This window comes from Bos mutus, chromosome 2, assembly GCF_027580195.1.
Source record: "Bos mutus isolate GX-2022 chromosome 2, NWIPB_WYAK_1.1, whole genome shotgun sequence".
Classification (NCBI taxonomy): domain Eukaryota; kingdom Metazoa; phylum Chordata; class Mammalia; order Artiodactyla; family Bovidae; genus Bos; species Bos mutus.
In genome coordinates, this window is record NC_091618.1 from 100,820,363 (window position 1) to 100,962,021 (window position 141,659).

Sequence of the window (141,659 nt, forward strand, 5' to 3'; positions counted from 1 at the left end):
CCCTGTCTTATAAAACTTGAGGCTGAGTGATAGTAAAAGCTGACATTATTTTTATAGGCCCAGTACTATGCTAAGTGCATCATATGCACTATTTCATTTAGTCACATAATCCTACCAGGTTGTTAATATTATTTTGATTTTATAGAGAAGAAGACTCAAGCTTATAGAGATTAGGTGACTTGCCCAAGGTAAGCAAAAGATGGAACCAAGATTTGATTCTAGAACTGTCAGATACCACAGTCTGGATTATTGTAGCTATGTAATAAGTCTTGGAGTCAAGTAGAATAAATAATTTACCTTTATTTTCTCTTTTTCTCACCATTGTTTTGGTTTTTAAGTCCTTTACATTTCCATATGAATTTAAGAATCAGCTTGGGGAGAATTGATAACCCAGCATTAAATCTGATTCCGTTACTTAGAAATATTTTGATCCTTTGGGGTCCTGCTTTTAAGCTTTTTGAGTAGGACCGAACCTGCTTTTCACGTATGGCTAGTTATCCCCTGTTACTGAAACATACCATTCTTGGTGCTCTTACTGATGCTGTTTTAATTATGAGGTTTTTTCCTAAGGCTAGTTTTTATTATTATTTTTATTATTCCCGGCCCTTATGAACCACTCTACCCTCTAATTCTTTCAATGGTTCTTTCCCCAGCCACATGCATGCACTGATTACCAATCAACTGAATATTCAAGGTGGTCATTCTGTAGATCTCTGGCATTCTCCCTGTGTATCTCCCTCCTCTCTAGTTCTCTGCCTGATGAACTCTAGCAGCCTGGCTTCCCCAGACTCCCACCTCTGTCTCTTCAATTCTGGTAGGCCTCTGGGTTCACCTGAGTTCTTTTCTTCCTGTGTTGAGCCTTGGACATTTTCTCCAGGCAGTGAACTGGGACAACTGGAAGAACCAGAGCACTCTGTTCACTTGTTTTCCATCTCTCAGGGTTCATTGTCTTTTTTTTTTCTGGCTGCACCATGTGCTTATGGAATCTTAGTTCCCCAACCAGGGATTGAACCCAGGCCCTCAGCAATGAAAGCACAGAGTCTTAACCACTGGACCATTGGGGACTTCCCCTCATTGTCATTTTATGCTTGATGTCCATTGTCTTCTTCTTTCCTACTAGAGATGACAGTCTCTCTAGCAGTTAGCCATTAGAGTGTAAACAGAAGTGATTATGTGTAAGTTCTAGTTCAAGCTCTTAACTAAAAGCTGCTTGCCCCTGATTCCTCTTTCCTTTTCCCACATGCCATAATATGAGAGGATGATGGCACAGCTGGCAGACAGACCCCAGGCTTCTGAGAACCTCATGGAGCACTGCCACTCTGACCCCCTCACTACTGTGATCTTCAGGTGAGATAGAAACAAATGTGATAACTTGTTTTGTTGTTGTTCAGCTGCTCAGTCGTGTTCGACTCTTTGGGGCACCATGGACTGCACCATGCCGGGCTTCCCTGTCTTTCACTATCTCCCAGAGCTTGCTCAAACTTATGTCCATTGAATCAGTGATGCCATCCAACCGTCTCATCCTCTGTCATCCCCTTCTCTTCCTGCCTTCAATGCTTCCCAGCATCAGGGTCTTTTCCAATGAGTTGGTTCTTCACATCAGGTGGCCAAAGTTTTGGAGCTTCAGCTTCAGCATCAGTTCTTGCAATGAATATTCAGGATTGATTTCCTTTAGGATACTGTTTGATCTCCTTGCTGTCCAGGGGACCCTCATGAGTCTTCTCCAGCACCGCAGTTCAAAAACATCAATTCTTCGACACTCAGCATTCTTTACGATCCAACTCTCACGTCCATACATGATTACTGGAGAAACCATAGCTTTGACTATACGGAACTTTGTAGGCAAAATAATGTCTCTGCTTTTTAATATGCTGTCTAGATTGGTCATAGATTTTCTTCCAAGGAGCAAGTGTCTTTTAATTTCATGGCTGCAGTCACCATCTGCAGCGATTTTGGATAACTGTTTAAGCCACTACTATTTTGGTCTTTGCTAAAGCAACTCATATACTAATCAGTACAGCCAAGGAAAGTAAATAACTTCCAAGATTCATACACACAGGAAGTAATGGAGTTAATTTATCAACCCAGATTTATCTATGATCATAATCATTGTCCCGGGTTTCCCAAATTTTGGTTATATTTGTGCCATTTTCACAATTATTCCCATATCCACTTATTGTTTACTTAATACTTTTCCTTAAATAGATGATTTTAGAAGAAATTGTTATCTTAAGCAATAATAGTCATTAAATTAAAGGTCTGATATGCTTTATATATATATATTTTTAGTATACATCAAAATAAGTATATATCCATTAATATAAAAGATGTCCACAGATGTCTAAAATCATCTTGTGTACCACCTGTGGTATTCATGAAAAACACTGAGAAATACACGGTATTTTGATTTTGCCTCTTAATCAATTAATCAAAATGAGTAGAGATCGCAGTGAGAAGAAAGACCAGACTCATCTGGAAGAATTAATTACACGATAATTACAGCCATGAAATTAAAAGACGCTTACTCTTTGGAAGGAAAGTTATGACCAACCTAGATAGCATATTGAAAAGCAAAGACATTACTTTGCCAGCAAAGGTCCATCTAGTCAAGGCTATGGTTTTTCCAGTGGTCATGTATGGATGTGAGAGTTGGACCATGAAGAAGGCTGAGCATCAAAGAATTGATGCTTTTGAACTGTGGTGTTGGAGAAGACTCTTGAGAGTCCCTTGGACTGCAAGGAGATCCAACCAGTCCATCCTAAAGGAGATCAGTCCTGGGTGTTCATTGGAAGGACTGATGCTAAAGCTAAAACTCCAGTACTTTGGCCACCTCATGTGAAGAGTTGACTCATTGGAAAAGACTCTGATGCTGGGATGGATTGGGGGCAGGAGCAGAAGGGGATGACAGAGGATGAGATGGCTGGATGGCATCACCGACTTGATGGACATGGGTTTGGGTGAACTCTGGGAGTTAGTGATGGACAGGGATGCCTGGCATGCTGCAGTTCATGGGGTCGCAAAGAGTTAGACACGACTGAGCAACTGAACTGAACTGAACTGAACAGAACACTTCCTCACTCTATCCCCAGGATTTCCAAGATAGTTGTTCATCAATTTCCTCTATTTCCCAATATTATGAAAAGATCTATGAGTTTTCAAATTTCCCTGTTGAGTGTCGTCTCCTTGGAGCAGCATTCCAATCTCAGTGGACTGCTAAACCCATGCATCTGCCTGTTTTAGAAAGAAGGTAGTCACATACATTCTAAAGTGTCACAGACATCTAAAATTATACCTGTTAACACTTAGGAAAAATAAAATGAAAATATAGAAGGAAGTGACATTAATTGCATATCAGTTGCTTTTCCACCAAATTAAAAAAAAAATCACTGGTTACTATGAATTTTAATTCTGCTACTAACTAGCAACAGGACCTTTCTTATGCAAGGTATCCTCTTCTGGTTTCATTTTACTGAAGTGAAAAATGAAGAGTTTGAAAGTATACAAAATAATAATAATAATAACTCCATAGTAGAGAATGTTGCAGAGTCATGACTTGGCATTTCAGAAAAGAGTAAATATAAATGGTTAACAAACACTTGAAAGATATTCAACTTTATTAGTAATCAGGAATATGTAAATTAAAGCAAAATGATACATCATTGTACTTTCATTAGCTTGGCAAAAATTAAGAAGTCCAACAAAATTAAGTGCTAGTGATGATGCAGAGTAACAAGAAAAGTTTGAACATTAAATGGAATTACAATTTGATATTATCAAGTTAAAATTGACAACACACATGCCTTTGAACCCAGCAGTTTTACTTGTAGGTATAGTCTTGAAAATCTCTTGGTTAGATAGACCAGGGAATATAGAGAATGTTTATAGCATTCATAATAGCAAAAAAAAAAAAAAACTAGAAACAATCCAAATGCCCATCAACTGGAGAATGATAAATGGTATATAATCAGTTCAGTTCATTTCAGTCGCTCAGTCGTGTCCAGCTCTTTGCGACCCCATGGACCCCGTGGCAGCATGCCAGGCTTCCCTGTCCATCACCAACTCCTGGAGCCTACTCAAAGTCATGTCCATCATGTCGGTGATGCCATCCAACTATCTCATCCTCTGTTGTCCCCGTAATACAACAAAGAAAAACCTGGAAAAGACAGACAATAGAAATTTGCAAGTCTTCAGAATGGACATGGTAATTAAAACTTTCAGCCAGAATAAATTAGTACGTAAAGCACTATAGAATGAAAGGAGAACTGGATGGAAAATGGCAGAGGAAAAAGGACCAACAAATCTCCTTCTCAAAAGGCAGAGCAAAAAAATCTAGACAAAACCTTTATTTTAATACTCATCTAGTATCAATTTCCTTCACCCATTATAGATCAAATGTTATTTTCTGTGTCTTCCATACAGTTTCTTTCATCAGAAACCCTTTTTTATTGATCAAAATTACTTTGTAATACAAATTATTACTTTTTTTTTTGGCTACACTGGCTTCCCTAGTGACTCATGTGGTAAAGAATCTGCTTGCAATGCAGGATACTTGGGTTTATTTCCGGGTTGGGAAGATCCCCTGGAGAAGGAAATGGCTACCCACTCCAGTATTCTTGCCCAGAGTATCCCATGGACAGAGGCGCCTGGCAGGCTACAGTCCATAGGGTCACAAAGAATTAGACACCACTTGGCGACTAACACGTGCAGCAACAATGTGCAGGGCTGGCTGGATCTCAGTTTCTTAACCAAGGAATCACACCTGTGCCCCCAGCAGCAGAAGGGTGAAGTTCGAACTACTGAACCCTGAAGGAATTCCTCCCTGCTTTTTTAAATTCTTCACAATATTTTGGGTTTCTGAACTTAAGGGATGTCAATTTGGAATCATTTGAGTTACCCTGTGTATTTTACTTACTTTGCTAGAATGTAGTAAGTTAAATTTTAGAGGCTTCTTGGAAACAGAGGTTATGCTTTTTTACCCAGTAGTGACTTGAATACATACTCTGAATTCTGATTTATCCTTTTTATGGCATCTTTTCTTTGTAGGTGCTAAAAAAAAAATCTTTGTTATTTGCTCAAACAAAGAACAATAAGGAAATTACTTGAGAAAATTAAATTTTATTGACACCAAGGATACTTAGGCCACATCACCAAAAAAAAAAGTATGGCAATATCAGTAGTGCCTTTTAAATTAAATGACAAATTGGAAGTGTTTAACAACATATGGTCCCTTTTTCTTGACATATATGATTAAGAATATATCTTTTTATCAAAATGTAAAATACCATCTGGCAGAAGTAACAATTATTCTATTGGCTTTATACATTAAATCACTGTACTTCAAAAAGTAAATATTTTCCTATTTTTCCTTTTTCTTGTGCTAGATCTATTTGTAATATTCAAAACTGTATAATTCAAACACTATAATTAGGTATAACAATTAAAACTGATTTTGAATTTTGAACAAAAAACAATGTTTCTTAAATTTTTCCAAACATTTCTTAAAAATTCATTTTGCAGTAGCTCTTTTCTAATATTCATGATTGTAAATTTAGGCTATCTGAAAACCTACTGTTACAACTTCTTGTTAGACACATAGTTAGACTTTGTATATGAAAGGAGTTATATGTATATGCATGTAGTGCTCTTTACAAAAAGGAAGGGATTTTTATAATAAGGTTCACGCATTTTGAGTGTATGTAGTAATGCTAATAGCCAGAGTTATTCATCATTTGACAAACTTGTCAGGTTCAGAAGATACCAAGTGAGCAGGAAAAGTTTCTCTCTGACACAGGTATATTATATATCTAATAAGGTATACTTCTACAATATATGATTTTAGGAAACAAATCAAACAATTCATAATTTTGTGCATATAGTGTTCTCCAAAGCCACACTGGGACTAACCCAAACAATGAATGCTTTAAGCATGAGATGAAATATTTGCATCAGCTATGTGGCCTGAATTCTATAAATTTTGTTGTTTATTTAACTTTAAAGAATTGATAATTTCAAGAGGGGCTATTAGATTTTAGATATTTCTGATCCTTTTGAGTTTTCTTAGCAAGCAAATTACTTGAATAAATATCATTCTAATATTTAAGTATCTATGATGGCTAGGCCCTACCCACTGCTCTCAAGAAGCTTAAAATTTAGATGCCAAGGCAGACAAGTAAAACAAGGATGACAGAGTAGGACTGTAGGGTAGGCAATGTGACTGTTATTTACTGACCATACTTCAACCACTGGGGTAAAGTATGGGGATGGGAGGTGGAAGAAAGGACATTTTAGACAGAAGTCATACTTTGGTATGACTAAGGAAAGGACTAAGTAACAAATTTGAGGATTTTCTTCTCTTTTATGTCAACTATATTATAGTATAAACTATATATAATAAAATGTACTTAAGTGTACAGTTTGATGAGTTCTGATAAACCACCACAATAAAGAGACAGAATATTTCTGACAACCTAGAAAGTTCTTTCACACCCCATGCAGTCAATCCTCCCACCTAACTCCACATTGAACCCCCAAGGGAAGCACTGATCTGCTGTCACTACATATTTGATTCTATTTGTTTAGAGTTCATTAAAATTGTATTTTACAATATGTACTCTTTTGTGTCTCTTTTTCATCAGTATGATGTGTTAAAAGTCATCCATGTTGTCGCATATATAAGTGGTTTCCTCTTTACTGCTGAACATTACTGTGTTGTAAGGACATACCACACTTTATCCACTTACCAGTTGGGAAACATCTGGATTATTTCCAGTTTGGGGCTATTATGAATAAAACTGCTATGAACTATTATGTTTAAGTCTTGGTGTGGACAAATGTTTTTATTTACTTTTGGTAAATATATAAAGTGGAGTTGCTGGGTCAAATGGTAACTGTATTTTTTTTTTTTAACCTTGCAGGATCTTAGTTCCCTGAACAGGGATTGAACCTGGGCCACATAAGTGAAAGGACTGAGTGCTAACCAGGAATTCTCTGGTAATTGTATTTTTTAACTTCATTTAAAAAAAAAAGCCAGAATGGGAATTCCCTAGAGGTAGAGTTGTTAGGATTCTGTTCTTTCACTGCCCAGGTCTCCGTGTAGCCTGCTGCCGCCCCTCCTGCCCCCCAAAATCCAACAATGTCGGAACAATTTTCAAAATGGTCAAACCATTTAAGTTACTGTTTGCATGGTATACTTTTCATCCTCTTAGTTTTAAAATGTTTTGTCTTTAAATCTAAAATGTGTCTCTTGTGGCTTGCATATCATTTTTTTTTAACCCATCTTACAAATATCTTTTAATTAGAATATTTAATCCATTTGTGATATATTTAGTTACATTTAATGTAATTACTGATAAGATAGTATTTATACCTGCCATTTTACTGTTTTCTTAATGTCATATATTTTTCTGTTCTATTCCCTGTTACTCCCGCCTTTTATGTTAAATACTTATTTGTATCTTTAATTACTTTGTACCTTTAATTACCAGTCCATCCTAAAGGAAATCAGTCCTGGGTGTTTATCGGAAGGACTGACGTTGAAGCTGAAACTCCAATATTTTGGCCACCTGATACGAAGAGCTGACTCATTTGAAAAGATCCTGATGTTGGGAAAGATTGAAGGCAGGAGGAGAAGGGGACAACAGAGGATGAGATGGTTAGATGGCATCACCAACTCAATGGACATGACTTTGGGTAAACTCCAGGAGTTGGTGATGGACAGGGAGGCCTGGCGTACTGCAGCTCATGGGGTCACAAAGAGTCGGACACGACTGAGTGACTGAACTGAACTGAATTACCCTGTCATTTCTTTTATGATATATATTTTTTGAGTATCTTCTTAGTGGTTGTTCTAGGGATTACTCAGTTTTGTTCTCTGAACACCTTGCTGGGCAGCTGATGGGTAAAACGTTGTTGTCTTAGTGGTTGCTTCTAGGGTGGAAGGAGAAGGGGACAACAGAGGATGAGACAGTTGGATGGCATCACCGATTCAATGGATTTGGGTTTGAGCAGGCTTCAGGAGTTGATGATTGACAGGGAAGCCTGGTGTGCTGCAGTCCATAGGGTCCCAAAGAGTCAGACCCGACTGAGCAACTGAACTGGGGATTACAATTACCAATTTAGAACAATACAGCTTGGATTAATACCAGTTTAATTTCAATAGTATACAAAAACTTAGCTACTATATAGCTTCATTTCCTCTTGCTTCCTTTGTATTATAATTATGATACAAATTAGATCCTTATACATAATATGCCTATCAACAAAGATTTATAATTACTATGCAGCTGTATTTTAAATGGGAGAAAAAAGAATTATAAACAAAAAATACATTTATACTTTTTATAATTATTTATGTATTTACAAGTTTCCTTTATATGGGTTTGAGTTATTGTCTAGTTTTTCATTTTAACCTGAAAGACTCCCTTTAGAATTTCTAGTATGGCAAGTTTCCTAATGACAAATTCTTGTTATTTTTGTTTATACATGCATTTGGGGAATGTACTAATTTCTCTTTCATTTTTGAAGGATAGTTTTCCTGGATACAGAAGTCTTAGCTGACAGTCTTTCAGCATTTTGAACATGTCATCCCACTGCTTTCTGCTTCAGTAGTTTTGGTTGTAAATCTTATTTAGGATTATGTGACGAGTGGCTTCTCTCTTGACACTTTTAAGATTCACTCCTTGACTTTGGTTTTCAACAGGTTAATTATAATGTGTCCAGGTGTGTATTTCTTTGAATTTATCCCACTTAGACTTTATTAAACTTCATGGATATGTGGATTAATGTTTTTAAATCAATTTGGAAAGTTTGTGACCATTAAGTGTCATCACATAGTTTCAATAATGTATTCATGTCAAACCCAATCTCTCAATCCTTTCTGTTCTCCCCTTTCCCCCTTAGTATCCATCCTTTTGTTCTCTACGTCTGTGCTTCTATTTCTGCTTTGTAAATAAGATGGTCTATACCGAGTTTTTAGATAGCGCTTTTTGAGTGGGAAATTCTGTATAACTGTGCCACTCAAACAGCTTTGGATTCAGATGTCGCAATCCTTCCTTTCCCTCTATCCAGTAGATTGATCACCTTTCTTGATTTGGGAATGCTTTAAAGATGCTAGTTATTTAGAACATATCTGACAAAGTGAGAGGGGCTTGGTAAATGTCCTGCCCTAAACAGAGCCTGTACTGAATTGTGATATAAACTTGTCAATAGTCATTTCTTGGGCAGTTTTGCTCTCTTAACACCTAGCAGGGGAGCTAGGTAAAACGTTACTGTTGATAATTGCTTGGAGAAATGTCAGTACATGATTTCTTAAATTTTGTAAATTAAATTGGGCTTAAAATAGATGGTTTCGCTATTAGGGAAATGTTTGTTTTCCTTGAAATTCAATCTTCGCAAATTGGTAAAGACAAGGTGAGTAGACTGCACTATGGAAAAGAGCATCAGACCGACCAATTTCCACTATTTTCACACGTCTCCCTTTTCTCTCTTGCTTCTCAGATAACCACGTTAAGTTTAGTTCAACTGAACCTTTTCGTTTTGAAGTAGGGCAGCGATGAACACCAAAACGAAGGGAGTTCTGGACTTCGCATTCCTACACTTCCATTTCCTATTGAGTCACCTCCCAGGGTGCGTAAGCCAGCGGCTAGGATCTCGGCGCTGGCCGAGCGCGGAGAAGCGGGGAAGGCAGACGTGAAGGCGGAGCAGCGAGGATGTCCGACGCTAACTTCCGCCTCGCCGTCCAAGCCTGGAGTCAAGAAGCTGGCCCGCTCCGTCTGTCGCGGGCGCTACTCCTGGGACGCCTGCCCGACTCCCGAGTCGTCTCCAATTGGCCGTCGGAGGAACGGAAGCCGAAGAGGAGCAGTGAACCCGGAAGTGCTTCGCAGCGGAGGCCCGGGCAACTCTTTTGAATGGAATCGGGCTGATTCATCGCCGGTTCGCCGAGCCAGAGCCGGGCCCAGTCCGAGCTGCTGCTGTCGCTGTCGCTGCCGCCGCGTCATCGCTCCTGGAAGACTAGGGTCCAGACCGCGACCTCCCGCTCCGCCCGCCTTCAGGTAAGCCTGTGAAGGCAGGCCTTGGACGTCCGTGGAGGCAGCCGCGCTAGGCCTCTGCTAGCCCCGTGCTTTCCTGAGTCACGTTGCCCAGCCGAGTTGCCACGGCCCCGGGAGGTGAGGGTGGAGTCCAGGTTCCTTCGTCCTCCTCTCTGGCTTCCTGGGTCTCTGATTAAGTTAGGTCTGGATGTAGTTTCCTTCCGGGCGTTTCTGCTCCGCTGAATTCACCACACTTTGGGAACCTCTCCTCCCTATACAGAGAGAATCCTTGGTTTTGGCCACTGTTCGTGTTCTGTTCAAAGTTACCCCTGTGTTAAAAAACTTCCCACCAGACAGGAAACAAGGGCGATAGAATAAAATGAACTTTACCGTTGAGTGCATGTTTGCCTTATCACTTCTCCTAAGGATAGGCCTTGACCCATTTTCTTTTAGTTTTAGGTTTTTATCTCCCTTCAAAAAAAAAAAAAAAAAAAACCCAGAGGTGCACCAGTTTTTAACCTTGAAACTTAAAAACAAAGTGCGATTATTTCTGCTCTGTCTTTGAACTTACTTTCAATTTGTCCTAATTGAGTAGTTGTTGGTGAGTTGATTGCATTTCTTGTTTTCGGTGAAACTCGATTTTCCTGGGAACAATACATTGTATCAGTCAAGGAAGAAAAATGTAAACTTCTTGAAAAAGTTTGAAAACAAATCCAGTGATCGAAGGAAAAATTCTTGAAATTAAAATGGTTGGTGAAAGATTGGTAAAAGATTTAATGGGAAAGGCAAGGAAGAGGTTTTAAAAGTGAGCAAGAAATGTACTTCTAGGGTGAAGATTATTTTTTTCCACTGCCCATAAAATTACTTAGTGCTGCTGACTTGATGTTTGTGAGTAAGCAAGAAGACAGCCAGTGATAATGGTGAAATAACAGAAAAAGAACTAAATACAGTTCTAGTGCAGATGATTAATATAATAGTAGCCTTCTAGTGTTGTCCTATAAAACTACCAACTGGTTCATTTAAAGTTTAAATTGGGTATGTTTTAAACATAGAAACTTAAGTGGGCTATTGTGCATTTGAAGAGATTAAGATATGTGGTGGCTGAGAATTAACTACAGGATACATTTAGTGAAGTGGTATTTCGTGAAAAACCTGAATACTGTCTTGATTTTGTTTTAGAACAAAGTTACATGTGGCCAACAGGAGAAAGTTCTGAAGTCATGATCTTTCAATGTAGCCCCACCTGTTGAGTTTGGGAGATTTTTTCCCCCCTAGGATGCTTGATAAATATTATATTGTTGTTCTAATTGAAAAGCTGAATTTTTAACCTGCCCGACTTACTTTTATACCTGTCTGTAAACCTTGTGTTTAATATCTAGTTTCAGAACCCTTGTTTGAAAATCAGTAACACAAAGCGATTGTGCTTAAAATTTGTTTTTAGTTTTATAGCAGTGTTTGTTTCCTTAGTTGTTGTCCACCTGTGAAAGCCTTACCTAAACACTTGTGATTGTAACTCGTGAACTTGTCTTACAACGAGTTTGTTGCACTCATTTGACACTCATTATGTTTTATGATATTTTGGTGTCCCCATCTGTAAAGTGAGAATTGGGTTAAATAATCTCTTCTGGCTCTAAGAGAATACTAATAACAGTTACTGGGTATCTGTGAATGTCTCAGGCACTGTGTTAGGTGCTTGTATTTTTTTTTCTTACAGCAGACTTACAAGAAAGATACCACTCTCATTTTAAGATGAGGTCTAGACTCTAGATCTAGAGCCTAGAAGAAGGGAACTTGTTCACATTATATAGAGAGAGGGTAGGTAAAGACGCCAGGATTCAAATCTACGTCTGATTTCCTCCAGAGCCTTTCCAGCTGAATCTTTTCACTTTATGCTTTTTTCTTGGGTTTGTATAATTCCTCTCAGGGTAGATGGTAAATTCTTTTGGTGAAAGTCACTAAATTCCTTAGTGACTCTATTTCTGTATCATCTTATATACAACAATCATGAAGCCCATATTTGTTAGTCAGTAAGTTGTGTCCCACTTTTTGTAGCCTGCCAGGCTCCTCTGTCTGTGGGATTTCCCTGGAGTGGGTTGCCATTTCCTTCTCCGGGGGATCTTCCCGACCCAGGGACTGAACCTCGGGTCTTGTGCATTGGCAGACAAATTCTTTATCTCTGAGTCACCAGGAAAGCCCTATATACTAGGAACTATTTAATAAATGCTTTGTTTTAGTGCTGTAATTAGGAGATAGCACAAGGGATTTTCAATAATTCTATCCTTACTGTTCTAAATGGGGGGGGTGGGAATCTTGCTTTCCAAATCTTATTTATATAATTAAATTTAATGTTGACTGTTTCTATTTCTTTCACTGAAGAAAGTGAGAGAAAGAAATTCCTAATTACTTTCCACAAATCAGAGAGTAGAGGAATTAGAAATACAGTGAGATCACAAATACAGAGTAAAGGATTTATCATCAGTCTGAGAATAGTATATAAATGCAGCGTGGGTTGAGAAGTAAAAATGAAAAAATGAACTGGAAAACAGAAGAAAAACTCGAACAGATAAGAGCTTCATGATTTTGTTAGCTCAGTTTGGGAGATGAGAAAGTGGAAAATCATGAGGATTTTGAAAGTACTGATACTTATTTTGTACTGTTTTTTTTTTACCAGAGTTCTAGACATTATATATGACACGTTAGGCATAAACACTTTATTCATATTATCTGATAATTTTTTAGCTAATAATATCATGAACGAGCTCTTGAGTCCTTTTCTTTTTGATAGATGTAAAAACTTAGTTTTGATCCATAGACATTTGCATTGCTTTATTTCTGAGTATTTAAAATATTCTTTTTTTGTAAGTATTCTTTTATGTTCTAGTGTAACAACTTAAATTTTATGAACCCCTTTGCTAAGTTCTGCAAAAAACAAGTCCCTTCTCTTCGGTGTGATTGATTCATTTTTTACTGTGAAATGTGCCCAGTGTTTTGAAATTCACTAAATGTCGAACTCTTTGGGAAGAAGAACCTGTGTTGAGTGAGCACTAGCTGCGCTCGTAGGATGAGCAGCTGATGACGGCAGCTAGCATTCACTGTTTACTTCCCATATGCCAAGCATTATTAAATGTTATTTTTGTTCATTGTCTTCTTTAGTATTCTAAACAATTCTGTGAGATAGATATTATCATTATCCCCATTTTACAGATGAGAACACTGAGCCTGAAAGAGGTAACTGGCCCAAGGACACAGAGCTAAAATGTTTTGTAACCAGGATTTGAATCCTGGCACTGAGACTGTAGACTCTTAAACTCTTAACCTTAATATACCAAGAAAAACAGTCATCACTGTTTACCACCTGGGTCCAGTAGATCTTTTAAAATTTCTTACACCTTTAAGTCAGTTTTTGAATAATTTATAGAAGTAAAAATAAAGGAATAGTAAAAAAAAAAAAAAGTATATTTAGAAATGTTAATGAAATTTAAACATAGTGCATGCAAATTTTTGTTCTGTATTTTCCTGGTTTTGAAGGTATATGTACCTGAAATGGATAACATCATTTAAATGTAGTTAGCTGTTCATCATCCATCATACACGAACCTACATGTTTTTAATAACGTCTCTGAAGAGGCCCTAGCTTATCTTCTGGTTCTGCTTGTATTTGCAATACTTTGTGTGTGTGTGTGTGTGTGTTAAAATATGCATTTAATAAAATTTACCGTTTTAACCTTTGTTAGGCCTACAGTTCAGTGGCATTTAAGTACATTCACATTGTGCGATCATCACTACCATCCATCCCTAGAACTCTTTCATCTTCCCTGATGCAATAATTTTTAATTGTATGAGATAGTTTTTAAAGTAAGCTTGTAGTTTTGTTGAAGCAGGGATAGCCATCATCTTTGCTCATAAAACATTCTTTCTTTTAGATTTATGAACACTGCTTAGTCCAGTGATTTTTTTTTTTTTTTGACTTGTGTTCTTTGCTTTTACTCACCTTGGTGTACACTTCAGCAATGCCCACATTTGAACTATATCAGCATCATAAATGATAACACAGTATGTCACCTCTTTCGCAAAACAGGTTCTTGTCAAAGTGTGTAAAGAGTCCTTGTTGAATACTAACTGGATATTTCATATTTCCTTTTTGATCTTAGAAATTCATTTTCCAACTCATTGATCCTTTAAAAAATAATTTTTTAGGTAAAATTCACATAGCACAAAATTAACTTAAAATTTTTTTAGTTATTTCTTTTTTTTAATTCACATATAGTTGATTTGTACCAATCGGCTAAATAGCAAAGTGACTCAGTTAATCACATATATGCATTCTTATATTCTTTTCAAAATTAGCCATTTTAAAGTGAACAGTTTAATATCATTTCAGTTCAGTTCAGTCGCTCAGTCGTGTCCGACTTTTTGCAATCCCATGAACTGCAGCACGTGAGGCCTCCCTGTCTATTACCAACTCCCAGAGTTCTCCCAAACTCATGTCCGTTGAGTTGGTGATATCGTCCAACCATCTCATCCCTGTCATCCCTTTCTCCTCCTGCCCTCAATCTTTCCCAGCATCAGGGTCTTTTCAAATGAGTCAGCTCTTCGCATCAGATGGCCAGAGTATTAGAGTTTTTAGCTTCAACATCAGTCCTTCCAATGAACACCCAGGACTGATCTCCTTTAGGATGGACTGGTTGGATCTCCTTGCAGTCCAAGGGACTCTCAAGAGTCTTCTCCAACACCACAGGTCAAAAGCATCAATTCTGCGCTCAGCTTTCTTTTTAGTCCAACTCTCACATCCATACATGACTACTGGAAAAACCATAGCCTTGACTAGATGGACCTTTATTGACAAAGTAATGTCTCTGCTTTTTAATGTGCTGTCTAGGTTTGTCATAACTTTCCTTCCAAGGAGTAAGCGTCTTTTAATTTCATGGCTGCAGTCACCACCTGCAGTGATTTTGGAGCCCCCCAAAATAAAGTCAGCCACTGTTTCCACTGTTTCCTCATCTGTTTGCCCTGAAGTGTTGGGACCAGATGCCATGATCTTAGTTTTCTGAATGTTGAGCTTTAAGCCAACTTTTTCACTCTCTTCTTTCGCTTTCATCAAGAGGCTCTTTAGTTCTTCTTCGCTTTCTGCCATAAGGGTGGTGTCATCTGTGTATCTGAGGTTATTGATATTTCTCCCAGCAATCTTGATTCCAGCTTGTGCTTCTTCCAGCCCAGCATTTCGCATGATGTACTCTGCATATAAGTTAAATAAGCAGAGTGACAGTATACAGCTTTGATGTATGCCTTTATTGATTTGGAACCAGTCTGTTGTTCCATGTCCAATTCTAACTGTTGCTTCCTGACCTGCATATAAATTTTTCAAGAGGCAGGTCAGGTGGTCTGGTATTCCCATGTCTTTCAGAATTTTCCACATTTTGTTGTGATCCACACAGTCAAAGGCTTTGGCATAGTCAATAAAGCAGATATAGATGTTTTTCTGGAACTCTCTTGCTTTTTCTATGATCCAGCAGATGTTGGCAATTTGGTCTCTGGTTCCTCTGCCTTTTCTAAAAGTAGTTTGAACATCTGGAAGTTCACAGTTCACATATTGCTGAAGCCTGGCTTGGAGAATTATGAGCATTACTTTACTAGCATGTGAGATGAGTGCAATTGTGCAGTAGTTTGAGCATTCTTTGGCATTGCCTTTCTTTGGGATTGGAATGAAAACTGACCTTTTCCAATCATTTAGTAGATTCATAATATTGTACAACTACTCTCTCTATATATTAATAGTTCTGAAACATTTCCATTCTTCTGAAGTAAAATCCCCTATCCACTAGTTTCTCCATTTTATTCCTTTCCCTAGCCCCTGGCAATACCAGTCTTCATTTTGTCTCTATGGATTTATATATTTTGGATATTTCATATAAATGGAATCATTCAATATATGACCTTTTGCACATGACTTCTTTCAAAGAGCATGTTTTGAGATTCATCCACTCCGTAACATTTATCAATATCTAATACCTTTTTATAGTTGAATAATACTCCATATGTTCCTCTGTATGTATATTTAGAATTTGTTTATCTTTTCCTCCTTTTATGAACATTTGGGCTGTTTCCACCTTTTGGCTGTTGTGAATAGTGATGGTATAAACATGCATGTACATGTACTTGTTTTGAATACCTGTTTTCAGTTCTTTTGGATGTGTACCTGGGAGTAGAATTTCTGGGTCCTGTGGTAATTCTGTGTTGAACTTTTTGAAGAACTCCAAGTGTTTCCAACACTCATTGGATTTTAAGTTTTAGAAAATTATATAGGATATTGTCAGTGGTTTGAGATGTTGTTTGTATCAGGGTGATTTTACCTGAATGATTTTACTCTTCCAGGGGACATTTGGCAATGTCTGGGGACATTTTTTTTTAAGTATAGTTGATTTGCAGTATTGTGTTAGTTTCAGGTGTATAGCAAAGTGATTCAAAGTTATATATGTATGCTATGCTAAGTCGCTTCAGTCGTGTCCGACCCTGTGCAACCCCATAGACGGCAGCCCACTGGGCCCCCCCATCCCTGGGATTCTCCAGGCAAGAACACTGGAGTGGGTGCCATTTCCTTCTCCAATGCATGAAAGTGAAAAGTCAAAGTGAAGTTGCTCAGTCATGTCCAACTCTTAGTGACCCCATGGACTGCAGCCCACCAGGCTCCTCCGTCCATGGGATTTTCCAGGCAAGAGTACTGGAGTGGGGTGCCATTGCCTTCTCCTCTATTTTTATGGCTGAGTAATATTCCTGAGTGTGTGTGTGTGTGTGTGTGTGAAATATTCTTGAACCAGTCATCTGTTGATGGGCACTTGGTTTGCCACCACATCTTGACTTTTGTAAATAGTGCAGCTATAAACATTGGGATACATGTATCTTTTCTAATTGTCATCTTTTCCAGATATATGCCCAGGAGTGGGATTGCTGGATCATATGGTAGTTCTGTTTTTAGTTTTTAAAGAAACCTCCATGTTGTTTTTCGTAATAGCTGCACCGGTTTACATCCTCACCAACAGGGCGGGAAGGTTCCCTTTTTTGGAGACGGTGGTGATTTTCCCAGCTGTACTTGCTATAGGATCTAGTGGGTAGAGGCCAGGGATGCTGCTAAACGTCCTGTAATGCACACGACAGCCCTCTCCAACAGAAAAATTACTTGGTTCTGAATGTCAGTAGTGCCAGAGAAACCTTGGCTTATGTCAACTTTATTGTCATCATTAGAGTGCTGTTACTTTTTGTTTTTAAATGTTCATCTCCTGATTCTCTAATAATTGTGAAACTTTTTCTCTGTCAGTTCTCTCTTTGCTATTAGGGGAGGAATATGAGGGATTCTGAAGTACTTGTTCAATGAAAGCTAACAAAAAAGACTACAAAGATGGTATCTCTAGTGTTTTGTATCTTTTGAAAAGATGAAGCAGGGCTTTGGGCAGCACCATGAAAACTGAAAGATGATGCAGTGGCTATAATGTATTTCCCTGTTGCATTATTTAGGGTGATTACTTCACTATTGCATTATTTGGGGTAATCTTGCATTTTCTCTTTAGTTTAGTCTTCTTTGGCCTAGTTGAGAATAATTGATTAGGACATGTCAGAGTAATTCCTAGGATAATGAAATAACAAACTTTAACGATATAGGGAAATTAACCACTAAGATTCCATAATATATTACAGATTTCTAATAATGTGCAATGAACCTCTATCGTAATTTTGTTCTATTTAAAAATGAATAAATCTTCTTTGTTCTTTAAAACTCCTCTAGAAAGACTGAAAGTCATGAGATAGCAATCTTTACATATAATTAGAACAGCTCAAAAAAAACTTTAGGAACAAAATTTGGATACAGGGGTAATCACTATGCTCTATAACTCCCTTGGGTGGTATTTCATTCTGTACTCTCAGGAAATGATAATTTAAAAAATCAATTTTGATTTCTATTTTGTTTTTAGAAATTTTGCTTGATATATTTCCCTCCTTAGTTCTCAAAATAATTGTATCTTATTTAATTAATTTTTTTTTTTTAGGAGAGAGAGAGGGGGAAAAACAAAGCCTTGGGAAAAATTATACCTGCCAGTATTAACAAGAGAATTCTTGAATTAAGAAATTTTTCAAACTCAGCAAATTGAAGCTTAACACCACAAGAGCTGTAGCTACTGACCAGGTAAGAATTAAGAATGTATTTTACTTTTATTTATTCTTTCAGGATATTGTTATAACAATATTATGAAAATGTGTTACTTTTAACACAGATCAAAAGCCCAGATTTAAGAGCTCTTGAAAGTCACAAGTTGCACTTTTGTTCTTCTCTGCTTTCTATAAACTTCTTAAAAGTAGTGTAATTTAGAACACTTATCAATATATTTCATTTCCAAATGTTGGTTTTTTATTAAACCTTATTATCTTATCTTAAATGTTTTAGTTTGCTAAATATTTTTTTCTGTTTGCTGAGACATCTCATTTTGCTAAAAACACAAGTTTGACCTGCCAGATTTTCTTTCCCTCTGCTCCCCACATAGCTCATGTATATTCACAGCATCTGGAGTCTGTGTAAAGTCATCAGAAACAACACAGGGGGAATAGATAAACTGAACACAGCTGGGAATTTACTTTGGCTTGGAATATATAAAATGTCTAAAATTTTTTCCCCCATTTGTTCTTTATGTTAGTAAGCTTGCACTGATCCAAAAGAATTTTTTTTTCTTGGAATAATATCTTGTAGAGGAATAAATGTCTTTTATATTTTAAATACACAGGACTTTATTTTGTTTTGTTTTCAGTCAACAGCCTTTAAAAAGTACTGTGTATTGAATGCCATATTTGAGTTATGGAATTTTAATGAGAATTTAATGGAGAATTTATTTGTAAATGTTGCTGTTAGGAGGGTTAGTTAATATTGTGAAGTGGAAATTTTGTGTAGACTATCAAGTTTTCTTATGTGCCTTTTCGTTTTTTAAAGAGAGTTTATCTATTATCAGTCTCACAAACTTGTGGCGTGAAGGATGCCAGACCCAAAACATATTATTTTGTTTATATAAAATTCAAAAACCCTGAGAAGCTATGCTGTTAGACCTTGGAATTCTACCTTTGTAGGGTGTTGGAGACTAGGAAGGGAACATAAAAGATTCTTAAGTGCTGGTAAGGTTCTCTTTCTTCATCTAGGTGGTGGTTATGGTGGTATGTTCACTTTGTACAGATTCCATGGTTGTATCATTTGGGCAGTTTTCTAAATTAGGATTTGAATGAAGTTTGCAGTATTAACAATGTTAAATATTCACAGGATTAAATTGTTAGCAGTATTGAACAAACATGATTAGGCAACAGTGTAATGATTATAAGTTAGTAGAGTTAGTAAAGCTGTTCTAACTAGTAAAACAACTTGGACAAGTGACAAAATTAATCTGTTAGTGTTTATTTAGTGTCAAATATAATTTGTAGTAATGCCATTTTCTAAAGCACACGTGTAGGAAGAAGAGGAATTTTAAGGCATAGTAGCAGTTTCCAAGTAGAAAACATTGCTTCATTATTATGTTTATTTAGTTGTACTAACATTAATTTTTATAATTTGATTACTCCTTTTTGTGTATTTGTGGCCATATTAGTACCCTTGCTATTTTTTCCTTTGATTTCTTCTGTGAAATTTTTGAGCTTATAAGAGTATCTTCTGTAGTTACTCCAGAGATGGAAAAAAATCAGATCGACACTTGGAAGTTAATCTTCTTTGTATTGATTTACTCTAAAATTGAGACCAGCAGCCGAATTTCCTTAGTGAAAATGGTGTATATCTTCACAGTATCTGAAATAATGCAAACTATCTGTGTGGATTCTAGAACACTATCCTAATGCACCTAATGTTTACTTTATAATATTTTGTTTAGTATAATGAGTACGTTTTAAAGCCTTTGATGCTAATTCAGAGATCCATAATCTGCTCACAATGTCTTTCACATGTAGTTTTGATGATAACTGACAAGCTGTAAGTTAATTAGCACAGAACTTACTAATGAGGATGTTAAAATTTAATTTAAAAGTGAGGATTTTTATTTGTACACTCTGGACAAATTGAAGGAAATTCAATCATACATATGATAAGCATTTCAGGCACTTTTTCTTCATTCAGGTACTTTATTAGATAACAATAAGAAAATATAATTAACTTAATGATAGCAAAGTTTTGAAAGTATGCTAAGATTGCTTGTCTTTAAAACTGGGGATAACCCAAAACCAAAGCAGTAAAATAAGGTCTGTTAATTAGCATGGAAGACAGCTTCTTGAATTAATATGTGGTGTTAATTAACAGGAAGTCTGATGTTGTGTTGTAATTACCACCAATATTTTTGACATACTGAGTGACTGAAGGTGAATTACATAGATAGCAACTGAGTAAACACTTTTGTGCTTAGGATCGTTTTTCTTTGTTTCTGTTTTCTAGAATTATGGACAGACTTCTTAGACTTGGAGGAGGTATGCCTGGACTGGGCCAGGTTAGTATATCGACTAAGTATTTCTTTGTGTGTTAATTACAAACCTTTGACTAGTTATCCAAACAGAAAGAAATCACTCCCAAGAAATTCTCCTCATAGATGACCTTATGATAAGAAGCTTCCCTTACTGCTGGTTGTTGTATACCAACACTAAAGAACTTGTGAGAATATGTTCTATTATCTTAATTTAATTTTCTCCTAGGAATAAGAATTTTCTCTGCTTTGATTTAAACTTTTGAGATACGCAAGATAATCAAAGTTGCCTTTTGGTTAAAAAAAGAGAGACTCATAATATGGTATTTCTGGGTTTACAATGTAGACTTTAAAAGTAACGCATGAAAAAGTAAACATTGCATACTACTGGCAAGATCCAGAAAACCCATAGAACGTCTGTGTGGACAATCTTAACATTGGTAAATTCCTTCTAGTAATTATATTACATGGATGAATAAGTAGTACCTCTTTTTCCTTTAAATTTGATATATACAATTTCTTTCACATGCTTATTAAAAGTACATTAATTTTCAGTTATTTTTAATATTATCATTTATTTTGTTCTGTACAGTTGAGGCAAATGGCCTCCAGATAGATTTCTATCTTAGGATGTTCTGTCTGCTTTCAGCTGAAGAAGAAATTTCTGCCTTTTTTGAATTCTACAGTGATTGTCTTTCCAATCTTCCAGTCACAAAAAAGATGACTATGTGAGACTTTAATGTAATATATTATTTTATGTCGACATTTTGGGAGTATTTTTCTAACCCACCTTTAGAACCCTTTTAGTGATCAGCTTTCCCGTATTTCCATATCACTATCAATGATTCTGTCTTCCTTGATTCATAGTAGTCTAATATTTTGTGTGGGAAATAGTTGTGTTTGAGATTTCATGAAATTTTCAATGTTTCTTAGGCACTTGTACAAGAATTCTGTGTTAGGCCCGTTGTGCTTGATGACTAATAAACTTTTTCCTTTTAGGATGTTGAAATCATTTTATGGTTCTGTATCACATCCTTGCATAGACCATTTGTTAGTTTTGACTATTTCTCATGTTCCTTTTTTATAAGCATGTTTCTTTATGATTCTTCATTTTTCTAACATCTTTGTAATACGTTTGCTTGAGAGGTCTAAGTTTCTCTGAACTTGGCCCCGAAAGCTGCTTTCATACTTTTGCAAACATTATAGGTAGCTTCTAGAATTTTCTGCTTCATTCTAAATCAGCAATAATATTGTTTAGGTATATAAAAGTGTCAAAAGTGAACTGAGGTGGTGTATAGATACTTCACATTTACCTGCAAATTACAGGTAAAGATATTACTTTACTGGAATTCTTAAGAGAAGTTGCTTCAAATTTAAATACCAAAATAACTTTTCCCTTAAGTAGTAGATACAGAAAATTATATATCCATGCCAGAAATCCATGCCTGGGAATTACTGGACATGAAATGATGGTTTGACTGACCACAGATTGATTTACATCATACCTCAGTGACCACTGCAAACCTTTGCATTGAGTGGAAAACTAAGTGTTGGTTCAGTAACTTGGCCTTGGTTTTGGATAATTTCATCGCACGTGTTCCTCCTCAACTGTATTCTTATTTGAACTTGAAAATATGTTGTCTGAGAATCTGTTACTTCATGTGTTTCATTTTTCTGATTAGATGACAGACTTTCAAAAGAATGATATATGGGGTTCTTATTTCTGTGATAACCTTGTTTACCAAATACTAGGTGTTCAATAATTATATTTTTTCTTAAAATTGTATTATGCTCTTGTTCTAGACTAAATTGACAAACAGATATGATGTTACTTCTATAAAATGAAATGTGTATTATTTTGTAATAAGGAGTAAAAAAGTTAAGTGTATTGTTTATTAAAAAAATTTTTTTTTGGCTGTGCATCCATGGCATACAGGATCTTAGTTCTTTGACCAGGGATCAAGCCCATGCCTCTGCAGTGGAAGCAGGGAGTCTTAACCACTGGAGTGCCAGGGAAGTCCCAAGTGTATTATTTAGTTTTAATTAAAAAGTCAAAGATCTTTGGATTGATAATAGCTATTTCCATTTGATAACGCGTAGCAGCCAATAAAAGTAGAAAAGGAGATATAATTTGTTTTATCCCTCCAAAAATAGTGGGAAATGTTACTATCTTACCATATAATGGAAAAGGCAGGATTTCTTCATAAATAGGGGCAGATTACTTGCTGTTAACTTTTCAATGGCCCTTTTAAAACACTGAAATTGTAGCAGAATAAAGTTTTCCATCCATCCTATTGACTCAGCTTTCTTTGACTAGAAATGACATTTCTCTTTTCCATGGCTAATCCTTTCACTTATTCTCTGATCCCATCCTGTCTTGAAACCTTAATCATCTCCACTGATCTTTTTCTCTGTTACAGATATTTGAATGTCCTATATCCCCCCAAAACTTCACTGCATCCTGCCATTAAATGTTTCATTTCCAGAATTCCTGTAATAATAGCTGAGACTCACATATTCTACCTCCTTACTTCCATTGACTGATGAGATTATTTTCTGGCCTCCTCCATTACTGTACTAGAATTGTTCAAATTGTCAAGTCTATTGGCTCACTTTTAGTTCTCTTTTCAGTGTTTTAATATATCACATTGTTCACAGTGTCTTTCTTGAATCTTTCTTCCATTAGCTTTATCCTGTTACTTTTTCCTAGCTCTTTATTATGATATGCGTACCCTATAAGACAACTTAAAAGTTTTTTTTTAATATTACATTTTTAAATGTTATTATTTGAATCAGATCAGATCAGATCAGTCGCTCAGTCGTGTCCGACTCTTTGCAACCCCATGAATCGCAGCACGCCAGGCCTCCCTGTCCATCACTAACTCCCAGAGTTCACTCAGACTCACGTCCATCGAGTCAGTGATGCCATCCAGCCATCTCATCCTCTGTCATCCCCTTCTCCTCCTGCCCCCAATCCATCCCAGCATCAGAGTCTTTTCCAGGGTGTCAACTCTTCGCATGAGGTGGCCAAAGTACTGGAGTTTCAGCTTTAGCATCATTCCTTCCAAAGAAATCCCAGGGCTGATCTCCTTCAGAACGGACTGGTTGGATCTCCTTGCAGTCCAAGGGACTCTCAAGGGTCTTCTCCAACACCACAGTTCAAAAGCATCAATTCTTTGGCGCTCAGCCTTCTTCACAGTCCAACTCTCACATCCATACAGGACCACAGGAAAAACCATAGCCTAGACTAGACGGACCTTTGTTGGCAAAGTAATGTCTCTGCTTTTCAATATGCTATCTAGGTTGCTCATGACTTTCCTTCCAAGGAGTAAGCGTCTTTTGATTTCATGGCTGCAGTCACCATCTGCAGTGATTTTGGAGCCCAAAAAATAAAGTCTGACACTGTTTTCCCATCTATTTCCCATGAAGTGATGGGACCAGATGCCATGATCTTCGTTTTCTGAATGTTGAGCTTTAAGCCAACTTTTTCACTCTCCACTTTCACCTTCATCAAGAGGCTTTTTAGTTCCTCTTCACTTTCTGCCATAAGGGTGGTGTCATCTGCATATCTGAGGTTATTAATATTTCTCCCAGCAATCTTGATTCCAGCTTGTGTTTCTTCCAGTCCAGCGTTTCTCATGATGTACTCTGCATATAAGTTATATTGTCACCCTGTCACCCTGTGACAATATACAGCCTTGACGTACTCCCTTTCCTATTTGGAACCAGTCTGTTGTTCCATGTCCAGTTCTAACTGTTGCTTCCTGACCTGCCAAATTCAGAGTTAAATTGAAGAAAGTAGGGAAAACCACTAGACCATTAAGGTATGACCTAAATCAAATCCCTTATGATTATACAGTGGAAGTGAGAAATAGATTTAAGGGCCTAGATCTGATAGATAGAGTGCCTGATGAGCTATGGAATGAGGTTCGTGACATTGTACAGGAGACAGGGATCAAGACCATTCCCATGGAAAAGAAATGCAAAAAAGCAAAATGGCTGTCTGGGGAGGCCTTACAAATAGCTGTGAAAAGAAGAGAAGTGAAACGCAAAGGAGAAAAGGAAAGATACAAACATCTGAATGCAGAGTTCCAAAGAATAGCAAGAAGAGATAAGAAAGCCTTCTTCAGCGATTAATACAAAGAAATAGAGGAAAACAACAGAATGGGAAAAACTGGAGATCTCTTCAAGAAAATTAGAGCTACCAAGGGAACATTTCATGCAAAGATGGGCTCGATAAAGGACAGAAATGGCATGGAGCAGAAGATATTAAGAAGAGATGGCAAGAATACACAGAAGAACTGTACAAAAAAGATCTTCACGACCCAGATAATCATGATGGTGTGATCACTGACCTAGAGCCAGACATCCTGGAATGTGAAGTCAAGTGGGCCTTAGAAAGCATCACTACGAACAAAGCTAGTGGAGGTGATGGAATTCCAGTTGAGCTGTTCCAGGTCCTGAAGGATGATGCTGTGAAAGTGCTGCACTCAATATGCCAGCAAATTTGGAAAACTCAGCAGTGGCCACAGGACTGGAAAAGGTCAGTTTTCATTCCAATCCCAAAGAAAGGCAATGCCAAAGAATGCTCAGACTACCGCACAGTTGGCACTCATCTCACACGCTAGTAAGGTAATGCTTAAAATTCTCCAAGCCAGGCTTCAGCAAAATGTGAACCGTGAACTTCCTGATGTTCAAGCTGGTTTTCGAAAAGGCAGAGGAACCAGAGATCAAATTGCCAACATCCGCTGGATCATGGAAAAAGCAAGAGAGTTCCAGAAAAACATCTATTTCTGCTTTATTGACTATGCCAAAGCCTTTGACTGTGTGGATCACAATAAACTGTGGAAATTATTTGAATAGCAGCAGCCTAAAATCATTAAATCTGTCCATAATACCCTACTTCAGTATAACTTATCAGTAGTGAAGCAAAAACAGATGTTTTATTAGAACTATTACAATTTATAAATGAATAGCTTTTTGTTTCAAATATGTTTTTATTTACTTTGCTACAGTGCTTATGAACTTGAAATTACTGAAAGATGTGAGATGATTGTATTAAAAGCATTTATTGCTCTCATTAGACGGCTTGATTGTCTTTATAACTATCCCAGCCTAGGTCTTGGCAACTAAGCTATTTCCAAAAGCAGTCAAGACTAAACCCAAGAGATGGGCATAGCCAAAGCATAGTTGCAGTCTCTAAAAGTTTCTTTTAAAATAATTTAATTATAGTTACTTTATTTTATTTGTTTATATTTTGGCCTTGCCACGTGGCTTACAGATTTTAGTTCTCTGATGGGGGATCGAACTCCTGTTTCCTGAAGTGGAAGCTGAGTCCTAACCGCTGGATCACCAGGGAATTCTATCCACAAGTTTAGGGACTTTATCCACAAGTTTAGGGACTTCCCTTCTGATCTAGTGGTTAAGACTGCACTCCCAATGCAAGGGGGCCTGGGTTCAATCTCTTTTCAGGAAACTAGATCCCACATGCCTCAGCTAAGTGTTCATCCCACAACTGAAAGATTCTACATGCCACAGCTGAGACCTGGTACAGCCCAAGAAATACATATTAAAACAAATTTAAATAGAGGTTTTAGTTTAAATCTCTTGGTCAATTTTAACTTTAGAAAGACTTGAGATAAGCTTAAAAGTGAATGAAACTGGAGTAAAATGTCAGTGGCATTATCTTGTATTTGAATTCTTTAGACCAATGTTTTGAATTTTTTATTATGTTGATTGTTTTGCTCTAGGGAATACCAAAGTAAACAAGAATATCATTATTTAGTCTAGGGACCTAACAATCTGGTAGACATACAGCAGTTATGTTTTAAGGGCCTGGCACATATTAACTACTTCTAATTAGCAAATGTTAGTGCTTTTTATAAATAATGTGATTTTTATAGGATATGGTATTTAATTTTTTACACAAAAAGGGAAAGTGAGACTGAATTGAGGAAATGATGCTTGAACTAAATTTTGGATTATATCCAAGACATAATGAGAAAAGCCAGGAGAATAGGTGATATGAGGGGAAATAATGGAAAAGGAAGCTGGTAAGGGAATTTGGAGTAGATTAGATATAGGCATTCAACAGGTATTGAATGCCATTCTTAGTGATTTTTACTTTTTCTCCAATTGTACTTTGATGAAGACTTTTTATTTTTTTATCAGAGTTGTGAGATTAATTACACCTGTGTTTTTGAAAAGTAATTCTAGTGGTAGTTTGAAGGAAAGAGTTTAAAGGTAAAGTCATCAATTATATGAAATATTTTTGACTTTTAACCTTCTAGGAACACTAGTAGGATTATGCCTTTCCATCATTTTTGAACTTAGCCTGCTTGTGATTTTGCTTTGGCTGGTGGAGTTTGACTTGGAAATTGACAGGTCACTTTTAGACAGAAACTTTGAGAATCAGTGTGTGATTTGCCTGCCCTGGTAACCCAGGAAGTATGGAAATGGAAACTCTCTGAATGGAATCTCTCTGAGAGAGAGAGAGACATAACAATCTATAAGTCAGAAATCCTATGATTTTTGTGTGATATTCCTGAATTTTTTAGTCTCTAGTTTTTAAGAAGCATGATATAGGCCAAACTAAACACAAACTAAAAACATATGTTTTACCTGTAAGTTACCAGATTGTATCTCTCTAACACTGGCTTCAGTAACTTCTGATGCAAAAATAAGGGAAAGTTCTATAGGGGGGTGGTCAGAAAAAGCTTTCTGATAGTGGTGAGATGTAAGGTACATTTTGAAGGATTATTCCAGGTGACTAGACTTAAAAAAAAAATATGATCTGTTTTATTTGTTATAACTCCCAAATCCACAGTGTATGGATTTTGTATTTAAAACCAATAACTATTTTTTGTTTTCTGTTATGAGTCTTGGAGTAGAAATGTTTTTTCAATTATTTATCTTACAGGTTTTAATGTAACACTTTATAGAAGGGATTAATTTAATATAATAATGGGGGAAATGACTGGAATAAATGCCGAAGTAACACCATTTTCATGAATGATGAGTTTCAGTATCATATGCCAGTTCTCTCCAGTTAATCATAAATTCAGTGCAGTTCCAATAAAAATACTAACCAGAATTTTCATGGAATTAGAAAACTGATTATAAAATTTATATAGGAGGAAAAAAAAAAAAAAAACCCCAAGAATAGCAAAGAGATTCTTAGAAAGGAAAAAGAAATTTTGTTTCACCAAATATCAAAATATATTTTAATACTGTGTGACCCAAGTAGTGTTTTATTGGAATAGAGATAGGTGGTGGTGGTTGTTCAGTCACCAAGTTATGTCTGATTCTTTGTAACTCCATGGACTGTAGCACGCCGGTCTTCCCTGTCCCTCACCATCTCCTGGAGTTTGCCCAAGATAGAGATAGGTAGATTGGTATAATCAAATAGAAAGTTCAGAAATAGACTCATGTATATATGGAAACTTGATTTACAGTAGAGATGGTATTAAAAATTAGTGGGGAAAGAGAGGCCTAATCATTAAATGATGCTGAAGCAGGTGGCTCTTTATGGGAAGGAAAACTAATACTAAATACCTACCTAATTCTGTACACAAAAATCTATAGCAAATGTATTAAAGATCTGCCTATGAAAATTAAAGTTATAATTTTGGAAGACACACCTATTAAGATAGTTATCCAGAAAATGTAGCAAATAAGCAACTGTTGGTGAGAGTATAGAGAAACCCTTGTGCATTGCTGGTAGGAATATAAAATTGTGTGACCTCTGTGGAAAATGATATGGTGGTTCCTCAAAAAATTAAATAGAATTATATGATCCAGCAATTCCATATCTGGGTATATAACCCAAATAATTGAAATTAGGGGCTCAAATAGATATTTGTACAGCCACTTTATAACAGCAGCATTTGTAATAGCCAAAAGGTAGAAGCAGCTTGTATTTATTGATGGCTTAGTGGATAAACAAAATGTGGTATATTAATACTGTGGATTATTATTCAACCTAAAAAGTGCTGACACATGCCTCAACATGGGTGAACCTTGAAGACATTATTCTGAATGAAATTAACTAGTCACAAAAGGACGAATATTTTATGATTTCGCTTAAATGAGTTACTAGTCTGATTCATAGAGACAAAAAGTAGGATGGTAGTTGCCAGGAGTTGGGGGTTGTAGTGGAATGAAGAGTTGGTGTTTAGTGGTACAGAGTTTCAGGTTGGGAAGACGAAAGTTCTGTAGACGGTGGTGATGATTGTACTGCTGCTGCTGCTGCTAAGTCGCTTCAGTCGTGTCCGACTCTGTGTGATCTCATAGACGGCAGCCCACAAGACTCCCCCCTCCCTCGGATTCTCCAGGCAAGAATACTGGAGTGCGGTGCCATTTCCTTCTCCAATGCATGAAAGTGAAAAGTGAAAGTGAAGACGCTCAGTCATGTCTGACTCTTAGTGACCCCATGGACTGCAGCCTACCAGGCTCCTCTGTCCATGGGATTTTCCAGGCAAGAGTACTGGAGTGGGTTGCCATTGCTTTCTCCGATGATTGTACAACAGTGTGAATGTACTTAATGCCATGAAATTGTTCACTTAACAATGGTTAAAATGGTAAATTTTATGTTATGAAAGTAAAAAAGTGTTGGATTAATTTTTTTAAAACAAACACTTGTTGTGAAGTGTTAATGAAGACTTAGGAAGCAACAATTCTCATGGAAGCCTTTTTCCTTAGGGTTGGTCTGGGTGTGACAGTTTGGATTATCGAAAAATTGCAAAGCACTTAAGTGTCAAAATGCATTATGATGGAACATTATATAGCAGTTAAAGTGAACTAGGTTCTATATCTCAGTATCCATAATACAAACATATTAAGAGAAAATTTCAGGTTGTAGGTATATACATACACTATGAAAGCATTAATGCTAATTCTTAAAACAGGATAACTTTTTTTAAAGGTAAAAGTATTACAAGTTCTAAAGCATCTCTGTTCAATAGAACTTTATGCTGTGAAGGAAATGTTCTGTATGTGCTAATACAATAGCTATTATTAAGGACTTCACAGGTGGCGCTAGTGGTAAAGAACCACCTGGCAATGCAGGAGATGTAAGAGTTGCAGGTTCGATCCCTGAGTTGGGAAGATCCCCTGGAGGAGGGCACGGCAACCCACTCCAGTATTCTTACTTAGAGAATTCCATGGATAGAGGAGCCTGGAAGGCTGTGGTCCCCAGGGTTGCAAAGAGCAGACATGACTGAAGTGACTTAGCATGCACACACGGCTATTATTAAGCCTTTGAAATGTGACTGCAACAACTGAATTTTTAATTTTACTGAATTTTAATTCACTTAAATTCCACAGCTTCATGTTGAGTCCACGATATGTACCAGTATGACTTGAAGAACTGAATTTTTAATTCTACCTGAATTTGAGTAATCACATGTAGCTAGTGGCTACCATGTTGTATACCACAGGTCTGAATAACCCACATTAAGTTCATGAGAAGGGAGGGAGACAAAAGGAATTTCCACTTCATAAATAGTGTTCTCTCTTTTTAATAAGAACAACAATAAAGAAAAAGAACAGCTCAGTGAATAACATTAAATAAGATTTTCCTTTAGTTAAACTTCTTTTAAAAGCTGCCAAGTAAAACAAAATCAGAATTTTAATTTTATTTTCATGCCTTACTTAGATGTTCCATATTCTCTCTTAATCTTGGAGTTGAAGAGGGTAACACTTTAGAGGTTGCCAGAGACAAGATCATGTAGGGCCTTGTAGGAAATTCTCTTCCAAGTGACTTGGGAAGTTGTTAGAGGTGTCTAAGCACAGGAGTTTTGCTCATCATACTTCCATTTTTAAAGAACCGGGATACTCTTGGAGATGAGACTTAAGGCAGGAATGAAAGCAGAGACAAGAAGCTACTATACTGTTTTGAAATAAATTACAGATTATGATGTTTTATTTTTATTGTGTATTTACTAGAGAGATTCTGGTGTGGCTTCAGCCAGCGTAGATTAATGTGTACAGTTGATGTTTACACCTGTTTTCACATTTGAAACAAAACTTTTGTTTATTGCTGGTGCAGTAGCTTGAAAATGAGCAGGTGTTTACAAAAGGCTTTTTATGAGTTCTTTATGTTCCTGAGCTCTTTAACCTGTCTGTATTGACAGTTTTTATATACCGATGGATGTTTCTGGTTACGTTTTTTTCCCCATTTGATTCTTTGAGTATCTTTCCTGATGTGATCCTCTGAACATTTACAAAGAGCCTTTCTAAACATCGATAGATAATTTGGTCATTTTTCTTCCTATTAAGAAGTAGGTAAGAAGCGACTTAGCAGCAGCAGCAGCAAAGTGTGAAAGTGTTAGTCACTCATCATATCTGACTCTTTGTGACCCGATGGACTGTAGCCCACCAGGCTCCTCTGTCCATGGAATTCTCCAGGCAAGAATACTGGAATGGGTTGCCATGTCCTTCTTCAGCGGAGTTTCCTGACCCAGGGATTGAACCTAGGTCTCTCGCATTGCAGACAGATTCTTTACCGTTTGAGCTAAAGGGTCAAGAAATTTGAATTGTCTTATTTCTTTGCTTAACTACAAATAAATAGTGATTTTGCTTTAGAAACAAAGTAAAAATACAAAATGCATGTAATTCTTTTCATTTGCTGCTCTTGATGTAATAATTTTATTATTTAAAAAGTATAGCTCCTAATTATTTTATTCATGTACTTGAGCTGATGTTTCTACTGTAGAAAATTAAGAAAGAGGTCAGGTCAAAAGTAAGCTAATTAGAACATACTTTTTTTAGGTGTCATTGTAATGCAATTCTTCTGCATAGGTATTAAACCCTATGAAAAATGTGATGCTCCTGAGAAGTCTCAAATCGGTTCTTGGGTGTTCTCAAGTAAAAGGGAAGCAAATTTCAGGTAGTGGCACTGTGGTTAATCTGTGTTGTTTTGTTTGAACTTCCTAGTTGTGACTGGTCTTTGAAGGGGAAAGGTCTTTGACATTTGTGAATGTTAAATTTCTATTTTAACATGAAATTACCATAAATGACTTTGCTTGAATTCTTTAGAACATAAGGAGAGCAGTGATGTGTTTTTCAATTACAGTGAAATTGTCTTCCAGAATTGATCACATTCTGATGAAATAAAAAGTCAAAATTCTGAGGAAAAACAAAATGTTAAGATTTTTAAAGTCAAGGATATGATGGATCCATGACAAATGATTCTGCTTTTGGTAGAAAGGGTATATGGAGTGAGAAATAAGATACTTTTGTCTAGTATAGGAAACTAAGATATTATAATAATACCTTAATATTCCAAATGTGTGGGATGTTATGATCATAAAAATTCAATTTATATCTTTTCCTTCCTTACCCTCAACATCATTTTACATGTTTGGTTTACTGGTCACTTTGCTCATTTGGTACACTGATCTTCGGGCTTCCAATCTTAAACCTGCCTAACATGATTTCTAATTTTTTAGTTCATATTATCATTTGGACAGTTCTTTAGGTATCATGCTAACTTAAAATCTGGACAGTCATGGCCAGTGTTCTATCCCACAACATAAGTTCAAGGTGGTTCTTCATGAGTTATTATCTGGGTTGAGCATCCTGGAAGTATGCCCCCAAGAGCAGGGCGATGGTCTCTACTGGGCAGCCTCCCAGTGCTGCTTTTCAAACTGTTGTCAGTGATTTCACAGGCCCTTCCCTCGAGGAGACTGAATGAATGCCTGTGTTGGGCACAATGGGAAGGCTTAGGGACAATAAAAAGTTAAGTGATAGGGATAATTGTACTTTTCTCTGTTTCATTGTATATACATTTCCTATCTTTTTACTTGATTACATTCTTACCTGCCTGTGGTATCTCTCTGTTCTTTGTAGTGTTCTAAATACCAGAACCTGAGTAATTAGAAGCAAAATGCTTATCAAAAGTAGACAACACAGTAACATATAATTTTGGAAAAACACCCCTTTCTGTTTTATAGTAAAGATGTTCTTTTACTTCATGGGAAATTATTGTTTTATTACCTAGAAAAATACTTTTTTGTTACTATTATATTGCTCTATCTCTATAAGGAGATAATTGTGATTTTACTTCAGTTTGTAACTCATTCCAGAGTTTCTGCTCACGATTGCCTTCCCCCTTGCAGGTTCTGATTACTTATATGTGTTTCCTAGTTTCTGCTTTATAGATAGAAACTGAGGTCTTCAAATATTTTATAGCTCAGTCTTTCTACAAGATTCTTCCTTGGGGCTTTCCTTGGGGTCTGAAAATTGTAGGAATACAGGGAGATAGCCAAATTATCTGAATAGGGAATGTATGATTCAGTGGGATAGCCAAATTATCTGAATAGGGAATGTATGTTTCAGTGGGATTTGGAGCAAATTTGACAGTTGTGTCAGGATTCTTCTCTGGAATTTATAGAAGTAGGATGGAGAAAGGGATGAGAGCTAAATGGACAAATGCTGAGGGCTTGCATGATTTAATGTGAGTGTTGTGTGTGTATAATCTCCTCATTTAATCCTCAACAGCAGTCCTCTATGGATAGGGATAATTATTTCCATATTATTGGGCCAAGTCATGGAACTAACAGGAAGTGGAGCTAGAGTTGGAACACACATCTTTCTGAGGCCAAAGTCTATTCTGCATCAACACCGTGACGTTAGGTAGATAATATCTATGATGTTAGATACTTGCTTCATATAACATTAGGCTACTTGCTTCATAAATTAGAAAGCCTTAACAGTCTGGAATTTTTATTGGGCAAAATGTAGGTGAAGAGAAGATGCCTGCTTTACAATTTTTTTAGGAAACCTAAAATATTTGAGAGGATTTCTCTTTATGATGACGTTTGTTACATGGCCTATGTTTTTAAAATATTTAAGGAATGAGTAACCATTTTATTCATTTTAATCCTTACGACTGTGTATCTTGACACTGATAAAAGACCGAGGAAGCAAACAGTACAACTTTTTAAAGAATATTTACGTTTCCTACTCCTTTTAGTTTATAAAACATTTTCCTTACTGTTCAGAAACTGATTAGTACTCTAAGCTAGTGGTCAAAGTGTGTGGTTTCATTAAAAATTTTATTTTGGGAAAGAGGTTTCTATTAAGCTAATTTGAATGACTAATCTTGTTGTACCTTGACTTGTAATAATGAAAGAAGAGGTACAGAGAGCTGTTTTATTTGAATAATAGACTTGCCAATTAGCCATCAAGTGCTTCCATCTGTGAAATTGTTGATCAGATGGGTTAGCTGGGATGTTTCCAGACTAGGGCATCATAAATGGCACTTGAAAACTGTCACTTTGATGATGAGGTTTCAAGTATTACACTGCTTGATGCTGTGGAACCTTTTTTTCCCTTTGCAGTACCATGTTTTTTTAGAACATACTGATCCCACTTATGAATTCTGTGGCATCAAGAGAACTTGGGAGACCTGCCACTGATGTAAAGTTCTGCTTAATCTGCTGCTCTGGCCTGTGCTGAGATTAAACCAGAGTATTAACAGCTTCTTTCATGGCCTTCACAGTAATACTGGTTGGTGATCTGACTGGCACAGGCAGGCGGTGCTTATTGCCTGTGGGCCATGGAACTGGCACATGTTGACAAGTTTCTTTGCACTTTTCCATTAATATAAACTCATTTCCAGATGTTTACTCCCCTAAGTAAATGTATAGTAGTCTAAGGCCACATTAAGTGTTTCTATGTAGTAATCATATGAAGTGAATTTAACATCTGTCCTGTATATTTTTAAAGGATTTAACTTACATATTGATAATTATTATATTTAAAAATTTAATAATAACTTGGAAATATAAATTTCTGGAAATAATTGTCATGTATCCTTCTTTACAATGCTGTGTCTTCCTTGCTTGGTCTTATATTTTATAGGATGTTTTCATTAGTAAGTTGACCTCCTTGAATGCTTGTGGATATGATTAGCTGTTGGAGTCCCTAAATGATTTTCCTGTCTCGTAGGACTGTGTCTTGCTTTTCTTTCCCTATAAACCCAGATTGCTGAAATTTGGGCAGACTTCCTGGTCACCAGTCTGTGTGAGGACAAATTTATGCCCTTTTCCCTTTGTGGACACCAGCTTGCCCTTCTGTTTACCCTGGCACAGATCTCTGACCTGCCTAAACTCATTGTGAAAGGCAGTATGTTGTGGGCAATGATGAAAGGCATGCTCTGGAACGAGGCTAGATCCAACAATGGCTGAGCTCTATGGAAGAGGAAGAGAGTAAGTACGCCCATGGCAGATTCGATGTATGGCAAAACCAATACAATATTGTAAAGTGATTAGCCTTCAATTAAAATAAATTTATATTAAAAATAAATAATTTCCAAGTTAAAAAAAAACAAAACAAAAACTCTTTGCTGCTTTGAAAAAAAAGAATGCTGTGTCAGTGTGCAGGAAAGTGGATGGTTTGGGATCTTGTTCCTATTTATTTTTCTTCCAGGGTAGATTTTTATGTATTTGAATCATCCCCAGGTCCTTCAGCTTCCCTGAGTTGATCCTCTGTCTCCTAATGAGAGAAAAGTATCAATTCTAATGTTTGGTTGGTTGTTACTTGGGATTATCTCACCACTGTGCCTTTTTGTTCTCAAAGGTTTGACCACTCCCTCTCCTAGGCAAAAATGTCCAGTAGTAAGTGAATGACATTGATTAGGCAACAGGTCAGGAAATTGAGGCATGTAACAATTCAGTTGTTCAGTGTGCTGTGTCATTTGAAGAAATACAGCATTTGGGGGGAAAAGTGACTTCAAAGCAGAACCGAGACTGTCGCTGTTAAGTGCTCTTCTGTAGAGCTTTAAACAGAAGTGTAAGAAGAGAAGAGATATGACAGTATTACCTGTGCCTTTCTTCCCCAAAGAATAGAACTTTCTCCTGTGCCTTTTGACCATAGTTACTCTTTCATACCTTGTAAGCATTTTTTCCCTGATGTTTTTTTCTGTCCCTGTTCCTTAATTCCTCAGAAATAGCAGCTCTAATTTTTTGCATGGTGTCTCAAATAGTATTGTGACCAGAAGAACAGTTTGAACAGTTAGGTAGTGAGCAGGAGCATTTCTAGGCAGTCTAGGAGAGAGGATTTCTGTCCCTTAGGCTCCAGCTGTTACGCCTTAGAACCTCTGAGCCTTTTTAGAAAAGGTAAATCATTATTTTAAAATAGGTGATATTTGACATGTTACAGAGTTAAGAAGTTAACTATGCATATGTGAAATGTGTCCATGCCTTTTCTGTCCCCTTCCCTAGGAACTGTTACTAATTTCTTTCTGTTCTTCCAAAAATATTCTATATCAGTGCTGTCCAATAGAACATTCCTTGAGCACAGAAATGTGTTATATCTAGCTGCCTAGTATGGTAGCCATGAGCCATGTGGCTATTAAGCCCTTTAAGTGTGAGTGGTATTACTGAAGAAGTAAATTTTAAATTTGATTTTAAATAGTTTAAAGTTTAAGTACCTGCATATGGCCAATGGCTACTGTATTAAACAGTGTTGTATATATATTTGGGTTGGCCAAAAACTTCATTTTTGTTTTCCATAAGATGGCTCTAGTAGAGCTTAGTTGTCCTCAACTTCATTTGAAACAATTTTGTTAGATTGTATTGTGACAGCTGTCTTATCAGCCTTCGTTAAAAAAAAAGCTTATCAAAATAGGTGAATTTTTATGTAGCCATTTTAATATTGAAGATTGAAGAAAAAGCAACATTTTAGGCATCTTATGTCTTATTATTTCAAGAAAGGTTAAAAATGTAACTGAAATGCAAAAAAAACAAAGATTTGTGCAGTATATGGAGAAGGTGCTGTGACTGATTGAAGGTGTCAGAAATTGTTTGAAGTTTCGAGCTGGAGATCAAGTGTCGAAAATCATTTATACTAGCTTGGTTATGTTAATCGCTTTGATGTTTGGGTTCCACGTAATTTAAGTGAAAAAAACCTTCTTGACTGTATTTCCACATGTGATTCTCCACTTAAATGTAAAGAAAATGTTCGTTTTTAAAACAAATTATGATGGATGATGAAAAGTGGCTGCTGTACAGTAATGTGAAGCAGAAGAGATAGTAGAGCAAGCTAGATGAACTACTACCAACCACACCAAAGGCCAGTCTTCATCCAAGAACGTGATGTTGTGTATATGGTAGGATTGTAAGGGAGTCCTCTATTAGGAACTCCTTTTGGAAAACCAAATGATTAATTCCAACAAGTACTGCTACCAATTAGGCCAAATGAAAGCAGCACTCAACAAAAAGCGTTTGAAATTAGTCAGAAAAACACATTCTTCCATTAGGATAACACAAGACCTCTTATTTCTTTGATGACTAGGCATAAACTACCCACTCCAATGTTCTTGCCTGGAGAATCCCAGGCATGGTGGAGCCTGGTGGGCTGCCGTCTATGGGGTGGCACAGAGTCAGACACGACTGAAGCGACTTAGCAGCAGGCATAAACTGCTGGGGAGTTCTGATTGACCCACTGTATTCACCAGACATTGTACCTTCAGATTTCCATTTGTTTTAGTCTTTACAAAATTCTCTTAATGGAAAAACTTCAGTTCCTTGGAAGACTGTAAAAGGCACCTGGAACAGTTCTTTGCTTAAAAAGATAAAAAGTCTTGGGAAGATAGAATTATGAAGTTGTCTGAAAAATGGCAAAAGGTAGTGGAACAAAGTGGTGAATACCTTGTTCAGCATGATGAAATGAAAATTTGTCTTTTACTTAAAAACTGAAGGAGATTTTTGGCCTACCTAGTACTTAATAGTACATTCTGGAGATTGGCGCCTTGTGTATATTGATACGTGTATATATAGGTGCCTCCTTTTCTTTAAATGGTTGTTTGCTATTCTATTTTATGTATGAACCATGATATATTTAACCAGTCCTCTGTCAATACTTTCTTAATTTGTTTTCTGTCTTAATGTTTTCACAAGGATATTTACAACATCATTGGCAGCTTTGAATTTAGGCTTCGCCACTTACCTTGATCACCTTGGACACATTGATTGACTTTGAGCCTTGGCTTCCTCATTTTTACATGGCAGGCACAGTTGTATCCACTTTGTAGGATTATGTGATTATTAGAAGTAATTTATATAAAAGATTCAAGAATGGTATTAGGAGCTCAAATTAGGTGTAGTAGATAATAGCCTTACTGTTACTTACTGTTTTAATAATGAGACCATAACAACTCCAGAGGCTGATGTTTAATGTTAAATTGTGGCAGAACATTCAGAAGGCTTTGCTTAGCTCATTTCAGGTTTGTAAGTACAGACAATCTCTACCTTTTATTCCCTTCTGTGAATTGTACATAGCCATCTGTGGATTACTTTTCATATGCTAATTTAGAACTTTTGTATATCAGCTGGCAGAATTGTACATTTCAAGCTCTTAACGTGGTGCCTTGCCTGTCAGCCAATGGTTAAATTTAAGCAAGATCACAGTCTTAATACAATATTGCCTGTGCTTGAATATTTTATAATATATTTGAATATTGGTGGAAAACAGGAAAATAAAAATGCTGATACTATTTAGAAGCAGCCATAAAATTACATGGATTAGGAAGCATAATTATGAGTTTAGATACAATTTTTTTCTTTAGTATTTTCAGTGATATTGCTTATAAATAAGATCTTTTGAAGTATATTGAAAAAGTAAACTTTTTTGCAGTATGAGTTCTTGATCACAGGTGATTTTTACGTTCTTAGTACACTGGCAGCTATTAATAAGTGTATTTTAAGTTTTTCTTGACTTCACTTTTCATAAAATTTAAGATCTGTTGGTAACACTTTGCACTGTCATAAGAATTGTTTTCTTATTCAAAGTTCTTTACAGAAAAGTTGGATTAATTTTTTAAAGTTAATAATCAAAATGTTAACAGGTATACAAGTATACAGATAAGAACCAATTTCAGGCATGTTCTTTGTCTGTATACTATGAAGGATATGTCCTGGGGGTTTTTTGTTACTGTGTTTAATCTGAGTACCTAAATGGCACGTGTGTGAGTGAAACTCAGTTAAAGGAAAAACAAAGTATTAGCCTTGTTATATCTAAATTTAGTTAGCTTTAGTATTAACATTTATTTCTAAAGCATATATACATATAGTATTTAAATTAGAATTGCTATTTTTTGATAGACACTGGTAATTTAAATATTATAAATTTATCATTAAAACTAGTAGGTGGAATGGTAGCAGCTGTGTGCCAGGAACTGCATATATGCAGTACATGTTTATGCCATTTAATCCTCATAGTAACCAGGACTGTGGGTATCATTTGCCCCATCTCACAAGGGAAAGTGAGCCTGAGTTTTAAACTGTGCAGTGAGGCATAAACCTCATATTTAGTTTTCTAATTCCAAAATAGTTTGGGAGGGAGTTTATCAGATTATTCATAAGCATTATCATCTTCCTTATTTACTGACTTTATAGGAATTACCCGGTGCAAATGGTTATTTTTTGTTCATGGTGAAGGTCTCAGGACTGCCTCTGCATATGATTTTGAGCAGCAAGTAATAATATTTTTAGTATTTGTAATCATTGAGATGATACACTGAATCAAAGGGATTGAACTCTGGGCCAAGAGATTTGGTTCTGAATATACCTGACACGTAGATTGCACACAGTTATTTAAATTACCTATGTTTATTTTCCTATGTGTATCTGTTCCTATCTGTAAGTTCTATAGAAGTGTGATTATATCTCTTTGACTGCTTCATTGTTTTAAGGATCAATTAAAAATAAAACAAGGAGAGGATTTTAAAATGTTTTGTAAAGTCATACAGCACTCAGCAAATACTTTAAAATATTGGCTATCTCCAAGCACATAACATTGTGGTGAGTTGTCAAGCCTTGATGAAGCATCCCTAAACTAGATTTGTCTCCTTACACCATAAATTCTCTTAACTTTTGGAGCTGCCTTTGGAACTGCAAATTATGAGATAGGAGATTCGAAACTGCAGAGAGAAAGTGGGGGAAGGGATGTGTGTGTGTGTGTGCGTGTGTGTGTATGTAAACACAGGTGCTATAATTCAGTTAGAATGTAGATATAAGCAGAAACTGATATGTTTTTCTGAAAGAAAAGCTCCTCTTAAAAAGTTGTAATTGGCATCTCTGAATGAATGCTGTTTTTTGACATGATACCTGAATTTGCTGAATAGCTGTGACATCATATTATCTATCCCGTTTGTAGGTCTTTTTTCAGTTTTATGCTTACAAAAGAGTTTTATTTTGTAGCCACTATATTTAAGAATGATTGTAAGAGAAGGTACTATACTAAGAAGGGCATTAAATAACTTTATCTTTGAGTTATAAAAAGTTAGAAGTATTTATAAGCCTTTTATTTTTGTTTTATTTACTAAGATAATTAGCATACACTCAACAGTACATACTTAAAATATGTAATTTGGTACGTTTTGAGATGTATGCAGACACTTATGAAACCATCATTACAATGATGGTGAACATCCACCAACCACCCCACCCCCCCAAATTTATTTAAACATTTTGTAATCCCTCTCCTTTTACTCTTCCTCAGAACACCATTCATCTGCTTTTATACATTAGATTTAATTTTCTAGACTGTTAAACAAGTGGAATTATAGAGTAGATACTCTTTTTGATCTGGTTTTCATTACCGTAAGTATTCTGAGATTCTTCTCTGAGGGGTTATCAGTAGCTTGTTCTCCTTTATTACTAAGTAGTAGTATTTCGTTGGCTAGACATACCACACTTTATCTATTCACCTATTCATAAGTATTTTCGTGTTTTTTCTGAATTGGGGCTGTTACAAATGAAACTGCTACGAACATTCTGTCAGTCAGTCAGTTCAGTTCAGTCGCTCAGTCGTGTCCAACTCTTTTCGACCCCATGAATTGCAGCACACCAGGCCTCCCTGTCCATCACCAACTCCGGAGTTCACTCAGACTCATGTCTGTCGAGTCGGTGATGCCATCCAGCCATCTCATCCTCTGTTGTCCCCTTCTCCTCCTGCCCTCAGTCTCTCCCAGCATCAGAGTCTTTTCCAATGAGTCAACTCTTCACATGAGGTGGCCAAAGTATTGGAGTTTCACCTTTAGCATCAGTCTTTCCAGTGAACACCCAGGACTTACCTCCTTTAGGATGGACTGGTTGGATCTCCTGGCAGTCCAAGGGGCTCTCAAGAGTCTTCTCCAGCACCACAGTTCAAAAGCATCAATTCTTTGATGCTCAGCTTTCTTCACAGTCCAACTCTCACATCCACACATGACCACAGGAAAAACCATAGCCTTGACTAGACGGACCTTTGTTGGCAAAGTAATGTCTCTGTTTTTGAATATGCTGTCTAGGTTGGTCATAACTTTCCTTCCAGGGAGTAGGTGAAATTTCATGGCTGCAGTCACCATCTGCAGTGATTTTCAGTTCAGTTCAGTCACTCAGTCGTGTCCAACTCTTTTCGACCCCATGAATTGCAGCACACCAGGCCTCCCTGTCCATCACCAACTCCCAGAGTTCACTCAGACTCACGTCCATCGAGTCAGTGATGCCATCCAGCCATCTCATCCTCTGTCGTCCCCTTCTCCTCCTGCCCCCAATCCCTTTCAGCATCAGAGTCTTTTCCAGTGAGTCAACTCTTCACATGAGGTGGCCAAAGTACTGGACTTTCAGCTTTAGCATCATTCCTTCCAAAGAAATCCCAGGGCTGATCTCCTTCAGAATGGACTGGTTGGATCTCCTTGCAGTCCAAGGGACTCTCAAGAGTCTTCTCCCACACCACAGTTCAAAAGCATCAATTCTTGGCGCTCAGCCTTCTTCTCAGTCCAACTCTCACATCCATACATGACCACAGGAAAAAGCATAGCCTTGACTGCTGCTGCTGCTAAGTCACTTCAGTCGTGTCCGACTCTGTGCGACCCCATAGACGGCAGCCCACCAGGCTTCCCCATCCCTGGGATTCTCCAGGCAAGAACACTGGAGTGGGTTGCCATTTCCTTCTCCAATGCATGAAAGTGAAAAGTGAAAGTGAAGTCGCTCAGTCGTGTCCGACTCTTAGCGACCCCATGGACTGCAGCCTACCAGTTTCCTCCGTCCATGGGATTTTCCAGGCAAGAGTACTGGAGTGGGGTGCCATTGCCTTCTCTGTAGCCTTGACTAGACGGACCTTTGTTGGCAAAGTAATGTCTCTGCTTTTGAATATGCTATCTAGGTTGGTCATAACTTTCCTTCCAAGGAGTAAACGTCTTTTAATTTCATGGCTGCAGTCACCATCTGCAGTGATTTTGGATCCCAGAAAAATAAAGTCTGACACTGTTTCCACTATTTCGCCATCTATTTCCCATGAAGTGATGGAACCGGATGCCATGATCTTCGTTTTCTGAATGTTGAGCTTTAAGCCAACTTTTTCACTCTCCACTTTCACTTTCATCAAGAGGCTTTGTAGTTCCTCTTCACTTTCTGCCATAAGGGTGGTGTCATCTGCATATCTAAGGTTATTGATATTTCTCCCGGCAGTCTTGATTCCAGCTTGTGTTTCTTCCAGCCCAGTGTTTCTCATGATGTACTCTGCAGAGAAGTTAAATAAGCAGGGTGACAATATACAGCCTTGACGTACCACTTTCCCTATTTGGAACCAATCGGTTGTTCCATGTCCAGTTCTAACTGTTGCTTCCTGACCTGCATATAGGTTTCTCAAGATGCAGGTCAGGTGGTCTGGTATTCCCATCTCTTGAAGAATTTTCCACAGTGTACATCTTTCATTTCTCTTGGATAAATACCTAGATGTGGAATGGCCAGATTATATGGTAAGTGTGTGTATAACTTACTGAAAACTGCCACACTTTTCAAAAATGATTTACTGTTTTCCATTCCCATTAAAGTGTGAGAATTCCAGTCACTTCACATCCTTGCAAACATTTGGTATGTGTCTTTTTCATTTTAACCATTCCAAAAGGTGGTAGTATCCGGTTATACTTTTAGTTTGCGTTTTCTTAATGATTAATGATATTGAACATTTTTTCATGTGCTAATTTGCCATTTATATATCTTTTTTAGTGAGGTCTTTATTCAGGTTTGCTACCCAGTTTTTACTGGGCTATTAATGAATTTTGTGAGTTCTTTATATATTCCTTTATAAGTCCTTTATAAAATGTGTGATTTGCAGATATTTTCTCCCAATCTTTGGCTTATTTTTTTACTCTGTTAGTGTTTTTCAAAGAGCAGAGTTCTTAACTTTGGAGTCTATAAAAATTTTCTGTTATAAATCGTACTTTGGTGTGATATCTAAGACATTTATGCCAGTTTAAGGTCACAAAGATATCCTCTTATCTTTTCTTCAAGAAGTTTTATAGTTTAACATTTTACATTTAGTTCTGTGATCCATTTTGAATTAATTTTTGTATATGATGCAAAATATGGATCATGTTCAGTTTTTAAAACAACTTTGCGTGTGAATATCCAATTGTTTGTAGCATCAATTGTTGATTATTTTTTCTCTACCTTTGCATTGTACTGTTATTGGAAATCAGTTCTCCCTATATGTGTGGTCCTATATCTGGAATCTCCATTCTATTCCATTATATTTAATTTTTTAAGCCAGTATTGCACAGTCTTGAATACTGGAACTCTGTAACACATGTTGAAATCAGGTTGTATTAGTCCTCCAGATTTTTTTTTAAACAGCCATTGTTAAATGTTGTTATTGGCCATACTAGGGCCTTTTATATCTTCACATATGCTTAAAAATTAAGTATGTCAATTTCAATAAATAAAAATCTGCTGGGGTTTTGACTGATGGTGTATCAGATCTATACATCAGTTTGGGGAGTATTGACATCTTAACCATATTGAGTCCTCCAACCATGAACACAGGTTATCTCTCTATTTTTTTAGATCTTTTTAATTTTTCTCAGTAATTTTTTGTAGTTTTCAGTGTGCAGAATTTTTATATCCTGTCATGTTTATGTCCAAGTATTTCATATCTTTGATACTATTATAAGCAGTATTTTTATTTCATTGATTTTCTTGTCTATAAAAAAGGCAGTTTTACTTTTTCCTTTCCAATCTGGATGCCTTTTATTTCTTTCCTTATTGGACTGACTGTAAATGTCAGTAAAATGTTGAATAGAAGTGGTAAAAGTAGACATTCCTGTCTTGTTCCTGATCTTAGGGGGAAAACATTTATTATTTCACCATCAAGTGTGGTATTAGCTGTATGTTTTAAATAGATGTTCTTTATGAGATTACAGAAGTTTTCTACTTACTATTTTTACTTTCTACCGAGTTTTCATCAGAAATGGATGTTGGATATTTTTAAAATTCATATTCTGCATCTTTTGAAATGATCATATTGACTCATTATTGATATATAATGTTTTCTTTTAGCTCTTGCAATGTTCTGTAATCTGAAATTGTTTGATAGCATCCCAGCTTTCTTTTGATTGCTATTAATGTGGTATATCTTTTCCTGTCTTTTTCCTGTTAATATATTCGGGTCTTCATTCAACCTACTTGAAGTACCTTTCTTGTAAGCAGTATATAGGTAGGTCTTGTTTGTTTTTAATCCACTCTGATAATCTTGGCTTTTTAAACTGAGGTTTTAAGATTATTTGCATTTAATGCAATTATTTATATAATTAAGTTTCAGTCTGTTGTTGTTCACCCAGTTGTGTCTGACTCTTTGCAACCCCATGGACTGCAGCACGCCAGGCTTCCCTGTCCTTCACTTCTTCCTAGAGTTCCATTGAGTCAGTGATGCCCTCTAACAATCTCATCCTGTGTTGCCCCCTTTTCCTCCTGCCTTCAGTCTTTCCTAGCATTAGGATCTTTTCCAGCGAGTCAGCTCTTTGTATCAGGTGGCCAAAGTATTGGAGCCTCAGCTTCAGCATCAGTCCTTCCAATGAATATTCAGAGTTGATTTCCTTTAGGATTGACTGGTTTGATTGATTGCAGTCCAAGGGACTCTCAAGAGTCTATCCAACACCACAGTTCAAAAGCATCAATTCTTTGGCACTCAGCCTTCCTTATGATCCAACTCTCACATCTGTACAATGACCACTGCAGAATCCATAAATTTGACTATACAGACTTTGTCAGCACAGTGATGTGTCTGCTTTTTGATATGTTTTCTAGTTTTGTCATAGCTTTTTTTCCAAGGAGCAAGTGTCTTTTAATTCATGGCTGCAGTATCTGTCCACAGTGATTTTGGAGCCCAAGAAAATAAAGTTTCAGTCTATTATATTACTATTTCATAGTATTTTTCTCATTTGTTCTTTTGTTGTTTTTTCCTTTTTCTGCCTCCTTCAAGTCATATTATATTACCTCACTTATAACAAATGAATGTTAAAATAATATATTTTGTATCTTATGGTGGCATGTTGGGCTTCCCAGGTGGCTCAGTGGTAAAGAATCTGCATGCCAGTTCAGGAGACTCAGGTTTGATCCTTGGATTGGGGAGATCCCCTGGTGTAGGAAATGGCAACCCACTCTACTGTTCCTGCCTAGGAAATTCCATGGACAGAGGAGGTTGGTGGGCTTCAGTCCATGGGGTGGCAAAGAGTTGGATGTGACTTAGTGACTGAGCATGCACTGGTATATTGCTGTTATAATTTTTAGTCTTGTTATAAAGTCTGTAGTTTATTTTTACTATTTTTGATTGAGTAGTCTTTTACTGTACTAAAATATTTGTTAACAAAATTTGCCCATTTAACGATTCTTCAGTGTGCATTTCAGATATTAGGTACATTCACACTGTTGTGCACTTAACACCACCATTCTACTCCAAAACTTTTTCATCTTCCCATGCAGAAACATACAGAAAAAGAGGGCTTCCCTGGTGACTCAGACAGTAAAGAATCTGCCTGCAATGTGGGATCCCCTGGAGCAGGAAATGGCAACCCACTCCAGTATTTTTGCGGGGAGAATCCCAAGGGCAGACAGTACAGTCCATGGGGTTGCAAAGAGTTGGACACGACTGAGCAACTAACACATACACATACATACAGAAACTCTGTACCTCTTACTAAGCGATAATTCATCGTTCCCTTCTCTTCCAACCCCTGACAACCACCATTTTACTTTCTGTTTCTACTCTCGGTGCCTCGTATAAGTGGAATCAGACAAAGGTCTGTCTAGTCAAGGCTATGGTTTTTCCAGTGTTTATGTTATGGATGTGAGAGTTGGACCATAAAGAAAGCTGAGCGCCAAAGAATTGGTGCTTGTGAACTGTGGTGTTGGGGAAGACTCTTGAGAGTCCCTTGGACTGCAAGGAGATCCAACCAGTTCATCCTAAAGGAAATCAGTCCTGGATGTTCATTGGAAGGTCTGATGTTGAAGCTGAAACTCCAATGCTTTGGCCACCTCACGCTAAGAGCTGACTCATTGGAAAAGACCCTGATGCTGGGAAAGATTGGGGGCAGGAGGACATGGGGACACAGAGGATGAGATGGTTGGATTGCATCACCGACTCAATGGACATGAGTTTGGGTGGGCTCTGGGAGTTGGTGATGGACAGGGAGGCCTGGCGTGCTGTGGTTCATGGGGTCGCAAAGAGTCGGACATGACTGAGCGACTGAACTGAACTGAATTGATACAGTATTTGCCCTTTTGTGACTGGCTTGTTTTGTTTAGCCTAATATCTTCAGGGTTCATTCATGTTGTACCGTGTGTCAGAATTTCCTTCCTTTTTAGGCTGAATAATATTCCGTGTACAATATACCACGTTTTGTTTATTTATCTGATGTTGGATGTTTGGGTTGTTTCAACCTTTTGACTATTGTGAATAATGCTGCTGTGGACATTGGTGTACAAATACCTGTTCTAATCAATGAGTTTAATTCTTTTGGGTATATACCCAGAAGTGGAATTGCTGGATTAGTTAATTAATTATTTCTGTTTTTAAGTTTTTGAGGAACTGCTGTGCTATTTTTCACAGCAGTGTATTGTCTTTTAAAGAGATTTAAATAATAAGAAAAAGAATCATATGTTTACATATATCCTTTTAGTTTTCTGTGTTCTGTCTTTTGTGTGGATGTATATTTTATCTGGTATTTTTTGTTTGCCTGAAGGACATCATATGTTTTGTAATGCAGGTCTGCTGCCCACTAACAACAACAAAAAAAGGGACTATTTTTCTTTTAATATGGAGCTGTTAAAGTTCTTTACATATTGTGGACAGAAGCCTCCTTATATGATTTGCAAATATTTTCTTCCAGTCTATAGGTTCTCTTTTCACTTTTTAAAATTTAATTTCTTTATTTTAATTGGGGGCTAATTACTTTACAATATGGTGGTTGTTTTTGGCATACATTGACATGGATCAGCCACAGCTGCACATGTGTCCCCCAATACTGAAGCCACCTTCCTCTGCACCCCATCCCTCTGGGTTGTTCCAGAGCACTGGCTTTCAGTGCTCTGCTTCGTGCATCAAACTTGCACTGGTCATCTGTTTTACATATGGGAATATACATGTTTCAGTGCTTTTCTCGCAAATCATCCTGCCCTTGCCTTCTCCCACAGAGTCCAAAAGTCTGTTCTTTACATCTGCGTCTCTTTTGCTGTCTTGCATATAGGGTTGTCGTTACCATCTTTCTAAATTCCATATATATGTGTTAGTATACTGTATTGATGTTTCTCTTTGTGACTTACTTTACTCTGTATGATAGGCTCCAGTTTCATCCACCTCATTAGAATTGATTCAAATGCATTCTTTTTTATACCTGAGTAATATTCCATTGTGTGTATGTACCACAACTTACTTACCTATTCATCTGCCGGTGGATATCTAGGTTGCTTCCATGTTCTAGCTATTGTAAACAGTGCTGCGATGAACATTGGGGTACATATGTGTCTTTCAATTCTGGTTTCCTTGGTGGTATGCCCAGCAGTGGGATTGCTGGGTCATATGGCAGTTCTGTTTCCAGTTTTTAAAGGAATCTCTACACTGTTCTCCATAGTGACTGTACTAGTTTGCATTCCCACCAACAGTGTAAGAGGGTTCCCTTTTCTCTGCACCCTCTCCAGCATTTATTGTTTGTAGACTTTGATGGCAGCCATTCTGACCTGCATGAGATGATACTTCTTTGTGGTTTTGATTTGCATTTCTCTGATAATGAGTGATGCTGAGCATCTTTTCATGTGTCTGTTATCCATCTGTATGTCTTCCTTGGAGAAATGCCTGTTTAGTTCTTTTTGGCCCGCTTTTTGATTGGGTCGTTTATTTTTCTGGTATTGAGAGCTGCATGAGCTGCTTGTATATTTTGGAGATTAATTCTTTGTCAGTTGTTTCATTTGCTATTATTTTCTCCCAGTCTTATGGCTAGCTTTTCACCTTACTTATAGTTTCCTTCTTTGTGCAAAAGCTTTTAAATCTAATTAGGTCCCATTTGTTTATTTTTGTTTTTATTTCTGTTACTCTGGAAGGTGGGTCCTAGAGGATCTTGCAGTGATTTATGTCAGAGAGAGTTCTGCCTATGTTTTCCTATAAGAGTTCTATAGTTTCTGGTCTTTTCACTTTCTTGATGATGATCAGTCTTCTTTTATGACCTGTGCTTTTCCCCCTTTGGCTGCACTGTGTGGCATGCGAGATCTTAGTTCTCAGACCAGGGATCTAACATGTGACCCTTACAGTGGAAGCCAAGCAAGTCCTATGACTTGTGCTTTGATGTTGTATTGAAAAATCATTGTTTAGCCGGAGTTCATGAAGATTTCGGAGAAGGCAATGGCACCCCACTCCAGTATACTTGCCTGGAAAATCCCATGGATGGAGGAGCCTCGTGGGCTGCAGTCCATGGGGTCGCTAGGAGTCTGACACGACTGAGCGACTTCACTTTCTCTTTTCACTTTCATGCATTGGAGAAGGAAATGGCAACCCACTCCAGTGTTCTTGCCTGGAGAATCCCACGGACGGGGAAGCCTGGTGTGCTGCCATCTCTGGGATCACACAGAGTCGGACACGACAAAGTGACTTTGCATAGCATAGCATAGCATGAAGATTTACTCCTCTACTTTCTTCTAAGAGCTTTATGATTTTAACTCTTACATTTAGTTCTGTGATCCACTTTGTGCATGATGTGAGGTGGGGATGATGTCTAGTTGTCTCAACACCATCTTTTGAAAAGACTTTCCCTGTTGAATTGTCTTGGCTCCTTTATCAAAGATTTATTAATCATAAATGTTAGAATTTATTTCTGAACTTTCAAATCTGTTTCATTGTCTTTGTATCTCTCCTTATTCTGCAATACTTTAAAGATTTTTCTTATCGCTTATTTTTAGTTATGATGGGTAGTGATGTAGGTTTCTTCATATTTCTTGTGCTTAATGTTTTGCTGAGCTTCCCATATCTGTAGGTTTATTATTTTCACCAAGTTCCAACAAAGTTTGAAATTTTTAAAAAATATTTTTTCTGTTCTACCACCTTTTCCACCCTTTCAAAAATCATAGTGACATGTATATTTTTGTTTTTGTAGTAGTCCTGTTGTTTTTGATGGCTATGTTAATTTTATTTCCAATTCTTTGGTTTCATTTCCTATTGCTGTGTCTTCAGATTCACTCATTTTTCCCCTGTACAATGTCTGATCTTCCATTAATCCTATCCAATGTATTTTTCGTCTTACAGCTTTTTTTTCACTTTTTGACCATCTGTGGACACCCTAAAGATAAACCTCCCCTGAGTGTCTCTAGATTCATGCATACTTTATCCTGTTGCCACTGATGAATTGTGGCATTCATTAGAAGAAGTTTGATTTGGGTCATTTTTATGTCTTTGATGTCTCTACTTAACTTTTTGACAGTTATAATAAGATTTTAATATCCTTGTCTATTAATTTTTACCATCTTTGTTTATTCTAGATTGGTTTTAATTAATTGATTTATCTCCTAATTGTGCATGCCTGGTCATTTTTTTAACTAGGGCCTGACGTTGTGAGTTTTGCCTTGTATGTTGGCTGTTTTTTATTCTTATGAAATATTCTTGATATTTGTTATGGGATGCAGTTAAATTCTTTGGAACCTGTTTGAGTCTTTCTAGTTTTGCTTTTATAACTTGTTAGGTGAGACTGGAGCAGTGCTTAGTCTTAGACTCGTTTTTTTCCACTATTGAGGCAAGGCCTTTCTGTCTATAATCAATGCCTTGTGCATTCTAACGTTTTTCTGTTTGGCCGATGGGACTAAGCCTTGTCACCAGTGCTGTGTGAGGGGTGGGTCCTCCTCTCTCTGGTCTTTTTGGTGCTCTTTCCCGCCCTCATGCAGTGTCCTCATACAATTGAACTGATCAGTACTCAGTTGATTATTCAAGGAGGAGCCTCAGAAGATCCCAAGGTTTTTTTTCTCTTTGCGGCTATTTTCTCTCTGATACCCTTTGACGATGACTCTTGCTGCTTTGGTCTCCCAGTAATCTCAGCTCTTAACATCTCAGTTGAGAGAGTTCAGTAGACTGCCTGGTTTCCTTCCCCCTGCACTGCAGCTTGGAAACTCTCAAAGCAACAAACTAGGGTAGTAGCAGGGTTTACCTCCTTTGTTTTCCAAGTTCTCAGAGGTCACTGTCTTTTGTTGCCTGATCAACAATGTCTTACAAGCTTTTCTTTTATATAGTTTTGTCTATTTTTTGTTTCTGTTGGGAATGTAAATATAGTCCTTTATTACTCTCTCTTGAATGTAAACAGATGCCTCTTTTATTTACTTTTTAATAAGAAAAATGGTGTGGGACTGGAGATTCTGGAGGGGATTCTCCTTTCTATTGGAACTTTAAAGAGATCAGCATTAGAATTGTACTTAGATTTTAAGAAAATATGCTGACAGTGAATAATAATTGAAATCAAATTAACAGAAAGTGCTGTTCTTTCTTAGCTTTCAGAGGTACTAAATAAACAAGATAGGTTATTGCTTTATTAACACATAAAATTAAATGTGTAGGGCAGAATTTCTTAAATATGATAGCAAGAATACTAAAGGGACAGTGATAAATTTACATTGAAACATAAAATTTGTTTCCCTTTATGGTATGATAAAATAAGTAGATAATATTAAGTAGTTAATATTTGTGGAACACTTAGATGTGCCAGGCACTGTTCTAAATATTTTAAATATATTAACTCATTCAGTCTTTTCAGCAATTATATGAAGTTGGATTATTGTTACAATCTTCATTTTTTTTTTTCAGATAAAACTGAGGCATGAAGAAATGTAAAAAGCAAAGTGGTGAGCCACAGATTGGGAAAGATATATATATCTAACATATAATGGACAAAACACTAGTCATGAATATATGTATTTCGTTTCTATAAATCAGTAAGAAAGCGATGTTTTTAAATGGGCAAAAGATAGGAATATTAGAAGAAGGAAACCATTTGTGTAAGCTAGAAGTAGTGTACAGCCATCTTGTGCGTTTTGGTAAAATCTAGTAATGGTAAAGATTTGCTAACCCTGCATCCTGAGAGATCTTTTCCTAATTATATTTCCTAGGGAAGGTGTCCCATGTGGGTGCAAGGACATTCACAACAGTATTGTTTATAACCCCTTGGTACTCCTTTCTTAAAGGTCTGGGTCGTAAATATTTTAAGACTTGTGGACCAAATGGTTTCTGTTGCAACCACTCAATTTCATCCTGCCGTTGTAGTGTTAAAGCAGCCATACATAATACAAAATGAATGTGCCTGGCTGTATTCCAACAAAACTTCATTTTCAAAAACAGTCAGCTGGCTCTCCCACAGGCCCCAGTTTGCTGATATGTAGTTTATAATATCAAAAAAATTGAAAACAACCTAATTGTCCATCAGGAGGAAAATATATAACTTTGCTTAACAGTGGGGCTTTTGTAAAGTCGGTGATCTTCTCATATCTGCATGATTAATCCATATTAACATACTAGAGGAAAAAGGCAAGTAGAGGAATAAATATGTTCTAAGTTTTAATATATAATTTTAAAACATGCAAATACTACAATATATTATCTATATCTGCTTACATAGTGAAAGTATGAGGAAATGCATGATAATCACCAAAAATTAGAATAATGGCTACAACAGGGGTCATGGAGAGGGTGCAGTCAGTCAGGAGGATGATGCAGAAGCTTCAGCCTAACTTTCAGTGATGTTTTATTTCATAAGCTGTTTAGTGAGTGTACCACAGTCTTTTGTGACTCCTCAATAAGTTTTAAAAGAAACTAACAGTGGTTAGATAAAAGCATTAGTTGTTTGCTGTGTGGATAGTCGCCACTTTGCTCTCATTCCCTCTCAGCTGCTCACCTGACTGCCTCACTGGCCTCTCTTGCCAGGGAGGCAACTTTCTACTCTTAGGCCTAAGGAGGATTTAATTCCCTAAATAGTAATAAGCCTTGTGTCCAGTCTGCTGCCTCATTGGTTTCCTATCTCAGTTTCTTCGTCTCTTTCTAAGTAGGTTCTGTTGTTCAGTTGCTAGGTCATGTCCAACTCTTTTGACCCCGTGACCTGCAACAAGCCAGGCTTCCCTGTCTTTCACTATCTCTCGGAGTTTGCTCAAATTCATGTCCATTGAGTTGTTAGCTTCCTTTTCTCTAGCCTCTTATTTATTCGGCCTTGTGGATATACTTCTCCCGAGAGAAGGGATCTACAATTCTTAATGGAGACCACACAAGCATAGGATTGCCTTTGGCATTTTCATGTCTGCTTGGCTCACAGAGGCATCAGAACGCCTTTCTTGGCATGTTTGTGGGTGAGATAGTGATCAAAAAAATAAAAACCGAAACTGCACTTATTTATAAAGAGATTGAGGAGTTATTTATTGAGCATCTTTGTGTGTGTGTGCAGGATCCTGTTTCTCTAGTGTGGAATTCTCTCAGTTATGATAGTAGCCTTTTCTATTAGGTAGTCTGTCAACGAGCAATGGTAGTATGCAGAGTACTGACCCAGTGCTGCACAAAGTTACGAGCAAGCGAATCCCAAGCCCTTATACAGTGTTTTACTTAAGGGGGACTCAACACGACGAGAAGAGTGTGTCGCAGGGAAAATCTAGTGGCACTAGGGAGTGTGGCTCTGGGTATGCTTGGTGAGTCCAGTGTCAGCAGCGGAGCCCACCAGCAGGGTCGTGTGCACAATGTGCTCAGAACTGTATTTTCTTATCTAAAGTAAAACGTGCATTTGTTATTTAATGAATGATTATTTTAACATTTAGAGAGAGAAGATATTTCAAAGTAGATGCTGATTTCCAATAAGAATAAAAATATGATTTGTGTATCATTAAGATATAAATTTCATGTGCTTTTTTTTTTCCCCTATAAGAGGAAACTTAGTGACCTTTTGGCAAGAACACTTTATTACTTAATTGAAGACAAAGAGGTAACAGTTCATTTTGAAAAAGCTGTTGGTGTGTGTAATAATATAAAGTTGCCTCTGGCTTAAGCTACACAGAACAAGTGAAATGGGGGAGAGAGTTAGAATATGGACTTAGAACAGAAACTACTTGTTACTTGGGAATAGGGTTGTCGTAGTTCACAAAGAAAAATACTGGATGCCCAGTTAAGTTTGAATTTCAGGTAAACAATAAATATTTTAAAAATGTAAGTATGTCCCAAATATTGTATGGGATGTACATAAAAGTATTCATTTATCTAAATTCAGACTTAACTAATAGTTTATTTTGCAGCCCTACTTGAGGATGAACTTCAGTGGTTTATACTCAGAAGAAAACTAGTCCCACTGAGACTAAAATGTTAGGATGCTTAATTTTCAGTGAATAACTGATTGCTGTAATGGCTTTTGGTAGTCTTATATTGTTGCTCTTTGGGCAGGGTGTAACCCGCCATGTAGATAGGCTACATATAGTGTTGCTATAGCTGTATTGATTTGAATTTCCACTTTGTATAGTAATATCAGGTCTTGATTAAACAAGGTAATAGGAAGGAAAGAAGATCTCAGATAATTTCTAATAAGAATAAAAGCAAAATTAGTTAAAGGGGAGATATAGATGGATTTTATGTTCATGTAATGTTTATAGTTATCACCAGAGTGCTATTATGTGGGTGGTAAGAGGCATTCAGATTCTGGAGATTCGGGATGTGGCCTGAGGTTTATTTACTTGTATAATTGTCCTGTCTCCTACCTCCATTTTAAAGACTAGCACAGCATGGAATTGGTTCATCATATATCTAGCTCCTGTCATAGTTCCTAGCACACAGTTTTCCCAAGTCCTTTTTTTTTTCCTCTCCTATTCACTCCAAGTTTTTTGAAATCCCTCTCCTCTGTATGTATGGTGCTTTTTCTTATATATCATTCCTTGGTCTTTCTCTTCTTTCATTAGATGAGATAAATAACATATTTGAAAAAATATAAAGCAGGATATACCCAAACAGGCAAGGTTATTAGTATTCTGTGTTAACACCTCTAGAGCCTGGCTCTTATGACTGCTTAGTGGCTCTAACAGCTGATCACAGTAGCATCCATTTAACCCTCAGCTCCTCTGATCAGTAATCCAACTAATCACAGTCTTGAACTGTGTCTTCTCTTCCAGGGGTACCCATTGCTTGGATATCACACAATCAGCTTTTTATAAATACTTACAGAAAAAAAAAAATATTTTGAGAACTTGATATGTTAAATAGAAATAGCCCTTGGCCTCAAGATTGAGTCAGATAGAATATTTGTGCAAATACCATAAACCAAAGAGATACTACATATTACTTACTGTATGACAGCATTTTGTATGGAAAGCACATCATCTTCTCTATTGTCTTAACAACTGTGTCTTTTAAGCATGTCAGAGAACTCCAGACTGATTTGTATTCTGAAGTGCTGAACATTTTTCATAAAAGGCTAAAGTGTGGATAAGAAAAGGCACTTCTTTTAAAAATGGTCTTTGAAAAAAGTCACATCTTCAGTAAAATACTCATTGAAATGGAAGCAGTATTAACTCATGTTTGGCTGCTTAAGAATCCATTTGTTGTTCAGTTGCTGAGTTGTGTCTGACTCTGAGACACTGTGGACTGCAGCATGCCAGGGTTCCCTGTCCTTCACCATCTCCTGGAGTTTTCTCAGACTCATGTCCATTGAGTCATTGATACCATCCAACCATTTCATCCTCTGTCTCGCCCTTCTCTTGTCCTCAGATCTTTCCCTGCATCAGTGTATTTTCCAATGAGTTGGCTCTTCATATCAGGTAGCCAAAGTATTGGAGCTTCACCTTCGGCATCAGTCTTTTTCAATGAATATTCAGGGTTGATTTCCTTTAGGATGGACTGGTTTGATCTTCAGCCCATTTTATTTAAAAAATTTTTTTTGAATGGTAGTGTGCAGGATAATGGCTTTTTTTGTGTCTCTGTGCCTTTAAATGTGTTATTTTCTTTGCTTGGGATGCCTTTCCTTGCCACTCCTCTCCTTTTTGTTTTGCTTGGATAAGTTCTACATATTTTTCAGTTCTTAGCATAAGGGAAGATTGTATCAAGTACATAACTCTGACTTCTGTGTCCACTATATATGCTTGTGTGGTGCTTTTATAGTTTTTCTTGCTTGCCTTCTGGTTTGTAAACATATTCAGGGCATCCGTGCGTGCGTGCTAAGTCACTTCAGTTGAGTCCCACTCTTTGTGACCCTGTGGACTGTAGCCCACCAAGCTATTCTGTCCATGGGATTCTCCAGGCAAGAATACTGGAATGGGTTGCCATGCCCTTCTCCAGGGGATATTCTTGACCCACGGATTGAACTTGCATTGTTCTCTGACTTCTGTATCCACAATATATGCTTTTGTGGTGCTTTTATAGTTTTTCTTGCCTGCCTTCTGGTTTGTAAACCTTTTAAGGGCAGGGGCCTGTTTACCTTTGTATAACCAGTACATGGCATTGGGCTCTCAGGTCTGTGGTGGTTGAGTAAATAAATAAAACATGCACTCTTTGTATGTGTGTATAACATTCCATACATGACTTTGCATACTATAGAAGATGAGCAGCTACTTAATTATGAATGCTTCCCAAAATAACCAGTTTGTTTGTGGCTGACTGTATTTTACATGTTTTGTAATTTAAATACATAAATAGTTGAACAGTACAAAAGGAAAAAGGGCCATCAGCGCCTATAAAAGCTTTAAAGTCAATTGTAGGGTCTGTTTTGAAACAGTTCTAATACCTTAATGCTCTGTTGTAGGACTTTTGAGATTCTCCTTGATTCTGGGACCCTGTGTCCAATTATAAAAGATAGCATGTTTTAGCCACTCCTAAACATTTGAAGTTATAGCTTCTGAGATCATGCCATAAAAGGAATTTTGGCTTTTTGGCAACCAGTCATCAGGATATGCTTTGACAGCACACCCTATCAAAATAATGAAACTTAATTACAAAGGTGTTTAACTCATACATGTTTCAAAACATTTTCATAATAAGGATTCTTGTATGGATATTGTGGAAATTAAAAGTTTAACTAAGCAGTCCTCTATGAATTATGCTTCTTTATAACAGAGGTAGTTAAGCATTGTACTTGTTCCTTCTTCATTGCTATGGGTCAGAGTGAAAGTCACCCAGAATGGGAGACAGTTGGTCCCTGTTCTAATAAGACGAATTTCATAAATGGCTAAAGTGGTTGGTGCTTATGGCATATTTTACACACACAGGTTTTTAAGTAGGTGAAAACTGTTTCAAAGTGAGTATCAGGAGTGGTCTTAAAGAGAAAGAAATGTCACAGTTCGGCGTTATTCACTAGGCCACCAGTCCCTGTGTTACTTATCAGGTGTCTTTATAAACAAGTAATGGTGTTACCTCCCCTTTTCCCTGACTGCTACCTTGCCTCACCCCACTGCCTGTTCCCCACTGAAATTTTTGTATTCTCAAAATGTTGACTCCAGGATAGTTCCTTAGGTTTGCTATATTGGATGAGCTCAGTAGACCTAAGGGAAAATGTCAGTTTCCAGAGAGGCAGGAACTGAGTGTGTCAATGATGAAAAGACTTGAAAGAAGAAGATGAATGATAAAAGGGAGGAAAAGAATAAATATTAGGGTATAGGAATATAGCGTGTATAATTCTCATTTTTTGACATCTTCAAACCATTACATTGCCTACTATTATCTCAACCCTTGCTGATCAAGTTTTTAGTTAAGTGTATTGTTGGTTAGAGTTACTTGAGAGCTCCACTGTACAACAGTAGATGAAATTACGTCTCTGTTGTCATGCTGGTAATTTTTTATTGATTTATCACGAGTCATAGTTTTAGGCATTATAGATTTACTAATGTTTAGTTCTTACTCTGATAATATTTTTATTAAGGAAAATACCTCCAAGATTATTCAGTGGTGAAAAATGTAGCATATGTGTGTTAATTTTTTAATCATAATATTTAGAATATTATTTATGTAATTGAGTTTTAAATGGCTATAATGCTTATTATATGGGAATATTAGTATTTATACATATGGCATTTCAAAAGCAATGCATCATTGTTTTAAAATTCCTATTCTTATTCTTCTTTCCTTCTTTTTGTCTTTTTTTTTTTAAAGAATTAATGTGCCATCTGGAAACCTCTGAGATCATGCCATAAAAGGAGTTTTGGCTTTTTGGCAACCAGTCATCAGGATATGCTTTGACTCTGCACCTTATCAGAATAATGAAACTTAATTAGAAAGGTGTTTAACTTATATATGTTTCAAAACATTTTCATAATGGAGATTCTTATATGAACATTGTGGAAATTAAAAAAATTATTACTACTGTGTCCCAAGGTTAAGATACTTAAGTTATCATTATGAGTTAGCCCATGTATCTTAAACAGAATTGTAAATCAGAGCCCTATATGACTAAATGGTTCTGAGCTAATTTTAAACACTATATCCTGTATCTTTTTTCAGTGTTAAAATAAGCAAATATGTTTAGTTTATATGTTTTTCAGAGAGGAGCGTTGCAATATTACAATGCAATTAACTTGCTCTGTTCTTCTCTTCTGAATAATGTAGACATTGGAACTGTCAGCCAAAGGACCTTTTTTTGGACCATTTTTTTTTTTAACTCTAAAAAGTAACAAGTTTTTAAAATTAATTGAGAGAAAACAGCTGAAAGCATGCATTGAAAGGGTTAAGTCGACATGAAAGAATTCATTTCCACTTTAATGACCTAGCCTTGCTGGGTTAGGACGATGGGGAACATGCTTCTGACTTGTACTCCTCTTGCCAATTAACACCTCCTATAACAGGTTGCCTCAGCTAGGCATTGAAGCTCAGGCAGTAGAAATAGTTTACATGCAGCTTGTTTTTCACACTAGTTGTTTAATACTCACAAAATTAAAGTATTAAAAGGTTGTTTCTTACCTTGCTCGGTAAGAGATAAACAGTACAGTGGTAGTTATTTGTATATGTTTGAATTTTCTTCTTTTCTGTTCAGGTACCCCCTGCCTAGGGGTTTTTAACTGAGGAAACTGAAGATGGTGGTTTCATCAAATTTTTAAATTTTTGACGGAATTTGTGAAGGGCTGTATTGCAATGCCAGAAATTAAGATTTATTTCCTGTCAGCTATGTAATATATGTTTAGGTTTTATTTTATTTTTTAGAATAGTCACCTTCATTTGTTAATAAAATGTTTTTTTGTGTTGAAAAACATTTTAGCAGGCCTAAAAGATAATTCTATAATGCAGGACCAAATATACTCTTTAAAATAGCCATTATAAAAATAAATAAATCCATGTAATATTTTAATCCTAGAACAACTTTTAAATAAGTCTAGAAATGTTTTATGTCATTGCCCAAGGTAACTTATATTTTTAGATTTTTTTGGACTGTTGCAATTCAGTGATGTTACTTATTTTACATTTCTTTTTAAGTGACACTTTGGTTCATGTTTAATCAGCAGGTATTTTAATAACATTATAGAATTGGCTAAATAATTGATACCAGTTCACACTAAGAGAAAGGTGGAGTAATATAACTAATAGTGTTAACAAATTTGTTAAAAGGCCTGAGTAGGTAACACTTTGAGGTGTTAGTTTTTATCCTGTTATAATGGTAAATGCCTTTTTTTTTTTTTTTTTTTTAGCACTTAGTCAACAAGGGCTGCCCAAGTAAAAGTCATGGCTTTCTATGCTGGATCAGATTTTAACCTTCTAATGAGGGCAGGTGGTTAAGTCCCACAAAAACAACTCATATCTCTTTTAATTTAACCACATTTACAATTTGTGGACCTGGATGACAGTTTGTTTTACTAAATGTACCAGATCAAAACAGATCAAAATGTAACAGATTAAAACTCAGTTGTACAGAGTTTGATGCCCTTGTGGAGTTCCTGATAGGTGTTATATCACTGGTCAGGTAGATCTTCATGAATGTATAAAAGGTCAGTCACACTACTTGTGCCTGTGGCTTACCTGTTTTACCTTGCAATTCTGTTAGATAGCTGACTTATACTCTTAGTCAGTTTAAAGGTATGAATTTACCCTACCTCATTCTAAACAAACTTAACTTTAAAAAGTCATGTGGGATGAGGAGGAAAATGGGAGAGAGGTTCAGGAGGGAGGGGACATGGGTGTACCTATGGCTGATTCTTGTTGATGTATGACAGAAAACCACAAAATTCTGTAAAGCAAATGTCCTTCAATTAAAAAAATGAAGTGGCAAAAAAAAGAGTCAGGCTTACTTAAAGTGATTTTAACTTTGTGCCTGTAGGATTTGAGTATTATGGACTTATACAGCAAAAGCAATTATTTCAATTTCTTATTTGTATGAGTGAAAGTGAAAGTCACTCAGTCATGTCTGACTCTTTGCAACCTCATGGACTATACCGTCCATAGAATTCTCCAGGCCAGAATATTGCAACGGGTAGCCTTTTCCTTCTCCAGGGGATCTTCCCATCCCAGGGTTTGAACCTCGGTCTTCCGCATTGCAGGTCGATTCTTTAAACCAGCTGAGCCACAAGGGAAGCCCTGTTTGTATGAGGGGTATGTGCATTTTAGTTCCATGTCTTTTTATAGTAGTATGTAACTAAATCATTCTCCAGTTTTTTTCCAATTTTCAAATTGTTAGCATCCATTTAAGTTTTAACAATAGACTATAAGGTTGTAGAATATTCGGATATTTCTTATTTTGCTTATCTTTTGTGAGTTATGTATGTATTTATTGTGTGAAGTACAGACCAATTTAGTTTTTTTTTTCTTTTGCTTAATACCACTTTAGTTATTAAAATGTCTTTAGTAATTCTAATAGTTGTTTTTTAAAGCACCTTGGAGTTTGTCATATCATATTCAATCTTTAAAAAATAAAGACTTTCTGAACTTGTTTATTATGGTGGTTAGAGAGTTGTACCCCACTCCAGTACTCTTGCCTGGAAAATCCCATGGATGGAGGAGGAGCCTGGTAGGCTGCAGTCCATGGGATCGCTAAAAGTCAGAAAGCGACTTCACTTTCACTTTTCACTTTCTTGCATTGGAGAAGGAAATGGCAACCCACTCCAGTGTTCTTGCCTGGAGAATCCCAGGGATGGGGGAGCCTGATGGGTTGCCGTCTATGGGGTCGCACAGAGTTGGACACGACTGAAGTGACTTAGCAGTAGCAGCAGAGTTGTTATAAGGTCAACAGAGTTAACTTAAATAGTTCACATACCATCTAAGTTGGGAGTTTTAGAGCTATGCTGTTGATTAAGCACGAGAAAGAAACATTTTCTTCATTGTTTATTTTTGTAATAATAATATCCTAAGCAAATTGTTGAAATTCAAAAAATATTGGGGCCAAGATTTTCGTTTGATTTATACCATTGTATCATTTATATAATTTAACATTTTTTTACTTTAGCCAGCATTTTGCCTAGTTCTTTATAAACATAATAAATTCTCAGTAAAGTGAAAGATAATTGAAGTAATTTAAATTCTGTACATTTATTCGGATATTTTTCATCCTTTGAATGGAAGATACATAATTTGTCATTATATGCAGTCACTATGATGTTCATTTTAGTTGAACGTAAACATAGCCTAACAGGTGATTTAAATCTAACATTAAAGTTTGTATCAGTTTCTAATTGTAAAATCTTTTGTTTCTGACTAAAGTCATAGGGTTGTAAATTTGAGACAGGAGGATAGGGGTAAAGGGACTTGGAAACTTTCTGTGGTTGAGGAATGAAAACCATCCTATGTCTCTTTTCCTGGATGGCACCTCCCAATCCTGAAAGTCCCTCTTTGCCCACTACCACTTCATGTATATTTCTCCTCTTTGAATCCCTTGACTCACACGGTTTTTTCCCTTCAGTTGTTTAACACTTGAAATAGAGCTATACCTGGATATCTCTATTTGCTTAGGGTGTAGCCATCTAGCACCTCAAGTATCTTGACAACTTACTTGATATCTCTACTAAAAAATTGAAGTCCTATTTTATTGAGTATATTTACTTACTTCTTTAAAATATATTAAAGTAATACTCAAGTAATTTTGTATGCTTATATACACACACACACACAGCCATGATTTAATCATTTGAATAAGGTGATATTTTATGAACTGTGCTTGTTTTATTATTTTTCTACCATTTGTGTAAGGGTTAGTTGCTCATTCGCATCTGGTTCTTTGCAACCCAATAGACTGTAGCCCACCAGGCTCCTCTGCCCATGGAGTTTTCCAGGCAGGGGTACAGGAGTGGGTTGCCATTTCCTTCTACAGGGTTCTTGATCCAGGGCTTGAACCTGGGTCTCTTGCATTGCAGGCAGATTCATTACCATCTGAGCCACCAGGGAAGCTTTGATTAAAAAAACAGCCCTAAATGTTATATGTGACTTATTTCTTACAACATGTTTTAATAAAAAGGCATATTTTTGTTTTCATGGTAGTGTACATACTGTGTTATAAGTAAATTCAGTAGTGCCTTTTGCTCTGCTAAGCCCCCTGTGTCTATCTAGATTTCAGTAAATAAAGGGAAGCCCAGAGATGTTCCCTGTTCTCAGTGGGCATACTAACTTTCAGGTGGAAAGAACATCTATTTATTCTCAAGACTTATTTCTGTTTTCTTTAATAGGAAATGGCTCCAGGTGGCAGAGGATTCTAAAATTGTAAACAAAGGAAAAGAACTAAGCCTCCAGAATAAGTAGATTTGGCCATCTGAAAATGGGATGGTATGCTATAGTGGAAAGAGCACATTGCTAGAAGTCAAAAATTGTATTTTATTTCTGATAGTCTGTGCCAATGTGTGTTTAATCTGCCTTTCCAACTACAATATAAGCTTCTTGAAGCTTTAGTGCTAGACCCATGGTAAATACTTAAATGTTATTTGGAACCTGAGCTTGATCTCTGCCTCACATTTGAGAAAATGATAAATTGTTTCACAGCCTGAAAAGGAAAGTCCAGATTTTCTCTGAGAGGACCATGTGGACCATGGAATGAATTGGAAAAATTCAGGTTAAACAAAGATAAACAGATTTTTTTCCACTCCAGGATTTTTCTTAGACATGAATTTGAGGGGTAGAGTGGATATTCATGATATCCTAGACTTACTTAACTAGAAATGAACTGTTATGGATGGTATTTTCTTGAAACTCTTTTCCCAAAAATGAATTTTAAAGTATATCTCTGTCATACTGCAGAATAACAAAAGAATTGATAAAACTTGGTGATGTATTGACTATAAGGACCGAAGGAGAGTCAGTGAAAATTTTGCCTAGGTTTCTAGTTTGAGACTTAAGATTAAAATAAGTTGGTAAGGTTAGTTTGTAGAGAAACAATTGTAAGTTTGATTTTTGAAGATGTTGAATTTGAGATGGCTCCCTTGGAAAGCAATATGATAATTGGTAGTATACTAAGTTAGAAACAAACCCCAAAATATTTAATTAGTCATCAAATATTTGAACCCTTCTGTAACACATTCCCCACTTGAACCAATTATGTTTGAATAACTGCAATTACAGGGAACTCATTAACTGGAACTCTTTAGATAGTTTGGAGCAGTAGAAGCTTTTTCTTATATGGAGCCCAAATTCAGTCTCCCCATAAGCTTTATTCCGTTTACCTGTAGTTCTACAAACTATGTGGTCTAAGTCAGGGTTCTCAAGTTTTAGCAGGCATCAGAATCACCTGGAGGGCTTTCTAAATACCAAGATTTCTGGATTCTACTCCCAGAATTTCTGATTCAGTAGGAATGTACGTTTATAACAAATTACTAGGTGGTGCTGATGTATCTGATTTAGGGACTGCACTTTAAGAGCTGTTAGTCTGAACTTTGTCTAACAACTCTTCATATCTTTGAAGATAGCTGTTTTGTACCTTCTCTTTTCCAAGCTTTATTAAGTTCTTTTGGATATTTCCTATATGATATTAAGTCACTTTATCCACACTGGTCGCTCAGATTCTGAGAGTGAAGAACTCTGAAGTGGAATCCTTTCAGTTCAGTTCAGTTCAGTCGCTCAGTTGTGTCCGACTCTTTGCGACCCCATGAATTGCAGCATGCCAGGCCTCCCTGTCCATCACCAACTCCCGAAGTTCACTCAAACTCACGTCCATCGAGTCGGTGATGCCATCCAGCCATTTCATCCTCTGTCGTCCCCTTCTCCTCCTGCCCCAATCCCTCCCAGCATCAGAGTCTTTTCCAATGAGTCAACTCTTCGCATGAGGTGGCCAAAGTACTGGAGTTTCAGCTTTAGCATCATTCCTTCCAAAGAACACCCAGGGCTGATTTCCCTTACATATAGTCAAAAGCCAGTCAAAAAAAGATACACTTCAGTATCAAAGAAATTCATGATGGTCTGGTTTCTATTATTCCTCAAAACAACATGCTCAGAAGATGGTAGAGTTTCTTCAGTGTACCGTCCCTACTAGATACAAAGCCTCACAGAGACTGATCTCTCAGGATATCCATAGTAATACATATAATTACAAAAGCACTTTTTCTTTGGAAATTGTTCCAATATGCAAGGATAATGTTGTTTGTCTGTCTCCAAAACTGGCACAAAGCCTGGGAAACATGAACCAGATTTGTGTGTGTATTCGAGTGACGAGTCATCCACCTCATAGATCCAAATACCCTACAAGATATTGATGGGAACACTTTTTTGAGTCACCCTTTCAATAGTTTATGCCATCCCAAACAACTGGAGGAGTTTATTGTTATGGAATGCAGCATAGTCCAAGATATAAAACGCAGTGCAGGTGCTGGAATGATATCAAAAAATCACAGAAAACATCTGAAATGAATACAGATAAACAGTATTTTTGTCGCACTCATTTGGGACATCTTCTAAATCCTGGAGACCTGGTGTTGGGGTTTGATTTGGTCAACTGTAACAAATGATGAGCATGTCAACAAAATGAAATCAGATAGAGTCCCAGATGTGGTATTAATCAAGAAGAGCTATGACCGTACCAGACGTCAGCGTCAAGGAACTGGAAACTGAAAGAGCTTGCAAGAGATAGAGAAAACACAGATACAGATGATGAAAGGCAATACCAAGATTTCCTTGAAGATCTTGAAGAAGATGAAGCAATTAGAAAAAATGTGAACATTTATAGAGATTCAACCATTCCTGTGGAAAGTGACACAGATGATGAAGGAGCACCTCGAATTAGTCTGGCTGAGATGCTTGAAGACCTTCACATTTCTCAAGATGCTACTGGTGGTGAAGGTGAATCGATGATGACATGAGATCATGTTGTATATGGTTTCCACATCTGTAGGGTCAGGATGTTGGGCAAAATACTTTTACTGTCTGTTCTGTCTATGCCTTCACATTGAGAGAAGAGAAATTTAGTTTTAAACCTGAATAAATGCAACTATTTCAGTTGCTCACTTGAAGAACTGAAAAGTTGATGGCTTTGAAGGTTTAGATTAAAAATTACAGAGAATGGAATTATTACTGAAATTTAGGCCATTTACAAATAGGTTTATTGGCTTTCTTTTATATGAGACATTAGTATTTTCATATATTGTGTAGCCCTGGGTTTAAAAGCTTGCAAGTTGTGATTCCTTGGAGGTTATCTAAACCTTCAAGCACTAAACATGCTTTTACATTTTTTTTTTTTTTTTTTTTTTTTACCTGGACTGGCATCTCGTTTCATACATGACATTTCACATGTTTCAATGACATTCTCCCAAATCTTCCCACCCTCTCCCACAGAGTCCATAAGACTGTTCTATACATCAGTGTCTCTTTTGCTGTCTCGTACATCAAGTACCATCTTTCTAAATTCAATTCATTCAATATAGCAGAAGGCTAGGGTAGTTTTAACTTAAGGTAATATTGATAATTAAGATGGCTAGAGTCATCTGAGATCACAGAGAAAGGAGTTTTAAACAGTATTTTTAAATTATTGGTTGTTTTGTTCTCAGGTTTATCTGCATTATTAAAAGGTTTATCATGAATGTTCTGGTTCATGCTAACATCTCCGTTTATTTACTTAAACAATTTCTAGTAGTGCAAAAGCAGGTTAAAAAGTTTGTGCAGTTGTAAGGCTCTTGATGTACATTGCTCAGTTGCTTTTCTGATAGAGTGTACTAATTCACTTTCCCACCAATAGTGCTGAGTGTGTGTCTTTTATCATACCCGCTCCAAAATTGGGCATTGTAAAGCTTGTTTGATAGGAACAACAGCAACAACAATGTCTTAATGTGTTAATTGGCATTTCATAATTAAAGGAGGTCAACTAGTGAGGTTGAACATTTTTCATATTTATTTCATTATTTCTTATGTAATTAGTTGCTTTATATTCTTTGCCCAATTTTCCGGTAAGATTTTAGTATTTTGTTAACTTGGGTATTGACTTGTTATAAATGGGGCAACTATTTTTTCAAGGTTTTTTTCTTTTTTAGTGGAGGCATACCTCATTTTACCTAGTTTCACTTTATTGTCCTTTGCAGATAATTGTTTGTGTTTCTTTTTTCCCCCCACAAATTGAGCATTTGTGGTAACTCTGCATTGAGAACGTCTATTGTGCTGTTTTTCTAACAGCATTTATTTACTTCGTGTCTCGATGTCATGTTTTGGTAGTTCTCAATATTTCAAACCCTCCACCAGCAAAAAGATTATGACTCACTGAAGATGGTTAACATTTTTTAGCAATAAAGTATTTTTAAATTAAAGTATATACATTTTTTAAACACAGTGCTATGCACACTTAGACTACAGTATAGAATAAACATAACTTTTATATGTACTTGAAAACCAAAATATTTATATGGCTTGAGTTATTGCAGTATTTACTTTATTGCAGTGGTCTGGAATTGAACTCACAGTGCTTCCAATGTATGCCTATATTCAGCAATTTTAGGTTATATTGTCAATTTTATATTGTTTTATTTGTTCAGTTGAGTTTGTACCCAGAATGTGTTTCCTTGCCTAGCTCTAAGTAATTAACTGGTTTAAACTAAAATCAGATCAGATCAGATCAGATCAGTCTCTCCGTCATGTCCGACTCTTTGCGACCCCATGAATCGCAGCACACCAGGCCTCCCTGTCCATCACCAACTCCCGGAGTTCACTCAGACTCATGTCCATCGAGTCAGTGATGCCATCTAGCCATCTCATCCTCTGTCGTCCCCTTCTCCTCCTGCCCCCAATGCCTCCCAGCATCAGGGTCTTTTCCAATGAGTCAACTCTTCGCATGAGGTGGCCAAAGTACTGGAGTTTCAGCTTTAACATCATCCTTCCAAAGAAATCCCAGGGCTGATCTTCTTCAGAATGGACTGGTTGGATGTCCTTGCAGTCCAAGGGACTCTCAAGAGTCTTCTCCAACACCACAGTTCAAAAGCATCAATTCTTCAGCACTCAGCCTTCTTCACAGTCCAACTCTCACATCCATACATGACCACAGGAAAAACCATAGCCTTGACTAGACGAACCTTTGTTGGCAAAGTAATGTCTTTGCTTTTCAATATGCTATCTAGGTTGGTCATAACTTTCCTTCCAAGGAGTAAACGTCTTTTAATTTCATGGCTGCAGTCACCATCTGTAGTGATTTTGGATCCCAGAAAAATAAAGTCTGCCACTGTTTCCACTGTTTCCCCATCTATTTCCCATGAAGTGGTGGGACCGGATGCCATGATCTTCGTTTTCTGAATGTTGAGCTTTAAGCCAACTTTTTCAGTCTCCTCTTTCACTTTCATCAAGAGGCTTTTGAGTTCCTCTTCACTTTCTGCCATAAGGGTGGTGTCATCTGCATATCTGAGGTTATTGATATTTCTCCCGGCAATCTTGATTCTAGCTTGTGTTTCTTCCAGTCCAGCGTTTCTCATGATGTACTCTGCATATAAGTTAAATAAACAGGGTGACAATATACTGCCTTGATGTACTCCTTTTCCTATTTGGAACCAGTCTGTTGTTCCATGTCCAGTTCTAACTGTTGCTTCCTGACCTGCATACAAATTTCTCAAGAGGCAGATCAGGTGGTCTGGTATTCCCATCTCTTGAAGAATTTTCCACATTTTGTTGTGATCCACACAGTCAAAGGCTTTGGCATAGTCAATAGAGCAGAAATAGATGTTTTTCTGGAACTCTCTTGCTTTTTCTATGATCCAGCGGATGTTGGCAATTTGATCTCTGGTTCCTCTGCCTTTTCGGAAACGAGCTTGAACATCAGGAAGATCACGGTTCACATATTGCTGAAGCCTGGCTTGGAGAAGTTTGAGCATCACTTTACTAGCATGTGAGATGAGTGCAATTGTGCGGTAGTTTGAGCATTCTTTGGCATTGCCTTTCTTTGGGATTGGAATGAAAACTGACCTTTTCCAGTCCTGTGGCCACTGCTGAGTTTTCCAAATTTGCTGGCATATTGAGTGCAGCACTTTCACAGCATCATCTTTCAGGATTTGGAATAGCTCAACTGGAATTCCATCACCTCCACTAGCTTTGTTCATAGTGATGCTTTCTAAGGCCCACTTGACTTCACATTCCAGGATGTCTGGCTCTAGGTCAGTGATAACACCATCGTGATCATCTGGGTCGTGAAGATCTTTTTTGTACAGTTCTTCTGTGTATTCTTGCCATCTCTTCTTAATATCTTCTGCTTCTGTGAGGTCCATACCATTTCTGTCCTTTATCGAGCTCATCTTTGCATGAAATAAACATTAATTTTCCATACTGCTCTTTCTGTAGCCCCTAATAGCCATCATTATATTGTCTGTCTTTATGATTTTTGACAGCTTTGTGTAAGTACTTCATCATGTAAGTGGAATCATATAGTCCTTGTCATTTTTTATTGGCTTATTTCACTTAAAATAACATCTTCATAGTTCACCGATATTGTAGCATATTGCAGAATTTCTTTTTAAAGACTGAGTAATATTCCACCATGTGTGTGTATACCACATTTTGCTTATCCATTCATTTTTTGGTGGACATTTGGCTTGCTTCCACTCTTTAGCTCTTGTGAATAATATTGCTGTGAACACTGGTGTACTGGTCAAGTTCTTTGCCCATTTTTAATTAGGTTTTTTGTTGTTTGAGGAGTTCTCTTTGTATTTTGGATATATAATTTACAGTTATTGTTTTGGCATCCTTGGCATTCTTGTTAAAAATCATTTGACTGTATACACCAGGGTTTATTTTTGGCTCTCTGTTCAGTTCCACTGGTTTTTATGTCTGTCCCTATGTGTAGTGCCATATTTTTTTTTATTACTGTCTTTGTAGTAATTTTGAAATGAGGAAGTGTGAGTCTTTTAATTTTGTTTTCTTTTGAAGATTGTTTGGCTCTTCAGGGTCCCTTGAGATTTCATATGATTTTAGAAAAGGTATTCTGTTTCTGCAAAAGTTTTCATTGAAATTTTGACAGAGATTGCTTTGAATCTGTAGATCACTTTGAGTAGTCTTGACATTTTAACAATATTAAATTTTCCAGTCCATGAACATGGGATGTATTTCTATTTATTTATATCTTCTCTAATTTCTTGCAGCAGTATATGTGGTTTTCATTGTACAAGTCTTTCATTTCCTTGGTTAACTTAATTCCTAAGTATCTCATTCTTTTTTAATGATGTTATAAATGAGATTATTTTTGTAATTTCTTCTTCAGATTGTTCATTATTTGTTAATGAATTGCATTGTTTTTGAGTGTTAACTTTGTGTCCTGCTACTTTACTGAATTTACCTATTAGATCTAATACCCTTTTCATGGAGACTTCAGGGTTTTTTTGGTGGAGTTTTCAGGAAATAGCAACTCAACTCAAGTTTTCTTGCCTAAAGAATTCCATGGACAGAGGAGCCTGCTGGCTCCATGAGGTGGCAGAGTCAGAAATGACTGAGTAACTAACATACTTTTAGTATTTTCTATGTATAAGATTATATTGTCTCAAATAGATAATTGTAGTTTTTCCTTTCTAGTTTGCATGCCTTCTACTTTTTTTTCTTGACTAATTGCTCTCACTAGAACTTCCAGTACTATGTTGAGTGGTGGTGGTGGTTTAGTTGCAAAGTCATGTCCAACTCTTACAACCCCATGGACTATATGTAGCCCATCAGGTTCCTCTGTCCATGGGATTTCCCAGGCAAGCATACTGGAGTGGGCTGCCATTCCATTTTCCAGGGGATCTTCCAGACACGGGGATCAAACCCACGTCTCCTTCATTGCAGGCCAGCTCTTCACTGATGGAGCCACCATGGAAGCAAGTGATAAAAGCAGGCATCTTTGCCTTGTTCCTCATCTTAGAGGAAAAGTTTTCAATTTTTCACCAACATGGGACATTATGTTCACTGTGAATTTTTCATCTATGACTTTTATTGTGTTGAGGTAGTTTTCTTCTGTACCTAGTTTGTCAAGTGTTTTTGTCATGAAGAGTGTTGAATTTTTTCAGATGATTTTTCTGCATAGAAATGATCATTTATCCCCCCACCCTTCATTTGCTTAATGTGGTGTATTACATTGGCCAGTTTCTGTTTGTTGAACCATCCTTGCATTGCAAGTTTTAATCCCACTCAGTCGTATATATAGATAGTCTTTTGAATATGCTCCTGTGTTCTTTTAGTAATTTGTTAAGGATTTTTTCACTGATGTTTGTAAGAGATGCTGGTCTATCTGTAGTTTTCTTGTAGTGGTTTTGTCTGGTTTTGGTATTCGGGTAGTGTTGACCTCACAGAATGAATTAGGAAGTGTTCCCTTAACCAATATTTTTATTATGGTTTGTTTTGTTTTTAAATGTAAATCAGTTCTCTGGGTAGTAGTAATGTGATATGGAGAAAGAAATTTAATGTGAAATGTTATCCATATTGAACAGTTTAAAAAAAGAGATAAAATAGACTGATTCTGTGGGGATAACTTTGAATCTAAATGAAATGAAACTTTGTGGAACAATGTAATAGTCCATCTAGTTTCAAGACAGGTAACCTGAATTTATTAATACCACTGTCATAAAAACAAGTTCTAAAATCAGCTTCAAAGGTAAATATTTTATTAATGAGCTTGTCCAAATTTAAATATTAAGACATACATAATTTAGTATATGTACATTTTATTAGAACATAGAAAATGGGAAGTTGTAAACTTTCCACACATTTAATAAATTGAGTGTAGTGATATCAAAACCTGACAAATTTAACAGAAAAAATAAAATGCCTGTTCAGTCTCACTTATGTAAAAATAATATACTAATATATAAAATAATAGAAATAAATATATTTTTAATGTTAACATAATAATAAATCAAACTTGAACAATTTATCCTGGAAATGTAAAGGTGATTTACTACTAGGAAATCTATTGATGTAATACATCCCTGAAGAAAAGTAAGGTGAGTAAAACACGGTGGCCATTGTGGCTTGTTTTATAAAAAGAAACATACATGAATTTCCATTTTAAACCACATATGAGAGACTTTTACTTCATTTATATTTTTTCATTACCAATATATTTGGTCTTAACTTATGTTGTTTGCTATTTTTGTTTTGTTCCCTTCTTGGTACCCTGATTTTTATTGTTAGTTTTGTCTTAGCTTTTTCTTCTCCAGTGGTTTGGTAAGGTCTATAATCAACTTTAATGGTTATCATGGTTATTTTAAAGTTGTTCAAAAGATTCTTAAATCCGTATTTATATACTAGTCTAAGTCAACACTTAAATCTCTTTTTTCCCCTTCTATATGTCAGATAGAGTTTTGTATACTTTTATTTCTATCCATTGCTCTGTATAGTTATTGGGTAATATCTGTAGTTTTGAACCCTGGTTATTTATATTATTTAGATCTGTCTCTGTTTTTAACTGTCTTTCAGTAGTCTTAACAGATTGTTTTATATAATGGCGTTTCCATTTTTGACTTTGTAATTTTGATTTGTGGGGTCTCAACTGGCTCATTTTCAGGAAGTTCTTTGAAGGAAGATTACTGGAATCATATTTTCTGAGTCCTTGTATATTTAGTAATATATTTGTAGGCTTTCAGACTTTTTTTTTGACCAGGTATAATGCATTTGCCTTTTCATACTGTTCATGGCTTAGTTTCATTGCCATGAACAGTATGAAAAGTCAAACGCATTATACTTGGTCGAAAAAAAAAAAGTCTGAAATGTGAAGTCAAGTGGGCCTTGGAGAGCATCACTACGAACAAAGCTAGTGGAAGTGATGGAATTCCAGTTGAGCTATTCCAAATCCTGAAAGACGATGCTGTGAAAGTGCTGCACTCAATATGCCAGCAAATTTGGAAAACTCAGCAGTGGCCACAGGACTGGAAAAGATCAGTTTTCATTCCAATCCCAAAGAAAGGCAATGCCAAAGAATGCTCAAACAACCGTACAATTGCACTCATCTCACACGCTAGTAAAGTAATGCTCAAAATTCTCCAAGCCAGGCTTCAGCAATATGTGAACCGTGAACTTCCTGATGTTCAAGCTGGTTTTAGAAAAGGCAGAGGAACCAGAGATCAAATTGCCAACATCCGCTGGATCATAGAAAAAGCAAGAGAGTTCCAGAAAAGCATCTATTTCTGCTTTATAGACTTTGCCAAAAGCCTTTGACTGTGTGGATCACAACAAAATGTGGAAAATTCTTCAAGAGATGGGAATACCAGACCACCTGATCTGCCTCTTGAGAAATTTGTATGCAGGTCAGGAAGCAACAGTTAGAACTGGACATGGAACAACAGACTGGTTCCAAATAGGAAAAGGAGTACATCAAGGCTGTATATTGTCACCCTGTTTATTTAACTTATATGCAGAGTACATCATGAGAAACGCTGGACTGGAAGAAACACAAGCTAGAATCAAGATTGCCGGGAGAAATATCAATAACCTCAGATATGCAGATGACACCACCCTTATGGCAGAAAGTGAAGAGGAACTCAAAAGCCTCTTGATGAAAGTGAAAGAGGAGACTGAAAAAGTTGGCTTAAAGCTCAACATTCAGAAAACGAAGATCGTGGCATCCAGTCCCACCACTTCATGGGAAATAGATGGGGAAACAGTGGAAACAGTGTCAGACTTTATTTTTCTGGGATCCAAAATCACTACAGATGGTGACTGCAGCCATGAAATCAAAAGATGCTTACTCCTTGGAAGGCAAGTTATGACCAACCTAGATAGCATATTGAAAAGCAGAGACATTACTTTGCCAACAAAGGTCCGTCTAGTCAAGGCTATGGTTTTTCCTGTGGTCATGTATGGATGTGAGAGTTGGACTGTGAAGAAGGCTGAGTGCTGAAGAATTGATGCTTTTGAACTGTGGTGTTGGAGAAGACTCTTGAGAGTCCCTTGGACTGCAAGGAGATCCAACCAGTCCATTCTGAAGGAGATCAGCCCTGGGCTTTCTTTGGAAGGAATGATGCTAAAGCTGAAACTCCAGTACTTTGGCTACCTCATGCGAAGAGTTGACTCATTGGAAAAGACCCTGATGCTGGGAGGGATTAGGGGCAGGAGGAGAAGGGGACGACAGAGGATGAGATGGCTGGATGGCATCACTGACTCGATGGACGTGAGTCTGAGTGAATTCCGGGAGTTGGTGATGGACAGGGAGGCCTGGTGTGCTGCGATTCATGGGGTCGCAAAGAGTCGGACACGACTGAGTGACTGATCTGATCTGATAATGCATTTGACTTCACAGGGTTTCTCTCTTAAAAATCTGAAACTGTGCCATTTAATGTTGCAAAGAAATCCAAAGTCAACCTGAGCTGCATTTTTTTCTTCAGGTTATTGAGTTTTCCTATTTGTTTGGTTTTAGAAATTATGCTTTATCTATGCAGTTAAGATTTACCTAAAACTTTACAAACACTTTTCTTCATTGGTTACTGCCATTGACATTTAGTAGTACAAAGTTAATTTTTTTTTTTATTCAAGAAATTTTCTTTTGCTTTGTCTTAATTGATGCTTTCCATTTCTTATTTTCTCCTTAGGATCAACTGTATTTCATAGCTTGTATCTCCTTACTTTCTGTTTTAAGTATCATTATGTTTCTAATAGTTTTCATCTCTAACTTTTTACTCTGCATTCTAAGATATTTTCTAAGGTTTATATTCTACATTACTGAATTAAATGTGTGATAGTGTTATTTTTATCCTTGTTTCCTCCAGTGTAATTTTAATTCTGCATTATTTTTCATGCTTTAACCTTGGTCTGTCCTACAATATTCTATTCCAAAGATAAGAAATCATGTTGTAATCTACTGATGCTAAACAGTTTTCTAGAAATTTGTTTATGATTCTTACTTTTAAGTGACTTTCCTCTCCTTGAATTGTCTGAATGTTATTCCTCATGAGTGTTTGCCGGAAGGCAATGTAGGTAAGTTGTCCATAGGTCCACATTTTTCTCAGCTCAGGTCATCTTTTTACCTATAGCTGTACTGGCACTTACATAATTGTCTTAGCTTAATTTCCAGAGTCTTTGGTGGGGTTTTCTTCACCTTCATTTCCTGGTTGTGTGCTATTCTGAACAAGTGAGCATAATGATAGAAAAATGATAGCAGATATTCTCTGCTACTGGAGATCCTTAACACATCTATCCCATAGACAGTGTTTTACATAGTGTCTTGCCAAGTTGTTTTGCGGGCAATTTATTCTAACTAGAGCAAAAAACAGAATACTAATGGAGGGGGCAATAGAAAATATCACTGGCTGCAGTCTCAAAACACAACACCTGTACAATAGAGGAACCGGCTGCGTGGCTTTCTGTTAGTATGTTTCGGAATCAGACGACCATAGAGAGAAGCTAAGGATCTTTGCATATACTTGCATGTGGCTGTTCTCACGCCCAGGGTGACTGGTAGATATTCTTCCTTTCTGTTCTTTTGACTTGGCACTACCTTAATTTGTTCATTCTTTTGTTTTTTTCCAACCATTTCTTACTGAGTTCCATGTGCCAGGCACTTCGCTAGGTACTAGATATTATATACTGTTGAACAGAACAGTGTTCTTTCATTGACAGGAGAAATAGTTTCTGAATTTTGTTGGCAATGCATTTGGTGATGATGTGAAGTTTTATTTCCCTGTTCTTTTTCTTTTCTTAGTAAGTATTTTCTGGAAAGTTGAGAAAGGCTATATTAATAACTATAACCTAAATACCAGTTTTAAATTCTTTTGTTGTGAGCATTTTTAAAGTTGCTCTGAATCAGAAAATATTTATAAATATAATGTTCATTATCCTGACCTTAAAGTATTATTTCTCCCAAAACTTCTTGTTGAAGTTGACTAATTTACTACTATCTTCTCTTTTTTCTTAAACTTTCTTAACTTTCTGAGATGAATAAAATGGTCATATCAACAAAACTATCATGTTTTATATGATGACCTCAACAAATGTTTTGGCATTATAGCACTTTAGTTTACCTTAGAGTTTTCATAACTATTTGAAAGGCAAGCAGTAAAGCTGCATTAGGTGATAATAGACTGAAGAATTTGGTACTTTAAAAAATGTATTATCTGGTATTTATTTTTAAACATAATATTTGAAGGATTTTATTTTTCTTACCACTTTGTATATAAGTGAACAGAGGTAATTTTTGTATGTGTTGCTTATATTTAGAGAAAACTTACTCTGGAACTTCTTATACTCAGTGCTTCCAGTAAATATTATGAGCTTTTAAACAAAACAAAACAGAAAATCACAGAATTTGGCATATAAATAGACAAGAAGAAGCATTAAGTACACAGAGACCTATAAGTGTGAAATGTAATGAGTAAAGCAGTTGTTTAATTTTAGTAATAAGCAAGTCCATAAAAGCGAGTTAGAGCATTGACTTACAGTTTAGATAACTAACATATTCATTATATAATTTGTAACAGTTATTGTTAAGGAAAGGGGACTTTAAGCAAAACAGGACCTGGCAGTTAAAAGTACATGTCATGTCATTTTCCCAGAATCCTCAGTATTAAAAAAAACAAGAAGCTTTCTATATACACTGATTGGGGCAGAATTAATTTTATAAGATTGTAGTCATATTGAGGGTAAGAACTATATGTAAATTACTTTGTCCAGCAGAATGTTATAGTAAAAACAGATTTGGTGCTTTTGATGAATAAGACAGAATCTTAAGGGACAAGCATAATATCTTCTTAGGCTGTAGTAAGATTAATAGTAATGTTTTCTTTAAAGGTGGTTGTCAGGATTTGGAAGTCTTTTCCAAAGACTAGCTAACACCAGTCTCAGCCAGTTTGCTCACATCTGGGCCAGTTGTGTTAAATTTGATGTTGTGTAAGGGAAGGGAACAACTTCAGGTGATGTGCAGAGCATGTTGTTTTCACAGCTCTTTCACCTAGGGATTAGAAGTCTTCTCCGCCCCCCTACTTCATCCCCATACGGAAGTATCGGCAGAGATCCCAAAGCCCCAGTCTACATGCTGTCTTTAGCTGAAAATCATGCTCACAGAATTTACTGTTTGTGTTGGTTCTTCAGTTAATCATACTAGTCCAACAGCAGTTTACATTCACATTGAGGTAAGAAACATAGCTAACTGGTGCATTGTATCTATTTCGTAGTGGAGGTGAGCTAGCATTGCTGAAAGATTCATGCATTACATCCATTGGAAACTTGCCTGAATGCTAAGTTTGATATTTTCTACAGGTTTGATATTTGCAAGCTTGTTTTGATTGTTTATGTTGTAGCTGAATAAAAGGATACTTAACATGCTTTCTCTAAACTCTTTTAAAATAATCATGTTTAAATAATGTGGGACTTTAATTTTGAACTCATAATTTCTCTGTATTTATAATGATTTCTATGCTTGTTTCTAGGGGCCACCTACAGATGCTCCTGCAGTGGACACAGCAGAACAAGTCTATATCTCTTCCCTGGCACTGTTAAAAGTAAGTGTTGAATGGAGTTTCTGGTTTTACTGAGCTCTGCTGCTTTCTCTGTGTCTTTTACATTGAAATATTTTTCATGTTAACCCTCTCATGCATAAACTTGTTTTAGGTGCATGTACAAAATAGAGTGGTTTTATTTTCAGTGAAACACAATTAGGTTATTAATTAGAAGGAGGGGTGTTTGAAGATCTCAAAGGCTTTGTGTCTGTGTATCGTCCTCTTTACAGATGTTAAAACATGGCCGAGCTGGAGTTCCAATGGAAGTTATGGGTCTTATGCTTGGAGAGTTTGTGGATGATTACACCGTCAGAGTGATTGATGTGTTTGCTATGCCGCAATCAGGAACAGTGAGTACTTTTATGGTTGCCTGCTGCAAGTAAATGTGTTTCTTTTTTCTTTTCCTATGCAAAATAACTCTTATCATATTATAATTTTCTTGATAGAAAAATTAATTATAAAAGATTAATAATAATTTTTAGACTGTATTGAGTTAAATCTTGTAGATGAATTATGAATTCCCTAAAGGTCTGTAGACTGAGTGATGCTAGCATTTAATTCCTTTACTTCTTGTTTCAGCTTTAACTAGCATAGTGTACTGGATTTATGTTACTTATTTTAATATAGTAGGATATTAGTTTGATTAGTTTGAATACTTGGTTCAAAGATTTCAGACTCAAAGTTTTACTTCATGTACATTGTCTAGTCCTCATGTTTTGTTCTTATTGTTTTGAAATAGCACCCATTTAAAAATGTTCTATATATGGTGATAAATGACTCTTAAGCTTTTCCTATTCAAAATGTTAAGTTTAAAAAAAACAGAAACCATGACAGACTTTAGTTCTTTTTGCCTGGGTGTGGTAATTTGTCATAGACTAAGCATACTACATACTGATTGTGAAAGTCTTCTACCCATCTACCCATGGGAGTTTTTTGTGGGGTTGTTTTTTTTTTTTTTTTTTTCTGTTTTGTTTAATGCATTGGGCTTGTAGATAGGTGTGTATTTAGATTTTTAAAAACTGGCCAAAACCAATAACCATTTACTGACCTTCCAAAAAATAACACACATATTCTTCTCATCCATTTGCCTAAGCAAATATGTATATTTATCTGATGAATGTCCTTATGTGGATATCTGTTATAGTAAAGGGTTCTTAAGTTTTAATATCCTTTATTTCCTTGTAAATGTTTGTTTGATCATATAAAATAGAATATTTGATCTCTACGTTCACTCTGTGTAGTAGAATTGGAAAGTTTCTCTTCTAGCCCAAGAGTTAGCAAACTTTTTCTGTAAAGACATATGTCTCTGTCTCATATTCTTGTTTTTTTTTTAAACCACCCTTTAAAAATGTAAAAAAACATTCTTAGCCTGTAGGCAGCAGATTGCATACCCCTGTTCTTGAGGATGCACTCTCAATTAGAATTCAAAATACTGTTTGTTTTGGTGGGAAGAAGTGCTTATGTTAACTGGTTTGTTTAAGTAGATTAGACTTAAATTCCTGATGTTAGAGGGAAGCCTTGAGGGAGCTATAATGGCAGTAATCTATCACTGGAGAGATGATATGAATGCCTTTAATTCTTGCATGTCCTAAAATTTTCTTTTGATTGAACTAACAAAATAATGGAGCATTTCAAAGACTTGGTTTCAGATTGTCTCATGTGGGAAGTTTTTTGAGAATGCTTTTATATTTGAGGTAATATTTAATGTGTGTATCCTTCCAATTGCCTAATCTACCAAGAAGTCCTAACAAAAGCACTGAACTTCCTCCCCTCCTAGCTCAGCCACCCAGAAAACCAAGCAAAAAAACTCTTAAAATTGTTAAATTATTTTCCTTCCAGGGTCTTTACATTACTGAAGAAAAAAAAAGAAAAAGACTTGGACTGTTGGTTGTAACAATAGCCAAATAGTCATAGAACTTTGAACGAGATGGAAGAGACTTACTGCCTATCAGTTATCAGAGGATGATTTTAGGAAGTATGCTTGCCTAGACAGATGTAAACAAGAAGTTATTGATTCACTAATATGGTACTTCTTTTGTGGGTGTGTATTTGTGTGTGTACACATTAGTCATGACCCTAAACTCTTACAAAGCATCCTAAAAACTACCTTAACTCATTAACAGCAGTTTGGTACTTGGCAATTTAAGAAGTTTTATTGATATATGGATTATAATTGAATGACATGGGTATCAAATATGGGTATCAAAATCTGTTAAATTATTTTGGTATCCCCAAATAATGTACATAGGTTTCTTGGCAGTAGCATTTTGTTCATTATCTTGTAATACAATTTTTTTCTTTCTTGTAGAAGCTAATCATTTTTTTTTTTTTTTCTTTCTAAACCAGGGCGTCAGTGTGGAGGCAGTTGATCCAGTGTTCCAAGCTAAAATGTTGGATATGTTGAAGCAGACAGGAAGGTAAGTATTTCAAGTGATCATATAATGGAATAATGGGAAATATTTTCAGCAATATGTCTCAGAATTTTAGATGTTTATGAATATCATTCTTAGGGAAAAAAAAAACTATGTTGTTAATGTGTTAGTGTTACTCTTAGTGCTTACCTATCTAGTATCTCTTTCCTGTAGAATCAAAGAAATTTGCCAGTCAGAAAAATGCCTCATGTTAAAATTCTCAACCATTACATAGTAAACTTGGACTGTAACTTCCCTCTGTTTAGCATATGGAGTTACTCTCTAGTCACTTATAATTGAAAGAGCTTGTATGTTCCAAAATTCAAGAGTTGCAGCTAAATAAAATTCTGAATATTGAATTATATTTGTAGTCATACGAGTTTTACATACAGGGAAAGTAGAATTCAAATATTGTTCAGGTTTTTTACCCCAGATTAAATCTCTCAATAGTTGTCATTCTCTTGCTCAAATTCTTGTACTGTGGAAAAAACTTCAGAATTAATGTTAGCAAAAGGCTCAGCAGCTGGGCAGAACAGTGCAAATTGGTTTTTGACTGAGTTCCTAGTTCTCTTGCTGGTTTAATTGATATTTAATCCTTTCACAACAGTGGATCCTGGTGTCCATTGTTAAAAATGTACTCTGCCTGAAAAATTCAACTCCCAGAGCTAAGGAGTTAAAGAGTAGATATTTACTTGAATGCTGAAAGGGTAAAAACTGGCTCTGAGAAAGTGTGGTAACAAGGTGAAAAACTGAAAGCCTTATCTACCACTGCTAATGTGCATCTCTTAATGATAGCACTCCTTTGTCACACTTATTCATTTCCATGTTTTCTGGGTAATATGGTGTATGATTTCAGTGTTTCTAATGGTGTTTTTTCACACCTGTGTGTTTTTCATCTCTTCTTAATTTATACCCTGTTAGTGTGTTGTTTCTTTTCATATCATAAATGTAATACTTTTTCTGTTCTGAACAGCTAAATGCCCTCTTTGTTTCAGGCCTGAGATGGTTGTTGGTTGGTATCACAGTCACCCTGGCTTTGGTTGTTGGCTTTCTGGTGTGGATATCAACACTCAGCAGAGCTTTGAAGCCTTGTCGGAGAGAGCTGTGGCAGTGGTTGTGGATCCCATTCAGAGTGTAAAAGGAAAGGTAGAGTGGATTCTGTCTTTATTAGCATCTCCTGCCACATTCTGTTTACAGATACATTAAATAAAAATCTGTTTTGTTTAAAGCTTTTCTTAATTACACACTGAAACCCTGGTCTCTCTACTTAAAAAAACAACCAAACAAAAAACTTACAAGTCAATAAATGTGTCTTGGTATTATTATTAGCAATTTAACTGTTTAGAGATTTGTTTCTCCTTTAATCAGTCTAATCATGTGTTTATCTTTAAATAATTTTATTTCATAGATTTAAAAATGTTAAATCATACTAAAAGACTGCTTTTCACATTTTATTAATATTTTCATAAACATTTCTCTACCTTTTGTTTTAAAATGGTAAATTTGGGATTGGCACAATGTTTAACAAATCTAGTTAAATAGCTCCATTTTGCAGACATTGTACAGGGCATATTCTGGAATTGTATGTTCCAAATATTTTAGACAATGAAAACTTGCCCCAAACACTTGGTATCAACCGTTTGCATTTTTGGAGTGAGGACAGAGATGAATGATTAGATATGCTAAATGATTCTGAAAAGAGCTTAACTTGCAAAGCATATTGGGTTATATTTGTTCTTGTTGAAATCTTTTGTTCTTGTTTAGTTCTTTTTTCCTTCTTTATTTTCTTTTTTCCTTCTTTTTTTTTGTTTGTTCGTTCTTTTCTTTTTTTTTTCCTTCTTTTTCTTTCTTACTAGCCCCATATGCCATTTTCCTATTTCCTGCCTCATGACAGCAGGGAGCAGCTCTATTATCACCTTCACAGAGCTGTCTGCAAATGTGAGAGGCAATTCGATTTTGCTCAACCACAGGGAGAGTGGATTAGAAAAACTACAGAACATACAGAAATTGGCTAGGTGGTTACTGCTTTAAAATACTGCTGAGGTGTCTTGTTTGAGCATGTACTTCCATTGTAGTGTAGAATAATTGTTAAAATAAAATCACAATACATTTATGGAATCCTTTTTATGCAGCTTTTACAAATAATTTTTGGAGCACTTAAAAATAAATATTAGCTTGCTATCTATCAGACCTGGAGTTTGATAGTAATGCAGATTACATTTACATCTGCTCACCAGCTCAAACAAACTAAATATGGCTGTTAAAACATGGAGTTTTTCCTGTCATGAATTTGAAGTTGAATACTTTTTGACATTATATTACTATGATGAATAAAAATTGGAAGTCTTCTCTAAATCATGATACTATTAGATGTGATTTAGCTTTTCAGAGGCAGAAACTAGCCACAAAAATAATAATAGAAACTGTTACTAGGCAGATCTGAATGGATAACTTCTGAGGCTTGCTGTATACCTATATTTCAATTTATTTACTTTCTTTTTACTAAATGTGTTGTTTTTTAACTGATACAGATAAAAGGAATGGAAAATCCTTGAATTTTATTAGTTTTATGAATTATACTACAGTATAGTATTTAAGTTTAATTCTCTGATAATTAAGATACCTTTTAAAAAAGTAACCCTTAAGTAACTCATTTAAGTAATAATTATTTTAGAAATATAACTATGTGATTAAATTCCCCCACCACAACACTTACAAATAATAATTGAAACTTAAATTTAAATATAATTAGAATTCTGTTTTGTAGTTTTAGTGTGACTTTTTATGATACTTAACTCGTGATAGTGGCTAGTTTGTAAAGGAAAATATAAAGTTAAATACAATGAAAGAAAGCATTTTCAAAATAGAATGTAAGTAAGTGAATATGTGTTTTGGTTATTTTGTTTATAGTATTTTAACTGGCAGTTTTAGTTTCCAAACCTAGTTTAGGTATTATATAATAGTGGAGTTTGCATTGTTTATTTCTAATTAAGCATAATTCATGTTAAAAGAGTGCATTCATTAAAAAATACACTTGTATCACATGACATTTGTAATGTGATAAAATGTCGTATTTTAAAATATATATCAAAAACTATGGAATTACATGTATCACTGTCTAGTTTTATACGTCTTGAAAAAATATTTTTGGAAAAAATTTAGTATAAGCATCTATCATTGATCATATCACTTGTTGTACCTAACATATATATTCATGCAATTATATTACCTCAAATAAGGATCTAGTTCTTTGTCAATAATTTAACTTCATTTATAAGGTACCTGAGTTTGGTTATCATTTATAGTTCTCTCAATGTCTCAAAACTTTGAATTAAATTAAGTTTTATTAAATCCATGGCCAGAGTGTTCTAGTTTAATCATTAAATTTAAGAGTATAAACTTTAAAAAGAAAAGAATAATAACATAGGACTCGCCCTTCCCCATCTCTGTACATGATTTAGCAAAGCTGTTAAAATAATTAGATCAAGAGTTAAAAAATGACAGTCTATGTATAAATGATTTAAGTTGGGCAGAAACTCTCAGAGGCAGAAACTAGCCACAAAAATAATAATAGAAACTGATACTAGGCAGATCTGAATGGATAACTTCTGAGGTTTGCTATATACCTGTATTTCAATTTATTTACTTTCTTTTTACTAAATGTGTTCTACTAAAAGTGTTCTTTTTACTAAATTATTACTTAAATGAGTTACTTATGGGTTACTTTTTTAAAAGGTATCTTAATTATCAGAGAATTAAACTTAAGAAATACTATACTGTACTGTATTAAAAGAACTCTATGTTCTTTTAATACTTCTTTCCTGTATATTTTTATCTTTTAATTTTTGTAAGTCCTAGTATTAAACCCCCTGATTTTGAGTGATTAGGTAAAAATGGATTCTTTCTTTGTAATCTCAATCCATAAAGTTTTATTTCCTTTTATTATTTCACTTTTTTCCTTGACTTGACTGTATATGAATTTCTTGCTGTGTGCCAGGTATTGTGGTAATAACTGTATGAACTTAACTCATTTATTCTTTTTGGTAATTCTGGAAATAGACTCTATTATTCTGTTTGTCAATAAAAGAGTAAAAAATTTATAGAGTCAGAGAGATCACTTTGCCCCGAATCATCCTATTATGTAATAAGCAGCAGAACGAGAATCTAGGTCTATAAAAGTAAAGAACTCAAGCTGTTTACTGACTCTAATATGAACAATGTAATTAGAATCACGTGGGAATGGAAAATTAGTACCAAAGCCATTGCAGGGCCTTCTCTTAACTTACATTGTAGATGTCATTCTCTCCAGCATAAGTCAGAGGAAGGAACTGTACATTTTCTCAGAGTTCTCAATAGTTCTGTGTGCTATTTTTAGTAGGTATTATATATTAATTGATTTTCTTATATAGTATTTTTCTATTAATTAAAAACAATTTAGGCAGACTCATGTCTGTCAGCTTTTGTGACATCCCTAACCAGCATACACAATAAAATATTATATGATAAATAATCCATATCTCTGTATATTGTGTAAGCCTGTAAGTATTTTAAAATGATACAGGTGAAAAATCAATGATAATAACATTTGTAATTTAAATGGGGTGTAAGCTTATAGAAATTACCAATGAGTTCCTCTCTAAATTTACCAGTGAAATAGTTTTTAGGATTCTCTTTTAATTTACTTATAATGAAAACACATATGAAAATGTTTTAAACTTTAGTTTTCAAGAGGCATGGTGGCAGCCTCTTGCTTAATGTTTTGTTATCCTGTATATTCAGCCTACAACTGGACTCGATCCAGCGATGAACTTAGAAGTAAATTCAGCTTGTAATATGACTGTAATTCTTCATTAGGGCAAAAAGAACAATCACTTTGTGCAAAGTCAAAACTAGACTACAACTATTACTACTTTTTTTGAGAACTAATTTTCTTCACAGGATTCCTGTCAATAAAATGTTCAGATGTTACCTGCTGACTCCAAACAATCTTTGTATCTATTCTCTATTTTGAAAGCATAAAAAAAATCACTGAAACCCCTTTATCCCAAATACATCTTCACATTGGCTGGACTTTCTTGAAGATTTTTTGTTTATTTTGATTGGAAATATCCAGTGGGCTTCTGAAAATGTGGTGTTTATCTGGTTTCAGATCAACTCATCATCAGATACTTCTTAAGTGTACCTGATATGCTTATTTGCTAAATGATTTTGGGGTATGAAATAAATAAAAAATGGTCTTAGCCTCTTTGAGAAGTCATACATATTTAGTGTCACTAGTGAGCCAGGTAACATTCTGCCAAATATATGCTGGTAATCCTACACTGCATACTGATATAATACAAACTATACTATACTGCTTTGTTTCTGTAACTAAGTATTGAATTAGTTGCTAGTGACAAATAATTCAACTAATACTTATTTAGAACCTTTTATGTGTCGACATGCAATAAAGTAGTACTTGTGTAGCAAACATAGTAAATGCAAATTAAATTAAATGGAGGCAGAAATTAATGTAAGCTGCACACAGTAGATGAAGCTTGAACCAAATTTTAAGGACGTTACTTAGAAAAAAGGAGCTTGTACTTTATGAGGAAAATGTAGAAATTATACCATTCAAAGTGGTTCTTTTGTTCATTCTTTTTTCACAGATATATTAGAATATAAAATGAGTAGTTTTTGTTGTTTTTAAATCAGTGTTTTACAAAAAAGGTAGGGCTTTGGAGAGTAGAAACAAATAAAGGAGGAAAGAATTAGGGAATTAATAAGAGCTTACTTTTTATTTTCAGATATCTAGAAGGTTATGTCTTTTTCAAGGTAAAGGGGGTAATAGTTTACTTATCCAAGAAATTTTCTATTAGACAGTTTTAAGATGGTGGAGATTTTAAACTATTTAATAATAGTTTTGTTTTAGCACTTTCTTATTATTAAAAATTATATTTCATAAAGGCTGAGAATAAGTAAAGAGTGCAGGCTTTGGGGTCAAGTCTGCATTAGAATCCAGTTTTTAACTCTTTTTTGCAGCATGACCTTGAGTAAGTTATCTAATATTCTTGAGCTTCAGTTTTCTCATCTGTAAAAGAAGGATTTTAGTAACTCTCATAGTGTTATGAATATTGTGAAGTGATGTATATATTCTGTGCACATGCATGTTGAAGATGTGCAATAAATGTCACTTCAGTATTCTAAAGATTAAAATAATTGATACTTAAGAGGAAAAATGACTAGCATATTTTTAAAAATAGAATCTGAATATTTTTGAAAATTTTAAGAATAAGTGTATAAATTAATTACTAATTTGCTCACTTTAGGAAGGTGAAGGTAACAGCTACAAAAGAAATGAAAAAGTTCCCTTTTTATATTTTGTACACTCAGACTAATTTAGGAATAGTCGTCTGATTCAGCTGATTTTTTTATTGGACACTTAGTGTTTTTCCAACATATTCTCTGGGGCATGCTGATGAAAAAAGAATGTGAATATATTATGTTAAAATTCTGGCCTTTAAGATAATTGACGTGATTAAAATCATTTTGTGTTTTATTCATCTGTCTGTGGGCTTCCCCAGTGGCTCAGTGGTAAAGAATTCGCCTGCAGGGCAGGAGCTGCAGGAGATGGGGTTCGATCCCTGAGTTGGGAAGATCCCCTGGAGGAGGGCATGGCAACCCACTCCAGTATTCTGCCTGGAGAATCCCATAGACAACAGAGCCTGGTGGGCTGCAGTCCGTAGAGTTGCAAAGAGTCAAACACGACTGAAATGACTTCACACACACACACACACACACACACACACACACACACATGTCTAAATGTTGTCTCCTCCCCACACACACACACGTCTAAATGTTGTGTCCCCCACAAGATAAGGGAGAAATTTTTCCTTGTCCTGAAATTCATGCAGTGTCTGCAAAAAATAGTTTTTTTCATAAGTGGTTATAAAATAAAATCAAGGAATGTGTGTGTCAGTGGTCAGCTATTACCAATTCTGACTTAACATGTAAGAAAACTGCAGCTAATTTTGTGAGATTTAGGAAGTAATTTGTATATGTTAGTGATGATAGAGTCTTATTTTAAATGAGTGAAACATGAGATTGACAAGGTCAGTGAGCCAGTGTTTCATAGACATTAGCCTTGATAAATCTGAATTTTGTGTAATCAGAGCTAATGTTCAAGTTTGTCATGTCATTTGTCTTTTAAAGCTAGTGGAATATATTTAGCTATTATTCATAAGATTTTCTTTTCATCAGTATCCCATAAAAGTTAATTTAAGGGCTGAATAGTCCTTATCTCGAATTTTGTATACACACACACCTTTTCTTTGCCTACTTTTCCAGGCTGAAAGAGAAAAATAGAAAATAGGACACATAAAAATTCTATTTCTATTCCTAATATAGCTTTGTGAGCATACTCATCCAGCTCTTGGAACAAGTTTAGTTACTATATTATCTTTTGTTTGTGCCCTGTTTTTCACTCTTAGTATCAATTTGAAGTTTTATAACATGCAGATATAATCTGTGAGGATGTCTAAGAAAATATTTTAGGTGTTAATATGCATATACTATTCCTGCTAGACTTAATAGTTTAGAACACTAATTTATCTATATAATCAGAAATTGTCAGCTAAGAATGTTAAAGCAATTTTATGTTTAAAATTCTAAATATAAATCTGATATACAACTAACAGTTCTTAAGTGTCATTCTTTTAATTTCAAACTTCTGTATTAATAATACAATTTGTGGGCGAATTTATTGTTGTTTAGTAATTTCTATGCATTTGAGTGATAGAAATCTGCTTCAAATTAGTTTGAATTCAACTGTTTCTGTAAAGATGCATGAAAACCTTTAAAACAATGTCCTATTATCTATAAAAATATTATTTATTGACTCTTTTGCCTCTTGAGTACTTTTCTATCTTCAATCTAATGAACCCTGGTCATTCATTCAACAGACATTTATCGATCACACTGTGTGCCAGGCATGCAGTGGACACACAGGGCCCTAAGAACTGCTCCCTGTTTTAATGCCAGTGTTGTACCGGAAAATGGAACCTGTAACTTTATATCATAGCCTATATATATTAGTTGCTTAAGATCATACTCAAATGATTTGACATTAACCCTTCTTAATTGTGAGGATGTTTCTGAGCCTAGGACTTAGTTTTGTCTGCTTCAGCGTGTTGTTATCTCTGTAATTTCCTCAGGAGGGTAGAATTGACTGTGGTTGTAGATTTTCTTCTAAGTCATAGTTGATCATTATTCTAATAATAATCAGTGGTTATTCTTAGACTACTAGTAAGCTTTTCAATTGATGCCTGCTGCCACTTCTTATATTCCAAATAACTTTTCTGTATGCAGTTTTTATTCCTACTACTACTACTACTACTACTACTAAGTCGCTTCGGTCGTGTCCGACTCTGTGCGACCCCATGGACCGCAGCCCACCAGGCTTCTCCGTCCATGGGATTCACCAGGCAAGAACACTGGAGTGGGTTGCCATTTCTTTCTCCAATGCATGAAAGTGGAAAGTGAAAGTGAAGTCGCTCAGTCATGTCCACTCCCAGTGACCCCATGGACTGCAGCCCACCAGGCTCCTCCATCCATGGGATTTTCTGGGCAACAGTACTGGAGTAGGGTGCCATTGCCTTCTCCGTAGAACTGCCTTATGACCCAGCAATCCCACTGCTGGGCATACACGCCGAGGAAACCAGAATTGAAAGAGACACATGTACCCCAATGTTCATCACAGTGCTGTTTTTATTCCTAATTAAACACAAATCAAAGGGGAAGGGACTTTCCTGGTGGTCTGGGGGTTAAAACTCAATGCTTCCATTGCAGGGTGTGCAGGTTCCATCCCTGGTCAGGAAACTAAGATCCCACATGCCATGCATTGTGGCCAAAAACAAACAAACAAAACAACCAAAAACTAGTAACCAAAAATGCTTTCTTGGAGCTTTTCAGTTCAATAGATAATCTATTGAATCTTTTTTGTAGTATGTGTATTAGGGGTCCCAAGTACTCTGCTGGGGAATGGATGTTTGGTGGCACATAAGACACACACCTTGCTGGGATGTAACTGAATCTAAGAGTGGTCTTTTTTTTGCTTTTGTGTTAGGATAACTGTTCCATCAGATAACGTGGTGATGAAAACTACTGGCTTTGGCATCCTGTGTATGTACAGATGATAGTGGTGTCACTTACTGGTTGTCATCTCATTTAATTTATTCAAGTCCTTGGAGCCTCAGTTTCCTTATCCATAAATTAAGAATATTAGCGCCTACCTCTTGGTTGTTGAGTATTAGTGTAATTTTTATGCAATATTTAATTAATAAGCCCAGTAAAAATATGTAAAATGGATACATACCAAAGTAATTGAGCTTTACATTTTTTTTCCTATGAAAATGACTGTGCCTTTTGAGAAATGGCAATTTGAAGGATATATTTGTATTTTTTTTTGGAAGGTGATGTTAAAGCACAAGAAATGTATGTAAATCCTTTATTTCCGTTATCCCCTCCCTACTACCTTTCTAACGTGGGTGAGCCCTAGCTTTTAGTCTCTGGAGCCTTTTATTCCTTTACTTTATGTGGAACTGTCAATAAACATACTAACTGTGTTGCTTTCTTTTGTCTACTAAACAGGAGTCTGAAGTCACTTGTCCTCTTTGTGTTGACTGTCAGGGTAGCCACCGACAGATTTGGTAATGTTCAGTTCGTTACCCAACCAGTGACCCAGAGATGCTGGTCTCTTGTAGCTCATTAATAGTCCCTGAGGAATTCAGTTTTTAAGTTCACTGTTTATTAGTCACCTCTGATTCTAGAAATAGCTATCATAGAGGAATACCAAAATTCTAGGCATATTGTCATTAAAAAAAAAATATTCAGTATAGCTGTTACATTTTTTATTTTATTTAGAAATTTTCCTAGGGGAATATGTCTTAAACTTTAACACTGTACTGCAGTAGCAATATTCTGCTTAGTTTACTGTGTCAGTTTGAGTGCTCCAAGAATCAAATCCCAAAATGGGATTTGGTCTGTGCAAGAGATTTATTTGGGGAAACACCTTTAATGGATAAAGGGGAGACTCTTCAGACAGCAGTACAAATCTGACTGTGTAGAAGGAGAAAGGGAAGGTAGGATTGAGTAGGAAGAGCCTCATACTGCAGCATACTCCTAAGAAAGTTTCAGCCAGGCTGTTGGGGAGTCCTTGGGACTGTTGTCCTTTAGAAGAACCCCTTATTTGGTAGGAATGGCTGTGTTTGTAATACCCTTGGTGTGCCCAGTCATTGACTGGGAATAGCCCTAGGGAGATGTGTCCTGGGGAACCCCCAGAGGATCCAAAAGTATAGCATCTGAAGTTTGTGAGTCAGCTATGTCTGCAGTAGGTTCTACTAAAAGGAGATCCAAGCTGGGCAAGTCCATGACTGCCACAGTTAGTAACACCAAGAACCATAGTGGTGGAAGTGAAAGTGAAGTCGCTTAGTCGTGTCCGACTCTTTGCAACCCTGTGGCCTGTAGCCTACCAGGCTCCTCCGTCCATGGGATTCTCCAGGCAAGAATACTGGAGTGGGTTGCCCTTTCCTTTTCCAGGGGATCTTCCCGACCCAGGGATCAAACCCGGGTCTCCCGCATTGAAGGCAGACGCTTTAACCTCTGAGCCACTAGAGAGGTACACAAATATTGTTTTATTTATCATCAAATGGTATCATTCATGAGCACGTGGTGACATTGAAAAGTCAAATAGCAGTTAACTTAGCTCAATTAACTCAGGTGATAGAACCAGAATTCTAACTTAGGCAGGATTCTGACTCCACAGAGTGTCTTAAGCATTTAAATACCTATACCATACTGAGTACAGGCATAGACTATAAAAATTCTGCTAAACTTTATTTCGTGACTTAACTATATTCTTTTTAGAAAGTTTCATGAATCTAAAAATGTCTAATTACCTTTCATCATACTAGTTTCCAGAGATCGATTTGTTTTCATTAAAGTATATATATTCAGAACTGTGGCTTTACTGTTTGAATTTTGATGCATGTCTTCACTTGTCAAAAAAAAGTACATTATGCTAGTTACACTCCATCCCCCTTTTCTCCCAATATATGGAAGTTGTACTACAAATCTCTAGCTACAATAAGCAATTCTCCAAGGATGAAGAAAGAAAATGTACATACACACAGGAATTTCTTTTCCAGGACTAAAATTGACGTTTTATAAATAATTTCCGTGTTGCAAAGTTGAGACTAAGAAATCACAGCAATTCAGTGATATGCATTTGGCATGAGTCAGTTTTAGTTCTTAGTGCTTTTCATTGGAAATGGCATAAAAAGTAAGATTTCTTTGAATTTTTTATGCTGTGGGCTTACAAGAGATATAAGATGTTTTTCTCTTATAGATGTCTGGCAGTGCATGGCAGCAGAAGTAACGAAATGGTCACAAACCCCAGCAGTACTTCCCAGGTCACAGGCACCCTTAATTTTTAAAGAATCTAGAAACAACCTAAGCAGTTGATAACAGGTCATTTCTAGGTGATAAAGGATATTTGATATGGGGTGTTGCTTTTCTTTCCACACCTAGCATTTTTATAGTCATTTAGAGACCTACTTCACATGGTGGTGGGTTTATATGTGTTTAAATATGTAACCTAACTGATAATTGAATTGTAACTCTTTTCTTTTCTTGATGTTTGACATTGATTTTGAGGTCTGAAATGTTTTTGTCAAGCTTTTTTTCCCCTGGCTCATTTTATATATAAATACTTCCCATAGTCATTGACTTCAAAATAAGGGCAGTTGGGAATGCCAAATGCAGCTACTGTTGAAAAAACAAAAGAGAGAAGGAGAGAAATTGTGAATTATAGTATCTACTGCCAGAAGTACTTATGCATTTTTCTTTCAGACACCTTTGTATTAAATTAATTTTACAAGCTTTACTTAAAAAATCGCCTCCTTTGAATGTAAAAATTGGGAAACTGTAGATTGATGCTTTAGAAATTTAGTCTAGTCTTTCAGTGACCTAGTAGTTGATATGAAAACATGAATTTAAAAATAAATAGCATATTGGCTAAACTGTACTATACTCATGAAAGAAGCCAAAAAATTATGGATTAAACTGAATCTGAAAATAATTATAGTTTTGTGTCCTAAACCAGATTCATTTTTAAAATGAAATGATAGGTCCTTGACCCTTGGGGGTGCTTGGAATAAATATGGAACACAGTATTGTTTTTAAAACTATTTTGCTTTTATAAGCTAAGACAGATGTACAAAAAAGATGCAGTTTTTATTTTGTATTGGCAGCTTCCAAATATTTAGTATCTATTTCCAAGAGTTGCAATTAGTAAAGCTACCATGGTACTGAAATCTGCACATCCCACAAGCTAATTATATTTGCAAGGTCAGAGTGAATACATATTTTCAGAAAAATAAAGGGTTATATAAATATGTGTCTTCTACTTGGCTGTTATATCACAGTTTGTTGATCTGGAGTATAATGTGTACAATTCACAAATTTGTCTGATAACAGAAAGTGGTGTGTGATTGTGTTTATTTTACTAACCAGTATATTCACAGCAATCACTTCCAAATATCTCTCCAGTAAAGATGTGTTAATTACAAAACAGACAAGGTCTTCTATTATATTAAAGCTACTAACAAGAAGACAGCAGGAATCACACATGTAAATAGCATCATCAACCCCTATTTTAGTCCTCTGTTTTGATCTGTGAGTTGCGCATAGACCAAAGGTGCTATTAAAGACTGAGTGTATGAAATAGGCAGCATTATATGAACAAAATTTATTCAACAAGAAAACAGACCTTTAACATGAATTTAACAAGCCTGAGAAATTATAAACTATCATATGCTGCAGATTCATGCAGTGATAATAAACAAAAAAGGAAAGTAAGAGGTTTCCCTAAGCTAGCCAAACTGCTAATGGTTTTGTTATAAGCTGTCTACTGTTGCAGTGACCTCTGAAAAGTCTCAAGGCACTTGTACCAGAAAAAATTAAGTGGTCAGGCTGGTGAACAGAGATTCAACGTGGTGCGTAGGACTGTAGCACAGAAAGGAATTATAAAAGTCTAGCCTCATATTCCTGAAAATATTTGTCATACTTTAGGTTGGAAGTTTTTGTTGGTACATATAAAGGAGAGAGTTTTTTGGCAAAGTTTTTTGGCTAAATTACTTTTTGGATTTATAAGCTTATGACATAGGCTGAACTGGTTTAATGTATATAGGGATTAAAAAATACCATTCAGAAAATTCATATAGCTCGAAAAAATGGATTTTGCCCCTTCCCTCCTCCCATACCTTAAATAATCCTAGGGGGTTCTTTGTTCAGTATATTGTATCTAAGATTTCCATCCTCATCCATGGAGTGACCACTTTGCTGTCATTCTGTTGCATCATGCTGTAAATACATAAACATGGAGAAGCGCCTTCAGCTTATACACACCTCCAAGTGCTCACTAGGGCTTTTTCTTGAATCTTAGTGTGGCATAATTAACACCTTCTTCACCCATTGCTCATTAGCGCACCGGACATTAATGAGTCTATTTTGATAGTTGTTCTGAAGGAGAAACTTACTTATTCTCACAGTGCAAAAAGCAATTATAAAATTGTATAGAAATTAAAATGTAGACTATATCGCCATATTTATTTTTTATTGCATGCTAAATCTAATTTTAGTCTGCAGGTTGTTGAACATGTTAGTTTCCTTAAGACAGTTGCTATAGTGATGGCAGCAAATTCCTTTGATCTTGGTGTAGTTATTCATTTTTTGTTGGCTATCATATTGTCAGTCAGAAATTGTCAGTCTAAACATTTAATTTCACATAGGTTGGAACAGCATATTAAATTCTTGAATTTTTCTCTTAATTTTAAAAAGAATTAAAAAATTTAAATTTCGGATTGTTTTTAACTGGTCACAATATCTATTTAACTGGTATTTCCATTTCCTTTTTATGAAGTTTCATACCTGTTTATAATATTCCAGAGAAATATTAGAGACTTTTTCCTGTAAAATAGCTGGTTTGCTGCTTTCGTTTGAAGGCATTCTATATAAAAATACATCGTGATATATAATGGAATTTTCATAGTTTTGTAGGAGTTTTCTTTTTCTATAAATTGTATTGAAATCTATTTGGAATCAAACTATTTTAAAAAACAGTTGGACCAAAGTGATGCCTTGCTCTTAAATTATTTACTGCTGTTGGTTAGGGAATCAATTCTTAATTTTATATTTATTTAAGTTGTACTTCTGTCTATCAGAATAGTCTCTTTTCCCTTCTTTGGCCTACATTTTATCTTATTTTTATGTGCTTTTTAGTAGAAAATGTTAGAAAATTTTACTTTGATATGTTTTTTAAACAACTGATAATATCTGATTAATGCATGCTTGATAGTAGTACTTACTTTTATTATTGCTTTATGAAAAATATTTAAAAAATTAAGTGTAAGCAAGAGGTATAAACCTAGGCCATATTTATTTATACATAAATGTGAAAATTAAGACTGAATTACAGTTATTGTATAAAAAGAAAAAAGTTCTCACAAACTTTTAAATCATGCATGTTCTGGGGATACTTGGTTTTATTTTAAGGCAAGAAGAATCTTTGGGGAAATTCAGACTGTTAGAAATAAAAGCAAAAGGCAAGGTTGATTATTTACTTATTTATTTATCTGGCTGCTGGAATAGACAGAGGACTTAGACTGCGTCCCTTGTCATAGTGCTTTGAGCTAAGTTTGTGTACTTTCATACCTTCGTGCAGCTTTTCAGAAAGAGTGACTCTTTCTTTCAGTCTTGTTCTTGGCATATAGCATTTAGTAATATACTTCCTTGATGTTTCAGACTTTATTACATTCCAATTGCTTATTTTGGAATTTTTTTTTTAACTTAGTATCCTCAAACAATAATTATACAGATGAGAAACAGTCTAGTTGACAACAGCTTTTGAAACATTGATAAATCTCAATTGTTTAGCACTTTGAAAGGCAAACCTAGAAATACTATTGTATCCTGCTTTAAGATATTTTTATATGAAGAGCGTATTGAGTTTATTCTCTAGGTGATTGATTTACGTTCTCTAAAAGAGACATGTGTCTTGAGATCCCAGGTTCTTTGTATAAAACTTAACAACATTTAAAACCTTTAACAAGTTCTTTCAAATCCATGATAATGAACAGAGAAAAGCATTCAGATAATAGGTGATTCTTGTTAAATCTCTTACTATATAAGAGCTAATTGATGATTTGTATCATGTAAGGATTTGAAGTTTTTCTCTACAAAAATGTTGAATCCACCCAGCAAAAAGAGAATACCTATCGTTATTTGTTTACTTTGAACTTAGAACTATATTATTCTTTACCATGTTCCTAACTTAAAGCATAGATGACCTTGGTTTTCTTGTATTGTGCCTCTTATTCTTGAGAGTGGTTTGGACACTTAAGGCCATCAGACAAGGTATAAAGTTTTTTATAGTCACAAGAAGTAAAAGGTATCTGACTAGAAGAGAATACGTGGAGCAACTGCCTTGCTGGTTGTAATTTTGTTGTCATTTCAAGTATTGTGGTAGTATAATTGATGTGACAGGGCTGGGCTTTAGATGTGGTCCCTTAGCTTGTGCTCACTTTCAGTTTTAGTTTCTCTTTGTCATTCATTTTGATTAGGTAAAATTTAGGTGACAGACATGCACACCAATGAAGGCTGTTTGGTGTAAGTTTAGTAATGACGTGTTTCAATAATAAAGATGCAAAGTTAATATTTTCCTTTACTGCTTCATGAAAATTGCAATAATTGGTGTCACCTTACATTACAAGATAGAGGGTGGTGTGCTGATGGCACAGTCAGCAGGGGTTCTTTTTTATTAATATTATAATTAAATGATTTTCTGGAAATAGGCCAGAAACAGATGCAAGTTGATCATGCCTTGTCCACTGTTGCTTGGCATCCTCACTTGTTTTTTAAAAAAGAAATGACCTGACACCTTGTTTTTACAGGTTGTTATTGATGCCTTCAGATTGATCAATGCTAATATGATGGTCTTAGGACATGAACCAAGACAAACAACCTCAAATCTGGGTCACCTAAACAAGCCGTCTATTCAGGTAATGCCTGTATTTGATTATGTGTTAAAACTGTTTTACATTTTAAAAGCCTGTTATAAATGACCAGTTTAGGATCCAATACTTAGTCTTTTAATTTGTTTTGCAATTAATTTTTCTTGTGCTTTAAAAGGAGTTTATGAAAATAGTGTTGCAAAAGTTAGATTTGTTGTATATGAGTGCGCTTTTAGTGATGTCTTTAAACTTTGCTAACAGTTTGAGGACATCCTTTTGGGGGGCATAGTAGATCCTTAATCTTGAGAGTACCTTACAGTTTTGTTGGTTAACAGTGTAGTAAAGGACTGATAGGGGTTTAAATGGAGTGTTAGGTATCATAGTATCATTATTGATTGGTTAGTAGCCTTTTCTCTTAGTACCTAATGGTACATTGCTGTATACTTTAAGGGGTTCCCAGAAGCAGTTCCTAAATAATACTTAAATATTTCTTTTTTTCTTTTTTTTTTTGCTTAATCCCTTCTTTTAAAACAATTCATACAAGACACAGCTACATACTGCTTTCGATTAGTTTGTATCTTGTTCTTTCTAGTGATGTCAGCCACATTATTAAAGTTATTTAGACACTTAGTATCCTCCTGAGTGATTAGTGTTTTCTTTGTATCGTTCACATACCTCATTGTTTTTACACAAATCTTTATTGTCTGCAAAAATTATTTTAATATGTTTTTAAATGTACCACAACCTGTGTCCGTATAGTTAATTACTTCTCTGAAGATTAATTAAAAGGACAGAAATACCATGTTTGGTTAAACAGAACACACAGGACAGAGACATTATAGTGGCTATTGCTGCTCCACTTCTGAAACCTCGCTCTGTCATGTGGTTGTCTTTGGGGACTTGTGGCTTTGACAGTTAGCCATGGTTAAGCCTGGCTATACTTTGATAACTTTATACTTTCAGATGCTTAGTTTTTCAGCAGTCACTCATCTGAAGCCTTCATCAAAGTGAAAAAAATTTTTTCCCAAAGGATTGAGGTGTGTTGCTTTTGAAAAAATTATTTTAGACATCAGAGAAAACTACAAAGTACAATGAGTATGAAATAAGCTACTAGTGTTTTTGATTGGGTACAGACAAGCCCATGCTTGCATGTTCCAAGAGAATATATTATTGGACCAGTTTAGCCTGTGATAATGACCTTTCTTGTAAACCCCCATAGCATCATACTGCTTCATTATTTTTTTGCAAAAGGTTAAGTAGCATCTCACAGTCTTAAGATCATTGTGATTACTGCATGGTGTGTTTCTGCCAGAAGTTTCTACTAATTGCAAGTCAACAGCCACCTGTTGCAGATACTGTCTTTTAAATTTAAATACTGCTGTTTAACCTTAAAAATTGAGTGTAATTAAATAATTAAAATCTGGTTCTTTTTATATCAGTCCAGTTTGTATTTTTTACCTGGTAGTCTGTAATTTAAGGTGAACCTTATGAAGCTTTCCAAACTGAAGTTAAAGGGACCTGTGTATATAACAGCTATAGCATCATTGTTTTTCATTTCTTCTTAGTTTGTTTTGCCTTCCAATTAAAATCTGTAAATATATTTATTTCACAGTTTATATAGCGCCCATCAGGAAGATATCTATCTGGGTGCTTTGCAGTTTTGAGACAATTCCAGTACTAAAACACTCAAATGGGATCAAGCCAAAAAGTGACAGAACGAGGGCACACCTTAATACAATTTATTAGTTTTCTAAGACAAGGTAGAAAGAAAGCAACCTAGAAGAACTTGAAGTGAATGGTGTTATTCATAATAGAATTTTAAGATGTGTTGGCAGAATCTGTACCTCAGGGATCAGAAACCTTGCAGAAAGGCCATGCCTCTTATTTTGGAGGAAAATTAGTTTGTGTTTAGAGGGATCTTGTTCCTAAACCAACTTATAAGTAGTAGGAATAGCAACCTGACAGGTACCATCAGCCCTCATGCTGGTGTTTGCTAATGCTTTTGCTAATGCTTTGCTGATTTTTTTACTATAACATTAGGGTTATATTGTAACTACTATTTAATATATAGAAGAAAGTTCAAAATACCTTAAGGTAAAGATTATAAAATCACATATACAAGTTCTCCTCTTTGAAAAAATATATATTAAAAACTGTGCCTATGTATTTACACCACAATGTTAGTATTGATTGCCTTTGGGTAATAGGATTATGGATTTTTTTCTTGTTTTTTCTTCTCTGTATTTCTTAAACTTTTTACGGGGAAACATACTGCTTTTAGAAGATGTTACTTTTAAGCACTAATAGCAATGGTGAAGTATCTACAACAAAACAAAGCTAATAGACAAAGTTTATATGAACTTTCATGTTTTAAATAAGAGAAGTCACTAATAGAGTCATTTCCGATAGAGAGGGAAAAGTGTAATGCCTATACTGTAGAGTTTTCTATTAATGTTTGTAACTGTAATACTATTTTGTATGTGAAACATTTGACCAATATTGTCAAATGTATAGAACTGAGAATTAACAAACATTTATTTTATTAAACCTATTTGACTAAAAATTGTTCAAAATGTCAAGTCCTTAAAGGTCACAGTTTGTATGAAGATTCATTGTCAGCTGCATGGAAATTTACTAACTATTGATGCATAGGTGCATTGTACTAGGTTTGTGAGCCCCTTAAGTGTAGCTCTGAGTACAACCGCATTGTCTAACAGAATTAAACTCTTCAAAAAACAGTATTTTCAGTAGTTGTTAAGCAGTTGTAAATCAGTTGGTCTAGAAAGAACCATGTGGGCGTTTTGTAGATGAGGAGACTTGAGGCCCAGCGTATTTGTGATTTGCCTAGGTTACCTCGTGAGTTGTAGAAACTATAAGCAGAGCTTCTCCTTCTTTTATACTGTATTTAGAAGATTCATTAATTCATTAATTTTGGCATAGATAATATACATATACAGCTCAAAATTCAAAACTTATGAAAAAGTATTTAGCAAAAATTATCCCTTCTGCATTTGCCATTTGCAGCCTAGTTCTCCACCCAAAAGGGAACAAAGCACATGTTTTGTTTCTTTTCAGTTATTTTATTTTTATAAAGAAAGCTTCATTTTAAAGTATGATTTAATGGATGATATTTAGCAGCACACTTTCAGTTTATCAATGTAAAATAAGGCAAACAGATTCATCTTTAGATCTAAATAAATATGCCTTAAGAGCATGAAACTTTTTTTTTAACCTATCAAGAACCTATAAATAGGTTATTATACATTTCATAAGCTGTGTGTTTTATAATATGCCTGTTTTCCACACAGTGAGCAAATGAAGTTAGAACTTCTCATTTCTCCTGAGTAGTCTAGACATTTCCAGAAAGTATGATTTCACCATAAAGATTATTGGTGTACTTTTCTTCAGATCTATTATACCAACAAAATTATAAAGCTCTACTCTAAAGATTAACTTAAATATAGAAATAAACTGAAAGTCAAATCAGTAGGATCTCAAAACTCCTCTTTGTCTAGTTACTTCTCCAGATTACTCTGTCTAAAATAAATAGCATCTTACATGGATATTGAATATCAACCTAGGAAGAACTCCCTTCTTTGAAAGTTTTTGACAGCCTTTGAGCAAAGAAAACAAGGGTCAGCATATCCACGAAGCAAATAAGCTAAGTCCCATTTTAGTAATTCTAAAATGTATTGTCCTAGAAACAGTGCTCTAAAAGGTGATTTAGCTTCCCAGGTCAGCCACTGAAAGCTTATAGCCCACAATATAAACAGTATAGAACAGAACCTTGCTTTTTAATAGTGCTTCTGTGAGAAATTGTTGCAGGTTTTGAATAATCAATGAATGAGCTTCAGGACAAAATCCTGTTTTACTGAAGAATTGCCTAAATTTTTCTAAATCCATCATGTGTTTTGTTAAGTGTAGATTTAAAAATTAGGTATTGATGTTCCAAAATTTCCTGGTTATGTAACTTCTTTGTTGGCCTGATATACTACGGCATTTTCAACTTGGCCGTTTGAAGAGGCTAGTCTCCCCCTTGGTAAAGCTAATCTCTTATATTTGGTGTATGCTGCCACAACTTGTAATTCAGTGTCAACTAGATTGGTGAATTTGAGAAAATTCATTTTTCACTAAGCTAAATAAAAGAGCCTGCGCCTTTTGGGTTTATATGGAAGAAGGACTCCGTGGGGCCAGTTTACTTATGATTTGGGATGAATGTAATAGGGGCACACAGCAGGTGAGTAAGTGAAATTAGAAGATAGTTTGAGGATATCATTTGGATTAAATTTATATGTTTATTATTGTTCCTGCTAATCTTTCATACTACCTGTGTTAGTTTTACTACTTTTATCTGAATAATGTAATTGAAAATCAAGTAGGTAGTGCCTTCAAGTTCTAAACTGTGTTTTTCAGCAGTACAGTTTATCTCCAAAATGTGGACCTGTCTGTGTGCCCATTTGGCTGACTTCTGAATCTATTGGCTATACCATTACTAGCTTTATGGCCACTATGTAAAATTATACAGTTGGAGCACAGCATAAAATCATTTGTATGAGAGGTCAGTTGGCACCTGAAATCTAGCCTAAGCTTCACTCTGTAGCCCGGCTGTGTCTGCTTGGAGCACTTGGGCACCTTTTTTTTAAAGTCTTCCACCCAGAGGATGTACTTCCTAATTTGCATAAAGGTGAGTACCATTTAAAGGAGGCCCTGATTAGCCCCACTATTTGATCCTCACAGTAGTACACATATCTGTGCACTGAAATTTAGCTCACTGTTCTTGATTATTGAAATGAATAAGGATTTAATAGATCCTCTTAGTACTTTAATTTCACATGTCAACTATTTTATTATAGCAGATGTTAGAAATACAAGAATGGATTTTTGCAGTACATAATCTAAAACGGTTTAGTATTTGGTGGGGTGATTTTGCTAGCAAAATTTAATAATAAGACTATGCTTTGTTTTCATTCTCATTCTTAAAGTACAAAGAATTTAAGAATTTCTGAGATATATTGTAGCATCATAGTATGGTAGAAAAAACATGGGCTTTGGAGTCAAAAAGTCTTAGGCTCAGACCCCAGCTTTGCCTTTTATTAGGTAGAAACTAGTATGAATTGAGATAAGTGTCTTATTACCTCATCTGTCAGAAATACACATGGAACCAGGCTACCTTACTGGGTTGTTGTGAAGATTAGAAGACTTATTTTATAAAGCAGATGCCAGGTGCTCATCAAATGTTTCCTTTCTACCCCTTTTTTTACCTCAGCACCTTAAGACTACACTATAAAAACCTAATTATAGTTTATCTTTAGATTTCTGAGAGTTAACCCCAAAGCCCTTTTTGTTTTTATACTTGAAAATGTATCCAATGTATATTTCTGTGCTTTAATGTCTTAGAAGGCTGATTAAGGAGTCCATAGAAATTGTTCTGGACCTCATTTGAACCTCTGCTGCTAAGTTATTTAAGCAGTTGTGAAGCATTTCCAGCACATGCAGGGTTATTGTTTCTTAATAAAACCATGCCATTAGCTTAAGTTTTTATTATGGTCTCCCTGTTTTTCTCGGTGATCAAGTACAGTGGAAAGAAGTATTTAGCCAAATGGGGAAGCAGGTCCATATTTTAGAGATTCAGCTTTTCTCTGAAATCCCCACTTTTGAACTTGAAGGCACTACCTACTTGATTTTCAATTACGGTATTTAGATAAAAGTAGTAAAACTGACACAAGCAGTATGAAAGATTAACAGGGACAATAATAAAGAAATATAAATTTAAGCCAAGTGATATCTACAAGTACTGCTTAGTGAGATTGCCTGTCACTAGACCCAGTACAGAACAGATTCCATTTTATTAATTTAGAGACAGGTGCAGACAGTTACTTTTCAGATATTAGAACCGAATTAAAAAGGGAAACTCCAGGTTAATGTTGTGGATGAAGGAATAATTATTTTATTACAGCTTTTTAGGCTTTTCTGTAAGTAAGAAAGAGCCCCTGCCTAGATGATCATAAAATTAGACTTAATAAATTATGTGTATTTATAAATTATGAATAGTTAATTTCTAAGTTAGATAATGATGAAGTAAAACTGTATCTGACTCTGAGCAAGGCTACTAAAACTGTTGAATCTGTGCTCCTATATCATGCTTTAAAGATTGTGTGCCCCATACCTCAGAACCTCACTCCTAAACTTTAGCGAGAAAAAAATAATTTAATATTTATTTTGGATAAAAAGTCATTTTTAGAAGATATAAAGGTATTGTGTACTGGATGTGTCAATAGTTTCAAACAGGTATATTTATCTTATTAGATGAAAAATACTAATTTGTCTTTTTTCTAATCATTTATCTATATAGGCATTAATTCATGGACTAAACAGACATTATTACTCCATTACTATTAACTATCGGAAAAATGAATTGGAACAGAAGGTGAGCTTAAATTTTTTACCTTAGAGGAGGAAAAACGTCTATTTCAAACAACTGAAATATTACCTGGTTTATTTGAATTTAAATTGTTGACCTGTTTCATTTATTATATCCAAAAGTTTTTTCATTCCTCTTGAATTGCAGCATAAAATAAAGGAATATTTTACTGGACAAATTGAAAGACAGTTTTACCTTCTTGGTATGTGCTAAAGCAGAGGAAGAAGTAGGAAACAAACATTCCAGCTTGGTTTTATGATAAATTATAAAAATCTTTCTTCTAGGTCTGTTATTTTTCTGATTAATTTATCTTCTCCATAAAATGACCTTTTGTCACTAAATTGCTAAATAGATAACTTTCCAAATTTGAAAGGAATAAATTAGATTGTAACTGTATCGTGTTTTTTAAAAAGTACCATGGTTACTTAGGATAATCTAAAGGTGAGTCAAAAGGGAAATGCATTTTAAGGATTTTCAGATATTCAGATCTAAATTAGTACACCTTTTTATAGTAGTAAAACGTGATACTTTAAAAATTACCTAGCATCTTGATGAATTAACATTTTTTCAGTTAAGTTCAGTTGCTCAGTTGTGTCCGACTCTTTGCGACCCCATGAACCACAGCAAACCAGGCCTCCATGTCCATCACTAACTCCCTGAGTTTACCCAAACTCATGTCTGTTGAGTCGATGATGCCATCCAACCATCTCATACTCTGTCGTCCCCTTCTCCTGCCCTGAATCTTTCCCAGCATTAGGGTCTTTTCCAATGAGTCACCTCTTTGCATCCGGTGACCAAAGTATTGGAGTCTCAGCTTCAACATCAGTCCTTCCAATGAACATCCAGAACTAATCTCCTTTAGGATGGACTGGTTGGATCTCCTTGCAGTCCAAGGAACTCTCAAGAGTCTTCTCCAAAAGCATCTCCAAAAGCTTCTTCAAAAGCATCAATTCTTCAACGCTCAGCTTTCTTTATAGTCCAACTCTCACATCTGTACATGACTACTGGAAAAACCATAGTCTTGACTAGATGGACCTTTGTTGGCAAAGTAATGTCTCTGCTTTTTAATGTGCTGTCTAGGTTGGTCATAACTTTCCTTCCAAGGAGTAAGTGTCTTTTAATTTCATGGCTGCAGTCACCATCTGCAGTGATTTTGGAGCCCCCCAAAAATAAAGTCTGACACTGTTTCCACTGTTTCCCCATCTATTTGCCAGGAAGTGATGGGACCGGATGCCATGATCTTAGTTTTCTGAATGTTGAGCTGTAAGCCAACTTTTTCAGTCTCCTTTTTCACTTTCATCAAGAGGCTTTTCAGTTCTTCACTTTCTGCTATAAGGGTAGTGTCATCTGCATATCTGAGGTTATTGAATTTCTCCCAGCAATCTTGATTCCAGCTGTGCTTCTTCCAGCCCAGTGTTTCTCATGATGTACGCTGCATATAAGTTAAATAAGCAGGGTGACAATATACAGCCTTGATGTACTCCTTTATTGATTTGAAACCAGTCTGTTGTTCCATGTCCAGTTGTAACTGTTGCTTCCTGACCTGTACACAGAATTCTCAAGAGACAGGTCAGGTGGTCTTGTATTCCCATCTTTTTCAGAATTTTCCACATTTTGTTGTGAGCCACACAAAGGCTTTGGCATAGTCAATAAAGCAGATATAGATGTTTTTCTGTAAGTCTATTGCTTTTTGGATGATCCAGTAGATGTTGGCAATTTGATCTCTGGTTCCTCTGTTTTCTAAAACCAGCTTGAACATCTGGAAGTTCACGGCTCACGTATTGCTGAAGCCTGGCTTGGAGAATTTTGAGCATTACTTTACTAGCATGTGAGATGAGTGCAATTGTGCGGTAGTTTGAGCATTCTTTGGCATTGCCTTTCTTTGGGATTGGAATGAAAACGGACCTTTTCCAGTCCTGTGGCCACTGCTGAGTTTTCCAAATTTGCTGACATATTGAGTGCAGCACTTTCATAGCATCATCTTTTAGGATTTGAAATAGCTCAACTGGAATTCCATCACCTCCACTAGCTTTGTTCATAGTGATGCTTTCTAAGGCCCACTTGACTTCACATTCCAGGATGTCTGGCTCTAGGTCAGTGATCACACCATCGTGATCATCCGGGTCGTGAAGATCTTTTTTGTACAGTTCTTCTGTGTATTCTTGCCATCTCCTCTTAATATCTTCTGCTTCTGTGGGGTCCATACCATTTCTGTCCTTTATCAAGCTCATCTTTGCATGAAATGTTCCCTTGGTATCTCTTATTTTCTTGGAGAGATCTCTAGTTTTTTCCATTCTATTGCTTTTCTCTGTTTTCTTTGCATTGATTGCTGAGGAAGCCTTTCTTATCTCTCCTTGCTATTTTTTGGAACTCTGCATTCAGATGCTTATGTGTTTCCTTTTCTCCTTTGCTTTTCGCTTCTCTTCTTTTCACAGCTATTTGTAAGGCCTCCCCAGACAGCCATTATGCCGTTTTTTGCATTTCTTTTTATGGAGATGGTCTTGATCCCTGTCTCCTGTAAAATGTCAAGAACCTCCGTCGGTAGTTCATCAGACACTCTGTCTCTCAGATCTAGTCCCTTAAATCTATTTCTCACTTCCACTGTATAATCATAAGGGATTTGATTTAGGTCATACCCGAATGGTCTCGTGGTTTTCCCCAGTGTCTTCAATTTAAGTCTCAATTTGGCAATAAGAAGTTCATGATCTGAGCCACAGTCAGCTCCCGGTCTTGTTTTTGATAACTGTGTAGAGCTTCTCCATCTTTGGCTGCAAAGAATATAATCAGTCTGATTTCGGTGTTGACCATCTGGTGATGTCCATGTGTAGAGTCTTCTCTTGTGTTGTTGGAAGAGGGTGTTTGCAATGACCAGTGTGTTCTCTTGGAAACTCTGTTAGCCTAACTCCAAGGCCAAATTTGCCTGTTACTTCAGGTGTTTGTTGACTTCCAACTTTTGCATTCCAGTCCCCTATAATGAAAAGGACATCTTTTTTGGGTAAAATTTGATACTTTTCAAATTACCTAGCATCTTGATAAATTAGCATTCTTTCAGTTCAGTTCAGTCGCTTAGTCTTGTCCGACTCCTTGCGACCCCATGAATCGCAGCACACCAGACCTCCCTGACCATCACCAACTCCCGGAGTTCACTCAGACTCACATCCATTGAGTCAGTGATGCCATCCAGCCATTTCATCCTCTGTCGTCCCCTTCTCCTCCTGCCCCCACTCCCTCCCAGCATCAGGGTCTTTTCCAATGAGTCAACTCTTCGCATCAGGTGGCCAAAGTACTAGAGTTTCAGCTTTAGCATCAGTCCTTCCAAAGAAATCCCAGGGCTGATCTCCTTCAGAATGGACTAGTTGGATCTCCTTGCAGTCCAGGGGACTCTCAAGAGTCATCTCCAACACCACAGTTCAAAAGCATCAATTCTTCGGTGCTCAGCTTTCTTCACAGTCCAACTCTCACATCCATACATGACCACTGGAAAAACCATAGCCTTGACTAGACGGACCTTTGTTGGCAAAGTAATGTCTATGCTTTTCAACGTGCTGTCTAGGTTGGTTATAACTTTCCTACCAAGGAGTAAGTGTCTTTTAATTTCATGGCTGCAGTCACCATCTGCAGTGATTTTGGATCCCAGAAAAATAAAGTCTGACACTGTTTCCACTGTTTCCCCATCTATTTCCCATGAAGTGATGGGACCAGATGCCATGATCTTTGTTTTCTGAATGTTGAGCTTTAAGCCAACGTTTTCACTCTCCTCTTTCACTCTCATTAAGAGGCTTTTGAGTTCCTCTTCACTTTCTGCCATAAGGGTGGTGTCATCTGCATATCTAAGGTAATTGATATTTCTCCCGGCAATCTTGATTCCAGCTTGTGCTTCTTCCAGCCCAGCATTTCTCATGATGTACTCTGCATGTAGGTTAAATAAGCAGGGTGACAATATACAGCCTTGACGTATTCCTTTTCCTATTGGGAACCAGTCTGTCGTTCCATGTCCAGTTCTAACTGTTGCTTCCTGACCTGCATATTCTTTAGCTTCTACTCATTTAGGGTTATCTTGAGTACAGTTTTTCTCTCAACTAGTTAAAATATTCTGCCTATTGCTTTTTGAAATTATAATCTGACTTGCTTTTTTCTTTCTTTATTACTGCAATTGGTCATCCTCCAAATAAGCTTCTTGTGTTTCTCTCTGAGAAAGACTTTAAAAAGTCTTAAAGACCATGAGTACTATTGGCAGCCAACAGGCTTTGGAATACTACATGCACTCTGAAGTTCAAACATGATAAGTAATCAGTAGTAAACAAGATCTTACTAGTTGTAAGTGTTCCCCACAGAGTTACCTTAGAAGGGATTCCAGTGCATATGGTGTGTTGGAGGTGGAATAAGAGGGCTCCCTATAATACTTCCTCTTTCAACCAAATCACTTCCATTTTCTGGCTCATTTATATTTTGTGGGGAGCATGTGCCATGTAAGATTTTCTGAAGTTTGATAAACTATGGATTTAAAACTTCTAAGCCACCAATATACTCCCTCAAAAGTCCTAGGTGCTTGAGCATGGTTTTGAGTGAGGTGCTGCAGGGTGCCATTTCTTCCTTGACCTGAGGGGAGACACACAGCTATAAAGCTCTCTTCCATCAGTTTGCTTTTGTTCAAAAGTTCATACCAGCTTTGGTAGATTTAGTTGATAACTGAAAGTACATTTTCAACACTTATTTTAATTTTATATAGACTAGGTACAGGCCATGGGTAAAAAGGGTACCACTCAGACACAAACTGAAAAATTCATTCAGATACATAAATATATTATAAATATGTTGTCCGTCTTATATCTGAGACCCAGCTGTTTGGAAATATCCATCTAATTACATCAGACTTTTTTTCTTCTTTCTTTTATAGTATCCATTCTTGATACTTTAGCTACCATCCTTGATATAAAAAAGCACACATATAAATAATTAATAGTATATTTATGTTCCTAGCATAGCTCAGTTCAGGTGCTTTCTTAATGTCAAAAACCCCTGCCTTTATTCTTATCCCACCAAGTTGTATACTTAACTCCAAGTCTTACCTGAGGGACCCAGTGCGATCGTTGTCCAGGCAGGGTGGGATTATTATTCTGCTCTTTGGGAAATTTTTTGGTTTGCTTTTGAAGCATACAGAAATCCTGTTCTCAGCACTTAATTATAGGTAGCTTTATAACATTGGTATATATAGCTTTATAGCATTTTTAGCTTTATAGCATTCCCTGGGTTGGCAAGATCCCCTGGAGAAGGAAATGGCAACTCACTCCATTATTCTTGCTTGGAGAATTCCATGGACAGAGGAACCTGGTGGGCTACAGTCCATGGGGTTGCAAAGAGCTGGACACAACTGAACGAATAACACTTTCATTTTCTTATAACATTGGTAGTTGCAACTGTACCAAAATTTCCTAAAGATATATTTCTAAAACATTATCCATGGTGAAGATGGGAAGCAATCAAAGAAATTGGGGCTACATGTGCAGGAGTTTTCTAGGTTTTTTCAAATTACTCTTGCCTCCATGAGTCCCAGGGGAGGAATCAGGGAATTTGGAGCTTTTGTGTCTTGGAAGTTCTCATTGGTGATTTTGACTTGCTTGACTAGCTTATTCTTCAGCATAAGGAAAACTTTGTACTGATTTTAGCTGCAAACAGTTCTTTTAAACTAAACTCACTTCTGACTATGTCTTTAGAGCCTCGTGCCCTGTGGATCTCACTTAAAGTATACTGCTTCTAGGACCTACTGTAAAGCACAGGGAACTCTGGTTAACGGTATATGACAGCCTGGATGGGAGGGGACTTTGGTGGAGAATGGTTATATGTATATGTATGGCTGAGTCCATTTGCTGTTCCCCTGAAGCTAATAGGTACACCTCAGTACAAAATAAAAAGTTAAATAGAGTATACTGGTTCTCATAGCAAGAAAATATCAATCATTCTGTAGCCACCATTTTTTTGATATTGTGTAATTTTATCATTTAGAAAACTCTTCTTATTCACTGGTAGTCCTCAACTAAACGACATTATTTATAGAATAGGACTTTAAGAAAAACTGTCTTAGGAATTTGAACTTGAAAACTGATGAATTTCCAAGAATATGTATTCAGAACTAGGAGTCCAATTTAAGAAATAATGAGCTAAGGTGTTTAGTTCTGTGATCACTAATAGGATCTGATCCTAGTTTGCTGATGTGATTGCAAACTGGATGAATGTGATTTTTTTTCCCAGTTTTATGACTTTTCATTCTGATATAAAATTTAAATTTAAAAAGTTATAGACAGAATATTAGAATTTGAAGGAAACCTGGAGATTATCTACAAGCCTTCAATTCATAGATAATGTAAACAAAGGCTCAGAAAGACTGACACAAAGTCATTCAGTAAATGGGAGCATTTACCTCCTTATCTCGGTGTTTGAAAGCTGGGCTATATGAACTGTTAGAAATCCTATGCATAGCATAGTAGTTTCATTCATTCAGTATATACTTATTGATTATTTGCTATGATTAGATTATGATCTAGATTCGAGAATCTAGACCTTGGTGATCTTAAATTAAAGTCCTTGCCTTGTTGATTTCTCTTTAGTGAGAGAGAAATGCACTAAACAAGAAAACACAAGTTTCAGCTGTTTATAGTGTTATAAAAATAATAAAACAGATTAAGGAAAGAAAGATGTTTAGGATAGTGTGGAGTGGCTTTTTTATAAGGTGGTGAGAAGTGGCATCTATCTCTAAGGAAGTGAGAAAGGTGAGCTATAGAAGGATAAAGAAAATAGCCTTTGAGGCAGAGGGACAGCAAATGCAAAGGCCATGGGGTTGGAGTATTCCTTAGAGTTTTATTAATATAAATTTAGGAAGATGCTCTTTAGGGTTTATTTAAATTAATAAAATTAAATTTAAATTCATTAATTCCAGAAGTTGTCTGTGAAGTTGTTTTTCAAGACATAAAGGAAATCTCTTCAGTATAGAAGCATAATTAATTTTTCTTTATGTTTTTTAGATGTTATTAAATTTGCATAAGAAGAGTTGGATGGAAGGTTTGACACTTCAGGACTACAGTGAGCACTGTAAACATAATGAATCAGTGGTAAAAGAGATGTTGGAATTAGCAAAAAATTACAATAAGGTAAAAACTTATTTTCAACATTTATTTCTAAATAACCTTTGGAATATGTGTGATTAGCTATTAGGCATTATATAAACAGTTAAAAGCAGAGTGGCCTATTTCTGTAGATCAAACAGTAAATATTTTTAGGCTTTACAGGCCATCCCGGCCATCCAGTCTGTTGCAACTACTCAACTCTGCTGTTACAGTGTAAAAGTAGCCACAGACAATAAATACATAAAGGAATGCGTGAAGCTGTGTCTTAGTAAAACATTTACTAAAATTGTCATCCGGCGAGATTTGACCCATGGCCTGTAGTTAGCCAGCCCCAGCCCCGGTTGTAGGCCACGTAAAATGGTCTTTTACATTTGAAATCTTTCCATTGTTCAGAGGACTTTTTCTTGGAAGGGAAGGAAGAACAAGGAGATGTGAACAACAATAGCATTTAATACTTCATAACATGTAACTTGGGATTGGGGGCAGGAGGAGAAGGGGACGACAGGATGAGATGGCTGGATGGCATCACTAACTCGATGGTCGTGAGTCTGGGTGAACTCCGGGAATTGGTGATGGACAGGGAGGCCTGGCGTGCTGCGATTCATAGGGTTGCAAAGAGTCGGACACGACTGAGCGACTGAACTGAACTGAACGTGTAACGTATGAAACTTCCTGTTTTTCATTAAATAAGTATTTACTGAAAACTGGTTAGATGTCAGGCTCTGGGGATATAGTAAGACATAAGACCTATCCTCGTGGAATTTACTTTCTGGCAGAGGAAACAGAAAGTCAACAAATAAACACAACACAATATATTATAATTAGTGCTGTGCAGACAGTAAACAGGATGATATAAAGAAAAAGAGCAAGGGGAGACCACTTCATATGAGAATGTAAGAAAAGTTATAATTTTAAGAATCTCCTAAAAATGTTTATTGTACGCTAAAGTGTATGTGGGGCTTTCCAGGTGGCTCAGTGGTAAAGAATCCACCTGCGAATGTAGGAGACACAGGAGACTTGGATTCGATTCCTGGTTCGGGAAGATTCCCTGGAATAGGAAATGGCAAACCACTCTGGTATTCTTGCCTGGGAAATCTCATGGTCAGAACAGCCTGGCAGGGTACAGTCCATAGGGTTGCAAAGAGTCGGATGTGACTGGAAGACTGATCACATGCACACACACACACAAATATACGTGGTCATGATAATATTTTATTCACAGATTTCTGTTCTTTTACAATTCGAAGCTAGAAGTCCAAAATCAAGGTATTGGGAGGGCCTTACTCCCTGTGTAGCCTCTAGCAGGGGAGGGTCCTTCTTTTTCTTTTCCAGCTTCAGTTGGTCCCCAGGTATTCTTTGGCTTGTGGCAGCATAATTCTAAGCTATAACCAAGGTTTTGATTTCAGTGTATCCATTTAGGGTGGACATGGTTCAACTCATGTTTTTCTACTTTTTTGACAAAAATCCATATAAAGAATAGATTTTACATTTCGACCCAATACATGCAATGTATTTGTATATATGTATATATTACAACAGAAGTAAAGTGAAGTGAAAGTCACTCAGCTGTGTCCGACTCTTTGCAAGCCCATGGGACTATACAGTTCATGGAATTCTCCAGGCCAGAATACTGGAGTGGGTAGCCTTTCCCTTCTCCAGGGATTACAACAGAAGTTCTATGAAACAATATTTACCCTTTTACAAATGATATATTCTATTTTCTTTCTCATCTGACTTGATTTCATTCTGTTTCAGTTATATATATACATATTATGTATATGGACATATAGCTTGTGATCTATTAAAGGATCAAAACCCTGTGGTTTGTGAAACATATACATATTGTATGTACAGTGTTATGGTTACAAATATTTATCAAATATCTTCTGTGCAATTTTCAGTGAAAACAGGGATTCTTCATTTTTAGGAAAATAAGAGCAGTAAGAAAAGTTTAGTACCAAAGTACTAGACTATAACTGGTGTGTTTGATAACACCTTAGTATTCAAATTTTCCACAGACCAGCTGCATCAATTTCACTTGTAATCTTGTTAGAAATGCAGGTTCTTTGACCCACTAAATCAGAATCTACATTTTAACAAGATTTCCAAGAAATTTGTATACCCATTCAAGTTAGAACTTAGAGAACACTGCCGTAGAGAAGTCCAGGTGAAGTCCTGTAATTCAAAGCTTTTTCCTTTCAGCTGGGAGAGACTCAGGATGCTGTTTTAGAAAATAATAACATTTGAACTAGACCTTAAAGCATGAGTAAGATTTGGAAATACAAAGAAATGTTACCCCAAGCCAGCTGAATGTCATGAGCAAAGACTTGGAGACAGAATAGGCAAGGGCATCTTTAGGAAGCTGTGTTTGGGTAGAGTACATAAGAAGCATGTACATAAAAGGGTAAATAGTGGGGAATAGAGATTTTTAAATTACTGAAGTCAAGTAACAGTCTGAATAGTTTATTTTTTGATTAGGGGCATGATATACCCAGAACCTGACTTTAGAAACATAGTTTAACAAAGGTATAGAAGAAAGTATTTTAAGAGGAGATTTGAAATGGAGATTCTTCTTAGGAGGAACTTCTGTTACCCAAACAAAAGGTAGTAAGTGTCTGTGTGGATTATAGTAGTGGTAGTAGGAACAGAGGTATCAACAGATTAGTAAAATAAAATGTGCCAGTTGGATAGATAAAGTGAAAGAAGAAGGACTCAAAGATGAATTAAAGTTCTCCTGCCTAGGTAACTTGAAGTATGTTAATACTGTTAACATTTCCAATTTAAGTAGAAGTAGAAAGATTGAGCGGCTTTCCTGATAAAGAATCCGCCTGCAGTGCAGGAGGTGCAGGTTTGATCCCTGGGTCGGGAGGATCCCCTGGAGGAGAACATGGCAAAACACTCCCAGTATTCTTGCCTGGAGAATCTCATGGACAGAGGAGCCTGGTGGGCTATAAGTCTATAGGGTTGCACAGAGTCAGACACAGCTGAAGCTACTTAGCACACATGCATGCACTGAAAGATTGAGAAAGGATATAAAGAGATTAAACAAGTAAGGAATTCCCTGGCAGTCCATTAGTTAGGATTCCACACTTTAATGGCTGAGGGTACAGGTTTAATCCTTGGTCAGGGAACTAAGATCCCACAAGCCACAGTGTGGCAAAAAAAGAAAAATAGAATGTAAATAAAGCAGTTCACTAAGTGGGACTAAAAATTGACAGCAAGGGCTAGAGCTTTTGGAGACAGTTAAAATTGATATTAGTTGTCACAGCAAAAAAAAAAAATAATAATTTTTTTCTTTTTAATTTAAAGACATCTTACAAAACACTAGCCAAGAGATAGTGTATAAGATTTGCCGAGAGTTAACAACCAGTCTTTTGAGAGAATGGAGAGCTTTGGAAAAAATGTTGATGGGCCCATACAAGCTAAAATCCAGCAGAATTAGGGTTGGCTTTGAAGAGCATTGCCCTGATTTATATGTAGTGTTCCAGCTAGAAATCTCCATTGGTTCTAGATTATAGGGAAATATATATATAATGTTTCTAGTATATGTTGTAGAGATTAAAGAGAAGAAATCGTTTATCATATTTAAAACAGTTAACTTTTATAAATTAAAAAGTTAAGACTTAAGTTATTATTCAGCAGACTGTAGGAATGGTTTTCATTTCTCTGTAACATTACAAGTTTAAGTAAATTCTTATTGGTATCACTGCCAGGAAATAACCTATTTATGGTTACTGCTGCCCATCCACAGAAGTTTTTCCTATTTTACAGTTTTAAAAAATCTCTGTAGTACTCAAAAACTTGTAAGGTTTGGTTATAAAATGAAAACAATGTGTAAGCTGTGATATGAAGGAGTCCAAATTTGGGGCTGTAATTCCCTCTGTGATTGAAAGAGAATGTGGTGGAGTTTTTAGTAACACTTAAAATATAAAAAGAAAGGCCCATACAACTAGTTCTCATAGTATTCTTTTTAATTGGTTGGCGTTTTAAACTAAGGTAATTATAGTTAGGTGCCAGATAGCTCTGAAAGTGAAAGAAGGTTAGAAAATAATTAAATTTTTTTGTATCAACTTTTTGATGTCAAGTCTGAAGTCCACGCTGAGATTCTGCTTGACTGTTAATTGTTGATTTCTCTATAATTACTGAACTTCAACACCCACAACTCTTTTATTTCAAATCTACTAGTTTATTCATGCCAAGATGCATCAATATTTCAAAACTGATAATATTTGATTAGATATTTGTAAATAAGTATGCCAGAGAAAAAAGGAATTGTAGAAGACATTTTTAAGAATAGCATAAAAACATAAAAATTTACTTTGTTTTCAAACATGTGGCCCTATAAATTCAGAGATTTGATAGTTTACACTTTGGGTAGAAAAACTTAACTGCTTAGTAACCTGAAAGAAAGTTTGGATGCAACTTTTATGTAACATAAAATAAATAATTATATGATTACATTTGGTTTACTAAAGTAGCTGTATTAAATAAGAAAGTCTTGTTTTAACGCTAGTGCAATAAGATAAGAAAAACAATATATAAATATTAGGAAATCAGGCCAGATTATCATTATTTAAGTATGATAAGATATGTTTGCAATCAAACATAGAAATATATGAAACTAAACTAGAATACTATTAGAACTATTATGATTGAGAATTATATAGGTTACAGTAACCATGCAGTTACATATGGTGAAATGAGTTATAAAAGGCAAATCAATTCACAGTAGCATCCAAAATTACAAAATACTTAGGAATAACTACCATAAAAATGTAAATGTATAAATATATATGACTTATTTGAAATACAGTAAAAAAAGCATTTGTGAATAAATTCTCTTGTTTCTGTAAGGGAAGGCTCAATATTTGTAAAGATGTGGTCAAGCTTCCCAAAGGTTACGTTAGTGTTAGTAAAAATATCAGTGAGCTTTTAAATTTTTGATTAACAGTAAAGTTTGTCTGCAATAAAAATGACATTTATTGAATGCTTGTTAGGAGTACGGCCAGCAGAAAATATTTATACCTATAACGCAGAAAAGGCTAGTAGCCAAAGAGTACATAATAGACACATAGTTCCTACAAAATAATTTTAAAAAACAGTAATAAATTGATAACAAAACTGGAAAACTCACTGACGACAAGTGGCATATAAACATGAAAAAAAGTTCAACTTTATTATAAAGTATTCAAAGAAAAAGTTAATAATACAACTAGTTTCTTTTTTCTTTTCAAATAGAAAAAAGTGGTTTGGGAGAATGTGCCACTAGTGGGAAAATAAAGACTGATATATGACATTTTGAAGGCCATCTCCCATTTTATCTTTCACTTTTAAGTGCACGTTAGCTCTTTAAGCCAACATGTTCTCTTTTTAAGGATTTATTATGAGGAATGAAATTCTATAAGTACTAACTTAAAGAAATATTTAAAACTTGCTCTTATGTATATAAAATGAAATTGTATAGCAATATTAAAAATTCCTGCTATGTGACCTTCCCTCCATTTTCCAGTGATAACCTCTCTATCTCTCATATATCTCAATGTATTATGCTGTTAACAGTGTCACCTCCAAGGTGGACGGTAGGGGAATTTTATACTTCGTGTAAATCCTGGATTTTTTTCAGTTTTTGTACCAAGTATGTTTTAGTTATAACTAAGATTGTGTTAGCTTGAAGTAACAATGGATTAAACAAAATAGGAGTGTATATCTCTTGCAGTTCAAGGCCTTGTGAAACTTTGAAATTACTGCAAACCCAGATATCTCCATCTTTTGCCCCACTTTCCCTGTATTGGCTTTTGTCCTTTGTATTTCCTCATGATTCCTGGTGGCTGCTAAAGCTTTAGCCATCCCATCTGAGTTTCAAGCAACAGAAAGAAATGCAGGGGCAAAAAAGGATACTTCTCAGATAAATCAGTTCCTTTTCAGGGTCCTTTCTATAAGTCCCACACAGCACTTCTGATTATATCTCATTGGCAGAACTTAATCAAGTGGACATACTTTGCTTTGAGAAAGGCTCTATAATACAGTCTTTTATCTGGGAGCATAGCTGTGTTTAATAAAATCAAGGCTATATTACAAAAGAAGGAAAAGACATATGTTGGGTATGTAACTCGTATGTATGTATGTATGTAACTAGTATGTATGTATGTAACTCGTATGTATGTATGTAACTCGTGTGTATGTATGTATGTAACTAGTATGTATGTATGTAACTAGTAGTAGACTCTGCCACAGAAATTTTTTGTACAACCTAAACCACAGTTTCTATTATGCATACAACACTTGTACGGACACACACATATGCTCTTTATTTTATATGTTTTATATAATTACATTTTAAAGTTGGATTCCTTTTAGTATTTTTAGAAAGAATTTACACTGTTTAGGGTCACTTAATAAATCACAGGTTTGCTTTATTCAGAATGTGTCATTAAAAACTAAGTATTTCCCAAATTGCCATGAATGTTGCTTTGAGGTCTTTGGAGATAGATAGGACTGTATTTAAGTCACAGTTTTATTGTGACTTATTATTGGCTGTGTCCCCATTTCATTGAGTATACTCATTTTTTGTTTATTTCATACTGTATTATAATTTGTGATTTATAGGCAGGTAGAGTAAACCTCAAATGTGACCTTCTTGAAGAACTGTCTTATTTGTAGTGAGTACTTAATAGTTACTTACTAATATATAAAATAATGAAAATTCTACTCTTGAGGATATGCGTGAAATGTACTACAGTGTTATAAGCACTTTCAAAAGGAGAGTTAGAAAATTTATAGTATAAATATTGATGTAATTAACATATAGAAAGAAGATCGTGCTTAATTTCTTTATGTAAAAATGTAGATTAACTATTTCAGTGGAATGTTTTAAGGATTCTGTATATTTCTATGTATATGTTAATGTTTAATTACCAGTGATTGTAGGAAACCCATTTTTTTGTTCTCCATATTCACACCTGTAATACTTTCTCAGAGAATTTTCTAATTGTTTCATGTTTGTTAATTTTGCTTTCCCAAGTATGTTTTATAAAAGCCATTTCTTTAAACTTACTCTCAATCCTCATAACCCATAATGTGATTTTCAGTTAGTCAATTCATTGACTCTATAAAAATCAAGAATAAAGTAAAATGCCTATGTTACATTCACTGACAGTTATGCAGAGATTGTTTAGTGATGAAATAATATACCATACACGTGATTTTTATAAAGCATGTGCTTAATTGGGAGCATGGCATGTTATAGAGTGAGTACAGCAAACATGTCAAAGGGAAAAAAAGAAGCCCAAGAAATGGGCTTGGGTAGAATGATTGGTTGGTATCATCAACTTAATGGACATGCGTTTGAGCAAACTCTGGGAGATAGTGAAAGCAGGGAAGCCTGGCATGCTCCAGTCCATGGGGTTGCAAAGAATCAGACACGACTTAGTGACTGAACAACAATAAAGTGAAATAAGAGACATGATGTCATAAAAGCAGAGGTTAAAGAATTAAAAAAGAAAAGAGTGTATTAGAAAAGGTCTTCAGAAAGTCCAGGGAAATGGAATCTATTGGAATTCAGAAGGTGGAGAGATCCTTAAAATCATATTAATGAAGTGCCAAGGACCCAATCCATGTTTGTCAAAGGGAAAATAAAATGGTCAAGTTTAAAACAGAGGTTTTCCATTTGAGAAATTTGACCATTACCAGAAGAAAGACAGTGAGATTAATGGGTTTGGTAAAAGCCTCTTGAAGATAGGGGGTACATCTAAGGGGATTGTGATAACATAACAGACCAAATTCCAGGAATTTCTTAGAACTGTGCAGACCGTGCATGATGGGATAGCCATCTGGGGGTCTTTGTTGATAAACTGTTAAAAACGTTTCTAGTGTGAATAGCCACAAACATTTTCAGTGCTTTTTTGTTGGTTGAGTAAACCGAAGAGCACGAATGCAAAAGCAAAATTTGATGCCAAATCACAGAAGTTGCCATAAACACAGAAGTTCCCCTAGTGAGGACATTGCCTGTGCCTGAATTTCATTTGTTTCTGCTGGTACCATTTCTTAATTTTTCCTGGTGACTAGCCAGAATGAAGACAAACTGGTCTTGCCCAGAATGGTAAAGTGATAAAGGTAACTTAGGTAGATGGAGAAAATATTTAGGGGTTTGTTGTGATGATCTAGTCTATCTCAGAATGTAAGAGATGTGCTTACTCTTTTGTCATGGGGGTTTGCAACCTTCGTATATGCCTAAATCTACAGCTGCTCCTCGTTTTCCAGATGGCATCTATGGCTGGGAGTACTTTTTACCATCTGCACTTCTCAAAGAGTTTGTGAACTCTCTCTTTTAATTATTGGAAATGGAAAAACTAATTGGTAAAGTGGTTAAATGATATAAAAGATTTTAAAAACTGAGTGAGAGCTTTTTAAATTCTTTTTATTTTTATATTCTGTTTAACCTTTCAAATAGGATCAGTGCTTTATGTGGTTTTTTACTTTCATCTTTGCATGTCTGCCATCTTTGATATTTGCAACACTCCAGAATACTGCATAATAATTGTTTTGTACATGGATTGGTATTTTGAGCCAAATTCCAAAACCCTTACCTCCTTCCAATACTGTAAAGTACTATTGCTGGCATGAGCATGGAACAACTAACACTGAATGGATATAGAGTACAAACTTACGTGAATTGTTCCATTCATCTAATGTTTTCAAATTGGTAAGATACAGTGTCATGATTTGTAAAGGTAATTTAGAAAGACAAACTTTTTATGTGTTGCCAGTGTTTGCATGTATGTAAGACACTAAGATAATGGGAGACACAATTTTGGAGATCCCTGTTTTAACTAGCTGAGAATAATGAGTGACATCTGACTCTGAAAATGAACATATTCTCTGTCTAGGGAATTCTGGATTTGGAGTGTTATTAACTTATTTTCTCTTCTTTCAGTCTTATGAGTCATAAATGTATTTCCTAATGATGTGTTGTAAATAAGGATCCTTTAATAATCAGTAGATAGATATAGTACTTATTCACCATCTTCCCTTTAGGCTGGTTCTACTGGGGAATATTCTCCAGATAGTTTGTCCATTTATAAAATTAGATACTTGCCATCTTTGCTCATTTTCAAGTTCTCTGTTTACAAAACTATTAAGAAGGTGTGAAATGCAGCCAAACTTCCCAGTTTATGGGAAATGTCTGATGATTGCATTTCCTACATGTTCATTGTTCACACATGAAGAAATTTGGCAGCTGTGAGATTATTAAGTTTAGAGTATCCACATCTAACCCTCACTGGGATTTTGGTTTCCTGCTTTCTACCCATATCTTCTCACTGCCCACCCCCCCACTCTTCGTAACCATATAAAGTCCTGGGGTATTATTTCTTAAGATTGATGATACTTAAATTTTCTTCATTTTCCATTTATTAAAATGCTAGGAATAAATCATAGACTAGGAGTTCACCTGATGCAGAGTCCTAGTTCCCCGCAGTGGCATACTCAAAACTGTTCAGAAGGAGGTTCCTTAAACTTAGAATTCTCAATAAAGGGTTTATGTGGTGGTGCCATTATTAGGGTAGTGGGCAAGAGTAGTAGCTAATGTAAATGCTGTAATTATTTCAAAATTATTCTGCTAGAAAATTTATGATCATACACATAAAAGTTTATAGCTGACTCTGAAAATAGTAGAAAGTGATTTGTTTATATGGTTTGATTGATTTAATTTTTACTTGATTTGGCATTTAATTCAAGTAATTTTTTGGTGTTGAAAACCTCAGATTACTCTATTTCTTCATGATTATGAAAAATCATGTGGAGGAATGAGAAAATTTTCTGAATACATATTTTACTTTTAGAGATTTAAATATGTGAAAGTATTAAGGGAAGATACTATATGATCTGTTAGGTGTGGATCAAAAGTCAGCAGCAGGTCCTTTGATCCTAAGTGTTTTGCGGTGCTGTGCTTAGTCCCTCAGTCGTGCCTGACTCTTTGTGAACCCATGGACCGCAGCCTGCCAGGCTCCTCTGTCCATGGGATTCTCCAGGCAAGAGTACTGGAGTGGGTTACCATGCCCTCCTCCAGGGGATCTTCCCAAACCAGGGGTTGAACTTGTGTGTCTTATGTCTCCTGCGTTGGTGGATGGGTTCTTAAACACTAGTGCCACCTGGGAAGCCTCCTAATAGATACTGGGTGTGCATGGGTTTGGCTGACAAGAAAAAGGAGACAAAATAATAGGGAACTGTGGGAGAAACATAGAGAAAGTAGGAAAAGAAGACAAAATAAACTAGTTAGTACCCCAGTGCCACAAGCAGCTGCCTTAGGTTCTTCCTTCTTCCAGTTTAGCCATCCATCAGATAATTCCATAACAGTTTTCAAATGGTTGACACTTCCGTTTGGTGATCCAATTTGATATTTTCAGTTTTGGGGGGTTTTTTTGGACAAATTTCTTAAGTCTGTTTTCAAAATGATGGTGGTGATAGTTTTTATTACCCTGAAGGATTAGCAGAATTGCTTTTTTGCCCAATAAATTGCTTGAACAAAAGATTCTGTGAATGAAAATTAATGATTATTATCATCTTTGATTATTTTGCAGTGGGAAAAGCACATTTATAATTTGAAACTCTGTCCTTTGTGTTTCATTCACAGGCTGTAGAAGAAGAAGATAAGATGACCCCTGAACAGCTGGCAATAAAGAATGTTGGCAAGCAGGTGAGGTATACTGTAATAGATTATATGGTCACATAGTAACATGTTCTTGAGAGTTAAAACTATTTTGGAGCCTGTATGATTTTTTTTTTTCCTGTGTTCACTCTACATTTTTCTTCTGTCATGTAAATGTGATGCTAATTTTAAAGGTCACTGAATTATTTGATGTCAGAGTCTTTTTGCCAGCTATAGAGAAGTAAATCACAAATATATACCCATGAAATACTATTTTTAGTGAAAATAGTAGAAATAAATTAGGAAACTTGCATCCTGAGTTAATTTTCCAAGTATTATTTTTATCTGAAATAATATTATCCTTGAAGATAATAGAATGGTGGGTTTATTTCATACATAACAGTTTTTAAAATGATATATAATCTGTCAATATGTAGACTTCAATTTATAGGTAATATTCTTGAGAAAGATTAAAGCCCTGTTGAATTTTACTGAGTGAAGAGAAAGGGTTTCAAGTATTTGCTCTTTCACTTTACCAAGATGAAATATATATTTCAGTTCCTATTTTTCTGAAGGTTGGGGGGGAACACACCAACCAATTAAAAGAATCTACAGATTAATTAGACTGTTTTTTAAAGAATGTTGATTACATTTTTTCATTTCATGGAACATGGTTATCATATTGCTGATGTTGGCAGAATCTTGATATTTCAGATGCAAGACACTAAGCTGTCTTTGCTTTCAGCCATCCTACCATATGCTCTGATCCCATCACATCTCACAAGCTATGTAGGTTTGGGCCAGGACCATTCTTGGATGGGAAATCTCTAAGAATCACCCAGCTGCCACAAGAAGTAATGTAGATAACTGCGGGAAGTGTGTTACCAATTTGCTGCAAAACCAGTTACTCCAATAGAGCAGTAGGGGCAAAGGTTCTAACTTAAATATCATGATTGATGAAGTCAAATCCCACTGCATTCTGAATATTATGGTTTAAATAACAGTAGAAACCCTCCAAAACCAAAATGAGATATAATTCATCTTATTCTTTCATCCGGTATGATACAGTCACCCTTGTTGTCTTTTCCCACTACATATTTTATTCTAATATGTAATATTAGATCACCAACTTGGAACCCAGCATTCAGTAACTATTTCTTGAATAAATAACTCTGATGCTATAGTTTCTTGATATAGATTCAATTTAACAGTTAGCAGCAAAGAAAAGGAGTAAATTAAAAGTGAAACTGAAAATATATATAATTGCAAAGTTTAATAATCATCAGAATCATTTTTTAAAATATCGTACTTCACTGGTTTGGCCTACTGCGTGGCAAAGGCAAAACTGGCTATAATGGAATCAGACCAGTGTCTTTTTCTCTCGCCAGTGTTAGACTCATTCACCTAAAATGCCCTAAGGCTTGTTTTTTTTAACTAAAGAAAATTTAATATTATGGTCTGGTTATTTGAAATTATCTGTAGCGTGTTGTGTGTCTGGGTGTTTTAAAGAAATCAACGTATTGAAATTGTAGTTCAGAAAGCAACAGCCAAGAAGTAGTTTCAGTGGTGAACATTTTTTTAAAGTTAGGATTCTTGGTATTTTAGCAATTCATATAAGAAAATAATGCTTTAATTGAGAATTTTTTATTTTGTACAATGTATACCCTTTATATCAAAGCTTTCAAGTTTTTAGCTGAAATATTTCAATCAGCTCAGCCTTAAACATAAATGTATATTAAGCATTTTAACTTCCTTTATTACAGTGCAACTTTAAGCCTTATTTTTAACTCATATTTCAAATACAGATTTGATCAGGTTTAAATTAATGGATTGTACCTATATTCTTTTCTGTGATACATTTTTTCAAAATAGCTACATGAAATATTCTTAACATTTTAGAATTGATCCAAATTGTATTTAAATTTTTAAGTTACTAATAGTAACTATTGATCCAAGAGTATTTCTGATTTAAAGTACTATTTGTGAAATATTAAAATCATATAGATATTAAAATTATAGAGGAAGTGATGAGATTTACATTGAACTCTTGCCTATTGGTATGTGTCTGCTTTGAGCAAAGTACTCTCTCAGACGTTGAATATATGTGAATGGCAGAAAATATACACCTATAATCAGGCTTATACATACATATAAAATGCTCTTAACTTTTTTTATCAGATGATTTCAAACTGTATAGAATTCCTTGTGACTCTTTATATTTCTGCTGTAGTCATAACATTGTGTAAATCAACCTTTCATTTATTTTATCAGCTCCTTAACATTTTAACAGATTTAGTAATCCTGAAAATATAATAGTATATTAGGAAAACAAAATTTTAAAATATATATATACATTTAAGTTTGGTTTTCTTTACCGATTTCATCAGCTACTAAAAAAAAATCTAAGCAATTCGTCTACCAGTAATATGGTTCTTGTTTTTTTTTTTTCCCTTTCCTTATTCTTTTTTTCTTTTAGGACCCCAAACGTCATTTGGAGGAACATGTGGATGTACTTATGACTTCAAATATTGTCCAGTGTTTAGCAGCTATGTTGGATACTGTTGTATTTAAATAAAGTAATGGAAAAAGCTTTTAGTGATACTTTCAGTGTATAGTCCTCTGTTGTTCCTAATGCTCAAAATCAAGGGACCTCTGAAGGTGTATTTGGTTAAAAATAAGACATCTGGCATCATTTGCAGCACTGTAACACCTTCAGTCTCCATTGTGCAATTACTTCTATTTCTTTAGTCAGGGTCTTTGCAGATTCCAAAGTTGTATAAGAATACATCAAAGTGGACAAATTTTGTTAAGATCCGTTTAATATTTGAAGAAATCAGTAACACAAATATATTTTGATTGTTGCTTACAAAATAAAATACATTTACAATCTATGTCTCCTGAGGTCTTTTTGGCACTGGGTGGAATTGATAGAATAACATTTGACAGTGCTCTAGAAATCTCACACAACGATATGTTTCCCTTTGCAATTTAAGGTAACACAAAACATCAGTATGATAACAAAACTTCACAAATGTAAAATGCCTGCCATTAATGAGTGGCTACCTCATTAGTGAGTAACCCAGAAAAATGTTGACATATTAAAAGTATTTGTCACAAGTTAATATTGTATACTCAATATCTTGTTAACACATTATACTTCCAGTATTTCAGATAAGTAATATAAGAAGAAAAGGGAGGCAATTTAAATTTAGACTTTTGTGATTTTCTTTTTAAAGGGTACATTCCACCAACAATGTTGAAATTGGGAGTTAGTTGCTTGCTGCATACTTCACTAGACTTTAGCTGAGACCGCTGTAGAAGGTGTGTAATGTCTTCAAGCAAAATGAGAAATGGAGCCATAATGTTAATTAATATCTTGAGTACATAAGCAATAAGTTTGTCATTGTTTTCTCTCATCTTAAATTAACTGAGAAAGACCCAGTTTCCTGATAAAGACAAAAATTTGACTAATGGCAGTTTTCAGAGATATTTCATCCTGTTTCTAACTTGATGTACATAAGTAATTGTTCTCATTAGTATTCATTCATGGGACAGTACCCTACCAGGGCCTCCAAGAAATGTGCAAAAAGTATGGAGACAAATAACATTTAATTCTGTCTCTCCCTTTGTGAAAATATGGTAAAAATGTTTCTAAGGCTTCATTAAAGGGGAGTTTACTTGGGGATTTAGAATTGAGACTTAGCCTCTGCTAGAGGTGGTATGAATAATATGATGAACCAAATTACTGTCCTATTTAAATAATCCTAGGCTTTCCTTGGTAGCCTAATGAAAAGTTGCTAGAAACTTAAGTGGAAGTGGCTTAAACTCCCAATATGTTTCACAGCCTCATTTTTGGTGGAATGAGAGGTGTTTTGAGCATTTCTTGATTGTCCTGTGGTTTCTTCTTTTAAAGACAGTGATGGTATATTTTATGTAGGATATGTAATATGTATTAATTGTTGGGATTATAAGAGCCAACCATTTACAATTAAAATATAAGAGTTGAAGTTAGTAGAAGTTTTCCTTTTGCCTGTTTTAAACTTGTGTGCAAGCTGGGTTTTTTTTCATACATTATTTTCCCCCATACATAAATAAGGTTCTGTGACTTCTTGCACAGATACTGTTCATGAGAGCTAGTAAAGATTTTTTTGGTACAATATGCGCTCAGAAGAAGGTCTGAGTAATCGAAGGGTTGTTTTCAACATTCTATTTGAAACTTTTTTTTCTTTCTCTTTCACTTTAGTCCCCTGAAAAATAGCTCCTGAGTGAATAAAACGACTGAGAAGGCTTATACAAGGCCTGCCTTTTGTTCTTGCTTGATCACCTCATCTTCCTGGACTTCCCACAGTCACATCTCACGTTCTCCCACTTGGTTCATGTTGGAGACGTTCCCAATTTCAAAATCCCTTCTAGCAAAAAACCTAAATTTTTATAGGTTTGGAGTCCATCAAAAGGATGCCCAAAGAAGAGGCTCTGTGAACACTTTTGTCTTGGAGTGCACAGCTATTTTAGCTAGCAGCAGCAGCCTGATAGCCTAGGCGGGCATTGAAACAACTTATTTAACCACAGGCTCTATAAGCCACTTCAGGTGTGTGTGTACATGTGTGCTTATATGAGCACATTTATGGATTTTGCTGCACTAGAACCAAAACTTGCCTCACATGTCCTGCTTTCCTCTTAGACTAGTATGGGGGCATGAAAAACTCCAGCCTCACTATTCAGTGTGATCTGCTTGAACCAGGAGCACCTGAGTCTTCTGGGAGTTCATCATACATACAGACCTACTGAATCAGAATCCAGAATCCTGGTGTGGGTCATATGCATATTTAAAGTTTGGGAAGCCCAGCTCTACAGAAGTATGAGTCAAGAGCAGATGTGCTGATCTTGAGAAAAACCTTAGTTTTCCTTCTTGAGCATGCATATTAAAGGCATAAACCTGTATTGAGGAATCACTGAATGAATCCTGATTATCTGAGTGAGTGTTCCTGTTTATCTTCCAATCCAATGCCTTAAAAACTGAGGGAGGTGTACTCTCCCTCTTCTGAACTTTAACATGTCATTTTAGCATTCTTCATTTTTAAAAAAAGCCAACTCAGGGTACTAGGAATAAAAAAAACCTGACAAAGAGCCCAGGTAGAGTCTCTGCTTTTTTGCTACACACTTAAGGCTCTGTCCCACTGAGGGAGTGGGAGGTGGGCAACCTTGGAAACAGTGGAAAGAAAGGCATTCAGGGACAAAGAAGTTAATGAAAGGAAAGCAACAGTAGGCCAAACAGGGCAAAAGGGAAAAAAAAGCATCAATAATGTCATAGCCACGGTCCCTTCCCCCACCTCCCAACACCTTAGTAATTAAGCCCCTGCTTGTTTATGAAGCTTTTTAAAGGAAAATGGGGTCTGGCTGTATTTTTCTCCCAGAAAACTATATCGGCTTGAGTCTGGGACATCTGGTCATCAACCCTTCCAGCCCTGGGCCGCCCGCGTCGGACCCTGCTTGCGGCGCCGTGGTGGAGGCCACAGCTGATGCCCTCTGCGGCCGAGGCGCCCCAACCGCCACCGGGGCGCAGTCCGGGCTGGACGCTGACCGCTGGGCCCACCCAGGCGGCGCTCTCCAAATGCGCCCGCGTAGGCACAGGTCGAGTCTGGAAACCCCTCGCTATCAAGGCAGGACACACCCAGTGTCCTGGGCGCCCTTTCCCCCCCGGGAGCGGCGGGGGCGAGGGGAAGGCAGATACACTCTTGGAAGAAGGCATGAGCTCCACCGGGCGGAGGCGCCCAGGCCAAGCCTCCGGCACAGAAAGAGTGTGTCCCCCTGGGGTACGCGCCAGCCTCCGCGCTCCCCGGGTATCCGGGCGGCTCCCCCTCGCGATCGCCTGGGTGCTGGGGAGCCTACTCTCGGGCCGCTTAGAGACCTTAGACAATGGAGCCGGAGCAAGGCGGCTGGCCTAGGGCCGAGCGCCGAGCGCGGGGGTGGCTTCTCCCGCCGCCGGCCCCCGCGGTGCCCCGCCTGGAGCCGGCCCGCCAGCCAGCACGCGGGGCCGAGCCGAGCTCCGGCGCTGCGCTCCTCCTCCTGGTTCCCGCGAGGCTCGGCCGTCCCGGGAAAGCCACAGGAGGGCGGGCTGGCGGGTGCCCGCCACGCGAAGCAGCTTTGGGCGGTGAACCCTCTGCTGCTCTTGGCTCTCTGGTTCGGGCGGAGACTGAGTTGCTCCATGGAACCAGTACCAGGAGATCTCTTCTTACACCTCGGGGTTGCTTTGGGCTTCGTGCTATCTATTTGTGCCAACATCCTTTTAAACTGGTTCTTTTCTCTATCCCTCTTTAAATTCTTTCTCATTTTAAAATTATTGGCATGGATTCTTTTTCTCTCCTCCAGATTATATAAACATTACACACACACACACACACACACACACACACACACACACGAGTCTTCCATAAAGATCACTGCGTTGACACCACTTCCACTCTGTCTCCCCAGATCAGCGCTTCTAGCGAACCGATTTGCGCGAGGATTCGGCCCTCTCTTTTCCTGGCGAGGCTTTTGAACCTGTCGCCAAGCCCGTACCTCGGAGAGAAGGAAGTGCAGTGGGACGTGAGGGATGCATGGCGCCTGCCCCCAGTTAGATGCTCTTCAGATAATCTGCGACCAAGCTCGCTGATTAAATATTTAAGAAAGACCTCGTAAACATCACTGCAAATACATTAAGGCACTTCAACCCGACAGCTTATGATTATTTCAAAACTTAAAAAGGAGATCATTGATTGTCACTGTTTCTGTGCTCAACCAAGAAACCGAATCTTCCCGAGGTGGGTGGATGGGGTGGCTGAATTGCTTGCTTTTCTCCCCCACGACTCCCCCTTCCCGCTCACTTTCATGGCTGTGGCGCTCAGTAGCAGTGATTTATTTATTTCTGTATGGAGTTAAAAGGGTGTGTGTTGGTGGGGGTGTTCGTTGAGGACACGCAGGACCTGATCACAAAGGACTGGCTCAGGTGTCTTGTGCTTCTGTATTAACTGGAAAAGACAGACTCTGGAACTTTTACAGGGCGAGAAGAGGCCACCGGCTCGCGCTTTGTATACTTTGCACTTGAAATCGTTACATTCAACTGAATATTTGGCTCATTCAGATCCGAAAAGTCTCCTAGCATCGTCGAATTCCCTCCTCCGCCCCTCAGCTCCAAAGGAGGGGGAGGGGGAAGGTAGGAAATGTTTAGTAAATTGCACATCTTTGAATCTTCCTAAAGCAGTGGTCACAAAGCTTAAAGGTGACACAACAGTGCTCACGTAAAACCAACACACATTCCCCACCCCCCTAAACCAACAATAAAATCATCCCCTTCAATTTGCCATGATCGCTGCGACCAGGAGCCAGGTGATTATCCTAATTAATGTCTATCTAATTAAATTACTGTCAGCAGTTAACCAATGGCAGGAGCCGTTTCATCGGCTGCACAAGCAGCAAGATCAAAAGTGAGCCTTTTCTGATTGCTGCATAGTGTCAATTGGCCAATCTCTTCTCCCAGGGAAAAAAAAAAGTAAATCAAACCTTTGAGAAGCATTTGCTGGTTGAAGTGCTTTCTGTCTAGTGAGGGGGTCTGTGGATTTCTAGTTTATGATAAATAGGACTTTAAAAACCAGGGACAGGAGGGCGAGTGTTCAGGTTCTAGAGCTATGCAGCTGGAGCACTGCCTTTCTCCTTCTATCATGCTCTCCAAGAAATTTCTCAATGTGAGCAGCAGCTACCCACATTCAGGCGGATCTGAGCTTGTCTTGCACGATCATCCCATTATCTCGACCACTGACAACCTGGAGAGAAGTTCACCTTTGAAAAAAATTACCAGGGGGATGACGAATCAGTCAGATACAGACAATTTTCCTGACTCCAAGGACTCACCAGGGGACGTCCAGAGAAGTAAACTCTCTCCTGTCTTGGACGGGGTCTCTGAGCTTCGTCACAGTTTCGATGGCTCTGCTGCAGATCGCTACCTCCTCTCTCAGTCCAGCCAGCCACAGTCTGCGGCCACTGCTCCCAGTGCCATGTTCCCGTACCCCGGCCAGCACGGACCGGCTCACCCCGCCTTCTCCATCGGCAGCCCCAGCCGCTACATGGCCCACCACCCGGTCATCACCAACGGAGCCTACAACAGCCTCCTGTCCAACTCCTCACCGCAGGGCTACCCCGCCGCCGGCTACCCCTACCCACAGCAGTACGGCCACTCCTACCAAGGAGCCCCGTTCTACCAGTTCTCCTCCACACAGCCCGGGCTGGTGCCTGGCAAAGCGCAAGTGTACCTGTGCAACAGGCCCCTTTGGCTGAAATTTCACCGGCACCAAACGGAGATGATCATCACCAAACAGGGAAGGTAATGTTACATTCTTGGCTGCCGCTGCTCCAGGCGCGGCCGGGGGGCATGTGTACCCGGGCTGTGACCGCCGCGGCAGCGAGGATTTGGGGTCGGGAGCGGAGTGGAAGGCGCTCTGGCGCGTCCTAGAGTTGGCTGGTGTTGGAAAAACGGAAAGTGGAAGGTATAACCACCGCGGTGATGTCGGGGAGCGGGGCGGGGGGCGGGGGGGTTCCCGCTCTAGAAAGGTGGTCGGAGAGCCAGTCAGTGGCCGGAGAAAGGAAAGAGAGAGAGGGGGAGAGCCCTGGCCTGTGGCCGGGAGATGGGAGGGAGGCATCAATGCCGGATACACCGACAGGTGGAGATTCGGGTCGCCAACCTCGCTTTCCACCTGGGCAGTGATACCTGCCGACTTCCCATTCCAGTTCATCCGCCGATCTCCCAGACTTCAGTCCCTCTTCTTTTTCTCCCCCACCACCCTATTTCCGATCCAGCAAACGTTCGCTCATCGATGCTGAGAGAATAAGTTTTGCTTTGCTATCTGGCGCCGCGCTTCTTGCATTTAATCTTTAACATTTATGTTTTTTTTTTCCCCCTTGTTGTCTCCCCCCTCCCTAATTTAAATAGGCGCATGTTTCCTTTTTTAAGTTTTAACATTTCTGGTCTCGATCCCACGGCTCATTACAATATTTTTGTGGATGTGATTTTGGCGGATCCCAATCACTGGAGGTTTCAAGGAGGCAAATGGGTTCCTTGCGGCAAAGCGGACACCAATGTGCAAGGCAAGTCCTTCCAATTAACACGTCTTCCTGACACTTATTTAGGTGAGAATGATTAATTAAAGCCTTTGTGGACTGGCTCGAGCGACTTTTTAAAACGGTCGGCCAATGACTTCTAAAAGGAAACTAGGAGGATAGGGGGAGAGACTGAGCGACGAGAAGGGGGAGGATTATGCAAAAGCTATTTTAATCATTCCCAGTTAATAGGAAGAAAGCACGGCCTTATAAAAGCCCAGCTAATGGGCCTTACTGTGGAATAAGGGGTGTGTGTCTATGTATGTGTGTGTGTCCAACGTGGTGAGGAGTTGGGACTGGGCAGTGCCCCGGGCACATGTAAACAACTTGTCTCTTTCTCTAGGAAATCGGGTCTATATGCATCCGGATTCCCCCAACACGGGGGCTCACTGGATGCGTCAAGAAATCTCTTTTGGAAAATTAAAACTTACAAACAACAAAGGAGCGTCCAACAACAATGGGCAGGTCAGTGGCTCAAGCGCTCATTTCTCTCTCTCTCTCACACACACTCACTTATACACACTCGTTCCTGCCTAAGATCCAGTTCATCACTTTAAATTAACATGAGGAATGACACATGTTTCTTTGCTTCATTAAAAATACTTTTTAAAAATTCGATTTCCGTCCTCCCAAATTATATTAAGCTACAAAGTTGTTCTTGTTCCCCCTTCCCCCCTCCCTCGCCCAATTACCGAGTTCCCAACCTTCACAAGTACAAATATTTGGTTGATTTTGAGAAGGAAACGCGCAGGATCTGCAGGTTGTGAAAATCTTTGTTGCTCCTTAAAGGAAAATTGGGAGAAGGGCCCTGAGGATTGGGCGGTCGGGTTCGGTTTTCCTCTGGTGCTCGGGCGTTGCGTGCTCCGGTGGAACGGGGACAGGTCTGCTTCCGCCAGCCAGTCACCAGCCGGGCGAGGCCCGCGATCAGTTTCCCGGGGCGGCGGGCTTCTCGCAGACTCCACACGGCCCGCGGCTCACAGCCCCATGCGCGCAGACCGCACTAACGTGCCGCCGGGCGCTTCCCTTTCTTTCCGCCGGACAGATGGTGGTTTTGCAATCCTTGCACAAGTACCAGCCCCGCCTGCATGTAGTGGAAGTGAACGAGGACGGCACGGAGGACACCAGCCAGCCCGGCCGCGTGCAGACGTTCACTTTTCCCGAAACTCAATTCATCGCCGTCACTGCCTACCAGAACACCGATGTAAGGAGGCCTGGGGGCTGGGCGCGCGGCGGGCGACGCAGGCTTGCCCCGGCCCGCGGCGGTACGGGGGGCCATCCCCGGCTCGGGCACCAACATCCGCCACAGCTGGCTCTGCTGTGCCTTTTAAGAGTAGGGCTAGGGGCCTGCTGGGCACCTTCCTTGTATACCTAACCGGTGGGAAAACGCTTCCTATTCGTCTCCGACGCGGGTCACCGGGCCACCTTCAAGGTGACCAGGATTTCTAGAGCCTCTTGGGAATTTTGATTTAGTTTTCAAACATCAGTTTCTGGGTTATTGAAAGAAACGCACATTCATGATTTAAAAACTAAAATAAATCAAATTACTGGGGACTATGGAGTGAGCTTCCTAGCACTCATTTGCAAGTTTGCAAAAACTTATTTTACTACTGTTGATTTGACTACTAGAAGTGATAGTGTTTCTTTTAAAACAGGAAAATAGCATAAATGAAAGATATGCATTTATTTTCAATCAAAACTGATTTCAAGATGCAACTTGTGGGTTCTTCAAGTTGTGTATTAGAAGCAACTAACTTAAAAATATGATGAAGCATTTAAGATAGGCAACATTCTTTAGGAATGAATTCAAGTGCCCCTGAAAAATTTTTGCCTGAGTAAGTGCATTTACATAACAAGCATTTTTTAAAATGAGCATTTTGAACCAGTTCAGGACAAATGGGAGAGCTAATGGAAAGCTATACTTTAGTTTTAGTCACCATTAATTTAAACATAACTTTCATCATACTTTTTTCACCTTTCCACCCACTCCCTCAAAAATTTCAGTTAGGGAAGCCTTGCTATTTAATAAAATTGTAGGCCTTTAGCCCCTGTAAAAAGTGGCAGATGACATATTCTTAAACACCCTGCTTTGTATAAAAAGTAAAATTATATTAATCTTTTTTTCTCTTTTCCAGATTACACAACTGAAAATAGATCACAACCCCTTTGCTAAAGGATTTCGGGATAATTATGATACGTAAGTAGTTTTGCACCTTTCTTCTCAAATCTGTGGAATTGGGTTTGGGTCAAAGGTGGATTGTTTTGTACAAGGCTTTTGGAAGCTAGAAAGTGTGAAAACAAAGTTGTTTCCTGGGTTTTCCCTTTCTTTTTTGATGGTCCTCTTCTCTCTGGTGACCTGGCTTGGTACTTCTGTGTTTGGGTCAAAGGTTTCCTCCACCTATTTTTAGCTTTCATATGAATTACAAAGTTGCTGGCGGGGACCCTGGGGCTGGCTGGCTGGGGAAGCTGCCCTGGTTCCCGGTATGGGGAGTTGTGTGTGGTGCTGCAGATGCTCAGCTCAGATTGTCTGTGTCTGAAACCGCCCGATTCTGCCTGAAAGTGCATGTGGCTCTGGCAGTTGTTACAGTCTCCTTGGCATATGTGACTTTTATTTACCCATTTCCAAGTTTTGTGTAATAGCTTTTCCTGTGCAAGTTTACCATGGACTGAATAAAAATGTGCACCCATTACAGGCAAGTTCACGAGCACAGCTGATGGTGCAGTCATTTCAGGCTTTGGGAAGGACCCAGGTGCTGTTGCAGTGTATTATTTATGCTTTGAAAGAAAAATATTTCCTCTTTTATCATTTGTATCTAGGTGTGTTTTAATTAAATGTGCTGGTTTCCTTTTCTTCAGGCCTCCCTTATCTATCTCCATTTCTTGTCTATCAAAATGCTGTCCTCTGGGGGCAACAGTAGGTGTAAACTGAACCCTTGTTCTGGCGTTCTCTCACTCGGAGGCTCAGAGCCCAGGTACAGTGCCGAGGAGTTCACTAAGAGTTATAGGGCAAGATCTAAATCTGGACTGTGGGGATCCCTTCACTTTTGTCTGACTATAGAAGGAAAGGATACATTAATTTTAATTTCATGGCTTGCATTAAGTGCTGGGGCTAGAACTACAGAGTTGAAGCTATCTTTGATTAGGAATAGATTAAATTTGTGGAGGAGACAAGTGGCTCTCTCCAGGTAGATACCAAACTTCCCTCCTGATATTTTTATAAGAAATTGAAGAGAATCATCAACAGTTATACACTGTAACTATTAAGTTAGTTATACACTATAACTATACAGTTATACACTCTGTCAAGTGTATCCTTCAAAAGTGATCCAAAGGAAGCAAGCCTCCTCAGTATGATTCCCCAGGAAAAAAAGAAAAAAAGAAAGAAAAACTTGGCTACTCTAGTCCTTCCTCACAGTCTAAAAAGGTGGGCTCAGCACAGTGGAAAGCGTGTGGCCCAGGAGACCAGAGATACTGGTCTCTGTACTAGGGGGGTCTTGTAGATTTTGAGCTTTTAATTCTGCTGCGAACATCTGTTCCAAAGCATTTTATTTTGCACAAATCAGTTCGGTAATCCCAAGTGGCTTGGGACCTGGATGGGCATATAAACTGTATCTTTTGCAGATTGTTTTTTTTTTTTTTTTTTCCTTTTAAATGTGGTGGTAAACAGAGAAGATATTTGCACCTTGCTGGTTATGTTCCCTTCCTGCCTCCCTCTACTTGTTCTTATTTGAGACTGGAATTAAGTTTCAGGAGGGAAATTTTGTTCAGTCAGCAAACTGCATCCGAGCAGCCACGGCATAACCCTCATTTGTCCCTCTTCTGCCTGACTTCTGTTGGAAAAGCCACTTCTGTTTGATTCTTAAGTCACTATATATTTATCATAAAAAGCTTCTTTAGCTATGCGAATAGCTGTCTTAGAGATTTATGGCTTAGCATAGAATGGTTTTTGACACTCTTTCCACCTTACCTTGGTTATTTGGGCCTGGCTCACTTTTGGAGAAACAGGGAGAGCAATAAAGAGTTCAGGGGGACCAGGGTGTTTGCTTGGCCACTCACTAGGGAATCTCCTCCCCAAAGTATTGAGGTCTGACAAGACCCCAAAGTATTGAGGTCTGACAAGTTTCTCTTTCAAAACAGTCTGTTGATTAAAGATTAAAACATTTATGTGTGAGCATGTGTGTGATGTGTATGAGAAAATATGTCTACCAATCTTGATCCAGTCTCTGGTTCCTTCTCAATTCTAATGGGATCTTATAGGCCCCTGTGGGGCCTAGAATGAACCTTTGATTATCTTATCTAAGGTAATTTCCAGTAACACAATCACTGTCTGTGGTTGGGCAAGTTATTTAACTTTCCTTTGACTCAATTTCTTCATCTGTAAGGTAGGATAATAATGGTACCTAACTTGGAAAATTGTGATGGTTAAATAATGATCTGTACAGCCCTAGACAAGGGTGCCTGGAACATAGTCAAGTTGTATAAGGATGAGCTGTTACCAGTGGGAGATTCTTGGCGGAGGTTGATAATTGTACTTTTAAGAGTTTGCCCACATTTTTTTTCTTTTTTTTTTAACAGTAACAAATCAAAAGCTGGGGAGAGAAGCTCAAAGAATACTTTTCCTCTGTAAAATAATTTTATTGATTGATGACTTTATTTCCTCGTAGTAATTCTAGTTTGTATGGTTTGGCGGGGGGGGGCGGGTGGTTAAAGGAACACACAGGGGAAAACAATAGACAGTAAGTGCCATGGAGGCTTCCAGCAGTAACCCTCGGGTCTCAGAAGACTGTCCAAGGCCAGTCTGATGCTCACTACCAGGGGGGTCCCCGCGTGTGTGTCAGATGGAAGAAAGTGGTCTTAAAAGGGTGGAATGGGTAACCGGTTTAGAAATTTCACTCAGAAATTCTCACCGCAGAAGAAAGGCCCACTGGGCAAAAGCCACCTGAGCCCCCTGGGCAGATCTGCCTCAATGTGAGCACATATATTGGAGAAGTGGGTGAGCATCCCCTGCTGTGCTCTTCTCTCGGCCCTCTGTGCACTTGGTGAGAGAGCGCAAGAGAGGAGCGAAGCCTTCCTCTTCATCTGTATCAGCTTTAGGTCCCTGAATGGACCAATCGGTTCCTTTATAATTTCACGATTTATTTTGGAGAGGATGCAAGTCTGTGACCTTTTGTCTGTCTTTATCCTGGACGGCAGGTTACACGTGGAGAGTGTAGGGGTGGGCGACCAGGGGTGGTCTTCTCTTTAGCGCCCCCGAAAGGACCTTGCGCCACCCTTCGGTTCTCTCTCTCTCCCTCCCTCGCAGGATCTACACCGGCTGCGACATGGACCGTCTGACCCCCTCGCCCAACGACTCCCCGCGCTCGCAGATCGTGCCCGGGGCCCGCTACGCCATGGCCGGGTCTTTCCTGCAGGACCAGTTCGTGAGCAACTACGCCAAGGCCCGTTTCCACCCAGGCGCGGGCGCCGGCCCCGGGCCGGGCACGGACCGCAGCGTGCCGCACACCAACGGGCTGCTGTCGCCGCAGCAGGCCGAGGACCCGGGCGCGCCGTCGCCGCAGCGCTGGTTTGTGACTCCGGCCAACAACCGGCTGGACTTCGCCGCCTCGGCCTACGACACGGCCACGGACTTCGCGGGCAACGCGGCCACGCTGCTCTCGTACGCGGCGGCGGGCGTGAAGGCGCTGCCGCTGCAGGCGGCTGGCTGCACTGGCCGCCCGCTCGGCTACTATGCCGACCCGTCGGGCTGGGGCGCGCGCAGCCCACCGCAGTACTGCGGAGCCAAGTCGGGCTCGGTGCTGCCCTGCTGGCCCAACAGCGCCGCGGCCGCCGCGCGCATGGCCGGCGCCAACCCCTACTTGGGCGAGGAGGCCGAGGGCCTGGCCGCCGAGCGCTCGCCGTTGCCGCCGGGCGCCGCCGAGGACGCCAAGCCCAAGGACCTGTCCGACTCCAGCTGGATCGAGACGCCCTCCTCTATCAAGTCCATCGACTCGAGCGACTCGGGGATTTACGAGCAGGCCAAACGGAGGCGGATCTCGCCCGCCGACACGCCGGTGTCCGAGAGCTCGTCCCCGCTCAAGAGCGAGGTGCTGGCTCAGCGGGACTGCGAGAAGAACTGCGCCAAGGACATAGGCGGCTACTACGGCTTCTACTCGCACAGCTAGGCCGGCCTTGCCCGCCCCGGCCCCGCGCCCCGCCGCGGCCCGGCCCCTGCCGGCTCCTCGCGCCTCTTCCCCTGCGCCTCCTGCTCACGCCCCACCTCGCGCACTCCCTCAGTTTATTTGACCCTCGAACACCGTCTGCAGCGAATTAGTACAGGTCTCCAGAGTGTGATTTTAACTTTTTTTTTTTTTTTTGCACAGCAGTTTCTGCAGTTAGCGCACCGACCTTCAACTTGGCTGTAAACCTTTTTGGTTTGCCTACTTAATCTCCTTCTGTGAAGTTATCCTAACAGTTCCCCCCCACCCCCTCGTCTTTTTCTCACCCTCTCCTTGTCTTTCTCCTCATGAAACTCTTCACCTTTAGGAGACCTGGGCAGTCCTGTCAGGCAGCAGCGATTCCGACCCGCCAAGTCTCGGCCTCCCCATTAACCGTAGGATGTTGACTGTAGAACCTGGACCCACCCAGCGCGTCCTTTCTTATCCCCGAGTGGATGGATGGATGGATGGTAGGGATGTTAATAATTCTAGTGGAACAAAGCCTGTGAAATGACTGTATATAGTGTTAATTTATTGTAACGAATGGCTAGTTTTTATTCACATTGTCAAGGCACAAAACCAGTTCACGCTTAAACTTTCTCATTCATTTCTTTTCCTTTTTCTCCAACTCCCCCCGCCCCTGAAAATGTTTTCTTGTGAGATTATTAACAGTATTCTAAGAGGCTCTGGAAACTCGAAAGACTAGATAATGAAGAGTTTCTCACTTCTCCTCAATCCACTGCATGAAATAACTACCCTGTGCCCTACTGCACACAAATAGCTAAGGAGAATCTGATCAAACACCTGTAAAGAATAGGTGTCTGTTCATAGGCAAGTCGATTAAGTGGCATGATGCCTGCAAAGCAAAGTTAACGAGTTACATGTTTTTTCCCCTTTCCTTCTAAATAGAATAGCTCGACATCAGCAATATTATTTTGCCTTATTTGTTTTTCCCCAAAGTGCCAAATCCATTACTGGTCTGTGCAGGTGCCAAATATGCTGACAAACTGTTTCTGAATATCTTTCAGTTCCCCCCTCCACCTTTATATGCTGTAAATCTTTGTAATGAATATTCTACTAATGATATAGATGACTGAATTGTTGGTTAACTATAGTGTAGTCTAGTGAAGATGAATTGTGTGAGTTGTATATTTTACTGCATTTTAGTTTTGAAAATGATTTCCCCGCCACCTAGAAACAGCTGAAATTTGACTTCCTTGGGAAAACACTAGCATTAATGCAAGTAAGACTGTTTATTCCCCCCTCTAAGTCTTGTTATATTTGATAAGGAGCACTGATCCCCCTGAAAATAGATTAGTAGAATTTCTAATGTTGTGTAGCAAACCTATACTTTTTTTTTGTACTTTAAAACTAATGTGAAATATGCATCATACACAATACTCAATCTAGATTCCAGTCCATTGGGGGGATTTTTTTTCCTAATAGGAATTCAGGGTCTAAACGTGTGTATATTTTGGCTCTTCTGTAAATCTAATGTTGTGATTTTTATATTTGTTTCGTTTTGTCTGTGAACTGAATAATTTATACAAGGACACACTCCATTGAGAAACGTTTTGTTTTTTGCTCGTTTGTATTGTCTGTGTATAACAAGTAAAATAAATCTGGTAAAACTCTATGGTGTTTGAAAGCAGTTTACAGTTTGAAAATTTAATTAGAGGTGATTATTTTTAAGGGCTGAGGAAGAATAGCCTGTCTCTACTCCAATATGGGGCAGTCTGTGTAGTGGGAACTATATCCCATTTTCCTCTTAAATTTGTTAATATACCACTACCAGTAATTACTTTTTTCTGTCTTATTTACAACTACGTAATTCCCTGTGAGTCGAGTTCACTTTGTTACACTCGTTTTTTTTTTTTTCCCCCTTCGGGAAAATGTACACGCTTTCTTATATCTGTAAGTAGGAAATAACATGAGCAGGAAATGGAGGGTCTTTAATAAGAAATTAAATATTTATTGAAATTTCACAAAGTCAAGAGGGAGGCTTTCGGCAAGAGAAGTGTGTAATTTAAATGCTTGTCAAAGTAGGCTGTTGACCGCAGCTTTAGTCAGATGTTGAAAATTCCGGTCTTTAAATACAAGGCCTTGGAGTTGTGTGGTGAATCCGTAAATGAAAACAGAGAATGGCCTACATTTCTTGACTGTTTTATTTTGGGGGGATAGGGAGGGGTTGGAGTGGGGAAAGTACTCATAGAGCAAACTCATGAAAGGTCGATATTTAACCAGTGAGCTTAAAACTTGCTTTAGGAGGTTATCTGTGGGGCACCACTCCATCTCTTCTACAGTGGACTTCCTGCGCCCATCCAGCCCAAGCCAGGTCTCCATCCCTTGAGAAAAAGTGCAGAAATGTGGATATTCCAGCTGGGAGGGGGCTAGTTGCGTCTTAGTCAAGGGGTCCACAGAGCTCTCTTTTACTCTTGTCTCCAGAGAAGGAGATCCAAGAAAGGTGGAAAATGGTTCAGCATTCTTGTTTGGCCTAGGCCAGTCTCAGGTTATGGGGCGAAATTTACCACCATCCAGAGATGGTCTTGTATCCCCTTTGCAATTTGACAGATGAAAAGAGGCTTCAAAGTACCAATTAAAATGAAAATTGGAGGTGGGGAGCGAAACCGATTTGCCTTTCTTGGGTAATTTGGCCACTAGACGGCGTTCCGCCGAGTTTTGTCTGCCACATAGAAAAGCGATGACTGATTTTCCTTTGTGTTTGTTTCTCCCGGATCACACCTAAGAACTAAACAAGAGGACTAAAAGTACAGAACAGGGGGTCTGCGTGGCGAGTTAAGTGGAGCGGTGTATTCTTGTAATCATCCTGTGGCCCTGCGCTCCTTCGACCTCGGTGCCAGCGAGCAGGAGGCGCACGTGCAGTCTGGAGGCCCGGGGGCGCCCAGGTCGAGGGCGAGGGGCTGCCAAGCCGCTAAGGGTTCCGGGGAGTGAGCCTGGAGGTCGGGGCACGGCGCCGGGCCAGGCCCGCCACCCTGGGGCCAGAGTCACCGCGAGCAAAGAAGTCGGTGTCATGTGCGGAAACGAAGCTCTTAGAAGCCGAGGATAGATTTCACAGGAACGTAGTGCCTTGTACTGAAAGACGCACTTAGCTGCTATTAGGAAGTACTTAAAAAAATTGGGGAGGTCGTTTCCCTTGCAGCTCTGCACCATCTGCTGTGTGGACTGAGTCAGCGTGAGGTAAATTTGCAGCTCCGCGCTCCTCTCGGAGGCAGTGTGCTTTCCTGTCCCTTTCAAGCATGATCGTTTCTCCTGGCTTACAAGGAGTCTTGGGTGTCTAGTGAAGTGACACTGTCAGTGTGTCTGAGAAGCTGCTGCTGTTTCAAGGAAATCAGAGCGTTTTGGGGGAGGGCCTGCGGGAACCAGAGTTCGCGTCCCGGGTTAGATTTCGAGTTGCCTTTTTATCTCCCTGAGGGTAGGAGTCAGGGTAGGGACGGAGAAGGATGACGAATCCTCCCCGTAAACTGCAGATTTTCTGTTTTCAAAAGTGGCTTTTCAAAAAGAGGAAGAAAAAAAGACGAGCGTGCGGCTCTTTATTCTGGCTCAAGCCTTCCCGCCACTCGCGTCGCGCGCCATCTTAACTCCTTGCCCACCAGCAGCTTGGGGCCGAGCGCGGCGGGCCGGCGCCGCTGGAGCCCAGAGATGCTGCGCCCTAGGTGCCTCACCTTGGGGCCGAAGCCGCGGGGTCAGGGCAGCCGACTGGCGGGCACTGAGCGCGCTGTGATCGAGGGCATTCGGGAGCCCAGGCCGGCGGAGACGGACGACCGCACGAGCTCGGCCGGCCTGCGGCGGCTCCGAAGGCCTGGTCCCGCCGCTGAGCCTGGGCCCAGGCTCTCTGGCTTCGCCGTTGGGTGGGCGCACTGCTCTCTTCTGGCTGTTCCAGCCGCGGGTTCCAGGCCGCGAGTCCAGACAGGGATCCAGGCCGCGGGTCTAGACAGGGGGCCCAGCGCGGTTCTCCTGTTCTTTCAAGAGCCTGGTCCAGCGTGGCTCCCGGCCTCGCCTCTAGACTTGGGTGCGGCCCTCCTGAGCATGTGGCTCCGCCAGAACCAAGCCAGGCAACCTACTAGGATTTAGGACATGGAAGCCTTTTTAGGCCTAGGAGAAATTTACTGGGTTTGTTTCAAAAAAATCAGGTCGTTTCTGACTCTTTAGGACTGACTTACATCTCCCGAGCTCTTAAAATGTTGTAATTTAGGGTCTACAGAGAACTTTATGAACCTCCTTCCCTCCTGAACTTACATTTTCTTATAAATCCTGCTGTTAAAACTGGTTTACTTAGGACCCACTTTTTTTTTTTTTGGTGATGTTAAGTATCTATTCTTTTAGTACTGAAGCCTTCAGGGATGTTGTACTTTCTGTTTAGGGTTCAGGCTTGGAAAAAAAGCCTTGTTAAATAGATGTCGTTACATTCCTGGAGAATGTAAAATGCATTGTAGCAATATTTTACAAGGTACTTGTGTCCATAGTGATTTTATAAAATACTCTGCTTGTCCTCTGGTGCAGCCCCTTTTCTGTCTGTATATGAGTTCTTTTATCATGTATGTTTTAGCCATGGAGATGGGAAAAATCACAGAGCTTATGATCTTTTGTGAAAACAGACCAGTCTAGGTCCCCCAAAAGAAACAGTATCAATTATTTTTATTTTTAGAATTAAAACAAAAAAACTTACTTTGAAGAAGTCAGCAGCTTTAAAGACCAATGATAAGAATTCAGTTTTTAAGATATTTAATTTACTCTGGTGTGTGGGCAATTGCTTGGTTAATTTTAATATTTTAAAAAGTGTTCTTAATATCAGTAGAATCAATCTTTTAAAAGGTGGCTGAGAATTTTTAAGCAAGTTGAATTTGTATGATTTGTTGAATTTACAATCTGAGTGCAAGATTTACTTTTGGGCAGTTAGATTTTCTTTTGCCAGAACAATATACGTTTCTCAAGGAAGACAGAAACAAAGTAGGCAGGATTTTAGACATTGCATTATACTTGATTTAATTCTGTTGCTTTGAGATTTGTGTCTTCCTGGTTCTGGTCTTCAGCTTGTAAATTAGATTGCAGCATATTTAAAAATATATTCACTTGAAAGAAAACCCCACTGCTTTCACAATAAAGTAAACTTGATGGTGTACAAGTCACTGGTCTCATCTGAGATGATTATATCTGCCTTGCATGTATTTTACACCCACAGTATGGTTTGCAGCAGTGTTCAAGGCATAGCGTGAAAAATTTGATTTGAATAGTTCCATTAAAGCAATGAAAAAAAAAACAAACCATGGCTTAATAGACCTTCTAGTGATAGCTCCCCCTCTTACTATGCTAACTCTGAAATAAATATGTGATCTAGTATTAGGAACATAGCATTTATAAGACCCTTGCTGGTAATATTTAATTTAATAAACATACAAACTGTGACATTATTAATGTGATGAAGCTTGTACCACAAGCTGATTCTTTCAGGTTGTTTGACGTATTACTTATCACTAGATTCCTTATAAACATATGCTGTGATTTATAACTGGAACTTTAAAGTTATTTTGGATTTTAACTCTGAAAATACCTATATGACAAGGTACTCTTTACATATATAAATCATTTATATTTGTATATCTTGGTAAACATTTTGAGGAAGAAGAGGAAATTTATGAAGGGAGAGCATCTCTAGGGCTATATCTCTGGTTATTTTAGCTAATATAGTTATTTTGTTCAACTATAGTAGGAAAAATATAAGATTAAGTTTTGGGGCAAGAGTTATACTTATTTAGTATATGTATGTCTTGCCTGGGAAATCTCATGGACAGAGGAGCTTAGTGGGCTACAGTCCATGGGGTTGCAAAAGAGTTGGACATGACTTCGTGACTGAATAACAACAAAAACATGTCATATATGTGTGTTATATATGTATTCAGATACACACTTGAGTTTCAAGAAATGGCAAGTTAATGGAACTTTCTGATTGAAAGGATCTTCCTAGCTCACATTTCAACTTTTAAGATGTATTTGTCTTTTATTTTGTCATTCCTAGTATGAAGGGGAAGGCATTTTTCAATCTTAGGATAATTCAGAAGCAATTTTTTGGTTCTCGGTTAATTCAGTCTCATCTTAAAAGTTCAAATTTAGCAAAGCACATGTTCCCTTGTTCATGCCAAGTGTGATAAAAACTAGTCGAAAAATAAAACTATTGCAAACAAGTAGAGCACTGCACTTCACTGCATTCTGTACAGGCCGCATCATTTCCAGGTCTGATGTCACTGCCTACTGGGCTGCCATTTGTGGGTACAAGTAAGGCAGCCTTTAGAAGTTGATAGAAGGAACTGATGTTTCAGATATGTGTGTCTGAACTGTGTTTGTGTGTTTTAAATATCCTTTTGAATAGTGATATGCACACTTGTGAGCATTCAAACATTTGCCATCTTCTATCAACAAAAGGTTATTCTTTATAGGCTCCAGGATGTTTTTCTCACTCTGCATTGGGAGCTCTTTTCTTTGTATCTAAAACGAATTAGAAAAATCATCTCTCCCACTTTGTAATATAGTCAAATTATAGACTATTCTGGGTAATTATAACTTCTTAATAGTTTAATCTTTCTGTTTACAATATTAGGCTATCACATATGTATTTTAACATCCTTGAACTTCAGTGGATGAAACACGTGTTATATAGATTCAGTTTAGGCCATCTGCAATCATCAGTGATATTTTATGAGAGCTTCTCAGTTATTATATGGATTTCTATTATTTTGAATAGCTCACTCAGGAATTTACAAAAGGTGAAACTGTTATTTCAAATAAAAAATGTTTCAAAGGTGGTTAGTGCTTTTATAGCCTGATTTGTTTATTTACCTAAAATTTTATGATATTGTATGTAATTTTGTCAGATAATAGCAATGTTTACTATTCAGCACCATCCTGAGAAAATAGAAGCTGTAATTAGGACTCACCCTTTCCTTTCACAGTTTACCTGCCACAGAATGCTATATATTTTGTTCAAATGAAACTTTTTCCTACCTCTGTCTTGATTTGCTATGTATATATGTGTTTAATATATATGTATGTGTATATGTATATACATTAATGACTGCATTCTAAATAATTTTTAGCGCTCACTCACCTTTGGGATTGACTCTTAATTTATACTCATATTCTGCTTTGTTCCTGTGAAGAAAGTCAAAGAAACATACTGACTTCCTTCTCAACAAATTTGTTCTTTCCTCCTCCAACTCTGCTGTCTTTCTGACACTCATTTTGCCCTTGTTGACTCTCTTGCCAACAACTTTTTTTAAAAAAACTTACTCTTCCTTCTCATGCTACCACCCTAAACCTGAATCTTGATAAAATCTATGCCTGATTCAGCAGAGTTTATTTCAGATCAGAATTTTTATGCTTTCCCCAAAAGCAGTTGTAAAGTTTTCAGGACAAATATCAGATACAATTTGTCTTTTTATTTAACTTCACCCCCATTGGGGTTTTTTGTTTTTTAATTTTGTGCTTTTTTGTTTATTTATAATCACTTCTCTCAATATTCACTTTATTATCTGGGCTTTTTTGTGAAAGGACAATATTTTTCTTTTATTGGTATTTCTGTGTTCTTTATCTTGAATTCTTAGCTATGTGAGGCACTCCATTCCCCCTGCTTTCTTTTGTACTTCGGACCCATCTTTCAATGCTTTCTTTGATCCTTTTCAGTTCAGCTTCCTCATTTGCACAGACATTAAAATCTTTCTTACTACATTTACCAGTGTGCCCTTAACCAAATGTAATGACCTTGTTACAGACTAATCTTTATTGTCTTAGCTGTTTAAAAATCATAATTAGCCCTTTGGGTGATTCAGAATCACAGATTCTGCAACTCCTTCACTTGCCCTTCCTTCCTCCAGCTTTTCTTTCGTGGGTCTCTATGCTTGCTTGTTTATTTATGCAGTTCCTAGGTTTGCTCTTCACAGAATGTGCCCTCAAATACCTCTTCTAAGGAAACTTGCTGGACACATGTTATGGCAGAATGAGGTGAGAAAAAGATCTAGTACTAGTTTTCTAATATATACCTTCCACCCATTGCCTAAAAACCTTCACCTACTTCATGGTTTCTTATTTCATGTAGCCTGATACATTTTAATTGACATTCTAAATCTTTCTATTT

At 37.2% G+C, this 141,659-nt stretch overlaps 2 protein-coding genes, 1 non-coding gene and 1 pseudogene across 4 annotated transcripts; 3 read left to right on the top strand and 1 right to left on the bottom strand.

Annotated features, from left to right (window-relative positions):
- Window positions 1-991: 991 nt before the first annotated feature.
- TRNAE-UUC (transfer RNA glutamic acid (anticodon UUC)) lies at window positions 992-1,064 on the bottom strand. The gene has a single exon. It is a non-coding gene; the product is annotated as a tRNA-Glu (tRNA).
- Window positions 1,065-9,752: 8,688 nt separating this feature from the next.
- On the top strand, window positions 9,753-121,081 carry PSMD14 (proteasome 26S subunit, non-ATPase 14). Of its 2 annotated transcripts, XM_070357580.1 has the most exons (13): window positions 9,753-10,049; window positions 18,065-18,201; window positions 20,470-20,521; window positions 50,594-50,631; window positions 75,475-75,546; window positions 75,774-75,893; window positions 77,890-77,960; window positions 78,950-79,100; window positions 93,944-94,051; window positions 100,356-100,430; window positions 107,444-107,569; window positions 118,176-118,238; window positions 120,667-121,081. In XM_070357580.1, exons 6-13 carry the CDS (start codon window positions 75,774-75,776, stop codon window positions 120,763-120,765), a joined length of 813 nt encoding a protein of 270 aa, XP_070213681.1. In that variant the 5' UTR covers window positions 9,753-10,049; window positions 18,065-18,201; window positions 20,470-20,521; window positions 50,594-50,631; window positions 75,475-75,546; the 3' UTR covers window positions 120,766-121,081. The 2 variants fall into 2 exon arrangements, with proteins under 2 accessions (XP_070213681.1, XP_005897341.1); XM_005897279.3 differs by lacking the exon at window positions 50,594-50,631.
- LOC138990451 (60S ribosomal export protein NMD3 pseudogene) lies at window positions 52,301-64,282 on the top strand (annotated as a pseudogene).
- Window positions 121,082-125,857: 4,776 nt separating the features above from the next.
- On the top strand, window positions 125,858-133,480 carry TBR1 (T-box brain transcription factor 1). The gene is made up of 6 exons (XM_005897280.2): window positions 125,858-126,549; window positions 127,156-127,310; window positions 127,666-127,787; window positions 128,365-128,523; window positions 129,455-129,516; window positions 132,622-133,480. The coding sequence occupies exons 1-6, from the start codon at window positions 125,858-125,860 to the stop codon at window positions 133,478-133,480; spliced, it is 2,049 nt and encodes a 682-aa protein (XP_005897342.2).
- Window positions 133,481-141,659: the final 8,179 nt, after the last annotated feature.

Coding starts and splice junctions, on each gene's coding strand:
- TBR1 (XM_005897280.2), top strand. CDS start 125,858: ATGCAGCTGGAGCACTGCCTTTCTCCTTCTATCATGCTCTCCAAGAAA. Junction 127,311..127,665: donor AGCGGACACCAATGTGCAAG/GCAAGTCCTTCC, acceptor CTCTTTCTCTAG/GAAATCGGGTCTATATGCAT. Junction 127,788..128,364: donor CGTCCAACAACAATGGGCAG/GTCAGTGGCTCA, acceptor TCCGCCGGACAG/ATGGTGGTTTTGCAATCCTT.
- PSMD14 (XM_005897279.3), top strand. CDS start 20,474: ATGGACAGACTTCTTAGACTTGGAGGAGGTATGCCTGGACTGGGCCAG. Junction 77,961..78,949: donor ATGTTGAAGCAGACAGGAAG/GTAAGTATTTCA, acceptor TCTTTGTTTCAG/GCCTGAGATGGTTGTTGGTT. Junction 79,101..93,943: donor TTCAGAGTGTAAAAGGAAAG/GTAGAGTGGATT, acceptor TTGTTTTTACAG/GTTGTTATTGATGCCTTCAG.